Here is a 109269-nt window from a genome sequence, read left to right as displayed (position 1 = left end):
TCTTGACATTAAAAGGGGAAACAATTCAAACTCAGTGACTGAAGCATCGAATTCGGATCCATGGAGATGTCCCTAGACCAATCCAGAGAAATAACAAACTTACCTGTTATTAACACTGTTAAGAAAAATGCCCCAAAACCCATTCTTGCAAAAACCTGATGCTGTTTTGGGGTACGACAGCTCCGAGCGACAGAAGGGGCTGGCTCAGATCGTTTCACATTAATCCTCACATCTCTGTGAGGTTGGCTGAACATTAATTACCTTCATTCAACAAGGCAGGGGAATAAAAGCTACGAAAAAGGCATGGGACTATCCCAGGGTTACAGATTTATCTGTGGAGATTCTTGAACTGGGTCCCAGCTTTCCTTACTCTTTAAGAGTTGAGTGGTCTATCTGGAGACCAAGATGCCCTTGGCGTTAAATGCTGTACGTATATGAGTATATTTCTAAAAAATAACAGTGGTAAAAAGTGCAACTGCTTTTTACGACTTCTCTAAATGACTAGATAAGTCAATTGATTATTTTAATGTAACATGGAGATTCCATTTTTGCATGCTAACCTATAAGGAAGAAATTCATAGTTGCGAAGACAATGCATAATGAACCATTTTTACACGATTACAATTCCATAAAAAAATCAGACTACTACCTACTGAAGGGGTAAAAACCTAATAAACATAAAACTACAAAAATTGAGTTTTCTTTAGAAAAGGACTTCTCTCTCAGTTTTCTATTTTCAGATGCAAGCAATAAAAATTAAAATGTAGCCCTGAGCCATTTCAAATTAAATGGATATAACTGTAGCTTCTAAAAATTGGAGCCAAAAATATTTCACTTGCCATGGAAAAACAAATATTTTATATGAGGAACTATGCTAATATCTAATGTGCAGATATTAAACCTGGAATGGTCTTTGGTGACACTAGATTTGAGATAGAGGAAACTGATGAAATATCAGTTAATTTTGCTACTTGTAAGTGCTGTGATTAAAATATAAATTTAAAGCTAATAGCTAATACAGTTCCGGACTATCTGTGGATATAATTTTCTGCACAATTTCAATTCTCAGCTTTAAAGGTAATTAATGTTAGACTATAGATTCAGATTCATTTAAAAATGTAAATTCTAAAAGTATTCTCATAAAAATTGCAATGCAACATGCAATACAACATCTTTGTATAATGTACTAGTTATGACAGCAGCTGACATTTTGTTAAGTTTTCCTGACAAGTCCAGTTCACATGACCTGTCAATCCCCTCTCTCTCTTTTTTAAATACAGGGACCGTGAGTGCCTGAGAATGGTCAGTAACGAGAAACATGAGTCCACCCTTCCGTCTGGGGTTCTCAGACGTGTGGACTCCATCTTTTGTGCCATAATTCCTGGAGGTGATCTCTAGGCCACCAACACGTGCAGGTCTCATATTCCTTGACAAAGAGTATTTCCTTCTCACTAAAAATCTAAAAAGAAGAGTCAAGGAAGAGCTTTCTCTATAAAGAGATGAGGAAATGCGGCCTTGCTTTTCTCAGGCTCAGAAGAACAATGAGTCATGAATTTCTGCAAAGTCTGAATACAGAAGTTCTCTGTAAGGAAACACCACCATCCTCATCACCTGCACATTATGGGACAGAACGAAAATTAACTGAATAGCTCCTCCGGCTAAACGGTTCGAGAAATCACACTTGTTTTCTGCAACGGGTGGCACTTTTTAAATCCAAGCAGCAATGGAACTGCTGTAACGAACCATGAAAACAAAAACAACATCCATTCTCCTGGCTCAGCTGAAACGTGGTTCTTTCTTCTGTCAGTTAAAAAGCAGCCTGGGGAAACTGAGAAAAAAAAAAAAACCAACCAACCAAGAAGTGCAGTCGAATGCCAGGATGTAACTGGTCATGAGAAACCCACTGAGAGTGCATTTTTCTGATTTCAGCAAACCATGGAATGTTCTGCTGGGGTGGGTGCACATCATCTCCTGCCCCACAAACTTTAAAAACAAGTCACAAAATGCAAATTAGAATATAAGTTTTTTAATTTTTATAAATAACTTATCTGTTACAAAGATAGTTTACCCAGCTAAAATCACAAAACCATCAACTCAAGATATCCAAATTACGTTTTATTAATAAAACAAGTAAAAACTGATTTATCAATCTTCACATAGAACTGCAGATGAAGCTGAAAAACAAGGCCTATGTTTAAAACAAAATGCATCAAATGCAAGGGCTTTGGGTCTATTGTCTAATGAACTAGGATTGTCGTATTTCTCTCCATATACAGAAGTGCAAAGCCTGGAAGTCAAGGCTTCGGCATTCATCTACCTCCCCTGTAATAATCCTGTTTATTTAAAAGCATCCACTTGCAAACATGTACAGTGGGTGACAGTTTACACTTCAGCACTTCCCTTAGCCCCATTTCTAAGCACTGATATAATTTCATAATTCTGTCTTTTATTAAATGCATACTGTTACTTCTTTTTGATTTCATTTTGTTATATACATTCCTGATCCTCTGAATATTTATTTTCCTTATAAAAATATATCATCAAAATACAGAGATGCTTGAGGTTGCTTCAGTGTTCAAGTTTGCTTGTTTTTCTCTTTTCCAGCTCTTCTTCAGTTGTCCTAAATATGGCTAGCCTTGTTTTATAAATACATATGATACTGCCACCAAGTCAGGTTTAGAAGCCGACTGTCAGAACAGTAAAGCATTTAAACTCTCCATAAGAAGGGCTGTGGGGACTGCTGCTGTGGCTGGTTTGGAAACTGTACTTCCCCAATCGTCATCTCTTGTGAAAGTTCTGCAGGACACCAGGCAGATGAAGCCAGCTCCGCCTTGCTGCTCTGTCCGTGGGTTAAACATATGTTCTGTTTTAAGCTTCCCTGCGGAAGACAAAGCACTGTATTGTGTCAGCCACCATTGAAGTCGGTGTGAGTGTGACCTAGAGGCACGATTCTTTACTACTTTCTGCGATCCACTGTGCAGCATCTGCATGTCTTCACAGAACCCTGGCTCGTGTGAGGGCCGGTACACAAGAAGAAGAGGAAAGGGGTTTTGTGCATAGTTTCATTTCATTAATGCTTTTTTTATTTTAAGGCATTGCTTCTCTCAGGTAAGGCGTAAAAAGGGACATGATCGTGCTTAATCACTAAAAGGAAAAAAGAAAATTAGTTAACAAAAGACTATTACACTATACATATAGAAATATAAGAAAATAATAAAGGAGCAAAGAAATCACTTAAAGCAGACTCGAGAGATCTGTACAGTAAGGCGGCTCTGGGGTGTTTCACTGGGCGTTTGTACAGACAATGCGTGCTGCTCTGTTTTTCATCTTTAGACCTTAGACGCTGGCTTCACAAAGTGAAGACGTTTTCAGGGAAGACAAAGACAAGGCCAAGAGTACCACAGATGTGTGAAGTCCTTCCCCTATCCGTTGGCACTATGTGGCAGCAAACAGTTTTAACAGTTAAACCTTGTTCCTTTTCCTCACGTATGTAGTGTTTCACCAAAAGCTTTAAAAAGAAAGAAAGCCATCATTCTATTCCTTCCTCCTGTCAAAATTCAGTAGTGACATGAGGGGGAAGAGGCACTGGGAACACCCAAGCATTAATATACTGAGAGTTATCCATGATGGGATACTGGTAACACTGTCCACGGTCAGGCAGTGGGCAACCAAGTCTTTCAGCAGATGACCTTTCATGTGGTGGATTTCACTGCCTGTGACATTCTACTGAGGTATTATTAGCTCTGTGGGCTGACATTTAACCTTAGCACAACACCATCTTGTCACACCTTCAATTTGACAAAACCCTATGTAGCAGTGAAACTTTTTCCCCGCTGACGGACTAGATTCTTGAACCTTAGATGTGGATTTAGAAAAGGTATAGGGCCTTTTGGCTCAGAAATGCCTTGGCATCTCACACTGTTCACAACGGATTAAGGCTGGATGGTTCAAAAAGGTACAGGCAGTGCAATTCCACTGCGCTCCCTCGTCATCTTCTGTGTCTTGATTCTTTGGTGTTTTGATGGTGGACCGTGGATCTAAAGTAAGCAAAAAAAAAAAAAAAAAAAAAATTTACTTCAGAAGTCAAAATCACCAAGTCTGAAAAAGTACTCGTAACTTTAAACACTATCTGTACCAAATGGCATGAGGCAGCTTCGTAACCAAGGAAGCATCTAGTTTAAACTGACACATGCTTCACCATCATCAACCTCTATCAAGCTGGTACTTTTCCTCTGGGATATAATCACCTCAATATCTTCTTAAAAGGGAAAAGAGCGTCCTTTTCTCCAATTGATAGCAGGGGAAAAGGAAATCAATTTCATATGCAAATAACATCAAAGCTTCACATAATGTCACCGAACACTGTGAAAATGCCAACAGTGTATTTAAGGCTCATTCAAGTTCGAGCTTCGTTTTCCACTGAAATAGGGTCTGCATTTCTGTTTTCAACCAGGAACAGTGGTTTCTGTTAAATGTTCTCTCTTCGCTCAAAGTGTAAGCTTTGGGCAACACAAAATATAAAGAAGAAGTAATTCCTAAAGTCTCAATTATGTATCAACAAGAGACCCTGGAGAAGTAAGTTCGTGTAAAAATTCCACCTTACTTTATTTCTTACCCTATTAAGTATGGCGTAAGAGGAAGAATACTAGATGGACAGTCATGAGAAGAGATGTAATAGTCATGAGGCTGTTACAAACTCAATGTATTCTGTGCATCTTAGGTAAATCACATAAAGCACATATCCTCTAGGTCTCATCTTTTTTGCTTTTACGTTGAATAGCCTGTCCTAAACCTGCAAGGTGACCACAGCTCTACGAGGCCAGTGTTCTAGAGTGCTTGAATGGATGGAGGTGTCATATGTATATGAAATAATGATGCTCCTCAAAGGTTGTTTCTAAGATGAAATTACACTTACACGACTTTCTTATTTGGGTTCCACTATACATTTAGAATAGCGTTCCTATAAATTACTTTTTGAGAGGTTTAAGGTGAAAGGAGCATGCATTATTGAATTCTTCCTGTCAAGGTTTATAACTTGAAGCAATGCGTATTTGCAAATTCCAAATAATCTACTGGTTTGCTAATAATATCTTTTCTGCTATTTTAAAAGAGTAACTATTGCACTTAGTAGATGCAAAATAGGAAGTCAATTTTTATACCAAATTTAAAATTGAGTGGTATTTGCTACTTAATTTGCAAACTGCGAACTGTTGTTGTTGCTGCTGAGTTGATCCTGACTCATGAAGACCCCATGTGTGGCAGAGTAGAAATGTACCCCATAGGGTTTTCAATGGCTAATTTTTGGAAGTAGATTGCCAGGCCTTTCTTCCAATGCACCTCCAGGTAGACTTGGACCTCCAACTTTTTGGTTAGCAGGCTGAGCATTAACCAGGGACAAGGCAATCAATAGGGTGCCTAAATTTTTTTTTTAATGAAATGGGTTTCTTACATCTGCACAATCTCATTTGATACTTAGACTTGAAATATTTTTATTAGAGGTATCTGGAAACTAAATGCCAACCAGAATTGAGGAAAAGGGAAAGGCAGGTTGAGAGGATAACATGTGATTTCTACATTTCATTTTAGGTGTTAAAAAACAGTACACGAGGCAGAACTAATTTCAAGAACTAACAATCTCTGTAAATGAAAGTAATGTCTCCTTATCTTAGCCTGAAGGTGAAACATGACTGATTCCTTATTTCCCAAAAAACAGACAGCATACAGGCTTCTATCTTTTGTGAAAAAGCTTTTAAGTAATGGATTTCTTTTTTCTTTTTACTATGGAAAATTATGAAAAAATAAATCTCCCCATAGGCATCTTCCTCATCATTTAAAACTTTAAAGAATACAAATTTTTGCACTTGATAATTTTTTTCACCAAGATTCGCTGCTTTGGGGAGTATATAATGGCTCCTGAGGGATGCATATTATGAACCCATCCAAGAAAAGTCAAAGCCTGAAGTACTTCTACAGTAGAAGGTGGCTAAAAATAAAAATTTTCTAAAATCTCATTTTTCAAAATGTAAGTTTTCACATTTAATGGATACACTACCTTTGGGTTTTGGTGGCACAGGACCTACAAATCCAATATTGTCATAAAAGTTATGAATGGCGCTGGGATTAAAATGTGGTCCTGAAATATATAAAAAGTAAATATATCAATGTTTATAGCTCAAAAATATTTAATTTTATTTTTTAAAAAGCAAGTAATTTCTTTCTAAAAAAATCACAACATGAATTAAGTCACTCTTATTTAGCCCTTTTAATCTCAAAATTACATGTAAGACTTCCCAAATGGTTGAGGCTGTTACACTACTAATATGCAGAGGCAAGTGGTAAATCGGGAGAGAAGTCAAATTAATGTGTTAAGACATTACTGGAACTAGAGTGCTGTTCTATGTGTCAAAATAACTTAAAATTTAATAATTTAAAAAATATTTTTACATTATCAAACATATACTTAAGCAACTGAATAGTCTGGCCCCAGCTAAGTAGAAAAACCTCACACTAATGTAATGTAATGGTTCAGATTTTAAAACAAAAGGAGTAAGTTCAAGGATTACACATAGTTTCTAGACCAGCACTCTGTCTTTTCTCTCCAAAGTTAAATTATGGCATTTTTCTATGAACGTTTCAAGACAGAGAGATTACCAACATTTTAAATGAAATAAAACAAAACTAATCATCTTTCAGTTTAGTGGATTCTGGAATATACTCGAGTGTGACCAAGGACTTGTATTTTGTTGGCTTGCTCCTCTTTCTTGCCTTCTCCATTTTATGTACTTCTGTTACCTTCCCAAGGTTAGAATTATGTTTCTATTATTAAAATCCCTTTTAGTAGTCTATAGAACTGAATTAAATTGTAACCATTTTTTACGACACTTAGGTAATTATGGCTTGTTACTAATACCTCAAGTATAAAAAAATTACCCTTCTCCTAGAAATGCATAAACCATACTAGTATTTATTTTCTTCTCTATTTTATCACATAAGATAGTGCCATTGAGGTGGAGGTGCCTTTTTAATTATGTTCTTAAAAGCATGATTCTTGAAAGGCAAAAGAAAAAAAGGGAAAGAGATAAAAGGTATATGAGTAAATTTTATATTTTAACATTAAGTATTATCTTAACAGATTCTACTAATACATAAAAGCAATACTTTTGACGATAACAATCAGACACACTAATCACTGCCTTAATACATAACTGAAGTAGGTTTGAATGATACAAAATTTATCAAGTTACTATTTAACCAAATACATAACTGTATTTTTTTGGGAAAGAGAAAATAAAAACTCAGGAGTTCTTTAGCACGATCTGGCTCCAAAGTCAAGAATTCTGAGACAATAAGATTATGACTGACAAGTTTATTTTCAGCCACAGGAAAAGAACTGGAAAATTAATACAATGAATTTCAGGTGAGTCTGCACTGGACTACTTTACCTCGGGCTTGAAAAAGATCAATTTCTTTGGTCAGGCAGTCAATGTCAATTTGCAGTTGTCTATTACAGCTTCTCAACTGCTGCATTTCTTCAAGCTGAAAAATAATTCCTCGTAAGAAAGGTCTGCATTTAATTCTCATGTCATTAGTTAAGAGTGATGTTTGGCAGAAGGGACGGACAGAAAAGTGTGACTTCAGAGCATTTCCAGAAAACCAGATCAATGTAAAAGCTGTACAGGAAAGACCTGGAGGTGGCCGTGGACCAGTGTTTGTGAACAGAGGTAGATTAAGACCCAGCTATCAGGCAAATGATGTCACTGAAGTCCAGCTCCCTTTATAACTCTTGGGGATAAAAAATATTTTTCAAAAGTCTAAGGAAAGGCTAGATTTTACGTGGTAGAAAAAATTATTTTTAAGACTGAGAAGACTAAGCAAGTTGTAGCAAATAATATGAGCTACAAAGGTTAATGAATTATATACCTGTAATTTGTTAATAAAACTGCTCTTCATCTTAAAAAAAAGACAACTAGATCAAGCCTTTCTACTTTTGCCGCCCGCCTCTTTCCTGCTCAAGCACACAGGACATCCACAGTTAGAGAAAGACTTACTGAAGGTATCTGGGATATGGAATTCGATCTTTTCAGGCGCCTCCGAGTTAGATTATTTTCCATTTCATTGACCTCAGATTTTAGTTTATCCAGCTTTTTCTTTTGAATCTCCAGCTCTCTTTGAAGTCGTTCCATCCTGGCCTTCTGGTGTACCAATAAAGCTACAATACACATTAATAAACATGAGTAACCACCCATTTTAGGCAGTCAACCTTTTAAAAGCAGTATTGGCAAAATAAAATGAATGAATAGTTTTGTGATAAACAAGTGTTTTCCAAGAATCCCAAAGCCACATTAAAACAGAATACTGTGAGTTTGAGCATTCAAAATTTCAAAAAATTTAACTTGAAAATTGTTTCAATTATTGAAACAGACAAGTGTCACTCACTTTTAGGGTTTGGATAAACCCACTTTTTATGGCTGAAGACAGCATCTTTATTTAGCCCATTACTTTTCTAACGGCTGTAGTCAGGTCAACTGATTCACTCAATTCAAATCTGAACTTCCCAAAGGACAAATCCTTCTACTCCAAAGAGTCTGAGATGTTTGGTCTAGGCATGAGGTAATTCTAATATGAACACTCTTTAATTTTATAGATACTTTAGAAGGGAATGTGGAACGGATCAAATCTATTTTGGTGTATGCAATAAATAAAACAGGTAGCCTAATTCAACCCATACAAATGTTAATGTTAAATGGTGCAAACTGCAAAGTAAAAATAACGACGCTATTCAGATAAATCAAATACTCATATTTTCTTATACTCAGATCACATCTTGTGAAAATATTTCCCCAAGACTTTTAAAGAAACAAAAGAAGCAATCCATCTCGCAGCATGAACGACGAGCTACTTGGGAAGAAACCTTACTAAACCATAAAAACCGGTCCTGCGCTTTTGTGATCCATCCCTGGACAAGGCAAGTCTCATGTTAGGATAGTGGACTGGACATAAGGAAATCTCAGCCTACTTCTATAAAAAAGACAGTTTGAGATGATCTACCATGAGAAAACAAGCAGATTTGGAAAAGTACGGTATGTAACCTGTAGAAACGAAAAAGTCATTAAAATGAAAAAGTAAAATAGATTAGACAGATTCCATTAATACTGAACAGTCATCTTCAATTACATTCAAATTTCTACGAATCAAAAATATAAAACAAAAGTGCTTGCTTCAGCAGCACACATACTAAAAAGTAAGGAAAAGGCTATGATGTGCAAAGGCACCACAGGTCATCTGGTCCAGCAGTGTATTTTAGGAACCAGAATCACTGCCTGGAGTGGGGATGTTATTAGGCTCAAGCACTTCAAAATTAACTTCAAAAAGTAGATAATCTTTCTCAATAAATATCTGATGCTAATGTAATTCACAGATGAATCCCTCTGTTATTTTCCTTTTTTATTCATTCAAAGAAAAAAATACTAGGGCATTATTCCTCAAATTTTAAAAACCATGGCCTATTCTAATAAATATTAAAATCCTGCAATCATTTCTTCCATTTTAACACATTTTCTGTGAATGCAGGGAGGTATTTTAGGGAGGTACACGTAGACCTGGTTCAAAACCCACTGTGTCTCTGCACAACCCCACCTAACCAAGATTGTTTTGTCAGGCTTTTATTAATATGGCTTATTTTATTTGAACTGCAGAGTTTTATTCTAAAATATGAGGTTCTGCATTAAGAGTCATTTATTCTCCTAAAAGAAGTGTGAGGATGTGGGCTGTTATTTTTTGAGTGAAACAAGAAGAGAAGATGGAGGTAGAAAGAGGGAATAAAGAGCAAGGCAAAGGAAAATCAGAGGAGGAATATAATTTCCTTCATTTCTAAATTCCAGCCATCTACCAGTATGTCTCAAATGGCATTCATTTCAAATTTGTTTAAATGAACTATTATTTTATTTTAAAGCAGCATTAAAAAAAAATTTAATGCAGTGCAAGGAAGAATGAAGAACACCAAAGACACAAGGTAACTATGAGCCTAAGAGACAGAAAGGACCACATAAACCAGAGACTACGTCAGCCTGAAACCAGAAGAACTAGATGGTGCCCGGCCAGAACTGATGACTGTCCTCACAGGCAACACAACAGAGAAGCCCTGAGGCAGCAGGAGAGCAGTGGGATGCAGACTCCAAACTCTTGTAAAAAGACCAGACTTAATGGTCAGGCTGGGACTAGAAGGACCCTGGAGGTCATGGCCCCCAGACCTTCTGTTGGCCTAAGACAGGAACCATTCCCGAGGCCAACTCTTCAGACAGGGATTGGACTGGAATATGGGATGGAAAATGTTACTGGTGAAGAATGGGCTTCGTGGACAAGAAGACACATGAGACTGTGTTGGGTTCTGCTGTCTGGAGGGGAGATGAGAGGGCAGAGGGAGTCAGAAGCTGCCTAAATGGACACGAGGAGAGAGAGCAGAGGGAAGGAGGGTGCTGTCTCATTAGAGGGAGAGCAATCAGGAGTGTATAGCAAGGTGTGTATAAATTTTTGTATGAGAGACTGACTTGATTTGTAAACTTTCACTTAAAGCACAATAAAATTAAAAAATTAATGCTCTAGGTTTTTTCTTTTAAATGTGTTCAGAAAAAAATTAAACACTTTTTTTTAGCTGTTCTACTGACTCAGTGATGGTTTATGTTCATGTTAAGCATGGGATCCATAGAGAAAAAACCCTCCAGGAAGAGAAGCTCCCTAAAAGTAAAGATTATAAAATAGTCTGAAAGAGAACATGAAAGTTTAAAATGATTACAGTGGTAACAGAAGGAACAAAACCATAACAAAAGACTGTACCAATAAAAGGACAGATTTGAAAAAGTACCATAGGCAACCTCTAGAAATAAAAAATAGTGAAATTAAAAAGTCAAATAAATAGTGTATTATAGTCAGACACTCTTGGCAACCTGGAAGGCAGATTTAAGAACACAGAGATAAGTGAGAAAAAACAGGAAGGAGGGGTTGAGAGATCTCATACATATCTAAAACATACATATCCAGAAGGAGATGACAAAGAGAATGGAGGAGAAGTAAAATTCAAAGACATACTGGCTGAGAATTTCCCAAAATTGAAGAAAGATAAGAAACAGCAGATTCCAGGAAAAAATGGAATGATTTGTTCAAAGTGTTAAGTGAAAATAATTAAATTATCAGAGTATGGATGAATACTCTTTTGATCTACAAGAGCCAAAGTACATTCCACCTGAATTTAGAGACCATCTCAATAGATTCGATGCACTGAACAGTAGTGACTGAAGACTAGAGGAATTGTGGGATAACATCAAGGACATCAAACATGAAGAAAGCAAAAGGCCACTAAAAGACAGGAAAGAACGAAAAGACCAAAATGGGTGTTAGAAGAGATTCTGAAACTTGTTCTTGAACAGAGTAGCTAAAATTAAGTAAAAGAGTTGAACGGAAGATTTCAAAGAGTGGCTTGAGAAGACGAAGTATTATAATGAAACGTTCAAAGACCTGGAGTTAGAAAACCAAAGAGAAGAATATGCTCAGGATTTCTCAAACTGAAAAGAAATAAAGAAAAAACCAAGCCTTGAGTTGCAATATTGGGGGATTCTACAGGCAAAATATCGACCGAGGCAGGAAGCATTAAAAGAAGATGGAAGGAATACACAGAGTCACTGTACTAAAAAGAATTGGTCGATGTTCAACCATTTCAGGAGGTTAGCGTATCATCAAGAATTCTTGGTGATAAAGGAAGAAGTCCAAGCTCCACTGAAGGCACTGGCGAAAAACAAGGCTCCAGGAATTGACAGAATATCAAACAAGACGTTTCAATAAACGGATGCAACGCTGGAAGTGCCTGCTTGTCTACGCCAAAAAGTTTGGAAGACAGGTACCTGGTGAACCGACTGGAAGAGATCCATATCTGTGCCCATTCCAGAGAGGCAATCCAACAGAATGCAAAAATAATTGAACAATATCACAACACCAGTAAAATTTTGCTGAAGATAATTCAAAAGTGATTGCAGTGGTACATTGGCAGGCAACTGCCAGAATTCAAACTGGATTCAAAGAGGATGTGGAATGAGGAATATCACTGCTGATGTCAGATGGACATCTTGGCTGAAAGCAGAGAATATCAGGAAGATGTTTAACTCTGTTTTATTGACTACACAAAGGCATTAGAATGTTTGGATCATAACAAATTATGGATAACATTGTGAAGAATGGCAATTCCAAAACACTTAATTATGCTCATGAGGAACCTGTACACAGAACAAGAGGCAGTCGTCTGAACAGAACAAGGGGATACTGTGTGGTTTAAAATCAGGAAAGATGTGCATCAAGGTTGTATCCTTTCACCATACTTATTCAACCTGTGGGCTGAGTAAATAATCTAAGAAGCTGGACTGTATGAAGAATGGGGCATCAGGATTTGGGGAAAACTCATTAACAACCTGTGATATGCAGATGGCATGACCTTGACTGCTGAAAGTGAAAAGGACTTGAAGCACTTACTGATGAAGAGCAAGGACTACAGCCTTCAGTATGCATTACACCTCAACATAAAACAAAAATCCTCACAACTGGCCCAATAAGCAACATCATGATAAATGGAAAAATGACTGAAGTTGTCAGGGGATTTCATTTTATATTCAACGCCCATGAAAGCAGCAGTCAAGAAGTCAAATGATGCATTTTGCATTGGGCAAATCTACTGCAAAAGACCTCTTTGAAGTATTAAAAAGCAAAGATGTCACCGTGAGGGCATGTGAAAGCTGGATGCTGAATATGGAAGACAGAAGAAGAACTGACGCCTTCAAATTATGGTATTTGTGAAGAATATTAAATATATCATGGACTGCCAGAAGAAAGAACAAATTTGTCTTGGAAGAAGTATAGCCAGAATGCTCCCTAGAAGCAAGGATGGTGAGACTTCATCTCACATACTTTGGGCATGTTATCATGAAGGAGAAGGACATCAAACAAAACGAAACCCAGTGCCATCAAGTCGATTCCGACTCATAGCAATGCTACAGATCAGAGGAGAACTGCCCCATAGGGTTTCCAAGGAGCGCCTGGTGGATGTGAACTGCAAACCTCTTGGTTAGCAGCCGCAGTTCTTAACCACCATGCCACCAGGGTTTCTGAAGAAGACATCATGCTTGGTAAGGTAGAGGGTCAGTGAAAAAGAGAAAGACCTTCCTCAACAGTGGCTGTAAAAATGGGCTCAAACATAGCAATGACTGTGAGGATGGCGCGGGACTGGGCAATATTTCATTCTGTAGTACACAGGGTTGCTACGAGTCAGAACCAACTCGACGGCAACTAACAACAACAACACGAGTGGATAAAGATATTTTCAGACAAGGTTTGGGGGAGTTTACCAAACACAGGCAGCTGCTGAAAAAACAAGTTTTTAAAAATTTTTTAATTGAACTTTAGATGAAGGTTTACAGAACAAACTAGTTTCTCATCAAACAGTACACACGTTGTATCACACTGGTTAACAACCCCACGACATGTCAACACCCTCCCTTCTCAACCCTTAGTTCCCTATTACCAGCTTTTCTGTTCACTCCTACCTTCCAGTCCCTGCCCCAAGGCTGGCGTGCCCCTTTAGTCTTGTTTTGTTCCACGGGCCTGTTCAATCTTTGGCTGAAGGGTGAATCTCAGGAGTGACTGCATTACTGTGCTGAAAGGGTGTCCGGGCTCCATACTCTCAGGGTTTCTCCAGTCTCTGTCAGGGACCCTCCGTTGTGATCCCTGTCAGAGCAGTCAGTGCTGGTAGCCAGGCACCTTCTAGTAGTACTGGACTCAGTCTGGTGGAGGCAGTGTTAGACGTGGTCCATTAGTCCTTTGGACTAATCTTTCCCTTGTGTCTTTAGTTTTCCTCATTCTTCCTTGCTCCTGACAGGGTGAGGCCTGTGGGGTATCCTAGATGGCTGCTCACAGCTTTTAAGACCCCAGCCACTACTCACCAAAGTAGAATGTAGAACATTTTCTTTATAAACTGTTAATGCCAACTGAGCTAGATTTCTCTGAGACCATGGTCCCCACAGCCCTCAGGCCAGCAATTTGGTCCCTCAGGGAGTTTAGATGTATCTATGGAGCTACCATGGCCTTGCTTTGTACAGGCTGTGCTGGCTTCCCCAGTGCTGTGTACTGTCTTACCCTTCACCGAAGTTACCACTTATCTATTGTCTATTAAGAAAACTAAGTTCTTTTTGATAAGAAGGAAATCAAATATAAAAGGAAGGTGATTAGTGAGTAAATCCAGGAAAAACCTCTAGCTATAAAAGAGACCTTGGCAGGGAGTGGGGACTGTTTAAAGCAAAGCAAAATTAAAATATCAGAAAAGAATAACAAGAAATTAACAACCTGTGATATGTAGATGACACAACCTTACTTGCTAGAAGTGAAGAAGAGGGCTGGAAGCACTTAGTGATAAAGATCAAAGACTACAGCCTTCAGTACGGATTACACCTCAACATAAAGAAAACAAAAATCCTCACAACTGGACCAATAAGCAACATCATGATAAACAGAAAATATTGAAGCTGTAAAAGATTTTGTTTTACTTAGATCCATAATCAACGCCCATGGAAACAGCAGTCAAAAAATCAAATGACGCATTGCATTGGGCAAATCTACTGCAAAAGACCTCTTTAAAGTGTTCAAAAGTAAAGATGTCACTTTGAGGACTAAAGTGTGTCTGATCCAGGCTATGGTGTTTTCAATCGCCTCATACGTATGTCAAAGCTGGATGATGAATAAGACCGAAAAAGAATTGATAGCTTTGAATTACGGGGTTGGGGAAGAATACTGAATATACCATGGGCTGCCAGAAGAACGAACAAATGTGTCTGGGAAGAAGTACAGTCTGAATGCTCATTACAAGCAAGGATGGCGAGGCTTCATCTCACATACTTTGGACATGTTATCAGGAGCGACCAGTCCCTGGGGAAGGATATCATGCTGGGTGGTAAAGTAAATGGTCAGTGAAAAACAGGAAGACCCTCAGCGAGATGGACTGACACAGTGGCTCCAACAATGGGCTCAAGCATGACAAAGATTTTGAGAATGGCACAAGACCAGGCAGTGTTTCGTTCTGTTGTATACAGGGTTGCTATGAATTGGAACAACAACACAAAAGTGTGAAGATCAGCAGTGAGTCATTCTAAGGTCCTGAAATTGCTTAGGAAGATTAGCTTCAAATATTGCTAAGCCAAATATGCATGTTAAATATTTTGGGATCATTACAGAAGACGTTAAACAGGATGTGCAATTTCAAAATTAAAAGATAGAACAAAAGGAGAAATAAAATCTGATTAAATCAAGAGGGCAGGAAAGGAAGGTAAAAAGTAAGGAAATAGAGAACAAAAAAGACAGAAATAATTCCAACCGTATCAGTAATCATAATCAACACAGTCTAATTAAACTTATCTGTTGAGATATAAGAGATCATCTTACTGGGCTTAAAAAATCCGTTTATATACTCTTCATAAGAAACACACTTAAAACATAATTCACTCATCTATTCATTTAATAAACTGAGGGACTACTAAGTTGTCAGGTGCTGCTCTAGACATTTAGGAAATCAATGAACAAAACAGGCAAAAATCCCTGCCCTTATGAGCTTACACATCAGTAGTAACAGGGAATGGGGAAAGGGGAAAAGGTGGAAAATAAGGCTGTAAACAAGGGGTGCACAAACTATGGCCAAAGCTGTGATTCAAATCTGGCCCGTTGCCTGTTTTGTAAATAAAGTTTTAGTGGAGTACAGCCATGCTCATTTATTTATTGTCTATGGCTGTACTCCACTATTTATTGTGCTACAACAGCACAATCAAATAGCTGCTGACAGACATCATGTGGACTGCAAAACCCTAAAAGGTTTACTATTTCACCAGATCATGTATAGCCTTGTTGATTATAGTAAGGTCTCTGAGTAAAACAGAGACCCATCAAAACACAGAGAGGCTCAAAGTAAAAGGACTAAGTAAAAGAGGCGTCCTGCACTTCAGGCACCACTCTAGAAAGCAGGAAGCAACAGCAGCCTGGGGTGCGCTGAAAGCAACAACAAAATGCAAATCAGCTCCACTCCTGACTAAAATGACTCAGCCCCCCACACTGACGACCTGACAGACAGAGAGGTGTGCCATCTGCCTGTCTCTTCTACAAACAACATTTGGCACTCAATAAAAAAATTAAAAACACACAGGAAAATAAGAGAAAAACCCAACCCATCATCAAGAGATAAACTGAACCATCATAAGGGGATGTAAAATAGTGATTATTATGTAACAGATCTAGTAAAAAAGGTGGACAACATGCAGGAAAAGATGGAGAATTTGAGAAGACAGAAATTATAAAAAAGAATCAAATTCTAGAAATAATCCAGTATCAGACAAAAAGAATTTTTTAGGTGGGCTCATCAGCACACCCGACACAGTCTAATCCACGTGTAATTGACGAAGTAGGAGGAGGAGGGAAAAACAAAGCAGAATAAGAAACAATAGCCAAAATGTTTCCAAAAAGATAACAAATCACATATTCAAGAAGTCCAGAGATCTCCAATTAGTATTTAAAAAGCCAAAAACCGACACCTAGACATATCATAAGGAGCCCTAGTGGTGCAGTGGTTAAGCAATCGGCTGCTAACCAAAAGGCTGGTGGTTTGAACCCACTCAGAGGCTCTGTGGGAGAAAGACCCGGCAAGCTGCTTCTGTGAAGAAAACTCTAAGGGACAGTTTTACTCTGGTACAGGGAGTCCCTGTGAGTTGAAAACTGACTGGACAGCACCTAGCAACAACAACAAAAACAGACACATCATAATCAAATGGCTGAAATCCAAAGATCAAGAGAAAATCTTGAAGGCAGGTAGAGAAATGAAACTGATATGCTAGGCAAATATATGACTAAAATAAAGCTGGTATAGTAATAGTGATTTCAGAAAAATTTGATTTTAAGGCAAAACATGTTATGAAAAAGACATTCTTAGTGACAAAAGGAAAAAAAGTGCTATTATACAACTCTTATTCTGAACGGGAAATCAGAGTATTCTAGTTTATTTTCCAACTAATGCATCTCAGAACATACATTCTGGAACAGGGGTTGAACATTCTCCCAGTCACCAACAGCCCCATTAGTCATCCCCAATCAGATACGTCTTGGCGGTTCTTTCAAAACAGGAAAGTAAACCATAGAATCGAGAGCTACATCACCACCACCACCCGTCACCATCAAGTCAATTCCGGCTCACAGTGACCCTGAAGGGTATGGTAGAATTGTAAACCTGTAAATCTTTATGGAAGCAGACTGCCACATCTTTCTCCTGCACAGTGGCTGGTTAGGTTTGCATCACTGACCTTTTGGTTAGCAGCTGAGCTCTTAACCACTGCACCACCAGGGCTCCTTAAGACTTACATACAAGGCTAATATAGCCTTTAGCATCAGGCAGAAATCTGATGCAAAGATGATTTAGGAGAAATGAAGGAGCCATGGTTACTGGAGGTATTATTGTTGGAATGTTTTTAAAGTTAATGAAGAAATTCTTCAGAATGCTTCTGGAATAGATAAAATATTACATCCTTTCACAAAACAAGCAGTATTTGCAATGGCTGAAGATGCGGCTTGTCTTTGGGAGTACAGGCAAGATCACCTCTGCTTAGACTGAAGCTCTGAAGCAAAATATTGCAAGTCCATTGTAATACAGCTTATTCAACAGATACTTCTTTCCAGTAAAAACAAAATGTTAGAGCAGAGTTATAATGACTGTATTACAGAAATGACTGAGCCAGTTTGTAGACTACTCAGCATCTCTTAAGTATGTCTGACTATAAACAAGCTAAAATGCTCTGAATACAGTAGGAAAGAGATCTCGTCTCTACTTCTTATAATTCTTTCTCCTAAGCTTCTGGATATTTATGTGCCCAGTTCATTTTTTCTCTGTGGTTTGGGATTTTTAGATAGAAATCTCAGAAAGATAAATTAAAGAGAAAAAAGGGGAGTCAAAATGACTTTCTAAAAATCATTATGAAAATCCGCCTAAGGCTAAACTTTTTTCATTTCCAGGGTCCAAAAGAAAAAGAGTTTGGAAAAAGGAGGAAGAGTTACAGAATGTGGGCTGCGTTGCTGGGTGAGCTAGAAATTTATTTTCACCTCTGTTATGGAAAATAACCGAACGGATTTGAGAAAATCCCTTATACTGGTTTTTTACTTGTTTGTTTGGCTTGTGAAGAAACTGCTGTAAACACAATCAATGAAGTACATTATAAGTTACTATCTGGATAAAAGAAATCCAACTGCCAACCACACACAAAGACAGACTGGGCTCCTGTGCAATCAACCCAGTAGCGAGTACTTACAAAGGAGGAGGGGTCATTTGTTACACAGACTTGAGTGGATAAGCAGAAGAGAAAGTTCTCACCATGTATCTATATCTTGACTAACACTGACTTAAAAGCCAAGCTATAAAAATTTAATTAGCTAGGACTTTTAAAAATGGCTGACTGAGCATTCCATTTATATCATCTTCTCCCTCCTGAGGAAACCCTGGTGGCATAGGGGTTAAGAGCTATGGCTACTAACCAGAAGTCTGGCAGTTTGAATCTCCCAGGCACTCCTTGGAAACCCTATGGGGCAGTTCTACTCTGTCCTTTAGGGTTGCTGTGAGTTGGAATCGACTCGACAGCAACAGGTTTGTTTTTTTTGGTTTTCTCCCTTCTGAAACCCCATGAAAATGACTGGAATAAAACTGGCACAATTCAACGCAATAAAGAATAAGAAAGAGGCAATTAATGGACAAGGGATTTCAAGAGGTTTCTAGAAGACTGAAAGCAGATGAAATGTCACAGAGTAACAAAGGAAGAGTGGAGAAAGCGGCAGTCCCATAGATAAGGCCACTGCAAAGACAGCTAACTTGCCCTGCAGAAACCTAAAAAGGCTCCAGACATTTGGAAACTTCAGGTGGTAATAGGAGACAGAGTGAGAAATGGGCCAGAAAACAGGAGGCTTAACTAGACATCTGTATATGAAACAGTCAACTTCTCCCCTGCCATGGGTTTATTCTTAAGGTCCCCAAAACACACATCTTCCTGCCCCTCTCCCCACGCTGGGTGGTAACGGTGGAGAGTTCTCTTGTAATAGCTGGCTCCTCACCCATTCGTCATAAAGCAAAGTTTGCCAAGTGGCAAGCCTCGCTTACATACACAGGGCTTTCAGTCAGCCTTCATAGCACTTCACTGTTATCATGAACTAACAGTCAAGGATCACCATATATTTGAGGAACACCTGGCACATAAACTAGATGAAGATAACAACTAAACCCAGAATAAGTGAAGAAAACTCAGGAGAGAGATGTTAACTTTGGTTCTAATTAGTATCATTAAGAGACTTGAAATAACATATAAAAAAACCCAAATTTTTTTTGGCACCCATAAAACAACAATTTGCTATGAAAAAGGAATCAGAGAAGAGCTACCTCTTAGAAATTAAAAGCATTGCTGCTGAAATGAAAGCTCCATACATGAGTTGGAACGAAAATTAAGGAAATCTCCTAACATGTAGGAGAATAGAAAGATAAGGATGTGAAATACATTGAGGAAGTTTATGAAAGTCAATGAAAAATCAACAGAAAGTCCAGGACGTTACATATTTGAACAAGAAAAGCTCCAGAAATAGACAATAGAGAAACTAAACCAAAAAGGAAAACAAAACAAACAGAAAAAACAAAACCCGCTGCAGTCCCGTCAATTCCAACTCATAGCGACCCTAGAGGTCAGAGTAGAACTGCTCCATAGAGTTTCCAGGGAATGCCTGGTGGATTCGAACTGCCTGACCTTTTGGTTAGCAGCCATAGCTCTTAACCACTACGCCACCAGGGTTTCCTTTTAATGGGTAAAAAGTAGAGTAAAATTCTACTTTAAGTCCAAGAAATAGAAATACTGATAAACCAAAAACTTCAAAGTTTCCTTGAAAGCTTACTTTTAACATTTTTCACTATCACTTAGCAAGATTTATTACATTATGAAATATGGCAAGATTTCAAGATTGCTGACATTGCAGATGGTGGTATACACATCTCAATTATATACTGATTTCTTTATAAAGTTTTCTAAATCTACCTGTCTACCTTACCCTCCTAAACAGATGAAAAAGAAGGAATTAAAGGTAGAGGAAAAAATTTCAGTCCCTTTTAAATCGTCTTTCAGACAAAATTAAATATTAATGGGATAAAGGTAATTTAAGCGTGCAACTCCCTCTTGTGGCTGTTAAAATAACTGAATATTAGTAAATTTAAAGACCAGAGCTCTGAAACCACTCGTACTGGCCTTCTAGATGTTTTATACAGCAATCTCAGAAAGCTCAGTCTTCCTACAACTTTTGTCACTTCCCAGGAACAATGAAGATAATTTCTTAGCTGCTGTTGTTAGGTGTCATCAAGTCGATTTTGACTCATAGCGACCCCATATGACAGAGGAGAACTGCTCCATGGGGTTTTTTAGGCTGTAATCTTCACGGGAGCAGATAGTGAGGTCTTTACTCCTGCGGAGTTGCTGGGTGGGTTCAAACCACCAACCTTTCGATCAGCAGCCAAGCACTTAACCACTGCACCACCTGCCATCAAGTAGATTCCGACTCATAGCCACCTTACAGGACAGAGTAGAACTGCCCCTATAGAGTTTCCAAGGAGTGCCTGGTGGATCTGAACTGCTGACCTTTTTGTTAGCAGCCATAGCACTTAACCACTACACCACCAGGGTTTCCACTGCACTACCAGGGCTCCTTAATTTTTTAGTTGCTCGACTTTATTTGTAATTAGAAAAATATATCTGAAGTTCCAGATGGTGTTAACTTTACTAATTTTACGCATTCCTTAGCTGGACAATAAAAAAGGAGGATAGCGGAATTGACGTACTGGAATTGTGGCGTTGGCGAAGAATATTGAATATATTGTGGACTGCCAGAATAACGAACAAATCAATCTTAAAAGAAATACAACCACAATGCTCCTTAGAAGATGGTGAGACTTTGGCTCATTTACTTTGGACACATTATCAGGAAACACCAATTGCTAGAAAATGACATCGTCCTCGGTAGAAGGTCAGTGAAAATGAGGGAAATCCTCAATGAGATGGATTGACGCAACAGCCGCAGCAACGGACTTAAACATAGCAATAATCATGAAGATGGCACAGCACCAGGCAACCTTTTGTTCTCTTATACATATAAAGTCACCGGGAGTCGGAGCCAAATTGGACTCCATGGCAACTAACAGTAGTGTAAATAACATCTAATTTTTCCAAAAAGTTAAAATAAATAAAAGGACAGGGAATGGAATGAATGTATTTAAAGAGATACTTTTCCCACTGGAAAATGGTAGCAGATATTTGTGGGTACAAAGATCTTATTTAAAAAAAGGAAAAAGTTTGCCATTGGGAACGTAATATTTATTTCAATAATATTTATTTACAGTGCGTTTTCAATTTTTATCTTGTTATAATGATTTTACATGCCTAAGACTTTTAGAGCGGTCCCTGGGTGATGCAAACAGTTTGTGCCTGACTACTGACTTGAAAGGCTGGTGGTCTGAATCCACGCCGTGGCGCTACAGGAGAAAGGCCTGGTGACCTACTTCCACGAGATCACGGCCACTGAAAACCCTAGGGAGCGCAGCTCTACGCTGAAGCTCATGGGGTCGCGTGAGTCAGAATCGACTCAAAGGCAAGGGATTTGGTTTTTCTTTAAGTCTTTTAGAAGGTACAATGTGAGATTCTAATAAAGCAAGGTTTTTCTTGACTAACTTTACTGATGGCTGGAACCATCGATAACTGCACTAACTTATTTGGTGACTGACTCACAAAAGATCCAAAGATGGCAATACTCTCTATTTTGTTATTTAAAGTTTAAAATCATATTTTGCCCATAACTTGGGCAAAAGACATAAATAAACTATGATGAATGATGCTTCCCCTCTGTAATTATTTTGAAGAAATTTAGATTTATATGTTAATATGAACAATGGGTGTGTTAGGTCATTCAGGCACAACTGATCTGTGGTGGATAATAATTTGTTGGCACTTATGGGCATAATTAAGATTATACATAAAATTATATAGCATTAAGGGTAGGTGATGATGTCGAAAACTTTTGTTTTAGAGATAAAGAAAACTGAAATGTAGAACCCCCAAAAAGTCTCCAAGAAATACAACTGCATGAACCACAGAGGAACTGGGGGTGTTTATAGCTTAGAAATGTTTAGACTTTAAAAGGAGATGTGGTAGCTATTTTCAAGTTTATAAAGGGTTGCCATAAGCAAGAGAAATGAAACCAGTTCAGTATGGTCTCAAGGAGTGCCACACAGCACAAGATTTCTATTTTAAAAAGGACAAGCCTTCTAAATGAGACAAACAAAACCGAGAAATTATACATAAAAAAGATAAATGTGAATATATTAAAGTAAAAAATTTATAAAACAAAAAAATTTTATTGACCAAATTAAAAGTACAGACAGTCCCCAGGTTGTGAATATCCGACTTAACATACAACCCACAGTATTGAACCAAACCCTGTAAAGCTGATTATATTAAAAATTTGAGGTACATACAATGGTTCATAATAACAGGTGCTAATCTGCAATGCATAACAAAACATTATTATTACTCTATCATTATGTTAAAGATGGAAGTGTTTCCCTAATGTTATTCATGCATAGAAAGCTACCCTATACATAATATGCTAAGACAAACATTTGACTGACCTGCGTTAGATATGAACCGTACCTAACTCTTCTGACTTAACATACAAATTTGACTTAAAGACTTAGGAACAGAACTTGTCCATAATCTGGGACGGCCTGTAATAAACTAGAAAAACCATACTAGGCAGCCTACAGAAACAGGCAAGTTCATTAAAAGAAACAAAAACAAATGGCTTCAAAATGAATATACTCATTTCGGAAAAAAAAAAAAAAAAAAAGAATACATTTTTACCTACCAGACAAAGATGTATTATTTCACCTACAACAGTGATGGATGGGGTAAGAGGATATTCTTATAAATGTGGCTGAAAATGATTCCCCATTTATAAATGTGGGCGCATAAACCGGTACTTGCCACATCTACTGTAGTGGTCATTAGTGTTGTTCACCAAACACTTCTGACTCTCTGCCTTCCAGGTATGTGGTAGAATGCACTTCCCTATTGCCTCTGAAGTCAGATGTGTCCATGTGACTTTCTTTGGCTAAAGAAGAACATGTGCCTGGGTAGCAGCTTCAGGTGCCAATACTGATTTGCCATATTTCCTGTGTGCTGCCTGAACATCATGGAAGCATGGAGATGGGGAGCTTTCCTTGTCCTGGGTCTCTGAGTGAGATGATACAGAGCAGAGCCCAGCAGCTGATCTGTAATATGACAGACAAGGAGTCTGAGCTAGAAATAAACCTTTGTTGTTTTAAGTCACAGTCTGTTACTGCGGCATAACCAAGCCTAAATAATACATCTATCAAAATTAAAAATATACATATCCTTTGACACAGCAATTCTAATAATCTCTTCTGCCAACATACAGACATGAGCACAAATGTGTATACCAAAGGATTTTTACTGCAGCGCTGTTTGTAAAAGCAAGATTAGTAACTACCTTGTTAAGGCCCATCAAGAAAAGACTGATTATATAGCCTGTTTTTAAAGTAGTACATCTACACTTACTGATAGAATAATCTCAAAAGTGTACTATGATAAAGAAAAAAAGCAAAACAGTATGTTTCACTGGTATAAATGTAAGTTTAAATATATATGATGCTTAATAAAAACCAAACCCATTGCTGTCAAGTCCATTCCAACTCATAGCGACCCTATAGATCAGAGAACTGCCCCACAGAGCTTCCAAGGAGTGCCTGGTGGATTTGGACTGCCAACCAGTATGCCACCAGGGTTTCCCATATGCTTGATATATAATTTCAATTTCTAAAAGAATAAAAAATGAAGTGTTTGTGAATATTTACCAGTTATCTCTGGTGAGAGAAATTTTTCATTATACATCTTATTCTGGTTGCAGTTTAAAAAAAATCAAGTACATGCATAAAAATAATATTCTAACGCAATCCCCCTATCAGAATGACAGCTGACTTCTTTGTAGAAATTGACAAGATGATCCTAAAATTTATATGGAATTTCAAAAGACCCTGAACAGCCAAGACAATTTTAAGAAAGAACAAAGTAGGAGGACTCACACTTCCTGATTTCAAAACTTACTACAGAGCAACAGTAATCAAGACATGGAGGAACTGGCCTAAGGACAGACATAAAGATCAGTGGAGAGAATCGAGGGTCCAGAAATAACCCGTGTGTCTACGGTCAACTGATTTTCTACAAGTGTGTCAAGACCATACAACGGAGGAATGAACAGTCTTTTCAACAAATGACGCTGGGACAGCTGGACAGCCACATGCAAAAGAATGAAATTAGACCCCCACCCTCACACCACATAAAAAATTAACTAAAAAATGGGATAAAGATCTAAATGTAAGGGTTAAAACTGTAAAACTCTTAGAAGAAAACATAGGAGTAAATCTTGATGATCCTGGATTTGGCAGTGGATTCTTAGATATGGACACAAAGAGCATGAACAGCAAAAGAAAAAACAGATAAATTGGATTTCACTGAAACTAAAAGCTTGTGTGCTTCGAAAGACACCATCAAGAAAGTGAAGACAACCTACAGAATGGGAGAAAACGGTTATAAATGACACATTTGATCAGAGACTCATATCTACAATACACAAAGAACTAATACAACAATAATAAAAAGACAAATAATCCAACTAAAAAATGGGCAAGGGGTATGAATAGGTATTTCTCCCAAGAAAATATACAAATGACAAGTACATGAAAAGATGCCATCAGGGAAATGTCAATCAAAATCACAATGAGATATCACTTTACGTCCACTAGAATGGCTAGAAAAAAGTCAGATTAACAGCAAATGTCAGCAAGGATGTGGAGAAATAGGAAACCTCATAAACTGGTTTTTAAAATGGTGCAACCACTTTAACAGCCAAAAGATAGGAACAACCTGAAGGTCCTCCAACTGATGAATAAAATGTGGCATAACCAAACAATGGAATATTATTCAGCCATAGAAAATAAAGTTGTGATACATGCTACAATACCAATAAGCTTTTAAAACATATAGCACTGTTGGTTTAGTAAGATTCCCTGGCTACTGTAACAAAATATGGAAAGCAGGTCTTTTTTTCCCTCACCATGAAAACTGGTTTGAATGAGTGAAGCATTCTGTTTTCCATACCTATAAAAGTTGTGTTATTAAAAGCATACCTTTATAAAGGGGGAGGAACACAGAAGGTCTCAAAATATTGTGAATGAGAAAAGTATTTTCTGGTGCTTTTCAGAAGTTGGGTAAAATCAGGTAGTATGACTGAAGGGGGGAAATGTAGCTATCTGGTCAGTAACCTCACTTACTCATTACAAGTAATTTTCTCTTAGGTAAAATAAGAGTCTTCTTCATATCTAAAGACTTTAAATTGAAATTTCTCTCTAACCTTAATTTGTTTTTTCTATTTGATACTCGTTTTTGTCTTGAGTTCCTGTAGTACTTTAACGATTCAAGTTTATTTCTCTTTTTTTGAGGAAGGACAGGGAGTGTTGGACTTAGTGCTAATATGAGCAGGGTCCTGGAAAAAGTTTTATTAATTTACTTGTTCTTCTTCTGATTACTATACAGCAGAGGGTGTATCAAACAATATATTTATAAACATATTTTCATCTTTGAAAAATTTTAATGGAATACGTTAAATGTTAGACTAAAAGAAAAATAGCATATTTTGGTTACCAAATTTATTTATGTATGTTTCTTCCTCAATTTGGGAAAAATATTTTCCTATGATTTCAGTACCTGGATCAACTTATTTTTCTACTCTGGAACAGTATGTTCCAGGAGCTTTGGAAAGATCAGTTTTATTGTAGGAGGCAGAGATATTTCTTTTCTCTTTATTATCCACAACACACAAATACTTGGGCCTTTCCATTTAGTATTGTGTGTGTTAAAAAAAAAAAAAAAAAAAAAGGTAAACTAAATCATCACACATGTGTAAGTTAAAAAGCATAAAAGATGCATTTTTCAGAAAAGAGCAATCTTTTCATTTGACTGGAACCAAGTCAAGGAAACACTGTATCAAGATTTTAAGTGGTCACTGGGTGGTATGAAAGAGTAGATCACTATCATTTCCACAGCAAACAGAAGGAAACCTGGTGAAAGCTTGCAGAACAGCACCCAGTATAGTATGCACACACAGGTACCATGAGGGTCATATGGTACGCAGGTCAAGTGAATGTAGGTATAGGTATATTTAAAGGAAGTCATCACAGTTGTTATAGCTGTCTGAAGGCTGACAGTGAAGAGAAGCAATTTGAGCAGCATATTCTGGGGAAACCTACTGGCTTACTTTTTGGTCGGCTTTGAGCTCTTAAACCAGAGCCTTCACTCACCAGCAATTTTTTTTACCTTCAGGTGCCTTTAGAAGGTGCTCCCAACACTCACTTATCTTCTCAGGCTATTACTTCATTGTTTAAAATTATTTCTAATTGTCTCTATTTATTATGAGTTTTTCCCCTTAGTTGCCGATTTTTTTTTTTTTTTAATTGAGTGATCTTTTGGCTTCCAGCTGCTTATATAGCAGGGATTATGTGAAGCTACAAGATAAACCTGAAGTGTCTTTCCAGAGGGTTTATTTAAAAATCTGGGAAGAAAAACATACAGTAGTGGTTAAAAGTGTGGGCTCTGTTGCCAACTTCCTAGGTTAGAATCTTGACTCTGCCACTTGTCCTTTGGTAAGTTACCTAACCCATCTGTTCCTAAATGCTTGATCTGAAAATAGGAATACTAATGCCTACTTTCTCACTGGCTGTGAGAAATAAATAAGCATTCAAAACAGTGCCTAGCACATAGAAAGCTTTTAGCAAGTATTAAAAAAAAAGCTTTTAGCAAGCTGATCCCTGCTCATGGCGATCCCATGTGTGTCAGGGTAGAACTGTGCTCCACAGGGTTTTCGAAGGCTGATTTTTGGGAAGTAGATCACTAGGCCTTTCTCCTGAGGCGCTTGTCTCTGGGTGGACTCGAACTGTCAGCCTTTCAGTTGGCAGTTGGGTGCATTAACCGTTTGCATCACCCAGGGAGTTACTGAATATTTTAATACCAGACTATTCAATTTTTTTCCTTGAGCAAATACAAGCAGGGAGACACAGGACATGCTGAGGCTGGGGGAAGGGGTCTACACAGAGACCAGGGAGGGCCTCCCTGAAAAGGTGACTTTTGAGTAAAGACCCAGAAGAAGTGAGGGAGCTGTAGATTTCTGGGAGAAGAAAATTTCAAACAGAGGGAACAGCAAATAGAATGGCCCTAAGGTATGCCTTCTATGTTTAAGGAATAGCAAGAAGGCCAGTAGGGAAGAGAGTGAGGGAGTGGGGTGGTCAGTAATCGGAAAAGATTAGGGGGCAAGGGGCAGCAGACCCTGTAAGGCCTGGTAGCTTTCACTCTGAATGAAACAGGTAGCCATCGTGTGCAGAGTAGGATATGATCGACTTATGTTTTTAACAGCATCTCTCTGACTGTTAAGTTGAAAGCAGACCACAAGGAGGCAAGGGTAAAAGCAGGCAGATCAGCTAGTAGATGATCCAAAAATCCATCTGTGAAATGATGGTGGCTGAGACCACATTAGTGACAACAGCGGTCATTAAGAAGTGAGAATTTTTGATATATATTTTGTACGTTAACAGTTGACAGGGTTTGTTGTTGAGTTAGATGTGAAATGTGAGAGAACGACGGAGGCAAGGATGTTTCCAACGTTTCTGGCCTAATAACCGAAAAAGAATTAAGTGGTCTTTAACTGAGATGGGGAGACTAGCTGCAGGAACAGTGAGTTGGGGGGAATGTCAGAAGCTGTTTTAGACATGGTAAGTTTGCGATGCTTATTAAACATTCAAATGAAATATTATATAGGGCGGCAAACTGGCTTAGAATTCAGGGAAGAAGTACAGGTTAGAGTTACAAGTTTCGGAGTCATGAAGTTGAAGGGGATCATCTAGATCATCTAGAGAAGACGTCCAAGGGTTGAGCTTTGAGGCTCTCCTCTCACTTGCTAACAGAGGTGGAAGAAAAAGAGGAGAGAGGGCAAAGAGATGAGGGCAAACTAGCAATGAAAAAAAGGAGAGGTGGAAATCCTGGTGGAGTATCCTAGAAGCCAAGTGAGCAAAACATTTCACAGAGAAGGAGCGCTGGACTGTGTCAAACACTGCTAATACAGATCAGAGGAGATGAGAGTTGAAATATGACCCCTGGATTTTTGTAACAATGCTTTTCACTGGTGATCTTGGTTAAGTCAACTGGAGGGGTTAAAATACTGACAGGAATGGGTTTAAGAGAGAATGGGAGGAAACTGGACATAGCAAATCTAGGAAACACTTCATGCTCACATTCCAGTTAAGTATAGTATCTTATTGCCTACTTCACCTGAAAATTTTCCTTATCAAATTATCTTCATAAAAATTTTACTCTCCAGTGAAGAATCCACAACTATCTAAATATATGAAATCTGTTATTTTGAGGGAAGGAGAGGAGAAGAGGACTTGGGGGGAGAACAGGAATTAAAAATTGGTGGAATAAATAATGGTATATTAAAATTCATGCACTGCCAAAACTAAACAAAGATGATTCCAGTTAGTCACAGACATAAAAGTTTTAATAATCGCCCAGAATCCTGAACACACACCTGTGCGTGTGTGCACACACACACACACACTCGCAGGAGCCTATGCCTCACCATTTGGAGACTCTGAATGGGCTGGGGCCTGGGGACTTTCGGTTTTTGAAAGCTCCATAGGTGACTATGGCATTTGAAAGCACCACAGTCTAGTTCGGGCTGAGAATCTCTAGAATACAACTGCTTAAAATATAAAATAAACCAAAACAATGAGACCCCACTAACAAATTCAATAGTAAAGTCACTGTATTGAATTCTTTTCAAAGGACAAGTGGGATTGGGGGGGGGGCGGTACATGCTGAATGGGGGTGACCTCATAATATTTTCCAAGCTACAATTATACTTGGAACATTCAGTGGGGATACAAATACGTCCCTGTTTTAAAGGACTAATGGTTAATCTACAAACTTTCATCAATATTCAAGAAAACAAATACTTATCTTCCACCTCCTGATATGAATAAATTTTAGTTTTCAACTGAAGATTAAATTATTTGAGTTAGATAAAATGTAGCACAGACATTGTCTCTATTTGAATTAACACAGATATAATTCAGTATTATACAAATATCAACTAATCTATTTCAGAAAAGGATAATCAACTGAGACAGATTTAAAACCAACTTTCTTATTCACAATTCCAACTAAAAAGGAATGTTGCATTAAGTGACATGTCAGGGAGGGTGAAAGAGACAAATATGAGCAACAGGATTCAAATTTCTCTTTGAGTTAAATTATTCCAAGACTCAGGTAGCAATTTAGACTTTGATATGACTATATTATAAAAATAAAAAAGAGAATGCTTGGTTAATTCCTCAATATCTGGTCAAAGAAGGCGAATTTATCATAGTAGTCAAGAGTCAACTAATCTCTTATTAAAATGTGTGTTTTTATGGATTTTCGTTTGCAGAAATCTTAAAGGGAAAGTCAGCATTAACTGCAGGTAAAACAAAGTGTTATGAACATAAAAAAATCCCAAATCCAAAGCTATTATTAGGAAGATAGGGTAACTCTTACTATTCAAACTTCAAGTTATATGATAAGAAAATTCAAATAAAAAATTTATATAGATACTCTCACATGTTCTTAAGGTAACAGTATTTGGGGCAACATTTAAAAAGTATCATTAAAAGATGAAATAATTATGCCGATGTCCATTTCTGCTGTGAAATCAAATATATGCTAATAATCTCGGCATGGAAAACTATCCCACTTTCAGTGTTAATATTACCTTGTGTGTAGGCAGCATCATCAGATCCCATACTCAGTTTCCGTGCTTCACTCATTCTATCCACATGTGCTAAAGCAGGGTCCGCGAGGTGCTGAATGTTCTCTGTTTCTACATAATGATCAGGATGGTTTAGAAGATTTGTAAGTTCAAAGGTAGGGGACACCACCCCTGGTGAAACTGCAGGGGGCTTATTGGGAGAAACGGTAATTTTGAAAGTGTATTTTGTATTGGGTTGAGTAACTACCACTCGAGGAGAAGCTGCAGAGTTACTGCCTACTGCCCGACTTTTGGGAGGGTGGTGATGAATAAAGGCAGGACCCATGCTCACTTGCCCAGACATATTCCTGGAGGCAGCAGATGCTCCAGAGTTTGTGGATATGAAGAGGGTGGGCTGATTCCGCATGCCCTGCTCATCTCCTGCGGCAGCATTGGCTGAAATATAGACCTTGGGCTGACTACGGGACATCACCTCATCGGTATTTGGGGGGCTGGCAGCTATGTAAACAGTGGGCTGATTTCGATTTAAGGTCTGGCTGTTGACCGAAGAGGAACTGCTGGAGGTTCGAGGTCCAGAGGAACGCAGTTTTGAAGAACTGTTTCTTTGTGGGGGTTCAAGTTTGATTTCAATCTGGTTTTTTCGAGGTCCTGTTGAAATATTCTGAATGTTGTATTGGCTGTGGGCTGAAGACTGAGAGCTACCAGATGAATGAATCGTTGGTGGCTGTGGCGTAGTAGGTGAACTGATGGGCATGTAGACGTGAGAGGTCTGGTGGCCTTGCTGATTTGGCTGTTGGGCTGAGGTATGTGACAGAGGATTAGACGTAGGGTAAGTAGTCCAGGGACCAGGTTGTGAAGGTTGATAGACTTGTTGAGGGTTCATGGGATTAAACTGAGATACCCAGCCAGAATGCTGTTGTGTCTGCCGAGCTGTACCACTAGGAGTTGTAATGTAAGGCCTAATATAGATAGAATTTCCCTGTGGACTATTAAGTACAGGTGGAGGTACACCATGTATGTGCAAAGATGTAGGAGTGTTACGACCAGTCTGGATATTTGGGGCTAAAGTTACCATAATGGGATTAAATCTGGGGGTCTGTTGAGAAAGGTTAGATGTTCCTTTGCTGCCTAAGTGAAATCCAAGATGTGGTGCTGAATTTGAAGCACCAGATGCACTGGACATTCCAAAAACATTAAAACCTTGAGGAACTTGAGCTGGTGCTGTCTGTGGCTCCTGCTGAAAGAGTTCATTATTGGACTGACCACCTTGAAGTTGTCCATCACTGATGCTGTGCGTTAGAGTCCTACTTCCATTCATTCTATTTCCTTCTCTTCCATGGTGGTAAACGTTCTGTGACTGCAAGTCCAAGTTGAGAGAAGTCATGTGATTGCGTAGACCAGAAATTCCAGAATCATCCGAAAAATTCAAGTCTCCTTCACCATAAAGATACCTTGTACTCTCCTGAGAGAGAACTGCACAGCAGGCATCCAGGTTATTATTATTCTATAAAACAAAATAAAAGCAGCTTGATGTTAACCAGAAGCTAATGCTTACACTGTCAGCACTACTAAAATATTATGTGATTAACAAGGGAAGGGTTAATACAATTATAACAGATATATTGAAACTTTCTATTTGAAAAGAACTATTTATACGCAAAAAGTTGAATTAAAAATCCTCATTGGTAATGGAAAAGCTGACTAGCAACAGTGGAAAGTGAAACAAATCACTGTTCTGTTTTAGGAACTATTTTCAAGTTAAATGCACTCATGAAATACAGTGAATTATAGCCTAAGTGAACAATGTAATATAAACATCAAAGAAATTATTCAACTTTAAGTATATAATACTGTATAACTAAACTTTTAAAAAGAGTTAATAATACAATTTAACATTTCTAGAAGTATTTGGAAGAAAATATTCTATCAATGCTGGCATATTCAAGTATTACATAAATTCTTTTCAAGTAATGATCTTTTAAAAAATATTTGTAATATTTAAATTAAAATATTTAAATCTAAAATCCTTACCAAAGCCATCTCAATTCCTCAATGCTTCCCCTTAACTTGTATAAAATATAAATATGTATGTGTAAATATATGTGTGTGTGTATATGTATACACACACACATATATATATGAAATATAGGCTCAAGGCAGCCTCCGGAGTAACTTAGTTCATATCTCTGCCTTTAGACAGCACCATACAAATCTACTCCAAAGAAATGAAAAACGATAACTGTTTAAAAAAAAGTCCTCTAAAGAGACTGTTAACCACTATATATAATACGGGCAGAAACCCTGGAGCGTAGTGGTTAAGTGCTACGGCTGCTAACCAAAAGGTCAGCTGTTCGAATCCGCCAGGCACTCCTTGGAAACTCTATGGGGCAGTTCTACTCTCTCCTATAGGGTCACTATGAGTCGGAATTGACTCGACAGCAGCGGGTTTGGATTTTTTATAATACGGGCAGCACTCTGTTCAAGGCCATAGAAGACTCAATGACATATAAAGCCTAACTTTTCCCTTAGAAAAGGTTGAAATTCAACTAGGGAGACAAATCATGCATTCTTGAGAAGGTAACATTATCAAAACATGAGTATGTGCCAAATAAGAGGTAGCAGTGACGTTCAATAAAGAGAGTTAATACTTCAGGCCACTGTAGAAAGGACTGGGTTAACGAGGGAGGTATGGCCTGATTGGTTTCATAGAATATGTAAGATCTGGATAAAAAAAAACCCAAACCCAGTGCCACTGAGTTGATTCCGACTCATAGCAACCCTATAGGACAGAGCAGAACTGCCCCATAGAGTTTCCAAGGAGCACCTGGTGGATTTGAACTGTCAACCCTTTGGTTCGCAGCTGTAGCACTTAACCACTATGCCACAAAAAAAAAAAAGAATTCTTGGTGAAAGGATGGCATGAGTAAATGTGACCAAACCAAACTTGGTGCTGTCAAGTCGATTCTGACTCATAGTGATGTTATAGGACAGAGTAGAACTGCCCCATACAATTTGCAAGGAGTGCCCGGTGGATTCAAACTGCTGACCTTTTGATTGGGAGCCGTAGCTCTTAACCACTATGCCACCAGGGTTTCCATAAATGTGACAATAAGGTTAAAAAAAAAATAAATAAATAAAGGCATGTTTTGAACAAGGCCAATGGAACAGATGCGGCTGGAGTTAAAGGTTCATATTGAAAATTTTGTGCTACAAACTGGTGGTGGAAAGCAGATTGGGATTAAATAATGAAGGATTCTGAAAAGTGAGTCATTCTAGAGTTTGGACTTTGTTACAGGCAGTGGGGGAGTGCCAATGAAAGTAAATGGACCGAGAAATAAAGACATAAGGGTATTTTGGGAAGGTAATTCTGCTGATACTTAGGATGATTAGGAAAGGGAAAACCTTTTGACGAGAAGACCACTTAGCAGACATGAAATACTGAGTGTTTGACAGTGGAAATGAATTACAAAAGTAGTCAACACAACTTGGCCACAAGACAGAAAAATTCAGAGAAGACTGGAGTAACACGAGCCTGACAGAAAGAGGACGATGTTAGACATTAAAAATAAATAACCAAATCAAAATGTCTACAGTTTTGATATGAGATAAAATCTTACTAGAAAGGACTGGACTAAAGAGGCATATTAAGGTCTTGTTAAGAAATGAACAAGTAACACAAAAGAAAACATTCGTGAATAAGGTTTAACTTTGAATAATTAACAATTTAAATGTTTCATGCTATCAAAATTCTTCTATCCTACTTCGAATGGACATATCCTGCTTTTTGAAATAAAATTTTAAAATTGATCCCAATCTCTATCAACTGATTACTCCTCATTGTAGTAGGCCTTACTTTTTGCCAAACCTAATTGGTGCTTTTTGCTTCAGGCTAACCTTATTGATATTCCTAGTAAATTCTTTCTCCTTCCTAGCCTTAACTTACAGAAATCCCATTCCTCCTCTAACCTCCTGCCAACAATGCCAAATTAAAATGTACATACCCTATCAAATCAAATCCCACACCTTCTTTTTAAAAGCGTGATGATCACATTTTCAAAGTCTTCCTTTAAGTCTCTCATCCACCACACAGAGTCATACAATGCCTGCCTGCCTTTTTGTGATCTTAAAACTGACTGGTGGATCCAGATGTTGCTGGCTTGATCCATCTAATGATTTTAGCAGCCACATCACTGTTTAGAACAGCTTCGGGTGGGCTCCTATGCACATATGGCATGAACCCGGTAGCTTTCATAGCTTCCTGATGATGACAAGATGTGCAAGTTCACCTTGTACATTTCCTCAGACCTGATACCAGCCATTTTTCAAAGGATCCCTAGTTAGTTTTAGTGGGAAACTGTATTTTGAGAACTCCCTTTAAGTATATCAAAAGGAGTGAGATATGTGTTTAAAAGGTTGGGAATCATTTTTCTTTTTTTGGTACAAATCTGCATTCCCTTCATAGCTACAAAAAGTCTGTATCATTATTTCCAGTTCCTCTTTAATCTTCCCCAAGCTCCTCGCACAGGCACAGAAATTACGCAGTATCACAGTATACTCTATGATCACCCTTCTCAAACTCCAATTCATTTATTCCTTCAACCAACATTCACTGGGTATCCATTAGGCAAGAAGAAAGGAATATAATCCCTGCTCTCAAGGATCTCAGTCTTGGGTACACAAATGAATGTAAGACAGAATGACAGGCGTTGTTATGTTGTTGTTGAGTCAATTCTGATGCACAGCAACCCTACGTGTGCAGAGTAGAACTGCTCCATAGGATTTGCAAGGCTGTGATCTTTTGGAAGCACATCACCAGGCCTGCCTGGGGTTCTGGGTGGATTTGAACTGCCAAAGTTTAAGCTATCCGTCAAGTGCTTAAATGTCTGTGCCACTCAAGGACTCCTAGGCGTCACTGTAGAAACATGTATAAGGACTATGGGTGGAAGTCATTCGAGAAGGCTTCAACTAAGGTGATGGCACTCAGACACCAAGTTTCACAAATACTGAAAGAACAATATTTAACACATTATTCTAAAAATAAAATAGCAAATTTTAAACTTATAGGTTCAGTCATATTTAAAAAGTAAAAAAAAGCAAAATAAAATTCTATTAAAAAACAAAGTGCCAACTACACGGTATTTTCATACTGTGTGAGGTTAAGATTTAATTACCAAATATAAGAATAAATTTTAAAGACAGAAATTACATTTGCTGATAATACGGCTATCTTAGAGATCTACGATGCAAGGAAATGATGCAAACAGTTCCAAAATGAGGGATCTAAGTAGTAAACAAAGGCAAGAAGAGGACAACAGATGATAGATACTTCTGTTCTAAGAAGCAAGCTGTTTAAGAAGGAAGTGTATACAGAGTGAAATGGCAGTGTGGCATGATCACTTAACTCTAATTTCTTATACTGTATATATTAGGATTTTTTGTCTAGAAAAAGTTCCAAACCAGGATAATTATAGGGAAGACCTCTCAACAGAAAGGACAGAAGCCTAACCAAATGAAAAGGGAGTGCAGTCCCCAACAGTGAGCTGTTACCAAATAAGCAGATGTTATACAACAACTAGAGAGAGCTGAATTAACCTTTATAGGTAACACTGGTAACTGTTTAGGGTGATGGAAATTTTGGCAGTGGATATAATGGATACTGGTGACGGCTACACAACATGATTAATGTAACTGGTATTACTGAATTGTACACATGAAAGATGATGAACTGGCAAGTGTTGTGTTATCTGTATTTTTACAATTAAAAATATACCTAGTTTGATATACATGCACCCTAGTTGTATCCCCACAGGAGGTCCCCCCATTCCCTCGTCATGTTTCTTGTTGTATCAGCTAAAAAGCACATTACCTGGATGTCCAGATGATTATGAACTCAGTTTAAAAGCTAATTTGCAAGCAAACAGATTTCATTCCACCCGGCATACTACAGGGGGTTTGTTTTGGTAAAATCAGATTAACACAAACCAAACCCAGTGCCGTCGAGTCGATACCGACTCATAGCGACCCTATAGGACAGAGCAGAACTGCCCCATAGAGTTTCCAAGGAGTGCCTGGTGGATCTGAACTGCTGACCCTTTGGTTAGCAGTCATAGCGCTTAACCACTATGCCACCAGGGTTTCCTAGTGAAGGTGGTATTACTGGATGCCCAAAGGAAATTCAAAATGATCTATTTTCTATTTTTTGGTAAAGCTGAAAAGCATGCTTAATTATTTTATCTTCTGAATAGGTAATATCATTAACAGAGATCAAAACAACAGAAAAAAATACGCTGAGAAGTACTACTCCTAACTCCATCAGGCCAGCTCCCTCTTGCCTACTATGCATAGCCATCTTTTTTATTTTTGATTCTTCCAGTATTTCTTCGGACTGGGCAGTGTTTTGTTCTGTTGTCCATAGGGTTGCTGTAAGTCAGAACCGACTGGATGGCACCTAACAACATATTTCTTTATGGAAACAGGAGAAAATATACACGTCTCTATCACTCCTCCCTCCATTCCCCTTCTGTATGCACTGCCCTGCATCTTGTTTCCTTGATTTCACACATCCTGAAAGTACATATACTGCCAGAGTATCTAGAGCTTATTTTTTTTTATTTAATATTTTTATAATTCTAAAGAAGGCTCTAGGTTTTCCTCCCAGCTAAGGTACTTCAGGATCTCTATGGCGCAGCTATAGAGAACGTTCTGGACAGCTCTTTCAATATCAAGTTTTATAAAATTTACTGAAGCATCTACAGTATTTTCTTATTAGTTTTTTAATGACTCACTGAATACTCTCAGTATAACTTTACCACAAAATTCTGTTTTATCTGAAAAATTAGGGAGTGGTATCTGGGTTTTAGAGGAGGTGATCTTTTCCCCACTGTCTCTGCTTCTTCCCCATACTTTAACTTCTGACCCCATTTTTATTTTATCTTTCCATTCTCACTTTCTTCTCTCACATCTATACTGAAAAATATGAACTGCTGATTCATCCACCAAACATTTATTATGGGCCTTCTTTGGAGCCCTGGTGGTGTAGTGATTAAGAGCTCGGCTGTTAACCAAGAGGTCAGCAGTTCGAACGCACCAGCTGCTCCTTGGAAACCCTATGAGGCAGCTCTTCTCTGTCCTATAAGGTTGCTATGAGTTGGAATCAACTCAACGGCAAAGCATTTGTTTTTTTTTGGTTTTACTATCACTACTGCTATTAGTATTGGCTGCTAACGATTACTGAGCACTCATAACAAATCAGGTACCCTACTAGTTGCTTTACAGGCATTAATGTATTTAATTCTCTATGAAATTTTTTTTACTCCCATCGTACAGTTGAGGAAAATGAGGATCAGAGTGGCTAATTAAATTACTGCTAATAACTGTCAGAAATTGATCTCAAGTTTATCACTAAAACATGTACTCTTAACCACTCTACTATAGAAACTGCCAGGCATGTTCGGAGAATATCACGCAATTCAGGGTGACTAACTGGAGGAGGGACTGGGCAAGAGATCAAGCTGCAGAAGGCGACAGGATTCTAGATCACAGCCCTAGCCAAGATGTACGGACTTTATTCTGAAGGGTATGGAACCGTAAAATTTGCATTTAGAAAGACACTTTGGCACAAGTGAGGAGAATGGATCCAAGGGGTTAAAACTGGGCTAAAACAAAAGGCAGGTAGACCAATTAAAAGTACCAAAACCAAACCAAACCCAGTGCTGTTGAGTCGATTCCGACTCATACCGACCCTACAGGACAGAGTAGAACTGCCCCATAGAGTTTCCAAGGAGTGCCTGGTGGATTCAAACTGCTGACCCTTTGGCTAGCAGCTGTAGCACTTAACCAATATGCCATCAGGGGTTCCATTAAAAGTACAGATAAGGTTAATAAGAGCGTGAACAAAATATAATTACTTGGTACCCATGTAGATACTGAGCCTCTTGGAAGTTTCATACAATTGTAAACTTCAAAAATCATTTGTCAAGAGTAAGTACACCCGACTGAGCCCAAAATACTTTTTATAACCGTTTTAAGAAGCTAAAAAATGGGTTTTGTTGGAAAAATTTCCCGTGTAATTAAATGGGAAGACACATCTATCACTAAGTATTTGAAATTATGAGATTTCTAAAATTTTTTATACCAATAACAATGCAAAAACTTATCAGAAGCTTATGATATTAATTGGAAAACTTACAAGTTAAATAAAAATGATAAAAACAGGGTTTTTTTGTCCCTTAGAATTGGGACCTTCAGTGCTGTTTAGTCAAATTCCTTCACTTTATATAGATTTCAGAAAACTAAATTATAAAGAGCGAACATGACTTGCTGACTACACTTCAGGTGTCCACTTATTAGAGTCCAAGTTTCCCAACTCACTATTTAATGCTTTTCTCACTTCATGTGAAGATTCGGAATTTGAAAAAGTTGTCCCGGCAAAATAGAAGGGAGGGAAGTGAAGTGAGCTCACAGCTTGTAAGTATGGATCATACATCAATGCTTACATTTGGATCTATATAATCCTCATACCTACTCTCTGAGGAGGTATCAGCCATAAAGTACAGATGGGGCACGGAGAGCCTAAATAACCTGCCAAAGGCCACTTGACTGCTGGACACCAAAGCCCACGTCTTTTCATTAGAGCACACTAATTCCAACAAAAAGATAACTTAAAAGAGTTTTCTTCCAGTATTTAAAATAAACCAGGTTTGTATTAATAAATTCAGAAATCATTGAACACTGACCTGTAACATGCACCTGGATACAACAACTTCAGGTACTTCAGGGAATTTTTGTCGCAGGTCATGCAAAACCTGAAAATCAATTTGGTGGCTTCCTTGGGCCATTCGTATATTGCCTGATCAGAACTATTGTACGGTAGGCAATTCTAGGCCTTAGTGGAAATAGTACTCATCTCTTCTGTCCAAGCATTTTCTGTGAAAGGAAAAAAAAAAAAAACTTTAATGAGAACTGATTAGAGCATAAATATTGTTGTGGATTTAAAACTTCAATACAAAATGGTATGTGCCTTAGCACCTAACATTTAATATAAACTATAAATACATTGTTTAGGTCTATAATGCTTTCCATACAGTTATACTGTCTTTTCAGTTTGTAACTCCTGATGGCACACTTCTATACGGTCTAATTCCTCAATGTCCACAGGGTCTACAATGGCTATGTCAAAAGGCATTCAAATATGAAATTACTGTCAAGGTTGTCTTCCCTCATTCTTTTAAAAGGGGGAATGAATACCGATTTTTTCTTCATGATTAGAGGACAGCCTATTTAAAATTCTTAGTTCGGATCCTGAAAATGTATGGTTCTACGCATTACTTTGTATGCTTTGTCTAAAACTTAATGATCTATAACTCAATAATTTGATACTTTGTCTTAACTTTCAGATATAGTTAATCCTTAAATGCATAATCAATTCATTCTCAGTGGCTTAGTAGCTTTTTATTCCCTCCGATTCTATTAAATCAGTATTTAAAAAGACTGGGGCTTGGGCCCAAATCCTAGAAACTGAATTGGTCTGGGGTGTGGCCTGGGTATATGGATATTTAAAAGCTTCCCAGGTAATTCTTGTGTGTGGCCAAAGCTGAGAACTACTACCTTATTTTTATTTTTAATGACCTAATGTAAACCATGTTTAATCTTGAAAGTTCCTCTCGAATATAAACAACACATAAATACATTTAACCTAAACAACATATTGAAAATATTTAAAATCCATGCCATTTGATTAATAATTAAAATACATTTCGTATTAGAATCAAGAAAATCTTTTTAAAGTGAATTTCTTATCTATAATACTTCTCTTTTATCTCTTTAACATTAGCTTAAAAAAGTAAAGATTGTAATCAGAGCTCCATGAATGCAGAGCGTGTACCCAGCACTCTGTAGAGTCTTCAGCCTAAGAGCAGGTATTCAATTTTTTAAGTAGACTCAGTTATCATAGAACTCCTGAGTCAAAAGAAGAAAAGCTTGTTTAGATATCATATACAGTCAACTTCAGTTTTTTATTGTCAATTGATTACATTTTATTTCTTTTCTCCATGTGACTTCAACTTAGCCGCGATCTCATAGGTTTAAAACCACTGCCAACCAAGTTATCTGCCTTATAAATTTCCCAAACCGCTTTATTTCCACGTAACACACACTCTCTCAAACACACACAATTTTAGCACTCAAAGTAGTGTTTCTATAAATGGCTGCAAGAGAATAGAGATGCCTTACTGGAAATTAGTAAATAATACTAAAAAATAACACGGGGTGATAAATGTGCTACAATATTGCTCATCTTAAAAACCCTCCCTTGACTCCACCACCCTCCCTCTCCAGCTATCAGCCTATTCCTCTGCCCACATACTTCTAGATGAAAACTGCTCGCGAGAGTTGTTTATACTCAGTGTCTTCGCTTCCTCCCTCTTAACCTCTTTTAAACCTATCCCAATCAGGCTTTCAAAGCCTTTCTCCACTGAAGCTACACTTTCCAAGGCCACCAAAATCCTGCAGGTTGTCAAACCCAGTGGTTCTCAGTCTGCCTCTAACTAGACCTCTTGGCAGTTTATGACACAGTCAATAAATCCTTCATTCTTTAAACTACTTCTTCACTTGGCTGCTGCCATTTATACTCTTGTGTTTTTCCTCCTACCCAGTGGCTGTTCCTTCTTAGTTTTCTTTGCTGGAGCCTTCTCTCCTGGACATCTAAATGTATGGAGTACGTATCTACGATTTCTTTCCGAGTACACACACCTACAGTTATTTTCAAGGTAACTTCATTCAAACAGTGCTTTGGACAGCATGTATGTTCTGAGACTTGGCAAATTTATACTTCCAACCCCAATCTCTCCCCTGAGCTCCAGACTAACATAGCCAACTGCCTACACTTGACATCTCCTTTTAGATATCTAAAACTTATTTCAAACTGAGTATGTCCAAAATTGATCTTTAATTTCCCCTCCCCATCCAATCCAACTCTTTCCCCGTCTTTTCCATGTCAGTGAATGGTACCAACCGTCATTCATCCAGTTAGCCTTTCTCTCTCATCCCACAGCTCACCCACCGTCAATTAACATTGGCTGTTTCCACAAAAGTATTCTGAATCTGACCATTTTTTCCCCACCTCTTTTGCTGCTCTTGTCTAAGCCACCGTCATAACTCACCTAGACTACTACTGCAAAGGGGGCAGTGACGGTTCAGTGGCAGAATTCTCACCTTTCACGTGGGAGACCCGGTTCAATGCCTAGCAATGCATCTCATGTGCAGCCACCACCTGTCTGTCAGTGAAGGCCTGCGTGTTATATGATGCTGAACAGGTTTCAGTGGAGTTTCCAGACTAATGTGAACTAGAAAGAAACTCCCAGTAATCTACTTCTGAAAATCAGCCAATGGAAATCCTGTGAATTACAACTGTCTGATCTGCAACTGATCAGGTCATGGATGGTGCAGGACTGGGCCACGTTTTATTCTGCTGTGCACGGGTTGCCATGAATCAGGGTCGACTCAACACAGGGCAGCCAACAACAGAACGACTGCAAACTGGTCTTCTCCCTGCCTGCATTCCTTGCTGCGCTCATTGCCTACCCCCACAGTCTTTTCTCTACAAGGTACCTCACAGCAATCACTCCCTCTGCTCAAAATTCTCCATCACAAGGTTCCTGGCTAACTTAACCCATTGCTATCCAGGTGATTCTGACTCACAGCGACCCTACCCTAACTTCATCTACCACTCTCCTCCTTGTTTCCTCAGTTCCAAATGGCCTTCTTAAAGAAGCCAATCTCATCCCTCCCTTAGGGCTTTTGGTCTTGCTGCTTCTTCTGCCTGGGATACTTTTCTCTCAAAAACTTGCATGGCTCCCTCTTACTTCCTTAACTACTTCGGATCAAATGTCACCACCTCAGAGACAGCTTCCCTGACCAATCTACCTCAAATAATGCCACACTTCTGCCCCCACTGCCATCACTTCCTCCTACCCTGCTTTTTCTTCACAGCAGTGGAAAATGCTTCTGTGGAAAATGAAGATTTCGTTTTATAACCCTACCCCATATACACCATACTTCTCCAGTGTATCCATCCAATTACTTCACAAGTTTTTGCTTAAATCAGTATTTAGTGTGCATAAGTTAAAAGAGAAAGGAGCAAAAAAAGTGAACTGGATGACAGATATCAGAAGAGCAACCAGAAAGCAGCACAGAGATAAAGCAATGAAGAAACATGTATCTAATAGAGGATTTCCTAATGAAAAGATTCAAGAGAATGAGGGAAAGGTAAAATTCAGAGATAAGAGCTAAGAATTTTTTTAGCACTGAAGACATGTCCTCACGTTGAAAAATACACTAAGTTCTAAATAGAAAACATATTTGCACCTATACTGTAGTGCAACTACAGAATGCCAAAGATTCTATCTTAAAAAACAACAAATGAGAAAAGAGTTGAAACCTACAAAAGAATAACAACTAGGCTGAAGAACTCCTAATCAGTAACAGCAGATTCCAAAAGGGAATAACACACACGCATTCTGAGGGTGGAGGTTTAGCTGCCTGTTCACTGGTAAGTCCTTCCAGAATCAGGGCTGTTCAATAACCTCACTTAATGATGTATTCCTCAGGTAGACATACAGCCTAGCTCCTCTCCTTTCCACACAGATAACTGCTTATCTAATTTTAATGTGCTGAACCTTTGACCTAGCAATTCCACTTTTAGGGATTTATCTAAGGAAACAGACAATCATCCAAAGACATACATATAAAGATTTTTATTATAGCACCATTTATAGTAAACTCAGAAACAAATAGAAGATTGACTAAAAAAGTTACAGCATGTTCACACATTGGATTAGGTAAAAATGCTGCGAGGTATGAGGTTCATCTAAATGTACTGACATGGACCATTAACACTGCCAGACGGGAAAAAAGCGTATTACTGAACAGTGTAAATACGATCCCAATTACATACTGACGAAAAGACTTTACGCTATACATTTTAAGATTGTTTGAAATTTTACACTGAAAAAATTAATTTTAAAAAGAGTTAAAACGGGGGGGGGGCATACCTCCGAATATCCTATGTAGTAGGCTGCTACGAATGTCATAAATACCGACAAATGGAATAATCTCTGAATACTCAAGGTATCTGTAACACTAAAAAGTGAATATCCTACTTAACATATGATGACAAGATTTTCTCTTTAAGATTACTATGACCTTACAGATGAAGTCTGGGAAGTTTTTTTTTTGGCTTTAAATCCATCCCTTATTTCTGCAGGCTATTTTAATTACTCCTTTGAACAGTCCATACCTATGTGTATTACATGAACTTGTGCCCTAATTTCAAGCAACCCTCAATTTCAGTCACTGTGGAATCCAGATATCCAGCTTTTAATAAGGCCACATGTTAAATAAATACCTACTGAATGGCCATCTGCAATATTTCTATGTGGTAGGGTAGCAGGAAACAAGCATTTGGAGTTCTCTAAAGTGTTTTTTTTTTTTTTAAATGTTAGAAAAGATTATGATTCGATTAAGAAATAAAAAAACACATTCAACAATTCCAATTTTAAGAAATTACTTGAAAACTCAATATATCACTCATCTTGTCATATATCATTCCTCAAAGCACTTTTCAAGAGCTGTTATTAAATGTTACAAGTAAAAACTTGTTTTTAAGTTTTTGTGGCAATACGTTTGAGAAATGCTGTACTTAAAGTTAAGAAAGTTTCTTTACTGTGAATCCTGAGTTGGGGTGGCGGATGCAACACTTTCCAAACTTATTTGGGCATGATCCCATTTATATTTAAGGATCTTGAGGTAAAAAACACATGGGGAATACCATCATATAAATAAGGTAATCTCAGGAATTTATCATGAGGAAACAATTCAACGTAAGTTTAAAATATGTGCAAAAGAAAGTTCAATACCTAATTTACTTTTGGTGAGCTGCTCTGCAAACTGTAATCTACTAATACTTGAATGTTATGCAGACATTAAAACTTCTAAAAATTTCAGAAAGCACAAAGAAATGGTTATAAAATTTTAGACAGCAGGAAATACATTATCATTTAATTCATTATTGTCGCTGGGGCAAAAAATTAAAATTGGAGGCAATACAAACCAAAAGAAGTATTTATATAAGGGATCATGGGAACTGTCTTATTAAAAAATAATGATCCTTAGCCAATATAAAAATGTTTGTTAATACATCATTTGGTGAGTGTAAAGGAAAGCAGCACCTACATGCACTCATAGTGCAATCTCTACAGATGTCAGTCGGGCTACATCTATCAACATTAAAACCACATACATCCTGTGATTTCACAATTCCACTTTTATAAATCTGTTTGGTAGATGTAGTCATATGGGTGCAGAAAAGCATGCAAATTTACTATAGCACTGAAATTACAAACCACCAACAACTACCAAATTATCAGTTAATGGTAGACTACATGTAAATTATGTTCATTCATACAACAGAGAACTATATAGCCATTAAAAAGGACTGGGTGATACTATAGAATCATTCCCAAAATATACCATTCAGTTAACACAAACAAAAAAACCAAGTGCGGAACAGTGTTTTGGTATCTCTCATTTGTAGGCACAGGGAGCCCTGGTGGCACGGTGGTTAAGAGCTTGGCTGCTAACCAAAAGGCTGTCAGTTCAAATCCACCAGCCACTCCTTGGAAACCCTATGCGTCAGTTCTACTCTGTCCTACAGGGTTGCTATGAGCTGGGATCGACTCATTGACAACGGGTTATTATGGCACATGAGGAGTCCCTGGGTGGTGCAAAAGGTTAATGTGCCTGGCTACTAGCTGAAAGGCTGGAGGTTCGAGTCCACCCAAAGGCACCTCAAAAGAAACGCTTTGGGGGGTGAGTGGCGAAGATGCTTAAAAGTATTATGCAGTGCACAGTTACTTGCAGGTCTACAATCAAGATTAAATTCTACGACCTGGACAAGCTTCCTAAAATGTTAAGTACTTTATTTAATAAATAAAGGTTTTGACATGTGTACCATGCAAAATGATGCCCTGTAGATTGCTCATTTACATATTTGTCTTTTTATTTTAGGATTAAATAAACAAACTGTTCTAACACATCAGAGAATATAGATGTACAAGTAAGTAACTATACATGCCAGGGGCACGATCTCATTTTAGATAGCAAGAGTTGGAACCAACCAGATGAGTACAATTGGAGTCCCTGGGTGGTGCGAACGGTTAAGTGCTTGATTTTGGTGGTTCAAATTCACCCACAGGTGCCTTGTAAGAATGGCTTGGTGATCTGCTTCTGAAAGGTCATAGCCTTGAAAACACTATGGGGTAGTTCTACTCTGCACACATGAGGCCACCAGGAGTCAGAACTGACTCGAAAAAAAAAAACAAAAAAACAAAAAAACAACAATAACACAACAAAACCAACATCCAGTGAAGAATACCGTGGAGAAAGTTAAAAGTTAAATTTTATCTAGACATTTGTCAACACTGGGAAGAAAAAAAAGAGAAGAGAGAGGATTTAACTTTCAAGCATAAATATAATTTAAACTCCTAAGTTTTAGCAGTGAGCCATATGGGCTAAAAAATATACACATTTGTATACATACATACTTTTATACATTTACTTCAAGAAAAATTAGAAAATAAACAGTGTTTAAAGTGACTACATAAAAGTCCATCGAGTACATGCATATACCATAGTTTACTTAGTCATTCTTATAAACAAATAATTCAGTTGCTCCCAATCCTTCTCTAGAAAGCTACATTAAATTTTTTTTTACAGAGCATTTCCATTATTTGGATTATTTCCTCGGCACATGGATTTTATTTAAATACTATCAATGTCAAAGTGAAAATATGACATAGGCTAACCTTTACAGTTTTATTCTGAGGGGTCCCCACCCCCATCTATGTATATACTTTGGGGACTTTTTTCTGTCTAACACTTGCACAGTATCTTGCTTGCTAGCACTAGTGGATTCCCATCTTATATGCACACACATCAAAAAATCACTTGTGGTAAAAAACTGGTAACAATGATTATCTCTGAGAAAGGAGAAGAGGGCCCCTAGGGGAATAAAGGTCAGGGAAAGAGACCTAAGAGATTTTCCTTTCACTGTACCTTTCTGTGCTTGTTGGAATGTGTACTACAGTCTGACGTTACTTATTTAAAAAAGGATAGACAGGAGGAAAGGGCAGGGGAAAGGGAAAAGAAGCAAAAGCAGAACCACCACCACCAGCCACACCACCCTCAGCATGTACGGGGCTTTGAAAACTACAGTCCAGTGTTGGAGAGGTGTTTTAAACCTAATGAATTAGACCATCTAGGCATCTGTTGTTTAAAAAACAAGACAAAGCAAAACAAAACACTACTTCACCAGTAATTTTGATGGGAAGTCAGGGTGGAGAATGAGCCGTTAATTCTATTCTGACAGGGCTGATGACGTTCAAAACAGGTAAATCTTAGAACAAACATGGTGAGTGTGAAGTAGGGGGAAAAAGTCAAAAAAGTTCCTTCCATTTCTTTAAGATATACATTTTGGTACGAAAACTGTGGACTCTCCTCATCAAGAAAAGAATGTCTCCTAGGCCAGCATTTTTCAAAGTTTGGTCTCTGGACCACCTGTATCAAAATCACTGACTTCATCCTAGACCTAGAGAGTACCTGAGTTTGGGCCCAGGTATGTTCACTGACCCTCTCTGGAACTGACTGTGATGGACCCTATGATGAGGACTGCTCATCTGAATGTTTCCTCAAATAAAGTTTGTTCCAGTTCTGTAAGACTTCTGGTTGATAATATATTAAATCAAAGACAGAGAGGGGAATAATCAGAAATCAAAATGACTATGGTCACATGATCACGTGTAAGAGGAGTCTGTAGAATTAATGAGGAGGAAAAAAAGACAGGGTTGTGGAATTTTTTGAGTTAAAAAAAAAACTGGGCTAAAGGTAATGAGGAAACCCTGGTGGCACAGTGGCTAAGTGCTACGGCAGTTCGAATCTGGCAGGCACTCCTTGGCAACTCCACAGGGCAGTTCTACTCTGTCCCATAGTGTCGCTATGAGTCGGGACCTACTCGACCTCAGTGGGTTTGGTTTTTCGGGTTTAAAGGTAATGAAATAAACCTGCTGCCGTCAAGTGGATTCCGACTCAAAGCGACCCTCTAACTGGACAGAGTAGAACTGCCCCATAGCGTTTCCAAAGCTGTAATCTTTAAGACAGCAGACTGCCACATCTTCCTCCAGCAGAGCGGCTGGTGAGTTCAAACCACCGACCTTTTGGTTACCTGTTGAGCGCTTAAACCACTGCGCCCCAGGGCTCCTTAATGAAATAAAAGGGTTATTAATATTAGTCAATGGCCAAAAAGACCCTCTACCAGGAATGGTTAAGAAATTTTTACATAATTTATTGCAATGAGAAAAATAAATGATGGAGGGTGTCATGGGTTGAAATGCGTCCCCCCAAAATATGTGTCAACTTGGTTAGGCCATAATTCCCAGTATTGTGTGGTTGTCCTCCATTTTGTTATTGTAATTTTATGTTAAAGAGGATTACGGTGGGACTCTAACACCCTTATTCAGGTCACATCCCCGATCCAACGGTAAAGGAAGGTTCCCTGGGGTGTGGCCTGCACCACCTTTTATCTCAGAAGATAAAAGGAAAAGGGAAGTGAGCAGAGAGGGGGGACCTCATACCATCAAGAAGGCAGTACCGGCAGCAGAGCGCTTCCGTCCACGGGGTCCCCCTGCAGAGAAGCTCCTAGTCCAGGGGAAGATTGAAGAGAAGGCTGACAGAAAGAGAAAGCCTTCTCCTGGAGCTGATGTCCTGAATTTGGACTTTTAGCTTACTTTACTGTGCAGAGGAAACCCTGGTGGCGTGGTGGTTAAGTGCTACGTCTGCTAACCAAGAGGTCGGCAGTTTGAATCCGCCAGGCGCTCCTCAGAAACTATCAGGCAGTTCTCCTCTGTCCTTAGGGTCGCTATGAGTCGGAATCGACTCGATGGCCATGGGTTTTACTGTGAAAAAATTAATTTCTCTCTGTTAAAGCCATCTACTTGTGGTATTTCTATTATAGCAGCACTAGATGCTTAAGACATTTCCTCTGAAAATGTACACAACGTAGTTTCTGCAACTATGTATTTAGGAGCTTGGCACAAATGCATTTGTACAATGAACATATGTGGATCATCTTAGGTCAACTGAAGAGGCAGATAATATATTATAAATTACAAACTGCCTTTGGGCCAGGTCTGTCTCTAAAAAATCTTTGTTTACTGTCAAGGAGGTATCACACAAAGTAAATAGTGGAGCAAAGTTAAATCCCCAGAGATTTAACTTTTAAAATAAAAGAAATAATTGGTTTTTGTCTTCTATAAATGACTTAAGATTTACACAACTTAAACTTGAGAGTTAAATACTGACCTTGCTTTTTAAGTCTTACTACAAAAAAGAAAAAAAAAAAATCAATGAATAAATAAAGTGTTACTCTGAGACAGGTTTCAATTTTCCTGAAACTGGACAGCAAAATTTAAAGAAACAGTATCTACTTTAGTCATTTGTGCTTCTAAAATTTCCTGGTGAAGGAAGATGTTAGTGGATAAAAACAGAGATAACCTAATATTGCTAAATATTTCAACCTTGGTTCTATAAAAGTGGGCATTATCTCACTTAATGAGGTGAGAAAATTAAACAACCAAAAACGAGATAATGTGTATAATGCACACAGTGGTAGCTGGTTAAGTGTAAATTCCAGGATTCTATACTTTGTGTTCGTTTATCTATAAAATTCAATCTGCCACTTACTTGCAGTGCGATCTCAGGCAAATCATGATAGGATAACAGAATTATTTATTCTATGTATCTTAATTTCTACAAAGGAACAAAACCTTAGCAAACAGGGTTGCGTGCTACCCTGGTTGCAGAACACTGCAAGAGTTGGACTGACCCTTTTAGGCCTTCCTTTTGAGTGTATATGGGACAACTTGTGTAACTGGGAACTCTGACAATGCTACCTGAAAAATCAACCAATACTAGGTTGTACATAAGTGTCAGTCTAGTGGTATAAATTGTGCTATAGATGTTTATTAAAGGGATCTCTTTGGGCTGAAGGAGGGACTGGAAAAGCTCTGAAGCCAAACCCATTGCCACAGAGTCGATTCCAACTCATAGCGACCCTACAGGACAGACTAGAACTGCCCCACAGGGTTCCCAAGACTGTAATCTTTACAGAAGCAGACTGCCACATCTTTCTCCCATGGAGCAGCTGCTTTAAACCGCCAACTGTTCGGTCAGAAGCCAAGCACTTACCTACTGTGCCACCAATGGTCCTTTCTGAGGCACAGGTACTTAAATACGGTTATAGTATGAAGCAAGGCAACCGAAGAGTAGGCAGGTTCTGGAGACAGTAAGTCACTTTATCTGGTTAGGGTAAAAGAAGGGCAGGGTGGAAGACAGGGATTATGAAGTTCAGAGTGGGGAGTAGTTACAGAAGAGAACAGGCGATGAAGGCTGCAAGTGTACTGCGATCTTTATTACAGATAGCCTTGAGATACACTAACACTAAATTGTTTTTAATATTATTATGTAAATCTATGTACATATCATTTAATCTTTGCCCGCTCTTATATATGATTTTCAGTTTGACTGGAACACATTTAATTGTTAACAAAGAAAAATATATTTCATGTTATCAGAGTGAAACAGGATGAAAGATATAACTAAAATTCACTTCTCAAATGCATTAGGATTCTTCCTCATTTTACAGACAACTAGGTAAGGAGATGGTCTATTAAATTTTAACATATATGCCAACCTAGAATTCAATTCTGGTTTCTAACTGAATTACTAGAGAGGATTTTTTTTTTTTCTGTAAAACATGGGATTTTAAGAACTGGATAGGATCTTAGGAAATTATCTTCTCAAAGTATGTAATTTAAAAGGATACAGAAAGTCTTTTTATCTAGTAGATTCCTTGTCAGACTTCCTCTCCCACCCATCTATCTAATATTACCTCTTAAAACCAACCCTTGCTCACAAACAAAATTCTTCACACAAGTAACGTTAGCTTCAAAGTGGAGACTATCTGCTGTATCCTAAGTACATAGAAAGTGTATGACAAAACATCAAGAAACACTTGTTGCAATAAATCTCTAAATAAAGATCATAATACATCTAGTTTTTAAAGACTACTATATAAAGTATTATCCAGATCCCTCTCACTGATAAGGTAAACGGTCAGGGAAAATGAAGGAAACCCTTAATGAGCCGGACCGACATATCAGCCGCCAACAATGGGCTCAAACACACCGACGACCGTGAAGATGGCACAGCACTGGGCAATGTTTCATTCTGTTCTACAGAAGGTTCAGGTGAGTAGGAGCTGACTTGAGGGCAACTAATAACAAGTCCCCAAACTAAAGAGTTTTCCTTACCCCAAGTTGGTTCTGCTACAACTGTTTCGATATAATACTTTGTTTTGAAAATGTAAATTTGTTCCAATGCAACTGATGTATTACGAAACGATCTGAGCATGAAGTGAATTTTACTGTGATTTCATCTGTAAAAAATACTAGGTAAATGTTGAAAATCACAGCCAGGTGAAACAAGCTGCATATGAATACACAAAATGTACACATGAACACACCTCGACCATCAGCCAGCTACCTCAGCTCACCGTGTCCCTGCGCTGTGAGTCAACACCCATCCACATCTGGCGCTACACTTCTGCTTCTGATTTCAGATCAGCTTTCTTCTACCACTTGACTCAGAAACTATGCTCACTTGTATAAGCAAACTTAAGGTCTTTTTACTGTTTGTTTATTTATTGTAATACAATATGTTTATTGTATTAACATATTTCCTAATCATTTAATATGTAAAACTGTCCTACCTTTTTTTAGGTTCCTATCTTTTTTGAATGTTCACTGATGAAGTTTTTGAATGTTGTACGTACCCCAACCCTATTTTTGCCCTTAAGTCCTGTGGTTTCTATTACGTAATTTCGCACAGTGTGGTGATTTTGTGGAACACACATGTCAAATTTTAACAGAACTGACTGTACTTCAAAACCCCTGTGACTTCAACAATTGTTAACACTAACCTCCTCAGGATGCCCAACGGGAAGGCAGAATGTTTCAACTTATCTACTTGGTTGTCCATATGATACCGACAGTTTTCTTTAACACCAATTATAATGTGTAGCTCATCTGTGGAATGGCTGATACTAGCAGAATATGCAGTGAGTTGTTCTTCAATAATATCTTCACCACAGAAAGGAACATTGATATGCAGTAACAGCGGCTGAATAACGCTGTAATTTTTTAAAGTTAAACCAAGTTTTGAAATGTTTTGGCCTTAACGAAAATTTCGAAGTTAAACCTAAAAAAAAAAGAATCATGATATTTACCTGTCTAGGTATAGACATTATTTTAAATATCTTTTACATTCCTGAAGTATTACTGGAGTAACGCATCATAAGTCAGTTAGATAATACCTGATGTGCTCCACATGTGATTACCTTTAAAACCTTTTACGAATGTCATTAAAAATTTCAAAATTAATTTTCCAGCAAATTATATTTCTTAGAGCATGATGTTACAACCCTACCGAGGCAAAGCACTTTAAAAAAAATTCTGTGATGTCGAATTATTTTCTTAAGAATTGAGAGTGTATGAATTATATCTCTGCAGTTAAAAATCTAAAATTTAAATGCTACCACCATTTAAGGTAAAAAGCAAGATATTAAAATAATTACAATCCATCTTTCACATAAACTATAGCATAAAACAGCTGTAACACTACATCATTTTATATGAACAGTTATTTGTAAAAATAAAAGAACAGAAGCATACCAGCTCATTCATCCAAATACTTCTTTATTTAAGTTAGTTATTATGTTCAGATTCAGTGTTATTTAAAAGCTTAACAGGAGCAAAAGATTATATTACCAGAAAATGGATTTCTCAACTTTATAAGTCTACAATAATTTCCCTTCTAAAGAAAAACAATAAACATTAATAGCTGAAGTAAATAATGATCCATACTTCTCTTAAAGACAGAAAATTCCCCAATTTTCTCATATAATGCATTGCCTGCAGCCCATTAATTTTGACCATTTCTTATGGTAAAAGGCTTACCAGTTATAAGTTCTTCTAAAAGGAATGTGCAAGTCAGCTGCACTTGGCAATTTACGTACAGTGTCGTGGTTTTGTGGTGAGCGCTACCATTTTCTAAGGATCAAGAAAAGCGTAGTAAATCTGAGATAGAATGGTTATACTTCATCAAAACATATTATGTAACTGACTACCTTGTGTGAGTCGGACCTGACTTGACAGCAACTAACAACAACAAACCTTGTGTGTATTTTCCAATTCACTTCATTATTTTCTGATACATGAAGACTTTAAGATGGAAAGTTACCTTTCAGAGTTTTTTTCACTGACAATTTTGGATAATCCATCCTATGTATAATTATCATCTTTAAAAGAAAACAGAAGCTAAGTAGGATAGTAAGTTCCTATTTATGGGTGAAAGGGAAACAGAAGAAAAAAGAAACTGCTTCAGAGAACCAGTTTCCGCTACATTGGCTATAAACATTCATAATAAACAACTAACTCAATGAAGGGTAAAAATTATTTGGTTAACACATTAATTTAAAATGGCATCTTAATATAAGGGTTGAGAAAGGTATGAGAAGGTTCACCAACTAATTCCCATGCAGTTTCAATTCCTTATTTGGCTCCATGTTTTTTCCTGTTCATCTCATCTAACTCTGCCCACTTTCTAACTTCATGGTCCTCAGCTGACTTCTCCCCACAGTGGACGGCTGGCCACCTGGGGTGTCTGTGTGTGTGATGTGTTGCCACTGGGTGTGCAATGAAGTTTATGAGTTAGGCAGTATAAATGGATATTATTTATTTTCTTATAACCTTTAGTTACTAATAATCAGTCAAATCAGCCATTTAAAAATTATATGCATCCATTTGGACTGGTTTCACTATAGTACTATATGTTTTGTTGTCATTGTTTTTTGCTTACTCATTAAAGTTACTGATTGCCTACTACTTGTACTATGCTAGAATGAATGCTGAAAATACTAAAATAAAAACACAGATACCTATGGTCAGGAAATTTACATTTTAGTAGGGGAAGCCAAACACAGCAACACATAAATGCAACTGAGTTCTGGCTGGGTGCCATCAAGTCGATTCCAACTCACAGCGATCCTATGCACAACTGAGCAAAACATCCTACACCATCCTCACAATCGTTGCTATGTTTGAGCCCACTGTTGCAGCCACCGAGTCAGTTTATGTCACTGAAGGTCTCCTCTCTTTCGCTAACCCTCTAACTTTACCAAGCGTGATGTCCTTTCTTCTCCAGGGACTGGTCCCTCCTGATAACATATCTGAGGTATGTGAGACGAAGTCTCGTCATCCTCCCTTCTAAGGAGCATTCTGGCTGTACTTCTTCCAAGACAGATTTGTTCATTCTCCTGGCAGTCGTATATTCAATATTCTTTGTCAACACCGTAATTCAAAGACATCAATTCTTCTTCAGTCTTCTTTATTCAATGTCCAGCTTTTGCATGCATATAAGGTCACTGAAAATATTGTGGCTGGGGCCAGGTGCACCTTAGGCCTCAAAGAGACATTTCACTTTCAAACACTTTAAAGAGGTCTTTTGCAGCAGATTTGCCCAATGCAACGCATCATTTGATTTCTTGACTGCTGCTTCCATGGGCATTGACTGTGGATCCAAGTAAAATGAAATCCTTGACAAGTTCAATCTTTTCTCTGTTTATCATGACGTTGCTTATTGGCACAGTTGTGAGGATTTTTGTTTTCTTTATGTTAAGGTGTAATTCATACTGAAAGTTGTAGTCTTTGATCTTCATCAGTAAGCACTTCAAGTTCTCTCTGCTTTCAGCAAGCAAGGTTGTGTTATCTGCATATCCTCCAATCCTGATGCCACATTCTTCTTCAGATAGTCCAGCTTCTCGGATTATTTGCTCAGCATATACACTAAGTATGGTGAAAGTGTACAACCCTGACATACACCTTTCCTGAGTTTAAACCACACAGTATTCCCTTGTTCTATGTGAACCACTGCCTCTTGGTCTACATATAGAATCTTCATGAGCACAATTCAGTGTTCTGGAATTCCCATTCTTTGCAATGTTATCCATAATTTGTTATGATCCACACAGTTGATGCCTTTGCATAGGTAGTAAAGCACAGGTATTCTCTGCTTTTAGCCAAGATCCATCTGGCATCAGCAATGATATCCTTTGCTCGACATCTTCTTCTGAATCTCGCCTGAATTTCTGGCAGTTGCCTGTCGATGTACTGCTGCAACCATTTTTGAATTATTTTCAGCAAAATTTTACACACGTGTGACATTAATGATATTGTTTGATATCAAATATTACTGACTGAAAAAAGCAAGATGCAGAATCCACATATAACACCTTTTGTGTAAGAAAACCAACAAACAAAAAACCAGACCATGATTTATTTTAAACAGGTATGTCTGTATGAATGCAAAGCAAAAGTTCTGAAAGTATACATACTAGTGATTATCTGGGGTGGGGGTTTGGTAGAGGGACCCATGGACAGAGTGTGGTCAAAGGAGATTTAGCCATTTTCATAAAGTGTTAATTTTTTCATAAGAATTTTCATATACGACTTGTATAATTAAGCATAAACAAGTGAAAGGTAATTTGAGCGGAATTTATGTTTTCCTTATAAAATTATGCCCTACGTATTTCCCCATAACATGACTTGCATTGTGATATGTGGATAGGAGAATAAGAATAGAATTATACTTACCCAACCACAGGTACTTTCAAATAACTCAAAGTCTATCTTATTTACACTGAAACTGTTACTGATCCATAACTAACAGCTGCAGCAATTATCAATTATAAGGATATTTAAAAGCTGTGACTCACAGTTACATTCTAGTTAAAATTTTCCCTATGGGTTTACGTATAATCCACTGTCAAAACAAAAAAGCCAGTTAACTTTTTTCATCCAAAGGCTAACTCAAGGTGAATTAATACACAAGCCCTCAAGCTGAGTAAGCAACCAAGTGGTGTGTTTATAAGGAAGAGGTAGGGGGTAGTAGAAAAAGAAGTAAGTTTATGGTTAATATCTTAAGCTTAGGAGTCCCCCTGAACACAATACCCTTAGAGAAAATTATCATACACAAAGGTGGACAAGGCATACTGTTTTCTCTGAACTTGTAGTATAATCATTCTGGCTCAGCACTTACTACAGGCCAGGTCCTGTGCTAAAATGGTTAACATGCATTATTTGTTACTTCTCACAGCACTCTTATAGTGAGGATTAAATGAGAAACTGCAGATAAAACTCTTCACCTCATACCTGACATATAACCATAAATGTCATCCTTTGTTAGGTATTAGTACGGCCCAATCTCCAACTTCATCAATTCAACCCTCACATTCTGCCACAGTTACCTTTTCAAAAAACTCATAGACTTATGTGTGCCAGTGTTAAGAATCTTCAACGGATTCCCATCACCCACTGAATTAAGTCTAACCCCTTCACCTGACATTCAAGAGCATGTATGACATCGCCTATCCTATCCTTCTGTACTCTAGGCACACTGGACTGCTCACCATTTCTAGAAAATATTACCTACTTTCATACCCATAACCTAGAAATGCTCTTGCCACTCTCTCTAACCTACCTACCTTTTAAGGCTCAGTAGAAATACTACCTTCTCCACAAAGCTGATTCTCTGTAGAAATCTCAAGTACATTGTTTACACCTGTATTTTGGCATTTATCTTTCATATTATTTGTAAGTTCACTGAAAGCAAGGTTTTACTGATTTCCGCATCTCTACTGTTTCTAGCAGTGTTTTACACACAGTTTGCACTCAATAACACAGAAAAAATTCACCATTACTAACAGCACTACTGGTAATAATAAAATTTTAAATAAATACACAGTTCCTCTTTAATTTCCCCCTTAATTTGCCTAAGTGTGTAATGATTCTAAAACTCTACTAGTAGATTTCTTTTCTAGCCCTAATTCAACACTCAGTGAGAGATAATACTTTCAATATAAAAAAATGTGGGCAATATTCAGTGACCTAGCTAGATTGGCTGATATTAAATAATATGAATGAACCCTGGAGGAGGGAATATAAGAATAAATTAATAGAATCACCTTTTAAATTCACAAATGGGATATAAGATTCCTCCATTTGATTTTGGGTAACCTCTAACCTATCTGAATTGAACTTTAAAATTAAAAGACATGTATGGTTATCTACCCATTTAGTAAATAGTTACATTTTATAGATTGTTTCTAAAACTACACAAATTAGAAAAAAAGTAAATGTCCTTAAAAGCTAGCTGACCTTGGCTCTCTAACCGTTCCTGAGTTTTCTTTCAGTTAACATCTAAGGCATTAGGCAACCTCTGTTTTTAGTTTTGCTGTTATATTCCAGGACAATTTCAACTACTTAAGACTTTCTTGTCTGGCTTCTTTTGAGCAATAAGCAATAAATTATCAAATATTAGCTCCATACTTAAAAAATTAAAATATGATTAAATTCTTCAGTTAAAAGTTACTACACTACATTATTTGGTTCTACCCAAAAATCTTACTTATAACTTCCAATTACTGAAGATTATATTCACTCTTTATGTGAAAGCATTTGCGGTGTAATAATAGTTAAAGTTCTCAGGAAGGAGAATTAATTTCCTCCATCTAATTTCCTATACCACTTATACAGTACTGTATGTGGACTTTTAAAAAAAAAAGATAGTTTTGTCATTGTTAAGTTTACTTTTCAATGAAGACCAAAGTATTTTTTGTATCATTTAACTCAGCAGCACTTTAAGTTTATTTTTCCTGAACTGTTCTGTATTAGTTTGCTACTAGTAGCAAACAAGTTAAATTTGAAATATTTAGGCAAAAGGTGTGTTAAAGTCAATACTAGCTGCATGTTACCTAGCTGTTAGGGCTGTTATTTTACTTTAAAGCAAGATGACCACAAGTTTTAAAAGTGAAGTTTTGGTTATTACGGATTTCATAGTAATACGCAGTTACATAGGCTAAGCTTGACTGGTGCCATGGACTTTTAGCATACCTGGAAATAGAAAAATTCAAATTGTAGCTGTTCTTGGTTGGCCCATTGCCATTTTTGTAGCTTACAAATTTTTAATTAAGTAACTGCAGTGAGCTCATCTCTACTGGATACTTCTTTTCCAGGGCAGGTCCAGGAACTGGGTCTGGAGCCTTGAAAGCAGAAGAGAAACTAGAGTAAACTAGAGGTAGGCAGACAAGAAACTTGACTAGATAACATCATGAGATCTAACAGCAGTGAGGTAGTCCCCAAAGCCTCTCATATAAAATATTCTGAAGTGGGAAAAGGGTTGCTCAAGTTACCAGACGATGCTATTTACATTAACTAGTTATATCATTCTCTTAATCCATCCCACTTTATTCTGGATACCCAATTCTAGAAATTGAACCTGTAGCTTTTATGAAGTCTCTAATGGCTTTTAATGACAGACTATCCAATACGGAATCACAGAATAACTATAACAGAAAAACAACAAAATTCATGTTTATTGGTAAAATCTGAATTGTAAACTCATCATTTTCAGGCCATTTTGTGCTTTCCTTTCATCATCTCATTTCTCTTCTACCTGCTCCCCTTATTTCCTATGATCAGCTTTCAGGGGTCTCTGAGGAAATGCTTTAAATACATCTAAGCATTAAGCTGAATTTCGAGTTCCAATTTTTGAAAATACTTGGTTTTCTTAAAGAGGGAGGCAAAGAACACTCATAAATTGTGGTTCTTAACCACACTGGAAATTCTTTTTTTTTCCATTACCAAAATAGATTCAATTATTTTTTAATTTGTTTGGTTCATACTACACACACACACACACACACACACGCACGCACAACTATAAAGGCTAGAGAATGGTAGGATCCTAAGAATGAAAGACTGTTCCACTAATTAGATTACCAGGACCTGGAAATGATGTCCTTATCCATGGTAAGCTGCTGCCCTCAACAGTTTCTCTAAGAAACTAATTCGTAACAGTAAAAACAAACAAACAGAGAGACAAACAAACTGAATTCTCTGTTGCTATCAAATGGTGGCAGATAATGTGACAAGTGTAACAGAACCAAAAAACAAAACAAACAAAAAATCCCAAAAAAGCTGAAGACAAAGATTCAAAGAATTTCACTCTCTGTAATTCTATTAACAAGCAACACAATAAAGCAAAATAAAGTAAAAGCAGTTTCTAGGAAAAATGTTTATTTCCACCTACTGTGACAGCGGGTAGTAGGAAAAGAGTTCTGGGAGAGACAGACCTGAGTTTAAATTTGCCTTCATTATGGCCTTGGTCTAAAATTAACTGCAGAAGTTTCCCATCTATAAAATGGGATTTCACCATCCATCTCACCAGACTGTCATAAGAATTAGAAAATGTATATAAATCAACTAACAGCCTGGCATTTAATAGGTATTCAATATTTTTCTTTATTACTAAAGACTGAAACACAATGCTCTTTTCTAAACATGTAAGTATACTTAAGTTGATACTAATTTTTACATAAGCTAAAGCAACAGTTGGGTCACAGGCTTCAAAACGTTAAAATAACTCAAATGTGTCATATCCTAAGGGATATAACTAATTTATCGACATTGATTTCAGAACAGTTACAAAGCAAATATATGAGAGTGGATGATAAATAAAAATATAATCAATTTACATTTAGGATATAAAGAAAATTGCTGGTAAATAAGAAGACATGTAATTCTTTTCCCTCAAGTAAAGTAGAAAATGCTCTGTTAACACATCTGTTGGTAAAACGTTATAGACCTGGAATATGGTGTTTTACAAAAAAACATAAGAACAATCAATACATGATATAACTTGGGTCTTCAAGTAAGGAAATATCTTAAGGGAAAAAAACCTTACATTTGGGTAATAATTTCCCTCTTACTGATAGAACAGTGGGTTCTACACAAAATTATTATTTACCAAATATGGCTAAAAGATCAGATTACACCTTCCCTGGCATTTCCAAGTAACAGTGTGTAACTATCACAAGCCACAAAGAAAAAAAAAAAAGATTTCCTTATAGTCACTCCAAATGTATCCACTGCCATAACTTTAAAACAGTTTTAAAAAGTTAACATGCAAAATGTCTTATTCAAAATAGATTGCAATTTACAGATGATGGATTAAATTAAGTCACTGTAGTCCCCAGAAGGCAAAAAAAGCTCCTATTCACTAATCAATACGGCTAGGGCTTTCAGTTTAAAGATCATCAACAAAAACACATTAGGTAAGCCATTAATTTTTGTATTTTTATTTTATAACTAGACATCATATTGAAATCTCATTAATCATGATAATTTTTCAGTTGATTCACTTGGCTTTTCCAGTTACAGAATATTGAAAAAAAAAGTACAAGTAATTATGAATTTGCCTCCTTCTTTTCAATAGCTGCACCTTTTATTTTCATTTGTTGGTTTAATTGCATTAGCCAGCATTTCCAAGACAATATTATGTAACAGTAACACTTGGCCAGACCTTTTTAGATTTCATGACTTTTTAATAAGAATTCCGTATTTTACTAAATACTAAAATAGGAATTCTAGCATTTTACCATTTCTAGTAACAAAATGCTGGCTTGTAGTCAGCTATACAAAATCTTAGGTATATAATTTCCTGTTTAAGGATTCTTACTGGCAATAAATGTTGACTTTTTTTTTCCTTTTTGGTATCCTCAGATATTAACACCTCACCACTACCTACTAATATGAATTAATACTTTTTTTTTTTATCATTACATTCCTAGAATGAATCCTACTTGGTCACAGTATTATTCTGTTCATGTAATGCTAGATTCCATCTGATAATTTTATCACGCATTTTTTACACCAATTTTTGTGAGATTGGTCTGTAGTCTCTTTTACTCTTTCATATTTTATTAACCATGTCATGATGGCTTTGTAAAAATAATCAGGCAGCTTATCTTCTTTCCCCCATGGTCTAAAAGTTATCTGGTACCTGAAGTTTAAAAAAATCCAGTGGTAAAACCTTCTGGGTCTGGTGCTTTTTTGTCTCTTATTAGTAAGATTAGCATTTTCATTTGTGGTTCCAGATCCTATCCCCTTCTCTCACATTTCTCTGGGCAAACCATCTTCCTTTCTTTTCAATCACTAACTTATGAATAGGCGTAAGTCTAACCTACCTGTAACACACATTCATTTACACACTCGTAGCACAGAATTTTTCCTTACCAATTAAGTCTTAAAATCACTCAGCAACTTATTTGTTCACAAGGTTATTTATTAAAACGTACTACTTTATTCAAGGCACTAAGGAAATAAAGAGAATGAGCTGCAGTTTTTCCACTTTACCCACTCTCGGTCTAGTAGGAAACACAAACAAAAAACGGCATACTAAACTAAAACATGCAGTTTTTGTACACAAAAAACTTCTATAGCAATGTAAGGCACATGCTATGCTAGGCCATCTCTCTCTTGCCATTCATGCCTTGCCAAACCTCTACTGAACCCCAAACCTCTATGCCCCCAATTTTGTTTTATTCTGTTTTCAAGGCACCTCCCTTGATAATAGTTTTATTCAAATCACTATATCCAATAACCTCTTCAATTCCTCATCTACCTCTTCCCAATAACTTATGTTCATAAAATATTTGAAGCACTTTCTAGCTCATCACCTCATTTGATTCTCATGAAAAACCACTGAGGAAGGCTCTAGTTATTGCTACCATTTTGCAAGGTTCAGATAATTAACTAATTTATTGATTATCAAACCTCCAATAAGCAGCAGAGTTAGGGCCAGAAATGTACTCATGGCTTTCTTGCTCCTGGTCCAGAGTTCCTTCCTCTCTTTTGTACTAGCTTGACACTGCTGATCCTTCTCTTCTTGAAAACTCCTTTTCTGGTCAACACTGTGCATTCTTCTAGTTCCCTAGGTTCCTTATTTCTAAGTTTCTTTACAACAGCGTCTGTCAAATGGCATAGGCGCAAAGTTACGACATTCATTCTTTCACTTGTTCTTCTGGCATCTTATCTACATTTATAGCACAATCTAAGGAGAATCTCCTTTAAATTTTAATTTAAATTTTCAATTCTATTTGATGAAACTTAAACACTCAGAATCAGAATCTGATGCTGAAAGGACCTTTACAGATCATCTAGTCCAACATCCTTAAATTAATAAAAGAAAAACTTAAAAGTTCAAACCATACAAGTCAGTAGCAGAATTCAAATACAAGTTTAATAAAGACAAAGCTCGTCTCCATATTACTTATGACTCATAAAACTAATAAATGTACAGTAATTTATAATTACTGTACATTTATGTACAGTAATTACAAATTAAACAAATTTTAGAGTAATTATTGGGCCTTGCTTCATTTTTGTTAAAGAGTTGCTCCTATTTCTAAGAGATTTTACTTATATGACCATTTCAATGTATGAGTCCATTTATCACAGTGGATTAAAAAAAAAAAATCACAGAATGGCAATAAAGTCAAAACCTACCCAATCCTATATATTCGTGCATTAGTTATCTCTATTCTAGATTATCAAAGTGAACTGGAACTCAAAATCACACCATGCCTATGCTAATGCTTCCCACCTGGGTTGGGGTCATTCATGACCTAGTCTAACATCACCTTTTGTAGAGCACTTAGAACAGTACCCCGCGCATGATAAGTATTCAAAACACATTAGTAACTACTGCTAACACGTTAGCTACCACTGCTGGTGCAACAATTACTACTTCTAACTATATAAGCATATAAATAAGGTTTATGATATATAAATATACTTTGTTTCAGAGACAATTATTTATCTAGGAATACCTTTCCATCCACTCACAACCAACATGTACTTTAAGATCTCAACATCTGAGTCTGTAGGTTCCTTAATAATTGCTGAAAATTAAGCGCTCATTTTAAAAGGAAAATTTTTACTCCAACATTTCAAGCTTTTGGAATTTTTAAGCTGATTTAACCACGATACAGAATACACGAAAAATAAGATGGAGTCTAATGTGAAGCAAAAGAGGTTTTTTCCTCTTATAAGTACTTATGTTTAAAATTAAACTCTTCCTTAAACTAGCCTCCCTCAACTTCTCCGTTTCTGTCACCAATAGCAACACTCTCTTTAGCCTGAAGACTGAAGTTACCTTAACTCTTCCTGTGCCTTGACCTTTCCCAACTCCTTCAAATCTCATACAATTCCTAAGCCTCTACTCACTGGATGTTCCAGTCAGTAGATAGTTCTGAAGTCTACAAAGTTCTGAAAAGATTTTTTCATGAATTTTCATGTCAAAAGTCATCTGGTAACAAAAATCTTACTTGAACTGATGCGAGGCTATTTATAGGCTTTATTTAGCCCATTTACTGTGATTATTTCCACATTTCACTGCACAAATATTAGTGTTTTTAATTACAGGTTGGTGCCTCAGACCTTGCTTGGGATATTACATGTATAAAATCATGTTATCTTTCTATCATCCAAAAAATTTTGAATTTCAAAACATACCTGGCCCCAGGATTTCAGATAAGGTATTTCGGCTTATAAAATATTCCAAGAATCCTAACTTAGGGACCCATTCTTATCCTAACTTTCTTCCTGATACTCGCCCCTACAACACTTTAAGCATTTCGGACCCCATATTTGTCATCAAGTCTTAGAATTTCTTCTTTCCAAATAAATATCTCTTAGAATTGCCAATTATACTTCATTCCCAGGAGTCCCTCAGTGGCACAAACGGTTAAGCGCTTGACTACTAGCCAAAAGGATGGTGGTTCAAATCCACCAGAGGTGCCTCAGAGGACAGGCCCGGCGATCTGCTTCTGAAAGGTCACGGCCTTGAAAACCTTATGGAGCAGTTCTATTCTACACACACACGGGGTCACCATGAGTAGGAATCAAGTTGATGGTAACTAACACCAATTCCATCCCTACTGCTACCACGCACGCTATCCCTGATCATCCAACATCTAAATTGCCAGACCCATTGCTTTAACTCACTGTTACCAAGGTCTTCCACTACAAGCTATTAAATATAGCACAAAAGACTAAGAAATGTTCCTATATATATAAAAAAAAAATGTTCCTACATAGCCACCTTAAATATTTCACCCTTTGCGTAAGAACTTATTAAAACTGGCACAGATACACATTAAAAGGTTAAAAGCAGTAGTTGTAGGATTACAGGTGAATTTTTCTTACCTTTTTAAACCTTAGTTTAGCTATAGTTATGAGCCAAGAGTGCCTCCCTTTTTTAACCTATTGAAACTTAAAGATTTCCTAAATTAATTTATACTTATTCTGTAATTAAAACAAAACAAACAAAATCTACTAGGATCCTTTCCTGATTATTAGCTCAACTAAAACTCTTCAGTATGGTTTTCAAGGCCGTCTTCAATTTGCTTCCACTAGATCAAGGTTCTTAGCTCCCCCTCTACTCTCCGTTGTTGCTTTTTTATTTTTTTGCTGTCAAAGTGAAAGCTACAGTCTGGGAGAAAGCTACAGATTGCCCCAGAATGGTTTTAAATGCATAAAATACATAGGATTACAAAGAAAACTAGTTATACTGAAATATAGTTACCAAATATTTTCTTAAAACCTGTATTTGTGATATATTAAAATATCACATTTAACATAACAAAATCTAGCAGGGTAGTCCAATAACAACCATAATTTTGAAATAGTAATATGTGTAATTATAGGGGTATTTTTTTTTTCATAACTGTAGTGTAATATGAAAAATCTGCAATTTTTCTACAAGTAAGAAGTCACACAGTGGCTGCAACAATGGACTCAAACATAGCAATGATTGTGAGGATGGCACAGGACCGAGCAGTGTTTCATTCTGTCGTACACACGGTTGCTATGAGTTGGAACTGACTAGACGGCACCTAACAACAACAACCAAGTCACAGGTACTGCTAACATTACTGTGGTGGTTTATTGCTTACAATCATAATGGAAGGAAATGCTAAATTTCAGTAAGAAGTTAGGGAAAATAAAGAAGTAATATATCTCTCATCTGAATGCACAGATCCCTCTAACTCCATCCTCAGACTCCTTCAAGGTTGCAGACCTTAGGTTAAAATCCATCTACTTTTATTGCCCGCTACTCCCGGCACCCACAGGAATCCAGTCAGGCTTGTCTGAACATGTTCAACCTGGTTTCTTTCCCTGTTATTGCCCTTGCTTAGAGTGTCATTTCTCGACCTCAATGCTTTTCAAAGCCAATTCAGGTTTTATCTCCTTCTTGAAGTCACAGAGATCTCTCTATTCCTAGAACTCCTAATGTATATGTGGGCCAATGCTTTATGACTCAACATTTGTTTTCTTATAGTTCTACTTCTGTGCCTCTTCATCTAAGTTATGAGATCTCTGGGAACATGGATGGGCCAAGTACTTACATATAGGACACTGCTTACACAAAATACACGGACATAAAATGTGCTCAGTAAAGAAACTGTTCTCAATAATAATGTTCTCAGGAAGGACCAATCCCTGGAGAAGAACATCATGCTTGGTACAGTAGAGGGTCAGGGAAAAAGAGGAAGCCCCTCAACAAGATGGACTGACAAAGTGGCTGCAACAATGGGCTCAAACATACCTACTCATTACGATGATGGTACAGGACCGGGCAATGTTTCTTTCTTTACACATAGGGTCACTGTGAGTCAGAACCGACCTGATGGCACCTAACAACAACAACAACTCAATAATCAGTAAATCACGTACTGTAAAACTGTCTGGCAACTTTAAGCACCAGAAAGTATCTAAAGAGAAGGCCAGAAATGCCACTAAGCAGCCCAAACGGACATTATAAATTAAGCGTATAGTTCGCCTTAGTCTGAAGCCTATTATATTCAAATCTTGGGAGCTGATTTATTAGGTAGCAATGAATTACAAGTAACAAATGAGAAAAGGAGTGCTACAGTAGACATAAAAATAATGACTCATTCCAAAAATATTTACTAAGCACCTACTTTGTGCCAGGCACTGTTCTAGGTGCTAGGGATTCAATGCTGAAAACAAAATATCTCAAACAGTTTAACTACTCAGTGTCAGAATCTGGACTAGAATCTGGGGCTCCTGACTCCCATTCTGAAGCTCTGAAACAAGCAGCTGTTCTTATCTTCCAAAAAAGGATAAGTATGTGTGGGGTTCTCTATTTCAGAAGGCAACAAATCATATAAAACATTATAAAGAGATACATGTGAAGCTTAAATGCAAAGCTTTAATTGTTTAGAAAGTTATCTTATGTAGAATTCTTATTATCTGATGATGCTAGATGAATGAGGTGCCACTCTACTCACTGATTAATATTTTAATCACAAACACTTCATGAAGCTTTGTTTTTATTCAAAGTGCTCTGCCAAGTTACCTTATTCATTTCATGTAAAAATATAAAAACACATCTACCAGTACCCTAGAGGTGGGGCAGCAATAATGATGATGGTAAATATTACTCCACATAGCCTTTTTCACCAGGGGGCGGGGGGACCAAAAGTGGAGGATAATGGGAATGTGGATAGGAAACAAGGAATTGCTCTCCACACATTTCAACCTCTACTACTGATTGTGACCAAAAAGAAATTACTTTTCCTAAATAGAAGTTTTCAGACTAATAACTGGAACTGAGAGAGAGCAAGAGAGAAAGGGAGAGGGGAGGAAGGAAACTCTAACAAGTAAATAGCCTGACCCAGCCACACTAGCAACCTAAAGTCAACTGGTGTAAAACGCAACTCACTGCTTTGTATCTAATAATGTATTTCTGTATTAATTATTAATAGCAAGATTCCGAAGCTAGAAATCTCAGGGTCTTCAATTCTTGCTTTCTTCTCCACATAAAATCAGTGGCAAAATTCTACTTATCACTCCTACAAAAATCTCTTGCCTTCATCCTCTCTCTAGTCCCACTACAAGATCCTGGTTTAGGCACCTGAAGCCTTTCGAAGCTATATTTCATAGCAGTAACAAACTTACTAGCTTTCTAAAACACGGATCATGTATGTCACTTTCCTCCCCAAGAGACCCAAGAGATTTTATAGAGTTATATTGTACTGAATTTCAGTAGAAGATGGTGACGCTCACTGAGCTAGGGAATAATGGAAAAAAGGCAAAGCAGGAAAAGAGGATACTCGAGCACCAAGAACTTACAACAAAGGAGTCAGAAAAGTTAGATAAAATGTAGGAAAGAACGGGTATCAAGAAAGTCAAATGAAAACTTGTAAGAGTAATAATTATTATAGTTTTAAGTTTAGTATTTTTATACTAATTTTGTAACAACAAATTTTCTATTAAAAGCTACCATTTGTTAAGCATTTATGTGCTAAGCTGTAGACCAAGTGATTTACGATTGAATCACTAATTTAAGGCACCCAATAACCATGTGATGTAGGTACCTCTGAATGAGTTGTCTACATATTATTCTCTCCTACTAGAATAAGGATTAATTTATACAGACCCCCTTCTTTACTCCCCATGATGCCTAAAACAAAGCACTGAACAATTTACATTCTTCCTATGCTGGTGTCAACAATCTCAGAGAAAGTCATTTTTTTAAATATATAATTTAATTTTTATTTCACTTTTTTGTTGAGAATATACACAGCAAAACATATGCCAACTTAACAGTTTTTACATGTACAGTTCATTGACACTGATTACATTCTTCAAGCTGTGCAACAATTCTCACCCTTCTGAGTTGTCCTTACCCCATTAACATAAACTCATTGCCCCTCAAAGGCTATCTAATCTTTCCTAGCGCTCAAGTTTCTTAATTCTTTGTCTAAGTCATTCTTCCTCATCAAGCTTGTTAAAATAAAAATATATTACACCAATAATAAAAATCGACAGAAGTTTATTTAATACATGATTTACAAATTGGGGTGACTTTTTTTTTTTTGAACATTTTATTGTGGTTTGGGTGAAAGTTTATAGAGCAAATTAATTTCCCATTCAACAATTTATACACACTTTGTTTCTTGACATTAGCTGCAATCCCCTCAACGTGACAGTACTCTACCTACTTCCTCCCTGGCTTCCCCATTTCCATTCACCCATCTTTCCTGCCCCTTCCTGCTTCTGAACTTTGTTTTTGGGCAAATCCTGCCTTTTGGGTCTCACATGGGTGATTGTTCTGAGGACCACATTCCTCACAGGTGTTACTGTTCACTTTATCAGCCTGCCTGTTGTTTGGCTGAAAGGTGATCTCCAGGAGTAGGTTCAGTCCCAGGTGTGAAGAGTGTCTAAGGGCCATAGTCTTAGGGGTTCCACCAGTCAGTCTCTATCACACCAGTGAGTCTGGTCTTTTTAATGAGTATGAACTCTGTTCAGGACTTTCTATTGTGGTCTTGATCAGAGTGGTTGGTCGTGGTAGTCAGGCACCATCTAGTTCTGGTCTCAAGCTAGTAAAGGCTGTGGTTTGTGTGGTCCATTAGTCCTTTGGACTAATTGTTTCCTTGAGTCTTTGATTTGTTTTCCTTCACTCTTCTTTGTTCTAGACGGGAAGAGGCCAATAGTTGCATCTTAGATGGCCGCTCATAAGCTTTTAACCCCAGTTGCTACTCACCAAAGTAGGTTGTAGAACACTGTCTTTATGCACTATGTTACGCTAATTGACCTAGATGGCCCCCGAGACTATGGTCCTGAGCCCTCAAGCCCAGTGACTTAGTCCCTCAGCGTGTTTGGTTATGGCTAAAGAGTTATCATAACTTTGCCCCCCTGTATGCTCTACTATATACATGGATATCTTGTAGCACATACAAATACATATGTAAAAATATACTCTGCTAAACCTACATGGGAAACCCTGCTGGCATAGTGGTTAAGTGCTACGGCTGCTAACCAAAAAGTTGGCAGTTTGAATCCACCAGGTGCTCCCTGGAAACTCTATCGGGCAGTTCTACTCTGTCCTATAGGGTCGCTATGAGTTGGAATCGACTTGACAGCAACAGGTTTTTTTTAAACCATCCCACACCTATTCAGATTACAGAAAGCCATTCTCATGTTGTTGTTAGCTGCCCAATTCATGGATGGAAGGTGAGAAATTCTACCACTGAACCACCAAGGCCTTCTATTCTTCCTATTAACTTTATTAATTTGTCATGAACTAACACAAACACACACAAAAGGGATTTGGAAATAACAGTACGGCTTTAAAAATATTCTCCTGGCATTTAAATAGGCATTGGAATAGTAAAGGTTCAGGGTATATTCATCTTGTAAAGCTCAAAGAAGAAAAGGTACACGAAAATGCTTTTGTAAGTATAATTACTACTGACAAGAAACATGGCCTATATTTCTGTCTACTTGAAAACTGTGAGAAGGACTAGGTTGCAAACAGATGAACATTTCTTTCTTTTAAAAGCAGGCAAAGAATTTCCTATGAGACATGCTAAACAGCCCTGGTAATGCAGTGGTTAAGTGCTCACCTGCTAACAGAAAGGTTGACAGTTCAAATACACCAGCCACTTTGCGCGAGGAGATGTGGCAGTCAGCTTCCTTAAAGGTTACAGCCTTGGAAACCTTACACAACATTCTACTCTGCCGTGACCTATACGGCCCCTATAAGTTGGAATCGACTCAATGGCAATGGGTATGGCATGAGACATGCTACTACATTTAGACTAATCTCCAAGCCCAGGCTACCATTTGCAATTGGTGCTCTGTTGGACACAGGAAGTCTGGGCCAAAGTTTACATGAATTTGTGTAAATCCATTACCACTAGGAAAAAAAGAACAAAAACAAAAAGCAAAGGGTATGCTTCCCTGACCTTGGGTTAGTAATGTTGCTATGTATGGGTGAACTCTCTACGAGTGGAATGCTTTTTTGAAAATGTCAAGGTACTGGTACTACTTAGAAAAGACATTTGAACATAATCAGTACTCTGGAATCTCAAAACTCATTTACTTCCAAAAGCACCAAGTTTACTAGCTTTAGTAGACCTTTAGTAGAGTGTGTATTCATTCACTCATTTATCCATTCATTCACAAACATTTACTGAGAGCTCAGTGCCAAGGCATTATACTAATGCTGGAAAAAACTTAAATGGTAAAAACTGAAAGGTAAACAGATAATTTGTAATACAATGTGGTCAACCCTGTAATTGTTAGCTTCCATGGAGCTGACACACGATTCTCAGTGACCCCACACAGAACAGAACAAAAGGCTGCCCGATCCTGTGCCATCCCCGTGACTGGCTGTGGACCAGACCACTGTTAGCCATGGGGTTTTCACTGACTGGTTTTCGGGAGCAGATCGCCAGCCCTTTTTTCTAGCTCATCTTAGTCAGGAAGTTCCGCTGAAATGTGTTCGCCACCATAGCAACACGCAAGCCTCTACTGACAGATGAGTGACGGCTGCACGTGGGGTGTATCGGTCAGGAACCAAATCTGGGTCTCCTGTGTGGAAGGCACTGCCACTGCCACTGCCCCTAATCCTGCAATAGGGGAAAATAAAACAAAGGGCTAGAAATATATAAATTATCAATAAACAAATGTCATTAGAGCAAACTGGTTACAAAAGAAAAGAACAGTGATGTTTTAAAAATATTTTGCAATATACCTTAATATGAAGTAAATACTCCTGACTGGAACTCAGAAAATTAATTTTTTCACTGATTTATTTCTGGCTCTAAGAAATCTAAGTCTCTCCTTGCTAGCTATTTTGCATTCTTATTTTTTATTTCATCTGTTTTTGATCTGCCTCTCTGTTTTAACTACTAGAGAAATGTTGACACAGAAAGCCATTCAGGCACTTAAATAGTGTCAATTCCTTTTCACAGTACTCGTAAAGCTACTTCATTTTATAAAATTTAGGACAAAGCTCTTAAAATTAGTAAGACACACGTGTCTATACCACTATTACAGTCATCTTCCTATCAAATAAGTATAATTAAATACATATTATAGTACAACCAGTCTCCAAATGTCTCCCAAATACAAAATTTCTAGAGCATTTAACGTTAGATACTCAATAGTCTGTTGATAAACAAAGCCAATCTAAACTTTCATAAAGTTCTTTACATACTAAGACAATTTGGCTTTTTGCTAATAAACCTTAAATTACAGTAAACAGAACAGCTGGGCTATATGAAAAAGAACGGGGCATCAAGATTGGAGGAAGAATCATTAACAACCTGCATTATGCAGATGACACTACCTTGCTTGCTGAAAGTGAAGAGGACCTGAAGCAGTTACTGATGAAGATCAAAGACCACAGCCTTCAGTAAGGAGTATACCTCAACATAAAGAAATCAAAAATCCTCACAACTGGACCAATAAGCAACACCATGATAAATGGGGGAAAAGATTGGACTTGTCAAGGATTCCATTTTACTCAGATCCACAAACAGCAGCCATGGAAGCAGCAGTCAAGAAACCAAAAGACGCATTACGCTGGGCAAATCTGCTGCAAAAGACCGCTTCAAAGTGTTAAAAAGCAAAGATGTCACCTTGAGGACTAAGGTGCCCGCCCCCACCCCCACCCCCCACTCAAGCCATGGTGTTTTCAATCGCCTCATATGAATGCGAAAGCTGGACGATGAATAAGGAAGACAGAAGAAGAACTGATGCCTTTGAATTGTGATGCTGGTGAAGAATACTGAATGTACCATGGACTCCCGAAAGAAAGAACAAATCTGTCTTGGAAGAAGTACAACCAGAACACTCCTTAGAAGCAAGTATGGCGAGACTATGTCTCACATACTTTGGACATGTTATCAGGAGGGACCCAGTCCTTGGAGAAGGGCATCATGCTTGGTAAAGTAGAGGGTCAGCAAAAAAGAGGAAGAACCCAGTGGCTGCAACAAAGGGCTCAAGCATAGCAACAATTGTGAGGATGGAGAAGGACCGGGCAGTGTTTTGTTCTGTTGTGCACAGGGTCACTATGAGTTGGAATCAACTCGATGGCATCTAGGAACAACAACAAACAGAAATAGGCTACGCATAGTTTTAACAAATATCACTATAATTTCTTATATATCAACTCAGCTGATGACTCTCAAATTTATATTTCTAGCCAGAACATCTGACTGAATTCCGTTCTGGATACCAAATCAGCTACTCGGAATCTCCAGTTAAATATCTAAAGTTACCATATCCAAAGGAAACTCCTGATTGCCCAGCCCAGCCCGAACCTGCTGCTTCACCAGTCTTCCCTAACTCAGTCAACAGCAACTCCATACTTCTAATTGCTTGGTCCAAAAATCTTGGAATCATCCTTGACTTCTCCTTTAGGCCTTGGATCTAATTCATCAGCAATTCCTGCCCACACAAGGTTTGAAACATACCCAAAATCTGACCTCTTCTCACCCTCCAAAGCAGCATAGTCTATCTAGATTATTGCAGTAACTTCCATATGGTCTCCCTCCTTCCATCTTTGTACCACCCCTATAGTCTATTCCACACAAACCAGCCAGAGTGAACCTTTAAAAAGAAAAGTTACCAACAGTTACCAGCCTAATGAAGAAAAGCCATACAATCATATCAACTGATGTAGAAAGAGCTTTACACAAGATTCAATACCCATTCACAAAAAAAACTCTCTGAAAACTCGGAATAGAAAAGGAACTTCCTCAACCTGAAAAGCAGCATCTACAAAAAACCTACAGCTAACATATACTTCATCGTGAAAGACTGATGCTTTCCCCTAAAATCAGGAACAAGACAAGCTTGTCTGCTCTCACCACTCCTATGCAATACAATACTGGAAGTACCAGCCAGGGCAGTAAGGCAAGAAAAGGAAATAGATTTGAAAGGAAGAAACAAAACTATTCATCACAGACACATTACAAAACCGAAGGAATCTACCAAAAAAACTCCGAGAATTGAGTTTAGCATGGTCTCGGGATACAAGATTAACCCACAGAAATCGACCATACTGCTACATGCTAACAATGAGCAAGTGGAAACCAAAATTAAAAACACAATACTACTTACTTAAAATTGCTCCAAAAAAAAAAAAAAAGTCTAGCTATAAATCTAGCAAAACATGTACAGGATTATTATGCTGAAAGCTACAAAATGCTGACGAAAGAAATCAAAGACAACCTAAATAAATGGAGAGACACACTGTGTTCATAAACTGAAAGACTCAACAAAATAAAAATGGCAATTTTCCTCAAATTGATCTATAGGTTTAATGCACTTCCTAACAAAATCCCAGTAGGTTTTTTTTATAGATTCTAAATTTTATATAGAAAAGAATTTGAGGAGTTAAAGCAATTCTGAAGAAGAATAAAGTTGGATGCTACATTTTAAGACTTACTATACAGCTATGGGGAAACCCTGGTGGCGTACTGGTTAAGTGCTACAGCTGTTAACCAAAAGGTTGGCAGTTCGAATTCGCCAGGCGCTCCTTGGAAACTCTATGGGGCAGTTCTACTCTGTCCTATAGGGCTGCTATGATTTGCAATCGACTCAATGGTAACAGGTTTTATATAACTACAGTAATCAAGATGGTGTGGTACTGGTGGAAAGAAAGGCACAGATCAATGGAACAGAACAGAGAATCCAGAAAGAAACCGTCACAAATTCCGCCATTTGCTTTTTGACAAAGGTGCAAAAGTAATTTAATGGAGGAAGGATAGTCTTTTGAACACACAGTATTGGAACCGGACACTCACAGCTAAAAAAATGAACCTTAACCTAAACCTTCCACCTTTATAAAAATTAACTTAAAATGGATCATAGATCTTTATATAAAACCTACAGCTGTAAAAAGGTTTAGAAGAAAACAAGACAAAATCTTTGAGACCTAAGGTTAAGCAAAGAGTTCTCAAGACTTGACACTAAGTGGCACAATCCATAAAAGAAAATATAGATAAACTGGACTTCATCAAAATTAATACATTTTGCTTTACAAAAGACCCCATTTGTAGTATGAAAAGACAAGCCAAAGATCAGGAGAAAATATTTGCATACGACGTACTCAACAAAGGATTTATATTCAAACTATATAAAGAACTCTCTAATAGTCAGAAAATAACAAAATCCAATTAGAATATATACAAAAGACTTGAACAGATCTAGGATGAGATGCCAATACACAACTACTATAATGGCTAAAATAAAAGGCTGACAATACCAAGTGCTGATAAGGATGCGGAAAACCTAGATCTCTCATGTACTGCTGGTAGGAACATATGATAGTACAGCTACTTTGGAAAAGTTTGGCAGTTTCTCATAAAGTTAAACATGTATTCTCCACACAACGCAGTAATCACACACTCCTGGGTATTTATCCTAGAGAAATGAAAATGTATTTTCACACAAAACCCTGTATACAAATGTTCACAGGAACTTTACTTCGATAGCTCCGAATTGGAATGATTAAACAAACTGTCGTACATCATACAATGCTATATTTGTCCGCATTGAAAAGGAATGAATTATTGCTATACTAACAACCTGGATGCATCTCAAGGGCATTATTCTGAGTGCAAAAAGCCAATCTCAAAAGGTAATGCACGATCCCATTTATAGAACATTTTCAAAGTGACAAAATTATAGTAATAGAGAACAAATCAGTGACCCAGGGGGTACAGTTGGGGAGAAGGAAGGTGTCACTATAAAGGAGTAACATAAAGAGTCTCCTTGTGGTGGTAGAATAGTTCTACATCCTGGCTGTGATGGTTACACGAATCTATATACATGATACAATGTCACAGAACCACACACACACAAATACCAATAAATAAATAATGTTTTCAGAAACGAGGAAAAAAAGAGTACATCAGATCATGTCTTAAAACCTTTCAGTGACTTCCTTTCTCACCCTGAAGAAAATCTGAAGTCCTTCATGGTCTGTAAGACCGTATATGAAAAGTACCTCTCCCCTCCTCCACACTCAGATTTGATCTACCCTCGCCCCCTACCTCAGTCAGCTCCAACTGCACTGGACTTCTAGATGTTGGAACATTGCAAGCATGCTCCCACCAGATACCTTAAGGTCTCTGCATCTGCATCTGCATAAAAAGCAAAGTCCTCTTTCTCCCTCCATACTAGTTACCAGCTGCCATCACGTCCATTCCAACTTACGGAGACCTCACGTGTGCCAGAATAAAACTGTTCCACAGGGTTTTCTATGGCTCATTTTTCAGAAGTAGATCACCAGGCCTGTCTCCTGAGGTGCCCCTGGGTAGGATGGAAATCTCTAACCTTTTCTTTAGCAGCCCAGCAGATTATCCGTTTGCACCACTCAGGGACTCCTCTCTCTCCATGTTTTTGTTGTCATTATTTGTCGCTGAGTCAATTCTGACTCAGGGCAATCCCATGTGTGCAGAGTAGAATTGCTCCAAAAGGTTTTCAGGGCTATGACCTTTCAGGCGTAGACTGATTGCCAGGCCTATCTTCTGAGGTGCCTCTGGGTGGGTTCAAACTGCCAACCTTTCGGCTAGTACCGTATCTTTACACAAATAGCCCATGTGTTGTACGTTTTTCCAATCATGCAACCCCCACATGTAATTTTCAAAAGCACGCTATGCCAACCTTTTTTACATGTTGCTGACTTCAGCTGACACTAAGAAGACATAATTAATTAGAATATGAAATAAGCAGCCCCGGTGGCGCAGTGGTTGGTTAAGAGTCAGGCTGCTAACCAAAAGGTAGGTAGTTCTACTCTGTCCTATAGCGTTGCTACGAATCAGAATTGACAGGACAGCAACAGATTTGGTTTTGGTTTTAACATAACTTAATGGTTTCACACTTAAGACAATCTCGTAAGGTTTTCACATTCAACTGTTGAGCTAATGCGCTATAATTATCAACTTAAATAGAAACAAACGCAGTTCTGATTGCTTATTTTCGATTACGAGGGGACTACCAAACTTGATCCATGACTTCTTGACCATTCATGGCTTATACCTTTATTATATAATTATGACCAAAAGCAATAAGAAAATGAACAGAATATAATTTACCTGTAATATGGGAGGACAAGTGAATGAGGCCGAAATTCGTTTCTGGAAATGTCACAAGACATGTGCAGTACACACATGGGCACACCACACCAAAACATCTGCAGCACCCAGGGACTCCCTCTCCCTCCACTGCTGTTAGGTGCTGGCAAGCCGATTCCGACTCATAACCCCATGTACAACAGAACGAAACACTGCCTGGTCCTGTGCCATCCTCACAGTCATTGCTAAGTCTTGAGCCCACTGTTGCAGCCACTGTGTCAATCCATCTCGTTGAGGGTCCGCCTTTTTTCGCTGACCCTCTACTTTACCAAGTATGATGTCCTCTTCCATGGGCTAGTTCCTCCTAATAATACGTCCAAATTATGTGCAACAAGATTGGTTCATTCTTCTGGGAGTCCAGGATATATTCAATATTCTTCGCCAACACCGTAATTCAGAGGCATCAATTCCTCTCCAGTCTTCCTTATCCACCACTCATTAAGGTTCCCTCCATAGAAGCCTTAAAACCAACAAACAGAACTCAAACATCTTCCTAACCTAGTTACTCCTTCCTCCTGGTATGTCTTTGCATGGCTAAACGGCAAACACCACTATGCACCACAAAGCCAGGCGTGTGTACTCTTTACCTCTCTTTATTTCATATTTGGTATTCTCTTTTCAAATCTGTCACCTACTCTTAATTACCCCATTTTTGCAACCTTAATTCAGGTCCTTATCAACTTTCAAATAGATGGTTATAAGGCTTGCCCCTCCCACCCAAGCCTGCCTCTTTTCTAAAGTACTTTCTACACTGCAGCCAGAGAGATCTAAAATGTTAATTTAATCAGTGCCTTCCAGCATTTATAGGATGAAGTAAAATCTCCTTTGTATAGCATACAGTATGTTCAGTGTCCGTCTTCTTTCTAATTTTCCACCTCTCTTCCTATTAATCCATCACCAGGGGCTAATGCAGTGCTTAACCACCCACATCCTTTACACGTGTTCTCCCTGCTTGAAACGGCCTCTCCATCCCCAACTTGTACCTTTCTTCCTTGCCTATCTGACTCACACTCAGATTAGGTGTCACCTTTCTTATGACAATTTCCCTGCCACATCCCTTCTTCCCTCACTGAGTCAGACACTCTCTCCTGTAGACTCCTAAAATGGTTTTTGCAACCCTGTCACAGCATTTGTCATAGCATGCCATACTTGTTCGTATACACGTTTCTTGAGAACAAGAACACATCTTTCCATCCCCTTCACCCAGCAAAGTACCTGGCACACAGTAGGAACTCAAAACTATTGGATAAGTGAATCAGATTGAAAACCAAAGAATACAGAGATGAGACACAACGGAAGAATGAGTTGGGCAATATTTCTTGGGTTAGCCGACTATTCTACACAGATGTGTCACTGAAGACCCATGAAAGAAACTCCTGGAATTTCCTATAAAAACGGAAGTACTCATTCTTTAGCTTACTTCGGTTAAGATTACCAGTTCAATTCTCCCACGAACCAGGTAACTTTCCCAAGAGTAATTCTTATTCCACTCTCAGAACTAAAGCAATGACCCTGGACAGTCATCCATAAGGGCATGCCACTGTTAATGAGGGGAAAGTCTCATGAAGAGAATGAGGATGCCTCACTTGGGCCAACCAATCATCTCAGCTAGAAAACATTCGAAGGACACAAAAGCCCTACTGATATGTGTCAATACATTTTCATATGTAAAAATAGCAGAATCACTGTAAGTAGAAATGGAAATTTCCTTTTGAAACCTTCATTTCTACTTGTTTATTTTCCCATTTCCTAGAAAATCACCTACTCTGGTCACTAAAGTGACAAACAGTACCTCAGTCAAGTAAAATGAAGGTACTTGTGAACAGTCACAGTTACCCTCAATGCAAATACACAGAACCTGTATATCCAGCAACTTTTATTTGACAATGATCTCTTAAGATATTTCCTTACACATTTTCTCTCCTCAACTGTAGTAACTATTTAACCATGATGCCTACACACATCTGCTTAAGTTCTAAAAGGCAGACTCCAATGTTTATCGGGTCACGAACTGCCTTTTAAAAATTAACCAAGCATACAACCAAACACCTCATGGGATTTGGTTCCCTGATTTGGAGGTTTACGGTATTGTTTCATGGAACATCCCAGTTAATTGGCCCAGTAACTTTTTTTTTTTTGGCCTAATAACATGTTTATGCTTCTGTTCTACCTCCCAGTTCGTTGCATAGTGCCTGGGGTCTTAAAAACTTGCAAGCAGCCATTCTAGGCACAACATTTGGTCTGTATCTACCTGGAGCAACAAAGGAAGAAAGACAGTCAGGAACAGGAGGAGAATATGGATGTGTGGCTAACTGCCTCCATGAACAACTGCCTCCTTTGCCATGAGACCAAAAAACAGGATGGTGCCTGGCTACTGTTACCTAACATTTTGGTCAAAGATTTCATGATCGTAAGGGGAAAAATGCAGAGAAGAATTTCAAATTCTCACGGACTTCAGACTTCCTGGAGCCATGGAAGGCAGATGAACCCCTGAGACCAATGCCCTGAGATAATCTTTACATCTTAAACCAAAAATTTCCCCTGAAGTCGTCTTAAAACCAAATAGTTTAACTTAACTAGTAAAAAAAAGGCCTACCTCTAGCTTTATGCTCTCTTAAGATCCATCTATATGTGATCAAATTTACAACAACAACTCAAAAAAGATTAGATGGGAACCTTAGGGGTAGTGAGTTTATGTTAATGAAGGAGGAACACCTCAGATATGCAGGATGAGAATGGTTGCACATCTTGAAGAATATAATCAATGTCACTAAATTGCACATGTAGAAACTTTAAAGAGAGAGAGAGAGAATGTTGACTGATTGTGATAAATTTAACTAATGCCACTGAACAATCTGTGCGCACACTGTCAAATGGGAACCTAACTTGCTGTGTAAACTTTCACCAAAAACTTGATAAAATATTATTAAAAAAAAATTAACCAAGCAACTACACCACAACTTGTGCTCCATGGATTAGAATGGAACACATAATTTGTTCTGAATTCTTTTTAAAAAGCAACAATTTTCTTGCCTATATTACTATCTTCTCTATAATTACCTTCCAGTGATGACTTAGCCATCAATAAAAACCTATGATCAAGACATACTAGTATGAATGTATCAAAGACAGAATAGTCCATAGAATGTCAAGAACAAGGAAGCAAGTATCTACGTAATAGGCTTTATACCATAGGTTTGATTATTATTAACTTTTAAAGGGAGGTTTCTTTCATTTAAATTTTTCTGCCATCTATTATTGACTTTGTTGCATGTAAACTGTTTCAAATGTGAAAAAGCAAAATTAATTTGCTGACCTAATTATTACTGGCATTAAATGATCCAACTGAAAGGATTTGAAAATCTGTTAATTAGGTTTTCAAAATAATGGTATTTGATCAAAACGAAAATGAAATGTTTGTCTCACACACATATAAATAATTCTTTACATTACATGTTGACTTTGCTAACAGCAATACTACCCAGCTATAAAAACAAGACTGAAAAAAACCAAAATGTACATCACAATTCTTTCTGCAATAATAACATGTCATATATCTGATGATTAACAGCTGGGTCTCCATCCCTATTTGACATCTGGCTTTATTTCACCAACTGCATAAAAACTGCATGTGTATAAGACTGAAGTATTTATTATCTCTAAGATTAGAGATTTCACATATACGCCACAAAATATTCTAAAACACACTTAACAAAATGATGGCAAAATTTTCTTTTCTTTTTACTGTTTCAATTACACAAAGTGCTTTCATATTTCAGTAATAAGTTATTCGTATTACTACAATACCAAGAAGAGTTCTGGAATTTACTGAGTGATCAATAACTACAAACTGTATTATTAATTTGTTAAAATATGATCATTTATACAAATAGCATTTAAAGCTAATTGTTGTTGCTGTTGTTGGTTCTGTGGAGTCGGCACCGCTGATCCACAGAGTGTTCTTGGTTATACTCTTTACAGAAGCAGTTTGCCAGGCCTATCTTCCACAAAGGTGCTGGGTGGGTTCTAAGCGCCAACCTTTGGATTAGCAGCCAGTCACAAAGAGCCTGCACCACTCAGGCTCTTTGATACTACTTAGTAGAGCAATATATCCTACAACAATCATATCAGTTGCACTCAATGGATTAAGACAAAAACCTTTTAGAAAAATCAAAGCAAAAGGCAATCCCAGAAACAAACACACACACATAAAACATGTACTACACATAAAAGACACTCAGTTAATCAAGTGGTAAACACAGGGAAAGAGCACCATTTCCCTTCTGAATGTAGAACATGGACATAGAACAGAGTATTATCAAAATAATGGAAAAAATGCTAGTTAGTAATTTAAAACAGAAAAAGAACAAGGATCATTTTACATAAAGTGCCACAAGTTTTATGGTATTCAAATTTAACTCTATATTTGAGATGATTAAAAATCTGATCCTTTCCAATTTGCTAATGTTTTTCCTACAAATGAACTAAATTATAGGGTCGCTATGAGTCAAAATCAACTCGACGGCAGTGGGTTTGTTTTTTTTTGGTTTTCTGCCAACACCACAATGTGAATTCATCAATTTTTCTGTCTTCCTTTTTCATTGTCCAGCTTTCCCATGCATATGATGCAACTGAAAAGACTATGGCTTGGGTGGGCTGCAGCTTAATCACCGAAGTGACATTTTTGCTTTTCAACACTTTAATGAGGTTTTTTTGCAGCAGATTTGCCCAATGCAGTATGTTGATTTCTTGATTGTTGCCTCCACGGACACTGCTTGTTGATCAAAGTAGAATGAAACTGTTGATTTCAACTTTTTTTCCATTTACCATGATGTTATTTATCGGTCCAGTCGTGAGGATTTTCATTTTCTTCACGTTCAGGTGTAATTCACAGTGAAGGCTATAATCTTCGATCTTCATCAGTAAGTGCTTCAAGTTGTCTTCATTTTCAGCACACAAGATTGTGTCATCTACGTATTACGGGTTGTTAATGAGTCTTCCTCCAAACCTGATGCCGTGTTCTTCTTCATACAGTCCAGTTTCAAGGATTATGTGTTCGGCATAGAGACTGAATACCATGCAAGGTAGGTATTACTACATGCATTTTTTTTTTTTTTTTTTTGAAGAAAAGCTCCAGGCTCAATGGGTTTAAATGATTAGCCTAAGACCACAAAGCTACAGTTAGCAATAGACCTTAAATTTGAACTTGGCTCATTTGACTTTAAAACGCAGGCCTTTTCTTATGACACCTCACTGACTCCCAACATGGTAAAATTAAGGTATTTGTTTAAAGGGTGAGGGAGGGGGAGGGCAACTATAAGTTAACAAGGAGGCTCCCGCAAAATCAAAAGTAATTTGAGGGAATTAAAACCAGGTAAACTTCCTTCAACTACTATTTTCCCAGTTCTTATCAGAATTACTACTTTTGTTGATTTCTCTGACTAAAAAAAACTTGCCTGGTGTGAGACCATGTTTTGCAAGGTCAGGCTACTGATTTCAAGTTTTCATTTGCATTGGCAAATATTTTTCTCTCATTGACGGCAGATGGAAAGTCATCCCACTGAATTAGCACTGGTACTGCAAGAATGAAACAAGCAGCATCTTCGGCCTGACTGGCTGGCAAAGCTTGCAATATGATCAATCTTGCTAGCACTAGAAAACAAAAGGAATTTTCTTGACTATAAATGCCAGAGGAAAACTTTAGGTTAAAACTAAAAAACAACAGTATTTAGTAATTCAGATGAACGTACTGTTAATAAAGGAAAGAGTAAGTAGATTTACTAATCAATAAGTATACTTTCATAGATTAATTCTTCTGAGTAACTGTATTCTTAACAATCAGCGTTCACTTATTTCCACCAAAATCTCTGCTAAGTTTCACATGTCTTTACTCTTGCCTTCTCTCTTTCTGCAGAACCTTTCCAACCTCTGCTTTATTATTTGGCTTCCGTGACTAGAAATCTGAAGTACTGGTACTAGGCCCGTTCTGTTTTTCGTAAGTGAAAACAAGAATGCCATTTTCTTTAACAAGGCAATTAAAATACTACAAATTCTTATACTGCCGTCATGTGTTGTACCTGTTTGTGGATAAATCAGACTTCCTTTCTGTAGTCACTCAAACTGACACCTTGTAGTAATGTTCCTTTTCAGTGGTAGATTTTTGTTATTGTTCAAAATAAGCAGACAAGCAAAACACCACAAGAGTATCAAAGTATTCAATTGTACATATTTCTATCTCATTTCCAAAACAGTATTGTGCCATAATAAATCTGAATATAAAGCAAGGAAATTTGTTTCTATACATCTTTGTGGGGAATTTTTTAAAAATTCAAGAAATATTTTGGGTAAACAACTAAAGGTCTTAGAACTAGGCAGAAGTCTTAGCAACTCTAGGAAAACTAGAATTATTACTCTTTAGGCAGAGCATAACTTGCCACAGAACAGGAAAAAGTCAAGATTTGAACAACTGAAGAACAGTTACTGTTAAGGCGTGGGTGGGTTTCTTTTCTGTGAAAATACCAGTAACCCCCCTCCAGGTCACTGAAATCTAAGTAAAGGAGCCGTTTAATTCATAAAACCAGTACAAATCTACTGTTTCACTGAAGTTGTCTTAAAGAGATAAGATAAACTTGTCCTGTAACAGTTACTTAAGAGCATATAATTATGCACAGAATTATTTTTTTCTGCTCTTGCTTTTAAAAACTGCTGTATCACTTTTTACTTTGCTATCAACAACTGAATAGAATAGGTTAATAAGCACTAATCTGGCTGTGAATAACTGGTTTCTTCCTTTCAATTTCTAGGGTGTTTTTTCAAATTTTTGGCTGGTTTCAAAAATGGCATTCAGAAAACTGCATGACATCCTAGGCTGCTTAGAGTTAGAGATTCAAAGACTTCAGTCCAATGTAGCCTCCTTTCAGACTCAGGAGGTGCTTAATACCAAAAAGGTTTGTAACACACTAAGAACCTTTCAGCATTTAACATGCAATCTTTCTTGAGCTGCTAACTACAAGCCAGGCACTGTGAAGAAATGGCTGTAAGGAAAATAAGTCATGGTCTGTTCTTGAGAAGCTCAGTTTGGTGATCCCCCAGTCTACAAATGAAAAACAAGTGTTGCAATTTCAATAGCCATTCAACTCTTCCTTCAGAAAATTCACTCAGTTTGCATTGTTTTCTTTCACCTTTATTATAGAGTCCCTTAATCTTTGTAAATTCTTTGAATTATCCCTCTTCACCCAATAAAGGAATAATAAATAATGGCAAAATGATCATTTATTGAATATTTACTATGTGCCAGGCACTGTTCTAAATGTTTTACATAGATTGGAAACTTAAACAACGTTGGTTGAAAATAACACAATATTGGAGTCCTGGTGGCACAATGGAGCTCTGGTGGTACAGTGGTTAAGAGTCTGGCTTCTAACCAAAATGTCAGCAGTTTCAATCCACCAGCTGCTCCTTGGAAACTCTATGGGGCAGTTCTACTCTGTCCTATATGGTCACTATGAGTTGGAATCAACTCGATGGCAATGGGTTTGATTTTGTCTTTTTGGGTGACACAATGGTTAAACGTTTGCCTGCTAATCAAAAGGTTGGTGGTTCAACCCCACTCACTGGCTCCATGGGAGAAAGACCTGGGGATCCCCTCCAGTAAAGATTAAAAAAAAAAAAGATTAGAGCCTAGAAAACCCTGTGGGGGCAGTTCTACTCCATCGCACAGGGTTGTTTTGAGTTGAAATTGACTAACTTTGAGTTGAAATCGACTAACTTTGAGTTGAAATCAACTAGACAGCACCTAACAACAACAGTTTGTCAAAAATCTGAGGTCCAGACCATCAAACTATCAGACAAGACACCACATGTTCTGTCTCTAGAAAAAGGAAGACTGTAGATTTACTTCTGACATTACACTGACTAGACAGATAACGCGTATGGACTCTTGAGAAGGTCCTAGTGATTTAATTCACAATTGTGTTTTAATTACTCTTCTGCTATTAGACAAGACTACTTTAGTTGTTCAAATGAACTGTATATTAAACAATGTACCATACAATGCTACAATAACTTCTTGGAAGGGTCACCAGCTTCAGCTGTGTTTATTTTATAGAACTCCAGAGTGGCAATAAACAAACAAAAAGGTTACAATTTACAGACCTCCACTATATATCAGATAATTTACATTACAGATATAGCTTAAACACAACAACCTTATATTAATCCTCATTTTACAGAGAAAAAAACAAGCTCATAGCAGCAACGTAATTGGTTCCAAATCACAAAGTTAGTAAGTGGCAACCAGGATTCAAAGCCAGGGTAGCTGACTCCAAAATCTACTGAGAAAGCAGCTTTCTTAAGTACTAACAATAGGAAATCTGTTAATTGAAATTCCAGTTTCTAAGTACAAACATAAGAAGCCCTGGTGTTTCAGTGGTTAAGTGCTCGCCTGGTAATCAAAAAGTCATCGGTTTGAACCCACCTGCCACTCCATGGTAGAAAAATGTGGCAGTCTGCTTTCATAAAGAGTACAGCCCTATGTAATCGGAACTGACTCAACAGCAATGGATGGGAGTACAAACATATTCGAGTTCCCAAGAATTATGAAGTATATTCTTAACCAAAGACAGTTTTATGTACAGGACAGTTTTTGCTTTTTGAAACCAAGGATAACACCCATTATGCAGTTTTCAAAAGATCAAGCATGTAATGTCCATTCCCCATTCCAGGTACTCCCCCCACCCCCCCACACACTACATTTTACTAATTTCTTACGTCTTCCCTCACTAGGATATAAACTATATGAGGACAGAAATTCTTGTCTATGTTATTCACTGCTGTATCGCCAGCATCTCAAGGAATGTCTGGCACATAGTAACTACTCAGTGAAATTAATATTGATGAAAAGCTTAGAACACAGTAGGCATTCAATAAACACTAGTTCCTTTCTCTTTTCTTGACTGGGCAGGGTAACACTCCCTTGATACCAAATTCTGAACTGGAATAGATGATTAGAAATGTAACAGAATTTCTTATTAAAGTTTTACACTTAAGATGTAAAAGGCAAGTCAAAAATAGTCATATTCTGCCTAGCATCATCGGGAATAAGAAACGAAAAAAAAACCAAACCCGCTGCTGTCGAGTCGATTCCGACCCATATCGACTCATAACGACCATAAAGGACAGAACAGAACTGCCCCATAGGGTTTCCAAGGAGCGCCTGGTAGATGTGAACTGCCAACCTTTTGGTTAGCAGCCGTAACTCTTAACCATTATGACACCAGGGTTTCCTCAGAAAGAAGGGGTCTACAAAAATTAAATTTTGAGCGAATGTACTGTTAATGCCAAAACTTTAGTCAATTTTTATACAGATCCTTTTATTAATATTAAAAGCCACAGTTTTACTTTGAGGCAATTCTGACTTGGGTCTCTTTTTGAAACATCAACTTCTAAGTTGACACTTCTCACTGTGCTTCTTTTAACAGTAGCTCTTTCTTTTTCTAAGGATTAGAAAATTAGAAACTAAGCATATTCTGTAAAATGAGTCAAAAAAAATCCAGGTTAAAAGTCTAAGCAAAATGTCTAACTTCAGTGCAGGAGCTTGGTGACTGTAATTGTGCCTTGGCACCTTTTTGCTGGAAGGCTAAAAGTAAGTAAAGTACTACTTACTAAGCGTGCTGTTTTGAGAGATGGGATACTTAAAAAACAGAGAAACTGACAGCCATTCTTAATCTCTAGCTATTTGGTTATTGAGATCAGTCAACTTCAGTGATTAGCTCAAAAGAATGCAAAAAGTACAGTACCTGGAAACCGCTAAGAGTACTCACTCAGCTTTTTAGCTTTCTGAGTAAACAAGTGTCCTTCATTTTTTAGGATCAGAATGATTAATTAAAAAAAAAAAAAAAAGTCAAAATATTGTTAAGTATATTGGAAATAAGAGCCAGAGACAAATAAATCTAAATATACGTAAACTGAAATTCCATATAATTTTAGTCTCTAAATCCTTACCATCTTAATACAGAGTTTTTAAAAAGATGACATATAGAGACTGTCAGAGCCTATCAAGATTCAGAGCAAATCCCTCGGTACAGTTTATAATATGATCATTTTCCTGCGCTTGGCAGCCACCACTAACCACATCTCCATATTCCTAACTGCCTAAAATGGTGCATTTCATCCTCTATCAGCTTCTTACCCCCATCACCTCTTCTCATTACTGTTTTGTCCCTAATCTTCACACTTGCCTCTGTTATTATCTCATAATCCTTCTATTTTAGAAAGTCTTGATATTAGCTGGTCAAATAAAGACGACATAAGTGAAACAAAGGCTAGGTGCTACTACTGTTCTCCTTTCGGGCACGGGAACCTGGCCAGGTGGAGCTGTAACTGAATTTGTGAACTTTATATATTGTAAAGATTATCAAGAACTTTTTTTCAAAGCCTCTATAACAAGGCAAAAATTTCCTTCTAAAGCATGTTAATGATCAAAACAAAATATAAACTTTTAGTCTTGATCTGTTTATGTAACAAAAAAATGCTGCTGTAGAAAATCGAGTCATTCCTCAAAGGCTTGGGGCATATACGTAGAGTAAAATATCTACCAATTCCTCAAACGTAGTACGTTCATAAATACATACATACATTTCATTCTAAATACTAACTTAAGGTAAGAATTTTCTTTTCAGAACTGCAACTCTTCAGAAGTAGAATAAGTGTCAGTAACACAGTGTCTGTCAAGACATAAGACTCATCGTGTTGAGACATTTACCAGGGCACACTGTGTTACTGACACTGAAGAAGCAATGCTCAACACACAGCTGGGGATCTGAGCGGTGCCTATTTAACTGTGCAGTTTTAAAAACCCACTCATTTCATTAGATGTAATCACTGCATATAAATCTTATAATACCCTAAGCTGAAGGCAACACTTCTTTCCACTAAAGAGAGGACCAAATATAGGTGCTACTTCAACCAAATGGGATTGATTTAAGTTAAAATTTATTTTTCAGAAAACCTGCATCAAATGACATTCCCATCACTTACCCACTTCGTAATTAGGTACAAAAGCACAGGTTCTACTTATGAGACAGTTCAAAACACTCTCCACGGCTGTCTTTCGCCAGTGTTCTTTTGGGAATACTTTTAAACTCAAGAAAATTTATTCCATGCACCCAAAACAAAAATGAAATAATGGAATATATCCAGTGGGTGACTTACTAATCAACACATTCAACTTTCAGTTCGATTCTTTAAAGATTTAAAATGTAAGCACCTTTTATTAGGAACTGATTAGATTTAAGGGGAGGGGGGAAGTGGAATTTTCTATTTTCCTGTTAATACACTGATAGTACCATCATTCAACATATTCATTCTATACCCATTTTTTAAAGACAACAGGAGTCTTTTTAAACTAACTTGGTCCTAACCTAGCCTGTAGCTCATGTACTTGACAGTTCTTTCCACAGCTTCTCTAATTAAAGTGCTCAGCCTACACCATACACTAAGATGAAAAGTTTAAGTCTTCCTTTATTAGAAAATGCAATGGTTTCAAAATTTAAAATTTCAAACTGTCAAGGATTAAATCATCAGGATTTCATTGTTACAAAGAATTTAAAGGTTATTTTTAAAAAGGGATCAATACTCTGCTACTGTACAAAAAGAGTGGCAAGTAGTAGTGTAAAAACTGAAAGCAAAAATTCTATTCCATACCCACCAAAATTCCCAGCCAAAATCTAAAATTGCAAAATGAGCAACATACTCTTTTGAGTGAGCTAAAGGAGAAACTAACTCCTTTTGTAAGACGTGAATCGACCTGACCCTAAAATTTCACACTTTACAACTTACCTAAAACAGACAAAATGGATGCAAAATTGTATTGCCTTCCTGTTGCCTTGAATACGACCTTAGTGTTCAAGAACTTTCCAATGAATAAAGGCAAGGAAAAGAGCCTTCGCACTGGAGACCTAAATTTCATGAACTACTGAAAAACCCCTGTGAGGCTGCAAATTCCCTCCCCTCTCCTGGAAACCCCTCTTATCAGAAACATTTGAAGAATTTCTCCCCAACAATTAAGCTGACCTCAAGAATGGAAACCTAACATCTCAAATACACTATATATGGCCTGAAACATGGCCCAACACATAAATACAAACTCGCACGGTCTCTGACACTTTGGTATACGACTCTGCCTGCACAATCCCACAGCGTCAGCAACAGAAAGATCCACCTGTCACCTGTTCAGCAACACCAAGAGACCCTTCAGCCTCCCTGCCTCAACCATAATCTTCGGGTTTGAGGTTCACCGGTCAGAAAACTAGAATTATCCTTTGAAATCTTGGGGCCACATATTCACAGTTGGGGTCGCTCCCCACTTCAAAGAAGGCTTCGGAAAGCCAAGATTGGAAAGGGAACGATGTTCTCCACCCAACCCACACGTAACCCCCTTCTGTGTCGCCCCCCAACACTCCCGCCCCCGAGGCCTCTCTATCCGGACCTCGGTTCCCAAAACGCAGTTTCCCTCCCTCCACCCCCAGATCACACATGCCTAAGGGGCGGGTCAGGGGCATGGGTGCAGGCAGGGGCCCACTCCACCCCTGGCACCCTCCCCCACCCGGGGCTCTGCCGGCACTCGCCTCCAATGAATCTCCCCCTCCCCCTCCACACTCACTCCCCGGAGCCCAGGCCCGACCCGATGCTCCCCACCCCCACCCGGTTTTGAGGACCTGGGGGCCCCCCTCTCTGCCTCGCCACTGGGGGAAGGAAAGAGGCGGAGGGAGGTAGAGTGAGAGGAAGGAGCGGGCGCCCCGCAAGGGCCTCGCGAGTCTGCAGAGCCCCTTCCAGACGAAGGAGGGGTGCGGGGAGCCGCAGGGAGAGCCGGGTCTGGGGAGCCCGCCGAGGCCCGGCAGCGCTGTCCGCTTACCCTTCGCCGCCGCCGCTTCCCCCTCCTCCTCCTCGGCCGCCGCCGCCGCCGCCTCTCCCACTAGGGCAGCCGTCTCCACCGTCGCCGCTGCCGCCTCCGCCACCACGGCCGCCGCCAGCGCCGCCGCCGCCTCCGATTCCACCCGGCAGGGGGGACACCTCAGCCCTCCCTCCCTCCCCGCTCAGCCCCCTCCGATCGGCCGCCGCCGCCAACTCTCTCCGGCTGCTGCCGCTGCCGCCGCCGCCGCCGCCGCCGCCGCTCGTGGCTGAGGGGGAGGGGAGGGGGCCGGGCTGGGTCGCCCCGCCGGCGGCTGCAGCAGATCAAAAACGATGGCTGGGTGGCGTCGCCGCTCCCCGATCCTCGGCTCCCTGCCTCTGCCCCCACCCCCCTCGCGCTCGCCTGCCCTCCCCCCACCCCCCCAGCTCTTGCTCGCTTGCGCCGCGGCTCCGCCAGCCCAGTCCGAACCAAAATACTGTCACACAATATGGCGGCGCGGCAGCCGGCAAACACCGCGAGATCTGCGGCCGCTGCTGAGGCGGCGGCTGTGACGAGGCCTCCCCCAGCCGGGCGGCAGGGGAGCGGCGCGGCGGCGGGGCGCGGGGATGCGCTTTCTCCGCCCTGCACCCCTCCCCCGGCGCTTGCCCAGACTCCACGCCCGGCTGGCGGAGGCTGCAGGGAGAAAGCTGCCCCGCGGCCGGAGACGGGCGCGGGCGCCGTCGGGGCCATGCGGAGGGGGCGCCGCGCCGACGGCCGGGGCGGAAAGGGCCGAGGTCCTACTGTCTTATCTCGTGCACCCACCCTGGGGCTGAGCGGGCTGGGTGCAGGTTTTTGCCCCCGGAGGGACCGACATTCTTTTGGGCTGAAAAAAGAAAGGAATTCCAGCTCTCCTCTCAGGCGCACGTCACGGAGGGGCTCGTCCCATCCGGAAGCGGGTGGCGGCGGCCGCGGGGTGGTCGGCAGGGACGCACGGGGTAGGGGCCGCGGACTCGGGGCGGGGGGCGGGCCCGACCCCGCGGCGCAGCGACAGCCCAGCGCCGGGGCCCGGCCAGGACTACCGAGGGGAGCAGGTGGGCCCGCGGCTGGGGCCGGGCGGCAGCGGGGGACACACCCCCTTGGAGCGGGGCCGCGCGAGGCAGCCGGCGCACGGGGTGACCCGCGCCGGACGCCGCAGTCGTCCGAGTGTGCATGAGACGACCAGGAAGCCTCAGCTCTCGCAGCTTCGAGACTTGAAGAAACCGTGGAGCGATTTGTTTTCTGGGGCTCTCGGAAAAAAAAAAAAAAAAAAAAAAAGAAGTGTTGCCAGAGCTTTGTTGTTTCGGTTTTAATTGCAGGTTCCTAGAAGTCCTAGAAGCAGAGCCAAAGACACTGACTTTAGGGGGAGAAGCGAAGAGTTCAAGTTTCTATCTCCTTGAAGAAATACTGGTTTAATTTCCCCCTAGGAAAAAAAGGTTAACAGACAGACATTTCTCACGATATAAAATATTTATTTAAAAACTCTCGCAGTTTCGTGGTATCCAAAACACTACGGCATTCTTCTGTCCCTGTCCAAAATGTCCATATCCCTGCCAATTTCTTCCTTGAAACAATTCTTACTTACTCCCCAGAAAAATCCTGAAGGACTATTTTTATTCTTCCATTTCCAGCATGAGAACTCATATAGTGAGTGCTTTTTAAAAATTTTTTTTAAAGCGTCTTTTAAGTACAGCGTTCTTTTCTACAGCTTAAGATACTTTTCCCTCATCCTTTAAAAACACCGGAAGTCATGGGAAAAAGCAATTGAAACACTGTACCAGTTCCAAAAGTGCTTAGATTTACATTTTCGTAATTTAAATATTTCATCTCCATTGACTCATTAAGAAAAGTAAATTAGGATATAAAAAATGGAAACACCTTATAGTTCTAATTTATTCATTGGTAATACATCACTGAACCTTGAAGCTTTACAGTAGTCTTCTCTGAGGCATTATGCCCATAATGATAAACAATTGATGAAATGATTTTAGATAACAAATTGAATCCATTAAGTAAATTGCACTTGTCTTTGAAACTCCTATAAATCACAGAACCAATAACTGCTTTTGAAATGGTACAATTATGTATTTTATACAAAAATACTTTCTTTTAGAAATTTATGAAATGTGTATGTACAGATTTTAATATAAATGTGTTTTTTTAAATGTGTGACTATAATAGGTGTAAAGATGAAGTGTAAGAAACAGTGAGTGGCAGAGAAAATGTATGTAACGGAAAATGTATGCACCAATATTGAAGAGCATTAACTTGGATTTAATCGTGAGGCATCAGACAAACCCAAATAGAGGAAAATTTTATGAAATAACTGGCCTGTATTCTTAAAAAACTGTCAATGTCACAAAAGACAAAGACCGTAGATTAAAGGAAACTAAAGAGAGACATGACAATGCAAAATGTGACCCTAAACTGGATCCTTTACTGGAAAAAAAAAAAAAAAACGTGGAAATTGATGAAATTGGGATATGAACTGTATATGAGATAAAAGAATTGTATTAATGTTAAATTTCCTGAATAGAAATAAGATATCATCATTGTACTATATTCAAGAGTCTTTTAGTCTAGTACTCTCTTGTACAGTACAGTGGCCAGTAGCTACCTCTATTTCAATTAATTAAAATAAAAAATTCAGTTTCTCAGTTGCAGTAGTCACATTTCGAGTGTTCAATAACCTCATGGGGCTAGTGGCTACTGTAGACGACAGCAGAAGTAGAATATTTCCAGTGTCACAGAAAGTTCTAGTCAACAGTGCTAATAGCACAAGGTACTGTACTATATAAATAATATCAATAAAGGTAGATCATAATAGATACCATAGAAGCTGAGGGGAAGGAGAGATTAAGATTACTTTGCAGGGGTGGGAGTTGGGGAACTAGGGAAAGTTTCAAGAAGATTGCAGGTAGGTAGAGGTGGAGCAAGAGTATTTCAGGCAGAGAAAACATGAAAAACCAAGAAAGGGAAAGGCATATTTCTGTGTATTTGTAACAAGTGGCGTAACGGATTGAATTGTATCCAGCAAAAAGATCTGATGAAGTCCTAAACCCCATACCTATGAATGTGACATTGTTTGGAAATAGGGTCTTTGATGATGTTACCAGTAAAGTTAACTTGAGGTCCTGATGGGGTAGGGTGAGTCCTGATCCAATATGGAGTGACTCCTTATATAAGAGAGACAGAAGAAGAAAGCCATGTGAAGATGTATCTACATGCCAAGGAACACCTGGGGCTACCAGAAGCTGAAAGTGTCAAGAAAGTATCTTCGCCTAGAGCCTATGCCAATACCCTGAATTCAAACTACTAGCCTCCAGAGCTGAGACAATAACTTTGTTATTTAGAGCCACCTACTTTGTGGTACTTTGTTACGGCAGCCTTAGGAGACAAATACAAGTGGTATGTAAAGAAGGCTAAAAGCCTTAGGAGACTAATACACATAGTATGTGAAGGAGGATAAAACTCTGTTGCTGTCTAATCAATTCTGACTCATAGTGACCCTATAGGACAGAGAAGAACTGCCTGTAGGGTTTCCAGTGGGTGGGTGGTAGATTTGAACTGCCAATGTCTTGGTTAGCAGCTGAACGCCTAACCACAGTGCCACTGGGGTTCCACAAGGGAGGATGGGGCTGTGTAAAACCATGGATTCTGAGCTATTATGGTCACTAATGGTCTTTGAGAAACCCTGGTGGCATAGTGGTTAAGTGCTACAGCTGCTAACCAAAGTGTCGGCATTTAAATCCACCAGGTGCTCCTTGGAAACTCTGTAGGGCAATTCGACTCTGTGCAATAGGGTCGCCATGAGTTGGAATCTAGACAAAAGGATGATCAAATATTTCTGTTAAAAAGAAAAAAAAAAAAAAACAGTTGCCATTGAGTGGAAATAGTTCTTTAGAAGTATACTCAAAAAAAAAAAAAAAAAAAAGCCGCAGGTATATGAAATGGACTAGAGTGGATGAGTCTGAAGTCAGAAAGACCAGATAACATTTCAGTAGCCCAAATGAGAAATAACGGGGTGTCGATATAGAGTGTTCTATTAGTAAAGACCACCACTCGCCTGTCAGTTTGTTGTACTGTGAAGGCTTACATGCTGCTGTGATGCTGGAACCTACACCACAGGTATTTCAAATACTAGCAGGGTCACCCATGATGGGCAGGTTTCAGAGGAGCTTCCAGACTAAGACAAACTAGAAAGAAGGACCTGGTGATCTACTTCTAAAAAAAAGTGACCAGTGAAAAACCTTATGAATAACAACAGAATATTGTCTGATGTAGTGCTGGAAGATGAGTACCTCAGGTTGGAAGTCACTCAAAATACAACTGGGGAAGAGCTGCCTCCTTAAAGTAGCCCCCATTGGCTTTGAGTGAATTTCAATTCATAGCGAGCCTATAGGACAGAAAACTGCCCCATAGGGTTTCTAAAGAGCTGCTGGTGAATTTGAACTGCTGACTTTTTAGTTAGCGTCTAAGCTCTTAACTCCTATGCCACCAGGGTTCCCCTCAAATTTGAGTGGATCTTAATTACTTGTATGGAGTAAAGCTTTTGGGACCTTCACATGCTGATGTGTCACAACTCAAAATTCTTCTGAACAGCTGCAAACATCCATTAATAATCAAAACATGAACTGTTAAAGTATGAATCTAGGAAAATTGGAAGTTGTCAAAAATGAAATGGAATGCTTGAAGATAGATATCCTAGGCATTAGTGAGCTGAAATGGTCTGGTATTGGCTGTTTTGAATCAATCACAAGGTCTACAATGCTGGAAGTGACAATTGAAAAGGAACAGAATCACATTCGTCATCAAAAAGAACATTTCAAGATCTATCCTGAAGTACAACGCTGTCAGTGATAAGATAATGTCCATATGCCTAAAGGAATACCAGTTAATACAACTATTATTCAAATTTACTCACCAGCCACTAATATCAAAGATGAAGACATTAAAGATTTTTGCCAATGATTGCAGTCTGAAATTGGTGAAAATGCAGTCAAGGTGCATTGATAACTACTGGTGATTGGAATTCGAAAGTAGGAAACAAGAAGGATCAGTAGTTGGAAAATATGGCCTCGGTGATCAAAATCACACTGGAGGTTACATGTAAGAATTCTGCAAGACCAACGACTTCTTCATTGCAAATACCTTTTTTCCAACACCATAAATGATGACTATGCAAGTGGACCTCACCAGATGGAATACACAGGAATCAAATACACTACATCTGAAGAAAGAGACAATGGAGAAGCTCAATATCATCAGGCAGAACAAGGCCAGGGGCCAACTGCAGAACACACCATCAAATGCTCATATGCAAGTTGAAGTTGAAGCTGAAGAAAATTAAAATGAGTTCATAAGAACCAAAGTACCACCTTGAGAATGTCCCACCTGAAATTAGAGACCTTCTCAGGAATAGATCTGAAACATTGAACGCTAATTACCAAAGACCAGATGAGTTGTGGAGTGACTTCAAGGACATCATACGTGAAGTAGGTAAAAGTTCATTAAAAAGGCAGGAAAGAAAGACCAAAAATGAATGTCAGAAGAGACTCTGAAACTTGCTTTTGAATATAAAGTAGTTAAAGTAAATGAAAGAAACGATGACATGAAAGAGCTGAAGAGAAGAATTCAAAGGGTAGCTTGAGAAGACAAAGTATTATAATGAAATGTGCAAAGACATGGAGTTAGAAAGCCAAAAGTGAAGAACATGCTTGGCATTTCTCAAGCTGAAAAACTGAAGAAAAAATTGAAGCCTCGAGTTGCAACACTGAAGGATTCTATGGGCAAAATTTTGGACGAAGCACGAAGCATCAAAAGAAGATGGAAGGTAGCTAACAGACATATGAGGAAACGTTCATGATCATTAACCATTAGAGAAATGCAGATCAAAACTACAATGAGATTTCATCTCACTCCAACAAGGCTGGCATTAATCCAAAAAACACAAAAGAATAAATGTTGGAGAGGCTGTGGAGAGATTGGAACACTTCTACACTGCTGGTGGGAATGTAAAATGGTACAACCACTTTGGAAATCACTTTGGCGCTTCCTTAAAAAGTTAGAAATGGAACTACCATACGGTCCAGCAATCCCACTCCTTGGAATATATCCTAGAGAAATAAGAGCCTTTACACGAACAGATACATGCACACCCATGTTTACTGCAGCACTGTTTACAATAGCAAAAACATGGAAGCAACCAAGGTGCCCATCAACAGATGAATGGATAAATAAATTATGGTATCGTCACACAATGGAATACTACGCATTGATAAAGAACAGTGAGGAATCAGTGAAACATTTCATAACATGGAGGAACCTGAAAGACATTATGCTGAGTGAAATTAGTTGCAAAAGGACAAATGTTGTATAAGACCACTAGTATAAGAACTTGAGAAGTAGTTTAAGTTGAGAAGAAAACATTCTTTTGTGGTTATGAAAGGCGGGAGGGATGGGGGGTGGAAGAGGGGTATTCACTAATTAGATACCCGGTACCTACTTTGTGGCATCTAACCACTAATTTAGATAGTAGATAAGAACTACTTTAAGTGAAGGGAAAGAGCACACAATACAGGGGAGGTCAGCACACTTGGACTAAACCAAAAGCAAAGAAGTTTCCTGAATAAACTGAATGCTTCGAAGGCCAGTGTAGCAGGGGCAAGGGTCTGGGGACCATGGTTTCAGGGAACATCTAAGTCAGTTGGCATAATAAAATCTATTAACAAAACATTCTGCATCCCACTTTGAAGAGTGGCGTCTGGGGTCTTAAATGCTAGCAAGCAGCCATCTAAGATGCATCAATTGGTCTCAAGCCACCTGGATCAAAGGAGAATGAAGAACACTAAGGACACAAGGTAATTATGAGCCCAAGAGACGGAAAGGGCCACATGAACCAGCAACTACATCATCCTGAGACTAGAAGAACTAGATAGTGCCCAGCTACAACCGATGACTGCCCTGACAGGGAACACACAGAGAACCCCTGAGGGAGCAGGAGAGCAGTGGGATGCAGACTCTAAATTCTCATAAGACCAGACTTAATGGTCTGACTGTGACTGGAAGGATCCTGGTGGTCATGGCCCCCAGACGTTCTGTTGGCCCAGGACAGGAACCGTTCCCAAAGCCAACTCTTCAGACATGGATTGGACTGGACAATGGGTTGGAGAGGGATGCTGGTGAGGAGTGAGCTTCTTGGATCAGGTGGACACTTGAGACTATGTTGGCATCTCCTGCCTGGAGGGGAGATGAGAGGGTGCAGGGGTTTAGAAGCTGGCAAAATGGACACGAAAAGAGAGAGTGGAGGGAGAGAGCAGGCTGTCTCATTAGGGGGAGAGTAATTGGGAGTGTGTAGCAAGGTGTATATGGGTTTGTGTGTGAGAGACTGACTTGATTTGTAAACTTTCACTTAAAGCACAATAAAAATTATTAAAAAAAAAAAAAGAATACTGATAGAGAGTTCTAGTGGTATAGCTGTGGCCTTAGCCACATGTGGAAAGTGTTGACTCAGTTCTATAACCCACGGGAGAGGCCTGTGAATCCCTGGGTGGCAGGACTAGAGATAATGTCAGACAGCCAGGAGGAACTAAATCACCTCTTCAGTACAACCTCTAGTTTTCAAACTGAGGCTGGGGAGCCCCAGAGCCTCCCTGAAGGAACATGAGACCTGACCTTGGTTTTGGTGGAAGCTGGCCTTGCAGGGCACTCTTCCTTCTCCCCAACTCAGTCAGAGCTGCTTTGCTTTTCTATATTTGCTTTTACTGTATTCAGTTTTTATATAAGATCCCTTCCAAAGAAGAGGGGGTAGCATCAGTGAGCATTAGAATCACAAACCATCCACATCAAAAAAAAAAAAAAAATCAATTGCCCTCAAGTCGATTCCGACTCATGGGAAACCAGTGTGTGCATTCCATAAGGTTTTCAAGCCTGTAACCTTTCGGAAGCAGACCGCCAGGCTTGTCTTCCGAGGCGCCTCTGGGTGGGTTTAAACTGCCAACACAAATGGGTATGTACCACCCAGGGAGAGCTCTGTTAATAATTAGCTGTGTGACCTGGGAAAATCTCACAACTTCTCTGAGCCTCAAGTTTCTCATCTGTAAAATAGGAACCTCACGGGATTATTGTGAAGATTTAATGAGATAATGCATGTAAAAAAGGATTTGGCCCGCATCATGCTAGCATATGGTAAGATATGACTAAATATTGATTGTGGTTGTGGTTGTTGTTATTTTAAAGTGTTCCATGACTGACGACAGTTTGGAAACCACTATCCCAATCCATCAAACATAGTGCCACCTATAAGGTGTTCCCTGTCTGGTGGAGGACAACTGTGTATTGGAGCTATAGGAAAAAGTTTGGTCTGATGGCTAAAACTTGACCCCATTCTAGAGAATTCCTCAGTCAGGTGGAAAGAAAGTCACTCCCTCCCAAACCCCTCTGATACACACACAACCCCCTTCCTATCAGACAGCCCCTCCCAGCTTACTTACAGAGAGGCGGAGTCCACAAGTGTCCTCCTTCTTTGTTACCAGGAAGGCCTGGCCACAATGGCCCTGCTCCATCTTGCTGACATTAGGGCACGCTGTCAGGATCCAGTGGCGAGTCTTCAGGAAGCAGCTGCTCAGGACCACCTCAATTTCCTGCAGTTGGCAGTGTAGGGTCACTGTCCCACTGGACAGTTCTGCAGGAGGATAAGAGGCAGAAGATCTAGATGGTGCCCGACCACAACCGATGACTGCCCTGACAGGGAACACAGCAAAGGACCCCTGAGGGAGCAGAGGAACAGTGGGATGCAGACCCCAAATTCCCATAAAAAGACCAGACTTAATGGTCTAACTGAGACTAGAAAGACCCCGGTGGTCATGGCCCCCAGACCTTCTATTGGCCCAGGACAGGAACCATTCCAGAAGCCAACTAGTCAGACACGGATTGGACTGGACAATGGGTTGGAGAGGGATGCTGGTAAGGAGTGAGCTACTTGGATCAGGTGGACACTTGAGACTATGTTGGCACCTCCTGCCTGGAGGGGAGATGGGAGGGTAGAGGGGCTTAGAGGCTGGCAAAATGGACACAAAAAGAGAGAGTGGACGGAGGGAGTGGGCTGTCTCAGCGGGGGAGAGTAATTGGGAGTATGTAGCAAGGCATATTCAAGTTTTTATGTGAGAAACTGACTTGATTTGTAAACTTTCACTTAAAGCACAATAAAAATTATAAAAAAAAGAAGACGGAAGAGATACAGACTCATTGTACCAAAAACAATTGGTCGACATTCAACTATTTCGGGAGGTAGCATATGATCAAGAACCGATGGTATTGAAGGAAGAAATCCAAGCTGTACTGAAGGCATTGGTGAGAAACAAGGCTCCAGGAATTGATGGAATACCAACTGAGATGTTTCAACAAAACAGATACAACGCTGGAAGCGCTCACTGTGCCAAGAAATCTGGAAGACAGCTACGTAGCCAACTGACTGAAGAGATCCATATTTGCGCCCATCCCAAAGAAAAGTGACCCAACAGAATGCCAAAATTATTGAGCAATATCATTAATATCAACAAACCAAACTACTGTCATCGAGTCAATTCCAACTCATAGTGACCCTAGAGGACAGAGTAGAACTGCCCCATACGGTTTCCAAGGCTGTAAATCTTTAAGGAAGCAGACTGCCACATCTTTCTCCTGATTGATATCACATGCAAATAAAATTTTGCTGAAGATAATTCAAAAATGGTTGCAGCAGTACATTAGTAGGGAACTACTAGAAATTCAAGCTAGATTCAGAAGATGATGTGGAACGAGGGATATCATTGCTGATGTCAGATGGATCTTGGCTGAAAGCAAAGAATACCAGAAAGATGTTTACCTGTGTTTTATTGACTATGAAAATGCATTGGACTGTGTGGACCATAACAAATTATGGATAACATTGCAAAACATGGAAATTCCAGAACACTTAATTGTGCTCATGTGGAGTCTGTATGTAGTCCAAGAGGCAGTCCTTCCAACTGAACAAGGGGATACTGTGTCGCTTAAAAACAGGAAAGGTGTGCATCAGGGTTGTATCCTTTCACCACACTCATTCAATCTGTATGCTGAGTAAATAATCTGAGAAGCTGGACTGTCTGAGTAAGAATCAGGATTAGGGGAAGACTTACTAACAACCTGTAATATGCAGTTGACACAGCCTTTCTTGCTGAAATCAAGGAGGACTTGAAACACTTACTGATGAAGATCAAAGACTAAGGCCTTCTTTATGGATTACACCTCAACATAAAGAAAATAAAAATGCTCACAACTGGACCAATAGGCAACATCAAGATAAACGGAGGAAACATTGAAGTTGTCAAGGATTTCATTTCACTTGGATCCACAATCAACCCCATGGAAGCAGCAGTCAAGAAACCAAATGATGTATTACATTGGGCAAATCTGCTGCAAAAGACCTCTTGAAAGTGTAAAAAGCAAAGATGTCACTTTAAGGACTAAGGTGCCCGTGATCTAAGCCATGGCATTTTCAATCACCTTATGTGTATGTGAAACTTAGACAGTGAGTAAGGAAGACTGGTCTTGGCAAAGAATATTGAATATACCATGGACTGTCAGAAGAATGAACATGTCTGTTTTGGAAGAAGTACAGCCAGAATGCTTCTTAGAATCAAGGATGGTGAGACTTCATCTCATGTACTTTGGACATGTTATCAGGATGAACCAGTCCCTGGAGAAGGACATCATGCTTGGTAAAGTAGATGATCAGTAAAAAACGAGCAGGACCCTCAATGAGATGGATTGACACAGTGGCTGCAACAATGGGCTTAAACATAGCAACAATTGTGAGGATGGTCCAGGATCAGGGAGTGTTTCATTCTGTTGAATATAGGGTCATATAGGGTCACTGTGAGTTGGAAACGACTTGATGGCACCAAACAACAACATTAGTAAAGATGCTTTCAACCACATGTAACAGATTCTAATTTAAAATGGTTTTTACAGAAAGGAAGGATTCCTGGTGGTGCAACGATTAAGACACTTGACTGCTAACCAAAAGGTTGCTGGTTTGAACCCACTCAGTGACCCCATGGGAGAAAGACCTGGCAATCTTCTTCCATAAAGATTACAGCCTAGAAAAACCCTATGGGGCAGTTCTACTCTGTCACATGGGGTCTCTATGAGTCAAAAATTGATTTGGTGCGATGTAACAACAACCAATAAAGAAGTGTTTTTGTCTAGCATAACTAGAAATTTCAAAGCAGAATAGACTTCAGGTTTGAAGAATTCGGAAGCTCAATAATATCATCAAGGACCAACTTCCTTACATGTCAGTTCTACTTTCTTAGGTGTTGACATCATTCTCCAGCCTAATAGCAAGATTGTAGTGGTGGAAGTTGGAAGTCATCTGCAGAGGAATAATAATTGAAGCCATGAGATTGCCAAAAGAGAGAAGCCTTGGAGGGAATCCACCATACAACTCTGGAGGAAGAGGTAGAAATGGGGAAGTCATGGTCAGAGAGGTAGGCAAACCTGGGGCATAGAGTGTTCAGATATCAAATGGGATGGATGGACTTTGAAGAGGCCAATAGTGATAAGTGCTACAGAGATATTGAGGGTGCTACAGACTTAGAAAAATTGGATTGGCAACTAGAAGGTCATTATGATCTTTACAAGAGTTGTTTCAATAGCAAGGAAGGAACAAGTGGATTTCAGGTAGAAGGGTTAGCAGATAGGTAGACAGAAGTATGAAATATAGACTATAAACAATATTGACAGTCATGAAAGGGAAAACTATATGAATGAGGATGTTTATAGCAACATTATTTATAAGACTAAAGATGTGCAAAGGGTTGTATCCTTTCATCTTAATATTCAATCTGTTCACTGAACAAATAATTCAAGAAACTAGGCTATATGAAGAAGAACACAGCATCAAGATTGGAGGAAGACTCATTAACAACCTACGATATGCAGGTAATACAATCTTGCTTGCCGAAGGTGGAGACGACTTGAAGCACTTACTGATGAAGATAAAAAACTATAACCTAATGTATGAATTACCCTCAACATAAAACAAAAATCCTTACAACTGGACCAATAAACAACATCAAGATAAATGGAGAAGAAATTGAAGTTGTCACAGATTTCACTCTTCTTGGATCAACAATCAATGTATATGGAAGCAGCAGTTGAGAAATCAAATGATGTATATCGTTGGGCAAATCTGTGAAAGAAGTCCTCTTTAAAGTGTTAAAAAGCAAAGATACCACTTTGATGACTAATGTGCGTCTGACCCAAGTCACGATATTTTCTAGTGTCTCATATGCATGCAAAAACTGGACAATGAAAAAGGAAAACCGAAGAAGAATTGACACATTCTAATTGTGGTGTTGGTCAAGAACATTGAATATGCCACGGACTGCCAGAAGAATGAACAAATCTGTCTTGGTGTAAGCACAACCAGAAAATGAGACTTCATCTTGCTTACTTTGGGCATGTCATCTGGAGGGAGCAATCGCTGGAGAAAGGCATCATGCATGGTAAAGCTGAGGGTCAGCAAAAGAGAGGGAGACCCTCACTGAGATTAATTGATGCAGTGGATGCAACAATGGACTCAAACATAGCAACAGTTGTGAGTACGGTGCAGGAACAGGCAATGTTTTTCCTGTTATACATAAGGTCACTATGAGTTGGAGCCAACTCAACAGCACATAACAACAACAAATGTTGGAAGCAACTGGAATTTCTGAACATGTTAATGTTTAAAAAAATAGGGTTTATGCACTCAACTGTATGTGATATAGCCATTAAAAAATAATTATGAAGAGTATGGAGCATATGGAAAATGCTATAATGCTAAATGAAGGAAGAAGTTAGAAAGCTTAAAAAAATGTGGATTACAAATCCAAAAGGTATACACGCATGCATATAAAATACTGTAAGTAAATATATAAAATAATAATTGGGGTGGTGGCACAAGATATTATTTTTCCTCTATTTTACAAATTCTGCAGGATGTTATAGAATTTTTATAAATAAAATGTTTATGGATAGGTTTTGAAATACTAGGTGGCAAAGATAGAGGATAGTAACCTGATGAAAATGTAAGGTTGAAAAAAATGTTTTCTGTTATGTTTGCTTTGCTTTGGCAAGGAGTAAGGGATGCTTGGCTATGTTTTCAAGCTGAGGGAAAAAATACAAAGTAGAGGCAAAGATTGAAGGTGCAAGCATGAGGGGATGATGAATTTATTGAGCACGGATCCAAAAGAATCAGCAGAGGGTAATGTCAAAGGCACAAAAGGAGAGTTTAATTTTTTTTTTTTAAAGAAAGGACATTTATTTTCTGAGACAAAAGATAAATAAGAAAGAAAGCTCCAAAATATCTGTATGTGTGTTTGTGTGCAAATTGAAAGCTGGTTCTAAAATTTACATGGAAACATAAGAATCTAGAATAGCCAAGACAATTTTGAAAAAAAAAAAAAAAAGAACAAAGTTGGAAGACAATCTCTACCAAATTTCAGGACTTATTATAAGGCTCAGTAACTAAGACAGTATGGTACTGGCACAATACACTCATGGAACGTAATAAGGAACCAGAAATAGAATTCGATTACAACAAAGTTACCACTGTAATTCAGTACTGAAAGGATAATATTTTCAATGAATGGTGCTACAGCAACTGGATACTTCATCTGGAGAAGAAAACACTTCACTCCTACCTCACACTATACATAAAAATTTATTCCAGATGGATCATAGACTTAAATGGGAAATTTAAAATAATAAATCTTCTAGAAAGTGACATAGGAGAATATCTTCATGATCTTGAGGTAAGCAAAGATTTCTTGAAAGGACACAGTGGCCAAGTGATTTTCAACAAGGGCACTAAGACAATTAAGGAAAGAATAGTCTTTTCAACAAAGGTGTATTCACATGCAAGGAATGAAGGTGGACTCCATAGATAAAATTAACTAAAAATGACCATAGAGCTATATGTAAGAGCTGAAACTACAAAACTCTTAGAAGAAAACATAGAAGTAAATTTTTGTGCCCTTTGGTTAGGCAGTGGTTTCTTAGATACGACACAAACAGCACAAGTAATAATGAAAATAGATAAATTGGATTTCATAAAAATAAAAGACTTGTGTTTTGAAGGATTGAGAAAGTGAGAAACCAACCAATAGAATGGGAGAAAACAGTTGCAAATCATGTATCTGACAAGGGACTCATATAAAATATATAAATAACTTATCACTTAATAATGAAAAGACAAATAACCCAATTAAAAAATTGGCAAAGAATTTGAATAGACAGTTTTCCAGAAAAGTTGTACGAATGGCGAATAGATAAATGAGAAGATGTTCAACACCGTTAGTCGTCAGAGAAATGCAAGTCAAACTCACGATGGGATGCCGCTTCACATTCATTAGGACGTCTCAGAAAGGAAAAAACAAACAATAATTGTTGGAGACAATGTGGAGAAATTGAACCCTCATATATTGCTGATATTGCTGGTGGGATTATAAAATGGTGCAGTCACTTTGGAAAACAGTCTGGAAGCTCCTCAAACGGTTAAACAGAGAGTTACTACATGACTGGGCAAGGTATATACCCAAGATAAATGAAAACGTATGCCCACGCAAAAACATGTACACAAATGTTTATAGCAGCATTATTCATAAGGGCCAAAAAATAGAAACAACCCAAATTTCCATCAAATGATGAATGGATAAACCAAAGTTGGTATATCCACACAATGGAATGTTATTCAGCCCAAAAAAGGACTCAAATACTGGTACATGCTGCAACCTCAATGAACCTTGATAATATGCTAAACAAAAGAAGCCAGTCACAAAAGATCACATCTTGTATGATTTATATGAAACGTCTGGAACAGGCAAATCCATAGAGACAGAAAGTAGATCAGTGATTGCCAGGGGCTGGAGGGAGGGGAGAATATGGAGTGATTGCTAATTTTTTGGGGTTTCTTTTTGAGGTGACGAAATACCAAATTAGATGGTGGTGGTAGCTGCACGATTCTGTGAGTACACTGGATACCACTGAATTACACACTTTAAAAGGGTGAATTTTACTGTATGTGAATTATATCTCGGAGCCCTGGTGGAGCAGTGGTTAAGAACTTGGCTACTAACTAAAAGGTCAGCGGTTCAAGCCTACCAGCTGCTCCTTGGAAATCCTATGGGGGCAGTTCTACTCTGTCCTACAAGGTCCCTACAAGTTGGAATCGACTCGACAGCAGTAGGTTTTTTTTTGGTTTGAATTATATCTTAATAAAGCTGTTATATATACAAATGAGCATGAATTACTGATACATTCTAAATAAATCTCATAAACACTATGAGAGGGTGAAAAAAGCCAGACACAAAAAAGGCTATATTGTATCATTCCATTTACATGAAGTACAAGAACAGGCAAAAGGAATTAATGATGGTACAAGCTAGAATAATGGTTACCTCTTTCGAGGTAGGGGGTAGGGAGAATTGATTGGGAGGGGTCATGAGGAAACCTGCTGGGGTCCTAGAAGTTCTAGGTCTTGATCCGGCTGGTGGTTGTTTGGGTTTATATATGTAAAAATATATTGAGCTGTACACTTAAGTGCAATTTTTAGGCTCTTTACTGCATATATTTTGTACTTCAATAAAAAGCTAAAAAAAAAAAAAAAGAAGGAAAAAGGATGGAAAATTTAAGGTTAAAAAAAGAGGGATAGTTGAGAGGTTGTAGGGCTTCATTCTTTGAGATAAGTGGAAAGCAAGGTCTTTCCTCAAACAGTGTTGGAAGGGGGATTAAAGACTTGTAGAAAGGATATAGTGACATAAAGGAAGACAGTCACTCACTCATTCTTGTCCAATTTCTGTCTAGGATAGGTAAAATGATTTATGTGAACATGCTGTTATATGTACAAAATATGATATATCTGTGTTATGCAATGCCATCCTGGGGAAAAGTACCAGAAGTTGTTATGGATAATTGAAAAATTTATTTCTGGAGAAAAATAACAATGGTGAGATCCATGAGAAATCAACATCTCATCCACTGTTTGCCTCAGGCCTAAACTTGAAGATAAAAGGAATCAAACTGGTGAATCTTCTCATCTTTGTCTCTCCTCTTCACCATGTATCTTTAGCTTGTTCAACAACAAAAAGCTTCACTCAGACTGGTTTCTGTCAGCATATTTAGCAGTTGTTTATAATCTATAACAATGCCACTAGGCTTTTAAGACTCTTTTCACCTTTAGGTAACACTAAAACAGCTATTTAGAATTTCTGTTATTTTTCCGACCTATGAATCATAACGGTTTCCATATTTGAGATGAAATTATGATATAAGACTTTATCAAAGAACGTTGCTACCCTCTGAGTAGAATGTGGCTGCCTTAGTCATCTAGTGCTGCTATAACAGAAATACCCCAAGTGGATGGCTTTAACAAAGAGATATTTTCTCACAGTCCAGTAGGTCACAAGTCCAAATTCAAGGTGTCGGCTCCAGGGGAAGGCTTTCTTTCTCTGTTGGCTCTGGAGAAAGGTCCTTGTCCTCAATCTTCCCCTGATCGAGGAGCTTCTCTGGCACAGGGACCCGGTGTCCAAAGGACAAGCTCTGCTCCTGGTGCTGCTTTCTTGGTGGTATGCAGTCCCCAACTCTCTGCTTGCTTCCCTTTCCTTTTATTTCTTGAGACATAAAAGGTGGTGCAGGCCACACCCCAGGGAAACTCCCTTTACATTGAATCATTGAGGTGACCTGAGTGAGGGTGGTGTTACAGTCCCATCCTAATCCTCTTTAGCATAAAGTTACAATCACAAAATGGAGGACAACCACGCAATACTGGGAATCATGGCCTAACCAAGTGGACACATATTTTTGGGGGGCACAATTCAATCCATGATAGTGGCAAATTGATATATTGATGTGATGCACAAATGTTTAGGAATTTAGGACACTAAAAACATCGCCAATTTTAAACCAATGTTTATTATACACTGCTATGCAATTTAAAAAGCTTTTTCACATACATTATCTTCTTTGTTCTTCACAGGTTCTTTTGCTGTATACCTTATCATTACAACTACTGCTATTTACTGCCACTACCAATTCACACCTAAAGGTCTTGAGGTTCAAGAGGTTAAGTGACTTACCCAATCTAAAACAACTTGTAAGTGAACTGTAGGGTTTTAAAAAGATCCTCTGACCACATAGGAAACCCTGATGGCATAGTGGTTAAGTGCTACAGCTGCTAACCAAAGGTTCGGCAGTTCAAATCTGCCAGGCGCTCCTTGGAAACTCTATGGGGCAGTTCTACTCTGTCCTGTAGAGTCATAGCTCTGAGTCGGAATTGACTTGGGGGCACCTGGTTTGGTTTTTTTCTGGCCACATACCTCAGGTCCTTTGATTACACTGCAATGCAAGACATATTCTCTGTGCTTAAACAATTTACAAACTAGCATCAATGGCTATAATAATAGAGTGGGTAATTTAAGAGAGACAAACTTACCCTGGGAGCTCAGAAGAGGAGATCACAGGAGCTATTTCCAGGAAGTGACATTCCAGATGAGCTTTGAAGGAGGGGTAGGATTGTGAAAGACGGAAAAATGGGAGAGCATTCCAGGTGCACGCAATAATAGTAGGACCAAGGGCATAGAGTTAGGAAAGCACATAGAATGTTTTGAGAACATAAAGTAGTTTGGTTGCTGAACTGTAGGAAAAATATAGGGCAGTGGTGAGAGAGGAGACAGAAAAAGGTAGTAATATGAACTAAATTTGGTAGGCAGTCATATACTGCTCAAATTTTATGAGTGATGGAATATACCATATTTTTACGCAGATAACGGCACCTTCTGTGTTTGTTTGCTGGCCTTGCCCTGGCCGCTCCCAGAACACCCTCAAAAACACTGCCAGGCCAATTCTTTTCTACATGTTGCTGTTAAAAAAATAAAATAAAAAATAAGCATAGTGTGCTAACAAAAATACCTGGCCGGCGGGGGGAGTGGGGGGGAGGGTGCTGGCCAGCATATAAAAGCAGAAATTTGGATCTGCACTTCGTCTATTGTCTATTCAGGTAGAGAAATGTTATGAATTGGATTGTACCCACTACCCCCTGCCCCAAAAAATAAATAAATGAAAAGATATGTTGAAGTCCAATGTGTATGTAAATGTGACCCTCTTTGGAACTAGGGCTTTTGAAGATACTATCAGTTAGATTAACAGGAGGTCATATTGGAGTAGGGTGGATCCTAAACCTACGTGACTGGTGTCTTTATAAAGGGAGAAGATACACAAAGACAGGTAGACAAAGGACACCATGTGATGCTGAAGCTACAATCCAAGGAGAACCTGGAGCTACTAGAAGCTGGAAGAGAGGTCTAGAACAGATTCTACCTTAGAGCCTTTAGAAGGAGTCAACATGGCAGTTAACCATGATTTGGACTTCTAGTCTTCAGAACTATGGGACAATAGATTTCTGTTCTTAAAAACCACCTATTTGTGGTATTTTGTTATGGCAGCTCTAGGAAGCTCATACAAGAAGGAAGAGAATGGAGGTGGGGAGACCAAAAACCAGATTATTATTAGGCCCAAGTATAGAGAAGATGAAAAAATTTGTAGCAACAAAAAGGAAGAGTCAGGAGCAAGAGAAATTTTGATGGCAGATCTTTTATTTTATTTTTTTAATTGTGGCAAAATATATATGTAACAAAATTTTTGCCATTTCAACCATCTTCGCATCTAAGCTTCACTGACATTAATTATGTTCTTCGTGTATGACGGTAGATCTTTGATCCCGTTATGCAAGTGGTAGAAAGTAGAGAATGGGGGAGAAAAAAATGATCAAAGAAGCCTCTATGATTTTGAGCCTGATTAATGGAGAATTGTTACTCTGCTAACAGAAACAGAGAAGGCAGAGAAATTGTTTTTGGTGGAAGTGACAAGTTAGATTTTTAAAATGTTGAACTGAGATCTTCCCAAGTATTTTATTTGTCCTGAGGACCTTCTCCAGCCTTCTCTGTTATTCATATATATAAAGATGAGAAATTGAACGTATAGACAATACAAATAGCTGATAAACCTATGAAAAGACGTTGATCTCATTGGTAATAATGTAAACGCAAGCTAAAACAGCAAAGGAGATATTATTTTTCAGCCTATCAAACAGAGAAAGATTGAAAAGATAAGCTGTTTGCAACTCAGCTTAAATATATAGGATTTATAAAAGGAAAACTAAAAACTACTGAAAGACACAAAAGAAAGCCAGAAAAAATAGAAATAATACATTCTTGAATGGAAAGATTTAAATAAGAAATTAAAAAAAAAATTTCTTCTGGTAAAATATAACAAAATTTGCCATTTTAACCACTTTGAAGTGCACAATTCAGTGACATTAATTACATCCACGATGTTGTACAACCTTCACCACTATTGATTTAATATCTTAAAGCAAAAGTTATCGCCGAGTTTATAAGTTTAATCAATCGCAATAAGAAGTTGACAAAATGATTTTAAAGATCATCTGGATATATTAAATGAAATAAACTGGTTGCAGAACTGCGTGTATAGTATGCTGTATTTGTGTAAAACCAAAAACCGAACCCTTTGCCATCAAGTTGATTTCGACTCACAGGGACCCTATAGGGCAGAGTAGGATTGCCCCATAGAGTTTCCAAGGAGGGGCTGGTGGATTGAAACTGCCAGTCTTTTTGTTAGCAGCTAAACTCTTAGTCACTGCACCACCAGGACTCCACGATTTGTGTAATGGGAAGAGAAATCCTATGAGTGTGTGTGTACAAAAAAAAAAGAAACAAACAAACATTGCCATAGAGTAGATTCTGACTCCTAATGACCCTATAGGACAGAGTAGAACTGCCCCACAGAGTTTCCAAGGAGTGTCTGGTGATTCGAACTGCCAACCTTTTGGTTAGCAGCTGTAGCACTTAACCACTATGTCACCAGGGTTTCTGTGTGTATATAGAGGTATATATTCTGTATATATTAAAAAAAAAACCAAAACGGTTGCTGTCAAGTCAGTTTCAACTCATGGCCACCCTGTGGGTGTCAGAGTAGAACTGTGCTTCATAGGGTTTTCAGTGGCTGATTTTCCAGAAGAAATTGCCAGGCCTTTCTTCTGAGGTACCTCTGGGTAGGCTTGAACCTCCAATTTTTTGGTTAGCAGGCAAGCGTTTTAACTTTCGCACCACCCAGAGACTCCATTATTTATAAAGGATACACATAGTACTTGCCTCTGGGGAGAAAGATGTGGACAGCTGAGATACAGGGGTGTGAGGGAGACATCTCATTGTATCACCTTTATTCCTTTCGATTTTGAAAATGTGAAGCATTGCCTATTAAAATGAATGAAATCAATGAAGAAGAATACCTAGAACATTTTTCTAAAAGAGCAGTTATGGGGATGCGGTGGGGTGGGATTGGGATGGCATACTCTCCCAGACAGAAGACTTGCTGCAAGGATTAAACGAGTGAACACATACAAAGTGTTTGCAATAGTACCTGACTCATGACACATTTGTTACATGATTGACTGCTGTTCTTATTTTTGTAATTTTGATAACAGAGCCACATAATTCAAAAGTCATCTATCATAAAGAAATATATTGATAGGTTTTTACTACATGAAGTTTAAAAACTTTTGTGTGGGGAAAAAATGTTAAAATAAGATTAAAGGACACAGTAAACTGGGAAAATATTTTTACAACGTATATGACGGGCAAGGTCAGTCACTCCATAAACATTTGTGAGTATCTGCCTTGGGTCAGGCATTACACTATGTGCTGACTATATGGTGATGAACAAGATGGTCCCACTCTCACGAAGTTTATAGAAATGATGGGTTAATATCTCTAACATACAAAGGATTGTTAAAAATCGTAAGGAACAAATCGACAGGCCCACGGGGATGGGCAAAGGTCATAAAAAAGCTATGTTGAATGTATTGCTAATGGTCAATAAACATAGGGAAATTTCAGCAGTCAATTTTATTCAAACAAAAACAATGAGATATAAAATTAAAAAAAAATTTTGTTGTGTTTCAGCGGAAAGTTTACAGCGCAAATTCGTTTCTCATTCAAAAATTTATGCACAAATTGTTTTGTGACATTGGTTGTGATTCCTGCAACGTGTCAGGTCTTTCCCCTTTTTCCTTTCCACCCTGGGTTCTCCACATCCCTTCGTCCAGTTTTTTTGTCCTTTCCTGCCCGCTCGTCTTTGCTTTTGGCTTGTGTTGCCCTTTTGGTCTCGTACACTTGATTGAATTAAGAGGCACATTCCTCGTGTGTGTTATTGTTTGTTTTACAGGCTT

General features: G+C 38.4%; 1 protein-coding gene across 7 annotated transcripts; it reads right to left on the bottom strand.

Moving 5' to 3' along the window:
• Positions 1-2094: 2094 nt before the first annotated feature.
• Positions 2095-88060, bottom strand: TAB2 (TGF-beta activated kinase 1 (MAP3K7) binding protein 2). Of its 7 annotated transcripts, none has more exons than XM_064291946.1 (10): positions 87948-88044; positions 52131-57271; positions 51095-51372; positions 38742-38931; positions 30010-31510; positions 8049-8209; positions 7443-7536; positions 6053-6133; positions 3918-4037; positions 2095-3144 (listed from the first exon to the last, which is right to left on the bottom strand). In XM_064291946.1, exons 4-10 carry the CDS (start codon positions 38841-38843, stop codon positions 3083-3085), a joined length of 2121 nt encoding a protein of 706 aa, XP_064148016.1. In that variant the 5' UTR covers positions 38844-38931; positions 51095-51372; positions 52131-57271; positions 87948-88044; the 3' UTR covers positions 2095-3082. The 7 variants fall into 7 exon arrangements, with proteins under 7 accessions (XP_064148016.1, XP_064148012.1, XP_023405540.1 ...); XM_064291942.1 differs by lacking the exon at positions 87948-88044 and adding an exon at positions 49303-49413 and having other exon boundaries at positions 52131-70508; XM_023549772.2 differs by lacking the exon at positions 87948-88044 and having other exon boundaries at positions 52131-52223; positions 57123-70508.
• Between the last annotated feature and the right edge of the window lie 21209 nt (positions 88061-109269).

This window comes from Loxodonta africana, chromosome 1 (assembly GCF_030014295.1).
Source record: "Loxodonta africana isolate mLoxAfr1 chromosome 1, mLoxAfr1.hap2, whole genome shotgun sequence".
Taxonomy (NCBI): domain Eukaryota; kingdom Metazoa; phylum Chordata; class Mammalia; order Proboscidea; family Elephantidae; genus Loxodonta; species Loxodonta africana.
The sequence above is the reverse complement of the archived record's forward strand: the minus strand, read 5'-3'. Positions and strand labels throughout refer to the sequence as shown.

Bases quoted from the DNA above. Each gene is read 5' to 3' on its own strand.
- TAB2 (XM_064291955.1), bottom strand. From the start codon at position 38,843: ATGGCCCAAGGAAGCCACCAAATTGATTTTCAGGTTTTGCATGACCTG. The intron at 7,537-8,048 runs GTAAGTCTTTCT...ATTATTTTTCAG, and splicing joins CCATATCCCAGATACCTTCA to CTTGAAGAAATGCAGCAGTT. The intron at 6,134-7,442 runs GTAAAGTAGTCC...TATATATTTCAG, and splicing joins TGATCTTTTTCAAGCCCGAG to GACCACATTTTAATCCCAGC.